Source organism: Dendrobates tinctorius, unplaced genomic scaffold (assembly GCF_039654945.1).
Source record: "Dendrobates tinctorius isolate UK_male_01 unplaced genomic scaffold, ASM3965494v1 ptg000158l, whole genome shotgun sequence".
In the NCBI taxonomy this organism is placed as follows: domain Eukaryota; kingdom Metazoa; phylum Chordata; class Amphibia; order Anura; family Dendrobatidae; genus Dendrobates; species Dendrobates tinctorius.
In genome coordinates this window covers 19,009,907-19,154,085 of record NW_027361825.1, presented here as the reverse complement: position 1 = coordinate 19,154,085, position 144,179 = coordinate 19,009,907, and positions in this window count along the sequence as shown.

The following is a 144,179-nucleotide window of genomic DNA, read 5'->3' as shown; positions in this document are numbered from 1 at the left end:
TATTGCAAAAGCATTTCATATATAAACAACAATCCCCAAATCAGCCCACCAATGATCGTGATGCATCAAAGGTATCCATGGAAATAACGCACCAATCACTTGCAATAATACATATCCATATATAAATCACCAATCCCTAATCACATAATAGTGGCGCCAACCCCAATGGACCAATCATATGTGGACTCACAAATCCCTATATCGGCAGAGTTCCCTCTCCCCATATGACAACATCAGCCAGAGCCAGGCTGTATCAGGAGCGCAGTCTGATGACGCGCACCACCAGGTCACGGCGCGTGCGCCGCCCATCCCCGCAGGTCCGGTCACGTGACGTCTCCGTCACAGAGCACCGCGCATGCGCGGTGCCATGCAAGGGATCAGCCACACGAACCACCCACCGGGGAGGACCGCGCACGCACAGAGGCCCAGAACACGCGATCACACACCACATTCCCTCACAAGCCCGCGCATGCGCTGATTGACGAAAACAAGTGTAATACCACACTTGAGTAAATGAGTCCACACAGATAGGCCAAAATGCTCCCTTATTTGGACTATTGTTCATTTGGGTCCATGAACCTTTGAACTGGCATCCACCCCTCCGTTGTGCTGTCAGCTGCTCTTTGTTGTTTTTCTTTTGCAGTCTGTCTGCTCTCCAAGCTGTCTCTGTAGTTGTGGTACAGTTCTGGCAGACACCTACTTTTACACAGACATGAAGTTTTTGTAGTTGGGGCTTTTTATAACTTGTCTAACCAAGGGACACCAAAAAAATGCATGCGCAAAAAAACGCATACTTGCGCATGCCATTGCATACGTATGCGCACCCATAGACAATAATGTTATTTTTTTACGTGCGCATGCGTTTTTTTAAGCGGTTGGGCGGACCAAAAAATGCAACATGTAGCATCTGGAAATTATGGACGCACATCTTAAAAAAACGCAGCACACGAAAAACGCATACGTGCGCATGCCTATGCGCACGTATGCGCACCCATGTTAAATATGGGTAAAAAAACGCATGTGCACGTATGCGCAAAAACGCAGGGCAAAAAAACACAAATGTGAAACCAGCCCGAGACTGTGCTGGCAGGGAATGAAGGGTAATTGGGTTTGTTTATTCTTGTTAACATGACAATAATAAAACCGATATTATTAGTATTGTTCCAAAGTACACGGTATTATAGAAGTACACGGTGTTGTGCAAAAGACAAATTACCTTTTGCTTAATAGGAAAATGTTCTGGAATTCCCTGTGGGAGCAATTACTAAATCAATAGACCAAGATCGGCTACAATCCAGTGGTGTGACAGCCGAACCTTTAACTAAAATCTTTAACATAATCTCTGCTGACACAATGGGATCCAAGAACAAAAGTATTACTAAAGGTAAAACATTTTCTAAACGTTAATTAACAAAATACTTTGCTCTACTCAACTCCGCGAGCTCAACAGCAAAGTGGCCACTGCAATGTCATGTTGGATTGAAACAACTCCTTAGTCCTCACATATTTTAAATCAAATTAACCAAGTTCACATCAATGGTGGGATCAATTTCAAATACTTTTAATGGATTAGACCAAGTAAATAGAGTGGACGGTAACAGATTATCTGTTAGACCCAAGACAGAAAATCTATTTGTCCTCTTGATTGCTAATGATTAGAAGTAGATCAATGATGGGTAATGTAATTTCATTACTGTTGGGTGGTGAGAACGCACTGTAGAGATGAGGGATGATGCCTGATTATTTTGTGTCATAATTCAGGCTTCATTTATTCATAGTGCCAAGATTTCCTGCAACGTTCTACAGAGGTTGTAGTCCCCGTCCTCCATCTAATTTTCCTAGACGAACCTATTTAAGTCTATTATTCCAAAGGAAGCCTAAAGGCCTATCAAAATATGTTTTTCGAGTGTGGGTGGCAACTAAAGAACTGTGTTTGAGCCTTCCTGCAGCGTTGTACAGAGGTTGTATTGCCAGTCCTCCATCTAATTTTCCTAGATGAACATATTTAAACTTAATATTACAAAGGAAGCCAAAAGACCTATCAAAACATGTTTTTCGAATGTCGGTGGCAACTGAAAAACTGAGGTTGAGCCCTTGCAAGTGTAAGGAAAATGTGCTGAGGATTGGAAATGGGCAGGAGACCAGGAGATACGATTTGATCCTGAAAAACCCTAAAAGGAGATTGACTAGGCATATTTGAAAGGAATCGTACTCTTTGCAGTCCTCAACTGAAACTGTATGGGTACTATTAGCCTTAAGGGGGTTTGTTTTGGAGGGTGGTCTTCTGGATCTTTGGAGATAATATCAGCCTTGTGGTAACCAAGAAAGGGTGAGCAGTGGGGAGCTCAAACCCCAGGGAGGCTCTAACTAGGTCTAAGCCAGTTTTGCAGGAATCACTGCTGAAGGCTGTGAGGCTTGTAGTATAGCCTTGCGTAAGATAGTCCTTACTGAGAGCTGTAAGAGCTGGGAAATATATGTAGACAGTAAGGTCATTCGTCCCTGGGAAACAGGGGGAGCACCCCATCAGTCGGTGTTTCCTGCGGTGGGAAACCCCAAAAATCCATCATTCTCATCTACACACAGTTTCCGTCCAACTGCTCCCACCTCTACTTCAAAGAGATCCTCAGTAAGAGTCCAGTCCTCATGTTCCTGCAACTCTCTTATCAAAGGAGCGTAGGGACGAGGAGTGACCCCTCCCTGAATGGCATGGATCTCCAGGCCTGAATGATTCGGAGTGACTGGGGAAGGAGCAGGAGCAGAAGGCTCCTGAGAGACTGAGATAACCATTTGAAGACCATTATACTGCTGATACTGCCTAGGATCATTCACCACTGGATACGGAGGTCTAACTCCGAAAGGGGGTCTGGAGAACGCCTGGGGTGATTGGGGGTTAAATGGCGACCGGGGTTCTCGGGGTTCAGTCCCTGGCACAAAATTGGGACAAATACATCTAACGTGCCTAAGCTGCCCACAAATGTAACACATAGGAGGACCACTTGTGGGATTCCATGAGGGATCTGCCTAACAGGACCTGCCCGTTCTCAGCAGCTGCGCATACCCCCCAGAATTCCTGGTCTCCTTGCATCAGCAGATACACCTCGAGGAGAATGGTACCCAAAAACATTGGACTCATCACCCTTCACCTAGGACTGCATTGTCCTAACATTGATCAACAAAGCCTCCAAAACATCTTCAATAGATTCTGCATTTTGCAAGACTCTTGATTTAAAAACCCCTTCAAAGGGCACCTTTTTCACAAATTGTTCCATCATGGCAAATTTATCACCCTGGTCCATAGTATCTAAGGTCTTATCAAACACAACACACCAGGCAGCAACCCATTTATCTGCATCTGTTCCGAGATTCAGAAATTCCTTCTTAATTTTAAAGGAATCAAACAATGCTGGAGAAGGCTTCTGTGAGGGAGTATGGAGATGTGTCTCCCCTCCTGAAATATGCCCCCACCCTTGGGATTCCACAGGATCATTGTTTTCCTTTAATTAAATTCCAGGAACAAGCCCTTTGAAGCTCTGTGACTAGCAATTAGCACAAGGGTGTGAGCTCTAGTGCAGCTACAGCCAAACTGGCTCCCTTTGTCTAACTCAAGCAACACAGGTCACAGCAAGGCTCTAAGGTATTGAATCTGAAAAATGACCTATAATAAAAGAATGCAATATCTCTGAGCCTAGCCCATTCTCCGAACCAGCATTCCTTCCTCCGACATTCCTTCCCCCACAAGCCCATGCCCGGCAGCCACCTGTAGACCCCTGTGTTATGGAGTTATGAAGCATAGCTACCAGAAATGACATACGGTAGGCATATTTGGCCTCCCTGCGCAGATAAAATCCAGCAGAATCCAATGGCACCGCTGCCGTTCCATTCAGAGCTTCCGGCGGAAAGTTATGAGCCTCCACGGATCTGGACAGAAAATCATACTCTCAGATATGGGAGGAGAGAGGCTGCACAAGCCGAGGGGTGGGCGCAGCGTGTAGGAGGGACCAGCCTAGGAGATAAGAGGCAGCTCCTCATTTTGAAATTAGTTTTCTACTGGCAGGAGGATCCATTACGAGACGCGGCCAGGAAAGCCCATAACTAAGATTTAGACCTGTGATCCATCAGCACCTCCCTGTGGTCACATGCTACATGACACAGTAATTGCAATCTATCTATACCTTATCTTTGTACTACACTCTTGACTATATACCTGAATATTGTTCTGTAAATATATGCCTGTATATCTCTAGTGTGCCTTTTGGCGTTTAAATATAAAATTAATCTTTGGCTGCTCTTTTAGCTTGATGCACTGATACACGAATCCTCACGTTCGCATGCTTCGTTGGTTAATATACACTACCCGAGTTGGTTTCTGACCTGATATAAGTCTGTTGACGGATGGGGCTCATTTCGAACGAGGAACTGGTGTCAACAGACCATACTGTTTTAGTGAGGAACTCTGGCAGTGACGGCCAGGAGGTTTATATATATATCCCCAACCTGGACTGGTGATATACATCCCCCCTCACTGGGAGCACCATAATGCCTATAAGGGAAGCCTTTCCGGTGACTATTTGCCCTCAGTGCAGTTCCCTGATTGACCTGGGGCAAGTGGTGGTGCCAGAGAGCCGATCCCTGCTGGGTCCTTCTCTCCCCTCCCCCGAGGTGTGTGAAGTTGACACCCCCTTCCCCTGTGCGATAGGTCATAGTTTCCTCCCTTCTGTGAGATCACAAACTTGATTCTCCCCTGGGACTCTGTTAGATCATGTGGAATCCCTTTTGCTTGCTGGGCTTTAAGATGAGACATGGACTCAGGGGGCACAAAAGACAAGAAATAATGAGAAGCATTTTCTTAGATTTAATCTGAAATTTATTTAACCATGATTCAAAACCAAGAACATTACGAAACACTCTCTTACTTTCCTCCCAATTAGGCAAGTTTTTAGCAAATTTAAGATGAGCCAGGGACATTTGGCCAGGGGCTGTTTTAGGGGTAGAAGCAGTATTCAATTTAAACTCCACATGGGATGAATCATCTCTTTCCTCATCGTCTGCCAATTCTTTCCTTAACTGTGTCTGGAGCTGGAGGGACAGTATATCTTGTTTTCTTGTATACTCCCCCACCCATTCTCCTAACTCTCTTCTCCAATCTGTGACATAAATACTCTGAACGCTCAGCTCATACCCCTCCTTTTGTGTTTCTTCTGCTAACTTTAGTGTCTCATTCAGCTTTTCTAATCTCTCCCCATATGCTGCCCCACCCTGGGCTATCATGTTAACATAATGTCATGTAGGCTGCCTATCAATAGCCTGATCAAAAGCTATGACTGTCTTACACAAAGCTGCTACCCTGGTACTAGCTTTCCATAGCGACTTTCTTATTTAGTTCCCTGTTTTCTTCTATGAACCAACACATAAAATTTAACCACGTTTTTTAAACATTAACCCCCTGCAGCTGGGGTCTGCTTTTATAACCACTCCATACTTTAGTGGCCTACAAGGATGAGTTCTCTTTTCAGGTATCAACAAATGCAATTCAACCAGAGTTAGATACTCACATCTCTCTTGTCTGGAAGACCTGCTGCAGACTTGGATCGACCGAAAGAGATACCAAAAGAGGTGTGGCTGCGTTTCCAGCCTCTCTTGCCATGCGTCTCCCTTCACCTTTTAAAGCCTCTTTCTACCGAGCACAAAATTCTCACGTCCTTGTACAGGAAAGATGTATATCTTTGTACCGTGTTAGCCAGTGGATAGAAAAATATTCAGGATTGAGAGTCCTCAGTAGTTGATACCTTTTAATGGCTAACTGAAAAGATGGTAACACATTGCAAGCTTTCGAGACTACTCAGGTCTCTTCATCAGGCTAGACTAATACAAAATCTGAAGTCACATATTTATGCACAATACAGCCTAGAAAAAATGCAATAGATAAGACAAGTGACGTGAAGCAGAACTATCAATATGGGAGAGGGAAAAACATAAATATAAACATTGGACCAGTTCATAGATAAGGAGTCCGGATGTTTTATGGTCCTCTGATTGGGGTCTAGTTTTAAAAGGAAATTCCTTAATTGATGTAAAAAGACATAAATCCATGCGACACATTCACTCCAGCACTGAGAGTGTCAAAGTTCGTCATAAATTTGTACTCCCAAACTCGTCTCTCTCTCTGAGAATTGAAGTTACCTTTCAATACCAGTAATTTCATATCCACGCTGCTGTGATCAGGGATACAGAAATGTTTTGCCACAGGTAGATCCATTCTTTTTTCTCTTATTGTGTGACGATGAGCATTCATCCTTGTTCTAAGCTTTTGCCCAGTCTCCCCCACATACAGACCCCCAGTTGGACAGGTTTTTTCTTGGTTGCACATATATTTTATTATAGTCCTTTTTTTGTCATTTTCTTATAAAAATCAGGCAGACTTGGAGTGGTTCAAGAGAGGTTCTCCTTCAGGCTGGCTTACTTTGATCGATTTATCGCATGGCCACAAGCAGTTTTTATATTTTTTTTTCACCCTTCCCTTTTTCACTCATCCACAAATCCTTCCAGTGGTTCTTCCGGAGCCGCTCCTCCTGACTGGCTTCGCCCCTTGTAAGAAACTCCTTACAGAGAGCTGGAAGAGCCAGGAAAAATATGTAGACAATCCTCTTATAAAGCTGAGGTAGAAGTTGATTCAGAGATATGCAAAACAGTTCATGGAAAGTCAGATGAAGCATGCAGGCACAAACAGGGATCCAGACAGGCAAAATAACGCTGGAATGTCTGGCGATGGTTTGGCCCCGAACTATGTCATAGGGGCCTTTTATACATAATACAAGTAAAGAAAGCTGCATATTGCGGTGAAAGGGCGTATACATGATAAGCTCATAGAAAGAAACATTTGTTTTTAGAACAAAGAATATGATGACACAATCTGACAACATTAATAAACATTTCCCCAAACTACATTAAAAACCCAGCTCTTAGGCTGATCCCATAAATCTGTACCTATTTGACAACTGTACAGGTCCATTTTCCACTATCACCACCACAAATATGCTTAGTCACCATATTATTACGTCATTGCCCTGTAGCTGATCCAATTAACATGTTCGTATGTCCACTACACCTGCTAATGAATATGATCTCACTTTACGTCTCCAATCTGCCTAGGGCTTTCAGAAGCTTCTCATTAGCTCTTTTAGGTTGTTATATACATGTTTAACAGCCAAGATTTTCAGCACTTTTTTGTGCTGAAAACATGAAAACACCACCCCCCCCCCCCTCGGCTTATACATGAGTCATTGTCCCAGAAAGCCGGTGGGGGAGGGGGCTTCCAGAAGACATCAATAGTCACCCTCCATCGCTGTTTCTTCATCCCTACATCTCTGTCCAAGTGCTGGCAGCTCCTTCCTGTGCTCAGCGTTCACATAGTACCGCTCATTAAGGTAATGAATATGCATGCGTCACCACTCCCATAGGCGTGGATCGCATATTCATTACCTTAATGAGCGGTACCATGTGACCGCTGAACACAGGAAGGAGCTGCCAGCGCTGGGACAGAGATGCAGGGATCAAGAAGCAGTGAATGAGGGTGAGTAGTACGGAGGGGTGTGAGCCATGCAGGGGGGGTTGTGAGCCATGCAGGGGGAGTTGTGAGCCATGCAGGGGGAGTTCTGAGCCATGCAGGGGACGTTGTGAGGAGCCACACATAGCAGGACAGGATGCGGGAGCCACAAATAGCAGGACAGGACGGGGGAGCCACACATAGCAGGACAGGACGGGGGAGCCACACATAGAGCAGGACAGGATGGGGGAGCCACATACCAGGACAGGACAAGACTGGGGTGCCACACATAGCAGGACAGGACAGGGGGAGCCACACATAGCAGGACAGGACGGGGGGTGCCACACACATTGACAGGTTGGGGGGAGCCACACATAGCAGGATCGGAGAGGGGAGCCATGCATAGCAGGACAGGGATGAGGGGACAATGCATTCCCAGCTTATACTCGAGTCAATAAACTTACCCAGTTTTCCATGGCAAAATTAGGGGCCTCGGCTTATACTCTGGTCGGCTTATACTCGAGTATATATGGTACATCTTATTAGTTCTTTTTTAGAGGCTGAATTAGTTGGTTCCTAACTTTGCACAAGATGGCTGCTCAGTATATCATAGCTGACCAATCTCTTACACCTTGGAGCTCAGTCTGGGCTGCCACTAGGAATTTCAGGGCCCCATACTGGCAACATTTTTTGGGCCCCCTTGAGGCTCCACCCCAGCCCTGCCTCCGCCCCTCAAACTGTCCAGAGCCCCACCGCTCTCTCTAGGAAAAAATCCACTTCTCGCCAATCATACATTAACAGTTCCCATCACCAAGATCACACATATAGCCGGCAGCTTTTTTGGCCAAAATACTTTTTAAGCCGCCACCACGACAAGGTAGACAATTTTGGTCAAGCTCTACTCTACTGTTATCTATTAAATATGCAATACAATTTAGGTATATTTTTATATATTTTTCAATTTTTAAAATGACCAATAATATCACATACAAGGGACAAATATCACCGCACTATGACCAGACACAATATTACCACCACATAGTGACCTATAATATCATAAACAAGGAACAAGTAGTGCCACACCATGACCAGACCACATATTACAACCACAAAGTGACCAAATAATAGCACATACAAGGGACAAATACCGCAACACCATGTGCAGACTACATATTACCACCACATAGTGACTGAATACTACAATACTGAACAGTAATAAAAAAACAATACTATCACCATAAGTGCCATTATACACAGGAGATCTGTACTTAGTATGCAGTGTCTGTGTACAGGTAATACAGTGATCAATGACATTAGACACAGGAGCTCTGTATGTAATGTATCTTGCACCAATTGTCTCCATCCTGTCCCATGATCCTGCCCCATCTATCTCCATCCCTCACCATGTCTCCATCCTGCCCCTGTGTCTCCAATCCTGCCCCCATGTCGCCAATCCTGCCCCCAGTGTCTCCAATCCTGCCCCCAGTGTCTCCAATCCTGCCCCCAGTGTCTCCAATCCTGCCCCTAGAGTCTGCAATCCTGACCCCTGTGTCTCCTATCTTGCCCCATGTCTTTCATCCTGCCCTCTGTGTCTCCAATCCTGGCCCCTGTGTCTCCAATCCTGCCTTGTGTCTCCAATCCTGCCTCGTGTCTCCAATCCTGCCTCGTGTCTCCAATCCTGCCTCGTGTCTCCAATCCTGCCTCGTGTCTCCAATAATCCTGCCTCGTGTCTCCAATCCTGCCTCGTGTCCCCAATCCTGCCTCATGTCTCAAATCCTGCCTCATGTCTCCAATCTAGCCCCCATGTCTCCAATCCTGCCCCCGTGTCTCCAATCCTGCCCCCCATGTCTCCAATCATGTCCCCCGTGTCTCCAATCATGCCCCCGTGTCTCCTATCATGCCCCCGTGTCTCCAATCATGCCCCCGTGTCTCCAATCATGCCCCTGTGTCTCCAATCCTGTCCCCTGTATCCATTCTGCCCCTGTGTCTCCAATCATGCCCCCTGTGTCCCATTCTGCCCCATGTCTTTCATCCTGCCCCGTGTCTCCAATCCTGCCCCCTGTGTCTCCAATCCTGCCTCATGTCTCCAGTCATGCCCCCTGTGTCTCCAATCCTGCCCCCTGTGTCTCCAATCCTGCTCCCAGTGTCTCAAATCCTGCCCCATCTCCATCCTGCCCCCAGGGTCTCCAGTCCTGCCCCATCTCCATCCTGCCCCCATTGTCTCCGATCCTGCCCCCAGTGTCTCCAATCCTGCCCCGTCTCCATCCTGCCCCATCTTCATCCTGCCTCCAGTGTCTCCATCCTGCCCCCAGTATCTCCATCCTGCCCTCAGTGTCTCCAATCCTGCTGGCTTGCCGCTTTCAATACTAATTTAAAAAAAACAAAATACAAAACACCTTTTTCCTTACCTTGCCACGCTCCAGCGGTGAGCGATCTTCACCCCAACCTGAAAGCCCGCACTCGCCGGCGACTGACAAAGATGTCAGACGCCGTTGACATGCGCGCTGATGTCAGCTGCCAGCCTCCGATTGGCTGGCGGCTTTAACTATTGCCGTGCGGGCCCATACGGCAATAGAGTAACTGAACTTGCGTCCTGGACGCAGGTTTAGTTACTTGATCGGCAGAATCCTGCCACTGCGAGCAGGGCAGTGGGGCCTGATGGGTAGAGGTGACGAGGCCCTATGTGGACCCCCTCTGATGGTTGGGCCCCCATATGCCAGTCAGGGCAGTAATGCCCTGATGGCGGCCATGAGCTCAGTTATGTGGTGTGTAAGACTGAAAGGAGCTCTCTGTTGAAGATGGTAATGGCATAGTAGCATGCAGGATACTCAGAATCACAGCCTAGAGCAGTGATTCCCAACCTTTCTTATACTGGGAATCGCATTTAGCTCTGAGAGAGGTTTGCGAGCCACATTCACAACCCCCCATGTAGTAACATCCAGCTCCCGCCTCCCCACAGTAGTGACACCAAGAGACCCATTTTAGGTATAATGAAAGCCAAAGCTTCCTCACAGAAATCACACCTACAGTTCCTTGAAAAAGTATTCATACCCTGTGAACTTTTCCACATTTTTTTCACGTAGCACCCACAAGCTTAAATGTATTTTGTTAGTATTTTATGCGGTATAGCAACACTAAGTAGCAAGTATTTAAGTGTAAAGGAAATTATACAAAAGGATGTCACAATTTTCAGATATATATTTTAAAAATAATTAGAAAACTGTGTATTTTTTTCTATACACTTCACAAATACTTGATACTTAGTGTATCACATAAAATCTCAATAAAATACATTATGTTTGTGGGCGTAACTTGAAAAACTGTTTTTCAAAGCACTGTAGTCCCATGAGCAACAATGGGCTCCCGAGCCACAGATAGGGGATCCCTGATCAAGAGAAATAAGAGTAAGGCGTTAGGAGATAGAATCTGGTTGAAATGAAGCAATTCTATTTAGGTCAAGGTCTAGCTATAGAGAGCAGGGCATGAAAACAATGTAGCTGGGACCCTTAAGTTAAGTCTAAGGAATGACTACTTGGAAACCTTAAAGCACCCATTACACATTGCGATATTGCTAGCAATATCACTGTAACGTCACCGATTTTGTGACATAGCAACGATATTGCTAGCGATATCGCTACATGTGATACTTACCTCCGACCGGCTCCCCTGCTGCTCATCGCTGGTCGCGCGAGAACGTCCTGGATCATTTCTCGTCGGGCGCTTCCTGCTGGGCTTCCTGTGGCACCGACGAGCGACGCGTGGAGGCGGGCGGAAGGACGTCAGGATTGCCGAGTCTGACAGATAAGTAGCGCCCCGACCCCTGCTATGTCGCTGGTGAGATCTGCCTGTGTGGCAGCTCACTAGCAACCAGTTAGCGATGCACCAGCGATCCATATCGTTGTCGGGATCGCTGGTGCATCGCTAAATGTAACGGTACCCTAAGTGTAGAAACTCACTGAGAGAAACAAGGCCCTACAAAGCTGGGTTGAACATAAGGAGAATAAGGCTCTAGAAGGTAGGGTGAGGAAACAACCAGTTGATATTTAGTAGAAAGTGATTTGCCGGTTAAGATCTGTGTGAATTAACACAGTCCAGGGTGTGGTCCCTGAGAAGTGAACAGTGACCTGGCATAACAGGTTACACAAACAAACTCAGCGTTTTGAATCTTTGGGTAATTTTGCTAAGTACTGTGACACATTATGTTTAGTGAAACCACCAAGAATCTGCGCCTTATCTAAGCATTTTGTGCCTCTTTAAAGAGACAGCTATCAGAAAATTTTCAACGCTTTTCGGAACTCTTTGAATTACGTTGGTGTTTTTTTTTAAAAGGATTTATTTGTGAATCATTTACCAATTCTACAAACATTTCAACAGGAATTATCTATTGATATAGGCAGAAGCACAAATTTGAAAAAGCAGTAAAATCTCTTCTCTATGCTAGAGATGAGCGAACATGTTTGGAAAACGATCACCAAACATCAATTCGGCAAGAATGTGGCACATTTGGATTCGTGATAGGAAACACAAGCAAATTTTTATAAAATCCGGAAAAATCTGTAACATTCGGTAAACGTGTGGAAAAATATTTGCTTTGCCATTAAAGTATTTTTAGCACTTTGGCTATGATAATGGTGGTGTATGATAAGCGTGGGGTATGTGTTTGATGAGGGGAGGGGGTGGGGAGAGATCAGAGGAACGATGTGCTCTTGGAAATACTTTTTTTCCCCTAAGTTTATGTATGCATAATGCGGCTAACTAATCAGGGCACAGGAAATATTCACAATGTCCAGACACAACTGCTTGTGCCATTGGCTGCTGAAATCACATGTCCCACTCTATATAAAGAGTGGACATCTTGTTTTAGCGCCATTTTGTCAGTATAACTGTGTAGAGAGGCTTCTCCTGACGCTGGTCCTGGGTGCTGATAGATTTTAGCTAGTCAAATAGTTTAGCTAGCTAGTGTCCTGTATGGCTGTGAAATTTACCTTCCAGAAGATTTTTTTCTCTTGTGCCATTAGTGAGGTCCACAGGCAAAGACAGCAGGGCACATTTCATAAAATTGTGTTGTGCAATGCTACTATTGTGCTCCATGCATGAGTAGATCTTTCAAAATCAATTATTTTCAGTTACTAAACATGATGCAGCGAGCCATATGTCACCTTGTCTTTTAGTGTCGCAGAACTTAATCTGTGTGCAGAGCTGTTGAAGAGTAAATAAAACTATTTTTTTCATTTGTTAACGTGGTTCAGCATGCCTTGTCATATAGTGGTGGTGGAATTCAACTTTGCGCAGAGCTGTTTCAGTGTAAAAAAACTTTTCTGTTATAAACGTTATAGAGCACGCCATATCCCACCTTCTCATTTTGCAGCGGTGAAATTCATCTGGGTGCACAGCTGTTGCAGAGTAAAAAAAAAACCTATATTTTTCTGTTAAGCGTGATACAGCATGCCATATCTCATCTTGTCATTTAGTGGCGGTGAAATTCATCTGTGTGCAGAGCTGCTGCAGAGTAAAAAAAACTATATTTTTCTGTTTCAAACGTGATACAGCATGCCATATTCCATCTTGTCTTTTAGTGGTGGTGAAATTCATCTGTTTGCAGAGCTGCTGCAGAGTAAAAAAAACTATTTTTTTCTGTTACAAAGATGATACAGCATGCCATATTCCATCTTGTCATTTAGTGGTGGTGAAATTCATCTGTTTGCAGAGCTGCTGCAGAGTAAAAAAAACTTTTTTTCTGTTACAAAGATGATACAGCATGCCATATCCAACTTCCTTATTTTGTGGCGGTGAAATTCATCTGTGTGCACAGCTGTTGAAGATTAAAAAAAACTGTTTTTTTCTGTTTCTAATGTGATTCAGCAAGGCATATTTCACCTTGTCATTTAGTACCATTGATCAGAATCTGTGTGCAGAGCTATAGCATAGTAAAAAAATATTTTTTTTCAGTTCCTAACATGATTCAGCATGCCACACCTCACTTTGCCATTTAGTGGTGGTGAAATTCTTCTTTGTGCACAGCTGTTGCAGAGTAAAAGAACAATTTTTTTCTGTTCCTAAATGTGATTTAGCACGCCATATCCCATCTTGTCATTAAGTGGCAGTGAAATTCATCTGTGTGCAGAGCTGTTGCAGAGTAAAAAAAATATTTTTTCCAGTTGCTAACTTGATTCAGCACACCATATCTCACCTTGTCACTTAGTGGTGGTGAAATTCATCTTTGTGCAGAGCTGTTGCAGAAAAAAAATCTATTTTTTCTGTTTCAAACGTGATACAGCACTTCATATCCCATCTCATTTTGAGATGATGAAATTCTTCTGTGTGCAGAGCTGTTGCAGAGTAAAAAAATATTTTTTTCTGCTACAAATGTGATACAACATGTCATATTTCACCTTGTAACTTAGTAGCCGTGAAATTCATCTTTGAGCAGAGCTGTTGCAAAGTAAAAAAAACATTTTTTTTCAGTTCCAAACTTGATTCAGCACACCTTATCTCACCTTGCCATTAAGTGACGGTGAAATTCATCTGTGTGCAAAGCTGTTGCAGAGTTAAAAAAAAATGTTTTTTGAAGTTGCTAACTTGATTCAGCACACCATATCTCACCTTGTCATTAAGTGCCAGTGAAATTCATCTTTGGGCAGAGCGGTTTCAGAGTAAAAATATTATGCCAGTTGGTAACATGACTCATCACACCAAATTCTTCTGTTACTAACGTCATACAGTAGGGGACATGTCACTTTGAAATTGTTTGTAGCATCTAGTCAAGTTACACAGGCCTTATCGACAGGCCCCCCAAAAATTCTTCTGTTGCTAATGTAATACAGGAGGGTACATCTGCCTTAGAAATTGTTTGTAGCATCTAGTCAATGTTATACAGGCCTCATTCCACACCAAAAAAAGCAAAAAAAATCTGTTTCTAATGTCACACAGAAGGGGACATCTCACTTTGAAATTTTTAGGAGCAGATATTCTTTGTCACACAGGCCTCATCGACACTAAAACAATTCTTTCTGCTGTGAATAACATGAATAATCATGCCATATTTCACCTTCTAATTTTGTGCCGCTGAAATTCAGCTGTGTGCAGAGTAAAAAATCTATTCTTAGTTGCTAATAGTGTGCTTCTAGCACACTAACTAAGCAACATCGTTATTAAGGTTGAAGGAAGACTTTAAGTCCATCTAGTTCAACCCATATCCTATCCTAACTTGCCCTAACATTTTAATCCAGAGGAAGGCAAAAAAAAACCATGTGGCAAACAGTAAGCTCCACATTGGGGAAAAAATTCCTTCCTGACTCCACATACGGCAATCAGACTAGCTCCCTGGATCAACGCAATATTAAGGAAACTAGTGTATATACCCTGTAATATTATACTTTTCAAGAAAGGCATCCAGTCCCTTCTTAAATTTTATTAGGGAATCACTCAATACAACATCATATGGCAGAGAGTTCCATAGTCTCACTGCTCTTACTGTAAAGAATCTGCGTCTGTGAGTATGCTTAAACCTTCTTTCCTCCAGACGTAGAGGATGCCCCCTTGTCCCCGTCACAGGTCTAAGGCTACTTTCACACATCAGGTTTTCGGCGTCAGGCGCGATCCGGCGTCGTGCCGGAACGCCGGATCCGGCAAATGTTTAGTAAAACCGGATGTGACGGATCCGGTTTTCTGCCGGATCCGTCTTTTTCTTGACAGACAAAAAAGGATCCGTCTCATCCGGTTCATCCGTTTTTCTATCCGTTTTTCGACGGATTACGCCGGATCCGGTTTTTAAAATTGACCTTTGTGGCCTTCCGAACGGGATTGGCTACTGGAAAACTATATATAGAGTGTTCCTACAGCCCTTCTTTGACAGGTTGTCGAGGAGAAAGTACAGGTTGGAGAGAAGAGCAAGTTACTGGCGAAGATGGATGTTGTCATTGGAAATATTTTGAAGAATTTGGCGGATTTTATAGCGGAGGCGAATCGTTTGAGGGTGATTGTTCTGGAGAAGGAGTGAGTGAGACAGCAGCGCATCAGGCATCGTAGACGACGTTTGTGGATCCACCCCATCACAGCCAAGAGAATGACGCGTGGGGTCTATTCTACACACTGCATGGACCTTCGACGAAACCCGGATACATTTTTTGGATATGTTAGGATGAAAATGGAGAATTTTGATTACTTGGTGGAGCGCATTGCACACCTCATAAGAAAAGCGGACACCTATTGCCGCTTCTCTGTTTCACCCGCAGAGCGTCTGATGGTGACTTTAAGGTAAGCCACATTTATTGGATGTGATCGCATCAGAGCACACTTTCACTGCAATCTTGTTGGTGGTAGTTTGTATCTCCAAGTGTTATAGCTCAGTTTTGGTATGTAATGCTGTGATTTAAAACTAATTTATTGTTTTTTAATTCCCCACAGATTTCTTGCAACTGGAGAATCCCTTTCGTCACTGCATTTCCAGTACAGACTCGGGATTTCCACCATATCTGGAATAGTGAAGTACACATGCCGTGCACTGTGGGACTCCTTAGCTGAAGAGTTTTTACCAGAGCCCACAACAGAGAGGTGGATTGAAATTTCAGAAAAGTTTCAACAGATATGTCAGTTTCCCAACTGCTTGGGCGCTGTGGACGGGAAACATATCCGCATTGTAAAGCCAGCTGGATCGGGATCGGAATATTTCAATTACAAGAAATATTTTTCAATTGTCCTCATGGCCATCGCTGACGCGGAATACAAATTTATTGCGGTTGATATTGGGGCCTATGGCCGCTCCAATAACGCTCAAGTTTGCAAACTGTCTGCCATGGGGCGTAAACTGTATGGAAACACCTTCCAGTTCCCACCACCTAGACCGCTGCCGCAAACATCTGGTCCACCTATGCCATTTGTCTGTGTAGGGGATGAAGCCTTCCAGCTGTCAGAACACCTTTTGAAACCGTACTCTAGCAGAGGATTGACAAGACCAAAACGCATTTTTAATTACCGCCTCACAAGAGCAAGAAGAATGGTTGAATGTACCTTTGGTATTCTGACAGCCAAATGGCGGGTCCTATTGACTGCGATCAACCTCAAGACAGAAACTGTGGACGAGGTGATCAAAGCGTGCGTGGTACTCCACAATTTTGTTATCTGCAAGGAACCCATTTCCATTGAGGACACCTCTGAAGAAACCACCTTGCAAGATTACCAGGACATTACCACTAGAAGTTCTTTGACGGTTTCAGTAATGAGGGACAATTTTGCACTATACTTTATGTCACCTCAAGGCAGAGTACACTGGCAGGATGACAGAGTGTGAAAGATTTGTGCCCTAACCAAACTTGTGTACCTTCTGTACCAACAGTATATACCTTTGCCAACCAAAGTTGGCTATCTTGTCATGGTCTCTATTTTTAGCTTTAGGCCACAGGTGTGTACCTGGTTGTGTTTTATGCAAAGTATTTCACCTTTTAACAAAAGTTGTGTACATTGTTAGGAAATCACCAACAATACACACAACTTTTTAGGTGAAATACTTTGCTTCAAACACAACCAGGAACACAACTGTGGCAAAAAGCTAAAATTTACCCACAGTTATATACCTAGTTTTGAATACCATTTCACCTTTTAAATACCCTGTATTTAACCTTTTTCGCCACAGAAAGAAATGACAGACAACCAGTGTAAAATAATTTAACTTTTATTGAAAAATGTTTTTTTTAGTAAACTTTTTTAAAATTTTAATAAACTTGTTTAATAAAGCTTTGAAACCATAAAACTGGTCATTTTTATTTAAATACACACATTATAAATCTGTGTAGTGTGTGGTGGAAATACTGCTGGAGGGGCTGCGGGACACTTCGACACTGGGAGTGTGGAGAGAGGACTGGGATCGTGGTGGGGAAGGAACAGTTAGAGGTGTGGAAAAAACTACAGAATGGGTGGACATGTGGGAAGCAGAAGAGGTGGTGGGTGGTGGAGTGGAGGGTTGGGCAGGGACTGTAGGAGCAGATGATGTTGATGGCAAGTTGTATGGGGAAGGAGTTTGGTACGGGGCAGGTTGCTGGAAGTGGGGAGATGTCTGGTATGGGGCAGGTTGCTGGAAGTGGGGAGATGTCTGGTACGGGGCAGGTTGCTGGAAGTGGGGAGATGTCTGGTACGGGGCAGGTTGCTGGAAGTGGGGAGATGTCTGGTACGGGGCAGGTTGCTGGAAGTGGGGAGATGTCTGGTACTGGGGAGGTTGCTGGTACTGGGGAGTTTGCAGGTACTGGGGAGGTTGCTGGTACTGGGGAGGTTGCTGGTACTGGGGAGGTTGCTGGTGCTGGGGAGGTTGCTGGTGCTGGGGAGGTTGCTGGTGCTGGGGAGGTTGCTGGTGCTGGGGAGGTTGCTGGTGCTGGGGAGGTGGATGGTATGTAATAGGAGGGGGAGGATGGAAAGTGGCTGGAGGGGGTGTAGATGTAATAGGAGGGGGAGGATGGAAAGTGGCTGGAGGGGGTGTAGATGTAATAGGAGGGGGAGGATAGAAAGTGGCTGGAGGGGGTGCAGGTGGAGGAACTACTGTGGTGGGAGGAGGAGGTTGGGAGGTAACTTGCTGGAGAGCAGCGTGGCATGAATGCATTACATGCATCTGCTGGGCAGGAGAGAGCGTTTCCATGCGCTCCACAACAGACCTGAAAAAGGTGTGGTTTGGCGAAGATCTTGCTTCTGAATGCATGGTTTGCAGAAGTGTCTTCACCTCCAGAATGCTGGAGTTGATCTGCTGATAGCCTGCGGAGATTTGCTCTGACAAGACTTTTAGACAGTTCTGGAAAGATGCATTCAGATGCAAGAACTCTTGCGCATAACTCTTTTCCTGACCCCTCTGCCGCTGCCGCCAAGTACCCGCAGGTGTACTAGAGGTGGCAGGGGCAGAAGGGTGGGGTAAAGGGAAAGCGATCTCCTCACCAGCAGCTTCATGTAATGTAGGCGGCCACGATGCTCCTGTGCTGGTGGATGGGACAGATGGGTCGAATGTGTGGGAAGGCTGGGAAGGTGCAGATGTACCGGGGCGGTTGAAGTGTCCCTCGGTGCCGGTCTCCTCAGGGATCGCCTCAGAAGGGTCCAATCATGCAGGCTCCCGAGTGCTGCTCACCGTGCTGTGGAATAAAGAGAAAAAAAAACAATTAAAATAGTGACATGGTATGGCCCTGGCTGAAAAAAAAAAGTTACATCTAAACATTTTTTTGTCACATGTGGTGTGTAATATTTACCTTCTGTTGAGCATTGTCTCCCGGAGGAACGACAGGACTCGTGCGTACTTGTACTTGCTCCTGCGTCCTCCAGATCCACTCGGGGCCCGCATCTCTTTATTGAACTCCTTCTTGAAACGATCCCTCACAGACCGCCACCGCTTCACAATTCTCTCCCCTGAAACGAGAAAGGACAAAGTGGTTAGTATACAACATCAGTGTTTCCCAAACTCCAGTCCTCATGGTCCCCAGGGGTCATGTTTTCAGGATTTCCAAAGTAAATAGAAATCCTGAACACATGATCCGTGGGGACCACGAGGACTGGAGTTCGGGAAACACTGGTTTAAATCAAGCAACCGGTACTGTATATACTTACGCTCTTTAATCTGGGCCCGAGCTTCGAGGTCCTCCCAGCGGTCCACAAGGAGCGAACAGATTTCCTCCCAGAGTCGTCGGGTAACGATCAGGTCAGCGTGGCGGCGGTCAGCCATATTCCAGAGCGGCTCCCTTTCTCTGACGAGATCGATGAGGCGGTCCACATCAATCCCTCCATCCTCACCGTCAGAGTCGGGAGCACGCTGTGAAGGCTGTTAAAGAAAAAGACAAAAATAACATAATTAGCCTCCACAAAAGAAATGAAATAAAAAGTGCAAAAAAAACAAAGCAAAAATATTTATACTTACACGCTGGTGACCGCCGCGTTGCTGTCGCCGACGACCCTGGGAGGCACTGCGAGGACCTCTTGGCCGAGCACCAGATTGGGAAGACTAGAGAAGAAAACAAAAAATGTTATGTCTTTGGATGTAGGCATTTGTTTGCTGTGTGTGGTCTGCAGAACATTGTTTTCTATGTGTTGTGTGTAGTGTGATGTTGTGTTTCTGCGTTTGATGCAAAAAACTTACCAATTGTGAGCCCACTCCAAGTGTCTGTCCACCCCTTCCTTCTTCTTCTGGGAGCTCCTCTTCATCTTGTGATTCCTGTTTTGAAATAAAGGCAATGAATACACATATATTACAGAGATGATGGATTTTGGAAATAAAAACTTACCGTCAAACGCTGACAATGCGAGGGAGGGCTCCCAGAAGATGTGCTGTCTTCCTCATGGCCAGACTCCATGACTGTGGGTGGTGTTTCTGCTGCTGCCATTGCTGCTGCTGCTGCTGCATCTATTGGGCGGCTGTTGAATAAAGAGAAACAAAGGGCCAATGAATATCTTGATATTCCATAGCCCTAGTTTGGAGGAATGGGGGATTTGATAATTACGGTCTCTCATCTGCTGCTGGACTCCCCTCCCGTTGTTCAGCATGCTGCTCCATTTGGGGTGGTGCTGATGGTGCTGCTGCTGCAGATGTCTGCTGCCTTCTCCTGCTCCTGGTTCTTGGCTTGGGTGGCATGCTGGGTGTGGCTGAGGGTCCCATTGTCTTGCTTTTATATATGTCCTGTGGGCAGAGCTACTGAGCATGCTCAGACCAAAGAAACCGGATCCGGCTGCCGGATCCGGCTGTCGCCGGATCCGGTGCATTGCGGCGCTCATAGGCTTTCATTGTATGAAAAAGCCAGACACGCCGGATCCGGCGTGTCCGGCTTTTTCGCCGGAGACAAAAAACGTTACAGTAGCCGTTTTTTCCAGACGCCGGATCGCGTCACATTGCCGGATCCGGCGACAATCGGATGAAACGCATGGCCATCCGGCTCGATCCGGCTCTAATGCAAGTCAATGGGGGGGAAACCGGATCCGGCATTGCATTTCGCCGGATCCGTTTTTAGTCAAAAGCGCCGGATCGCGCCTGACGCCGAAAACCTGATGTGTGAAAGAGGCCTAAGAGTAAAAAGATCATTAGAAAGGTCTTTGTACTGTCCCCGCATATATTTATACATTGTAATAAGATCACCCCAAAGCCTTCGATTTTCCAAACTAAATAACCCCAAGTGTAATAACCTGTCTTGGTATTGCAGACCCCTGTTCCCTAATAACCTTGGTCGCTCTTCTCTGCACCCGCTCCAGTTCAGCTATGTCTTTCTTATACACCGGAGACCAGAACTGTACACAGTACTCTAAGTGTGGTCGCACTAGAGACTTATATAGAGGTAAAATTATGTTCTTCTCATGAGCATCTATGCCTCTTTTAATGCATCCCATTACAGTATTTTATTTGCCATTGCAGCAGCTGCCTGACACTGGCCACTAAATGTGAGTTTGTCATCCACCCATACACCCAGGTCTTTTTCAGTGACAGTTTTGCCCAGTGTTTTACAATTAAGCACATAATTATACATCTTGTTTGTTCTACCCAAGTGCATGACCTTATATTTATACCCATTAAAGCTCATTTGCCATTTATCAGCCTAAGCTTCTAGTGTTAGGAACGGCGGAATGCACTAAATAAAAATAAACAATAAAGTGCGTTCACCGCTCGGGGTCCACCGTGCAGTAGGTGTTATATCGCTGCTAGGTAATGACAGAGGAGCAATATGGCGGTATAATGCACACACAGGAGCAGGACCCAAGACAGAGGAGCTCCGTCCCTCTAGACCTACCGTGTGTGCGGCGTCACTTCTGCGAGCACCAATAAGGGCTGCAACTGCAGCGCGGCGTAGGACACTGCCACTCAACGACAAAGCCAGAAAGCAAGTGCAATGTCGAACGCTAGCATAGCGGTGCGGTGTGCACAGTAGCTTAAGGCTTGCCACTGACTGGCGCTGACTGCTAAACTAATTCCCTATCCACATGCGTAATATCAGAGGGAAGGGGTTTTATAATGAGTCAGTCACCAGAAACATACATCCGTCACCATTGACACATAGCAAGTATAGTCTATACTAGCGCCATGCGCACTTTTTATAGCCGTGTGGGACCTTCCAGATCTCCGAGATGGACCAATGAGATCTGGAACAGGACCTGGACACATGACTCCCGATCTCCAATGGGAGATCGTCTCGTGAGCATGCCCAATAGGAGCACAGAGGGACTTAGTCTCTGGAGTGGTCTGCTGCAAAGTAATCTCCTCTGCAGTAGAAAGACAGCAGGAGACCGCAGAATGTGAGGCTCTGGATTCCTGCAGAGCAGACACAGAAACCTGATGCCTAACATCTAGTTTACATAAATCCTCCTGTAATATAAAATTGTCCTCCTCTGTATTGATTACCCTGCAGAGGTTAGTGTCATCTGCAAATATTGAAATTCTACTCTCTATACCCCCTACAAGGTCATTAATAAATATGTTAAAAAGAAGCAGGCCCAATACTGACCCCTGTGGTACCCCACTGCTAACCGTGACCCAGTCCGAGTGTGCTCCATTAATAACCACCCTTTGTTTCCTATCCCTGAGCCAGCTCTTAACCCACTTACGCATATTTTCCTGAATCCCCATTGTACTCATTTTATGTATCAACCTTTTGTGTGGCACCGTATCAAAAGCTTTTGAAAAGTCCATGTACACCACGTCCACTGCATTCCCTTGGTGCAGTCCGGAACTTACCTCTTCATAAGAGCTTATCAGATTAGTCTGACAGGAACGGTCCCTTGTAAACCCATGTTGATATTGGGTCATGAGGTTATTCTTCTTCAGATACTCCAATATAGTATCTCTTAGAAAACCCTCAAGGATTTTACCCACGATTGAGGTTAAGCTCACTGGCCTATAATTTCCAAGTTCAGTTTTTGTCCCGTTTTTGAATATTGGCACCACATTTGCTATACGCCAGTCCTGTGGTACAGACCCTGTTATTATGGAATCTTTAAAGATTAAAAATAATGGTCTATCTATGACTGCACTTAATTCCTGCAGTACTCGGGGGTGTATCCCATCCGGGCCGGGGGATTTGTCAATTTTAGTGATTTTTAGATGCCGCCGTACTTCCTGCTGGGTTAAGCAGGTGACATTTAATGGAGAATTTTTTTATCACTGATCATGTTATCTGTCATGGGATTTTCTTGTGTAAATACTGTTGAAAAAAAGTCATTTAGCATATTAGCTTTTTCCTCATCCTCATCCACCTTTTCACCCAGACTATTTTTAACCCCTTTCCTACAATGGACGTAATATTCCGTCCATGTGACCTGGGACCTAATTCCCATGGACGGAATATTACGTCTAGCGCGATCAGCTGTGCTCACGGGCTGATTATCACAGCTGACACCCGGCACAATGTGTCAGGGGAAGTCACAGACCGCCCCCGACACGTTAACCCCTGGCACACCGTGATCAAACATGATCACGGTGTACCGGGGGTTAAAGGAAGCATCAGCAGGGAGGGGGTAGCAGTGCCTGTGACAGATCGCTGATCTGAAGGGCTGCGTGCTAGGAGCCACGCAGGAGGCACGCCTAACTGGCCAGTGCATACAGCTGTACACAAACATGAGGCACTTACCACGGCACAGGAGACGGCCAAGGGGAACCCACGCCGGTGTTCAAGGCAAGGACAAGCAAGGGACAAGGCAGGACAGGGTACGGAACACGGAGCAGAACATAGGCAGAAACAGAGCCAGGTCAGAGCGAGGACAGATTCTAGCAGCGGAGCGTAGGCCGAAGCCCAGAGCCGGGCCAAGGGAGCACCTTGGGACTAGACATGGAAATGTGCAAGAGAGCACCATAGGACAGAGTACGGAAAACCAGGCTGAGACAAGAAACATGAGAAGTACTACAAGGCTTAGAATAGCAAAGACCAGAGATAGCAAAACAGGCAAGGCAGAGAACAGAGGAAGTACTAGAAAGCAAAGCAAGGCAAAGACAAACATGGCACGACAGACAACACAAGACATGGCACGAGACAAGAGGCAGAGTACGAGCACCGAGCGTGTGCAGAGACACAAGACAGGGCAGAGTGCACGGGCACAGAATAGAGGGAGCGACCCAGTAGACCAAGCAGCCATGCAGGGAAGCAACACAATAATCAGGCGCTGACCATAGGGAGGGGCGGTCTGATATAGGGAATTAGCACCTTCACTTCCGGGTCAGGACCAGGGGAGAACTTCCGGTTCACCTCCTCAGGATCACAGAGCAGTCACATGATCAGGATTCCAGGCATGCAGAGAGGATTGCAGAACCAGACAGTGCTGGAACCTAGGAAGGGTCACATGATCAGAGTTTTCAGACATGCAGAGATGATTGCAGAACTGGACAGTGCTGGATCCTAGGAAAGGTCACATGGTCAGGGGTTTCAGACATGCAGAGATGATTGCAGAACCGGACAGTGCTGGATCCTTGGAAAGGTCACATGATCAGGGTTTCAGACATGCAGAGACGATTGCAGAAGGCAGAGCAGAATGCAGGCATCTTGCAGCCCAACAGTCATGAGGTGAGTGTGCACACTGCTCTAGGGAACATGCAGGATAGCAGACATGAGGTGCGCGTGCACACCGCTCCAGGGTCATGAGGCAAAACAGACATGGCGGACATGGCGGACGTGACACCCCTTCTGGCAACGATGGACAACATAGAGGGAATTATTATTATCTTCATCTCCTAACTGTTGCGTGTCCATCACCTCTTCCTTTTCATCCTTTTCATGGTCCTTCTCTATTTGCTCCTCCCATGGCAAGCGTCTGTGAGATGACAGACCTGAACTTATAGATATTGTTAACCCTAAAGGTATTCTCCTCTGCTTCCTCCTCTTCCTCTAGGACCATCACCACCACCTGCTCACCCACACAATTTAAAGTATACTCCAGCATGTAGATGACTGTAATAGGGATGCTGATGATGGCATTATCACCACTAACCATCTTAGTAGCCATTAAGAAAACATGCAGAAGGTTGCAGAGGTCCTTCACTTGTATTCCGTACGCAAGTGTGAATTGTACCATGTCAGTTGTGCCAGGCTATGAAAAATGTCATCCTGCACCAGGTCTCGGCACTGCTGCCACAGTTGCTTCATCAGGTTGAGGATGCGCGCCATGCAAGGCACGTGTGTAAGATTAGCCTGGCGTAGGGCCGCCACCAGGTTTGCACCATTATTGCACACTGCCTTCCCTGGCTCCAGGTTGAGTGTAGACAGCCATTGCTCAAACTCGGCATGGATAGCTGTCTACAACTGTTGATCTGTATGACTGCGATCTCAAAGGCATATTATTGTAAACACCGCCTGAGTACGGTGAGCCCTGGCTGTGCAGTACGGAGATGGGGGAGGGATTCTTTCTAGTGTTGGAACATGTGTTTAATTAAGGCAGAGGTTGAGGGCACAGGTGGAGGCCCTAGAGGAGGTGGAGGAAGCATAAGCACTGCAGGAGACACCAGTACTGAGTCATCTAGATGTAACTCCCCTGTCCATGCTTGCTCATCCAGGTGTCATTGTTGAAATGCACCCTGGCAGAAATAGAATTTTTCAGGGAACAGGTGATGTTGTCTGTGACTTGTTGCTGTAGCTCAGGCACATCTTTCTTAGAGAAGTAATGGTGACTGTGAAAGCAGATAGCGGGATACAGTGAAAGATAAAAGGTAGAGCAAGAGTTAACAAATTTAACAGTTTTAATCGGGGGTTAACTCCTCGCAGGGAGATAAATGGTTAAATGAGGGTTAAACAGTTCAATGGCAAGCAATAGGCAACGTTAATGGGCATGAACAAAATAACAACAGTTCTTTAAATCACTTACAGTGGCATGCAAAAGTTTAGGCACCCCTGGTCAAAATTACTGTTATTGTGAACAGTTAAGCAAGTTGAAGATAAAATGATCTCTAAAAGGCCTAAAGTTAAAGATGACACATTTGTTTTGTATTTTAGGCTAAAAAGTAATACACATTGTCATTTTTTCACATTTTAAAAATTACAAAAAGAAAAATGGTCCGATGCTAAAGTTTGGGCACCTTTGGAGATTTGTGTGCGCAGATAACTTCGACCAAGGTTTCAGACCTTAATTAGCCTGTAAGGGATATGGCTTGTTCACCCTCAATGTTAGGAAAGGCCAGCTGATGCAGATTCCACAGGTTTAGAAACACATACCCTCCTCTAACCTTGTGCGAAAAAACAGCCACAATGGGTTCTTTTAAGCAGCTGCCTAGCACTCTGAAAATGAAAATGGTGGAGGCCCACAAAGCAGGAGAAGGCTATAAGAAGATAGCAAAGCGTTTTCAAGTTGTCCTTTCCTCAGTTCAGTATGTAATTCAGAAATAGCAGTTTACAGGAACAGTGGAGGTCAAGATAAGGTCTGGAAGGCCAAGCAAAATTTCAGAGAGAGCTGTTTGTAGGATTGCTAGAAAGGCATATCAGAACCCCCACTTGACTGCAAAAGACCTTCAGAAAGATTTAGCAGATTCTGGAGTTGTGGTAATTGTTCTACTGTTCAGAGACACCTTATCAAATATGGCCTTCATGGAAGAGTCATCAGGAGAAAACCTCTCCTGCACCCTCACCATAAAATTTAGCATCAGAAGTATGCAAAAGAACATATAAACAAGCCCAATGCATTTTAGAAACAAGTCCTGTGAATCGTTGAAGTTAAAATAAAACTCTTTGGTCGCAATGATCAAAGGTATGTGCAGAGAAAAAATTGCATAGAATTTCAGGAAAAGAACATCTCTCCAACCATTAAGCATGGGGATGGATCAATCATGCTTTGGAGTTGTGTTGCAGACAATGGCACAGGGAACATTTCACAGGTAGAGGGAAGAATGGAGTCAATGAAATTTCAACAAATTGTTGATGCAAACATAACACCATGTGAAAAAAAGCTGAATTTGAAAACAGGATGGCTTCTACAAATGGATAATGATCACGCACATCAAAATCCACAATAGACTACCTCAAAAGGTGATAGCTAGAGGTTTTTCAATGGCCCTCACAGTCCCCCGATTCGATCATCATTGAAAATCTGTGGCTAGTCCTCAAAATAGCAGTGCATGCAAGACGACCCAGGAATCTCACAGAAATGGAAGAATTTTCCAAGGAAGAATGGATGAAAATCCATCAAACAAGAATAGAAAGACTCTTGGCTGGCTACTAAAAGCATTTACAAGCTGTGATATTTTAAAAGGGAGTGCTAGTAGGTACTAACTATGCAGGGTGCCCAGACTTTTGTATTGGCCAATTTTCCTTATTGTAATTTTTAAAATGTAAAAAATGACAATATATAATTTTTTTGGCCTAAAATACAGAGAAAATGTGTCATCTTTAACTTTAGCCCTTTTAGAGGTCATTCCATCTTCAACTTGCTTAACTGGTCACAATAACAGTAATTTTGACCAGGGGTGCCCAAACTTTTAAATGCCACTGTATCGTGTCAGAGGCTTCCCAGTCCACAACTGAAGCTTTGAAGGCAGTGGCGCCAACAATGACTCGTGCAGTGCTGTTCCAGTGGGGTCCTGCAAACAACGGTCCGTCTTCTGGTGGCAGCAGTTGGTCTCCGGCACCTTCCACTGAGCCGCTAGTCCATAAGTTGGTGCGCCAAAGCAAACAGATTTGCAGCACTGACAGAGTCCAACGTGGACTGGCAAGTGTCAACTGGCAAGGTAGGATGCAAATATCTGTTCAGTACTCTGCTTTCTCTGTGCGGCACGTGCGCTGTACCCACAGTCACGGAGTGCACGTGTCTCTCTCTGAGCAGCTGCTGTCACCTGAATGGCTGCTCTGCACAACTCTGCTCGGTTTGCGCTGCTCTGCGCGTCCACCGATACCAGTAAGTCTCTCACGCAGTAAGTCTCTCACACAGCTGTCACAGATCTGTGCTCTGTGACCGGGAGCTTTTCCCAACCAACTCTTGCTCGGAGTACTCTGACCAAGATGGGTGCTGCGGCGCGTCTATCAGTCTTGGGGAACACAGCTCAGGATCTTGCACCCGGCCCCCTCTCCTCCGCACGAGCACCGTACTCTGTACTGCTGGGCACATGGCGCTCTGCACAAACACTGTCTCGCCAGAACACCCACTGAATTCTGCTGGAGCACAGCTCCACACTGCCTCTCTCGCTGCGGAGCGTGCCTCACACCTATCTCCGCTCTCACTGCCGGCGGGGAACTGACTGTTTCTTCGCGCACTTTCTCTTCACTGCCTGGCTTAGCCACATCCCCTCTTCCTGTGTCATGGGGCCTGTCCTTTTCCCTATTCTTTCCCCCAGGCAACATGGGACGCAGCCTCAGCAGTTCCAGACCCAGCTTGATGCAGGCACCTGCAGCTTGGTCTTCCTCCTTACAACTGGGCAACTAGTATTGGGGAGGGACTGCAACGGTCACCTGCTTTCGGAAACTGTCTGTATCCATAAGGTGTAAAGGCTGTATTTACATGGCCAACAGATTGGAGTGTCCATGCAATAATCACAGAGATCACAGGCCATAAGTCAAATAGAAACAAGCACTGTGATCTTTGTAGCGAATAGCTCTCAGTTGGCCCCTATCGTCCAGACAATAACACAATTGGGCGACGAATCCTAGGAGGCCACAGGCTGTTTACAACAAATAGTTCTCAGAAAAGTAATAGTGAGCGCACGGCTTATCCACGTCCAGATTACAACACATGGAATATGCAGTATGATCATTGCTAACTCCATGATAACCCTACACTCCTCGCTGCCAACAACAATCCTATTTTTAACCCAATAAATAAATGCAAGACGATTGGACACCATTCTTCTTTTGAGGTTCACACCATCAGGGTGTTCCATCCCCTCTCCCTCAGAGTAGCTGTTATATACCAGACCCAAGGCTCACCTACCCACTTCCTTGACCACTATTATATGTAGCGGCCACACTTCATGTCCTCAGAATTAACAACCCTTATTCTGGAAGACTTCAACAGCTCCACCTGTCCATCTGTATCCCAGGTTTTATCTCTAGCCAATTATCGTGGCCTTTCACAATTTTCAAACTCTGAGACACAAAAAGATGGTAACACCCCTGATCTGGACTTTGTTCGGTTCAGTTCAATCTCCTACCTAGATGACTCACCTCATACCCTTTGTCCCCCATGAAATTAGGAGTATAACCACAACTTCCCTAACCAAAGTCCTTTTTATATACTGCTCAAAAATTAAAGGGAACACTAGACACTCTTACTGAGCAGACGCATGGATGTTGGTGACCTTCCTATCATTTCTACTTGTTGTTTACTCCATTGGCAGAATGGCAGGAGAAATTGAATCACAATCAGTGTTGATTTCACAGAAGTGTGACTAACATGGAGTTACACTTTGTTGTTTAAGTGTTCCCTTTATTTTTTCAGCAGTATACATAAAGCTTATTCTCTACTTCTCTGAACATAATTCACTCAACCTCACGCAGCCTTTATCTACCCCCCATTTCCTCAAGATGGTTCTACCATCATTGTAAGTAAGCACCTGTAATTGGTGTCACCCTCACCTCATTGTAGATTGTAAGCTCTAAAGAGCAGGGTCGTCATTATTTTTGCTTTAATTGTTTGATTATCTTAAACTTGGTAACTTTTGACTGTTTTATATGAGACTTGTAAACAAGTGGAGGTTCTTTGGCCGGGGACCTGTGTGACAACACTTGCACGGTGAGGGAGGAGGAAGAATCAGAAGATGCAGTTGATGGGATGGATGGTGGTTGGTGAGACCCGCTAGTCTGCATTTTAGCACAGTGACATTCCCAGATTAACACATGTTGATTGCCCATGTTCCAGATCATGCATGTAGTATTAATATTATTTCATTTTTTTACTCTACTAGGTTGTTTTTAAAAAAGTTGACAGTTAACATGATTTTTTCGATTTTTGCCGGTCTGAATAAAAGACCCATGATAACCACTTGCAGAACTATGAACGCTGCTGTCCACTGACAGAGTTGGGCCTCAGGATGCATTGGTTGTCATGGTTGCATAACTCTGTGTCTACGTAACCTCCTCATCTTCCTCCTCCTCCTCCTCTGTTGAGTTACTCAGCTGCATGCCTCTGGGTTTACACCAAGTGTGATCTACTATCTCAGCGTCATTCTCTCTGTTCTCCCACTCCTCATCCTGAGAGTCACCCTCCTCTTCTTCCTGCCTTTAGAAATACCCTGGTTTAGGGAGAGAGGGAAAAAAGACAAGTGCGGCACTTCCTCTGAGCATAACACGTTTTTTGCCACAGTAAAAAAAAATATTTTAGTTGTGGTTATGCTCACCTTCAATTAGTGAGAAATGCACATTGAGATTCTCAAGGAATCTCAAAGTTCCAGACTGTCGTCACACAAGCAGGTCTCAGGTGAGGGTGGATTACTGCGATCGAGGTAGGCTGGTGATGCCAGACAAACTGTTAGTGAAGATGCAAGAGTCTAGGAACAAATGGGGGAGGAAGAGTTGATGGGCGAGCAACTGTCAGGAGATGAAGAGGATAATCATCACCTGTTCTGTTAAGGGGAGAATATATGGCATATGAATATATACAAGAATCAAATCTATAAGTTTATATGGACGCTTTGCTCAATATTAGAATCATGTAGTTTTAAGATATTTTTGGTCCTCTAAGACTCATTTCTGTATCCACCTAGTCTCATCGAAACCAGGTTAGGCTAGGCCAGAAACAATAATTATATCTGCGTAATGATTATTTAGTAAATATAGAACACGTGAGATCAATAGTAATTTGCTATTTGGAATAATCAGTAATTTGGAAAGAACCCATGATGTAATGCAATGAGACAGCTCGATTTTTGCTATAAAATGTTGTATACTTCTGGAAATAAATCAGAAATCATTTGAGAGACAATTGCTTGCATTTGTCCCGATTTCTCCAGCCATAAGACCCCACATTCAATTTGAAAGCAGACAATTAAGATGACAACACACGCATTCTGTGTGCCATATCAGTTCATGGTTGGCGGGAGGGGATGGAGGAAGCATTTATATTTTGGTCTTCAAAAATTGTTGAGTGGCCTGAGCTTGCATCACACGCCTTGCTGGTTTTATAATGCCCGGCAGCCAGCATTCTCTCAGAACGTGTCTTCAGCGCTGTTGGTGGTGTCCTGACAGATAAGCGCAGCTGACTGTCCCTTGAAAGTGTAGACCGCCTAACTTTCTTCAAAATGAGCAAATCATGGATCTCCAAGGACTTTTGCACCCCAATCGCAGAATGTACAGGCTAGGCGATTTTGTAATTGTTGCTGTGTTGTGTGCTGTATTGATGACGTGAAATTTCAGTCTGTGATATCTTTAGTGGGGTTTCTTTTCCTGCTGTTCCTCTTGCAGTTGTTAACCTTAATTTGCGAACATGTAAACACTCCTAGTTGGGTCTCCATCTGCTGGGTTGGCAGTTGTGGAAGAGGTGTCGGTCAGTTTAATAGTATTTCTACTTTGGTGAAATTGATGCCACTTTGTTGGTGTCATCAACTCATTTTTGGATATGTGAACACTCCTGGTTGGGTCTCCATCTGCTGGGTTGGCTGCAGTGGAAGAGGTGTCGTTCCTTATTATACTATCTCTGGTGAAATTGATACCACTTTGTTCGAGTCTGCCATTAATTTTTGGAAATGTGGAAACTTCTGATTGGGCCTCCATCTACTGGGTTGCCAGTAGTGGAAGAGATGTCGGTCCCCATTATAATATTTCTACTCTGGTGAAACTGATGTCACTTCGGTGGTGTCAGGCTCTAATTTTTTTAAATTTGAAGACTCCTGAATGGGTCTTCAATCCATCTGCTGGGTTGGCTGCACTGGAAGAGGTGTCGCTCCCCATTATACTAGTTCTACTCTATTGCAAATGATGCCACTTTCTTGGTGTCCGCAACCTATTTTTGGAAATGTGTAGACTCCTGATTGGGTCGCCTTCATGTGTGTTGCCTGTAGCAGTAGTCCTCCAAGACCGGCAGGCAGGCTCGGACTGGCCCATAGGGGAACAAGGGAATCCACCGGTGGGCCCCTGTGCAAATCTGGGCCCCCAACCTTATTGTATGCACAGTACTTAACATAATTCTCTTGATTCACAGGGTACAAAAAAAAGTAGCATCTCATCATTCAGTAACCAAACTACCCAGTTTATTATTATATAGAGATATAGGTACATTTGTGAATCAGGGTCGTGTAATATTTGTGTGCAGATGAAAAGTGGGCCCCCAAAGTCAATGTTACTGGTGGGCCCTTGGCACCCCAGTCCGACACTGCCGGCAGGCCTCCACCTCCTTGGAGTAAATTACTTGTGTTACTTAGATTTTTCTGACAATAGTAGTCTATGAAGCAGATATTTGTGCCATCTGAATATGGTTGAGTATGGAAGCAGGTAGGGCTCCCAGCACAGCAGGCCTAGACCGATGTCTCACCCACCTCATCTTTATTTGAAGTTCAATTCAAAGCTGTAAATGCTGTCTCAGACCCCGATACCTCATGCCTGGCTGATTGCAGCCGTGCCATTCCAAACTTTATACTATGGGTGAATTGAAGCCACTTTCCTGGTGTCTGTCCCTTATTTCATGTGTTTTGGCAGATTTAGGGTCCATTTGAAAGTGTTAGGTATGCGTTTGTTTTTGCCTTCCAGTGACTCTAATGGAGTTCAGCCATGTTCAGGAAATATTCGACAAATAAATCGGCGAATATTGCAAAATAGGAGATCGTAATCCAAACTGAACAATGAAATATTCGCTCATCTCTATGCCACAAATTGCCCTTAAATACTCAGTCTTTAGACCTTCAGATTGATGGGTTGCATTGAATAAGTGTCCACTTTGAGCCTGCTGATAATATTCAATATGTTTTAGAGAGATAGAAAAAGATCTGATTTATCCTATGGGGAGCAAAGCGTGGAATGTGTTTTGGCAGTAACTGAACATGTTTAATAAACCAGATGTTTTTCATTTACACATTGACTAGTGTCTTTTGCTTAGCCTATCGTAGCTAATAAAATCTTGCCGCAAGGGATCCAATAATGAGGCAGAATGAAAGAAATCTTCTTTTTCTTAAAATCGCACAATTTATGTAGCTGTCATTCTGAAATTCCTCAATTTAGCTGTTAATTTTAGTCACAAAAATAGAGATGTTACCAAAAAAAAGCTTCATGTACCTGACTCTAAATGTATGAATGAATCAAGTCTGCTATTATAGAACATCTCACAACTTTTGCTTAAAATGACGATCTGTTGGTGATCGGCTGATCATTGCTGTTACAACTGGCAACTGCAAATGTAATCCGCAGTGACCACTACTGGTGTTATATGGTATTACACTGAACCAATCCTAATGAATGGGGGATCATGTACTGATGTGTTTACCCATAACATTGTTTTAATTTAATTGAGGTCTTGGATTTCTCAGGATGCAAAATTGATAGATTCTCTCTACTTTGTCCCCATTATACGAAGTTCATATGGCTTATTTATAGACAGCCACCATTTTACATGTGTAATGCCTCATTTATCCCATTTACCTTAAAAAAAGCATATTTTGCACACAGTTGTAGCACTTTTGAAAGGCATCCTTCGAGCTGCTAGGTACCTTAGGCATTTGCCTACACTGGGGTGAAATATTGCTACTGTAACGTAGGACAGTTGATAATGACAATATCGATGATACAGGGTCATTATATAATCACACTTATTTTGCAGGCCCCATTTCCATTTTGCTTTCCCTTCTCTCGAAGGGTCGGATTTGAGCATGGTCAAAAAGTTTTATCAACCTTGGGTACCTTTGACTTGAAAAAAAAAGTTACATATTTTAGTAGATACCTTTAGTGAAAAAAAAAGTTGCACTAAGTTTGAGGCTGCAATCTTTTTTTTTTTTGCAATTCATGTTTACTCTCATTAATATGCAGTTTGGAGGCTGTTCTTAGTTTCAAAGCTTTTGTATGGACAAATCACTCGTGTATGGTTCCCTGGATGTGATGTCTGTGTGTCCAGGAAATGTTATCCCTTCTTGTGCATCAGCCCACATTCATTCCCGGAATCATTCTTCTTTCTACAGCTTGAGAAGGATCAAATACGTTCTTCCCAATCTACAGAGCTGCCCTCTTTAAGTCCTTTTCATCATCTCTCCAACGTGGTCTTTCCTATACAACCTCCTCCTCTCAGCTGATATCTCTAACACTAAGAGAAGGGAGGGAAAGAGCCATCAGAGCCGGGAGCAGAGCTCCGACAGATTTGGAAATCTTCAAAGAAGATCAATCGTGTGATTGATAACTTTGGGCTTAGCACATTTTTCTGCTGCTCATATCACCTTAGAGTAATAAATTCTGTATGACTGTATTATTTATTTTTTGGCAATAGACTTTTTGCACAGAGGTATTCCAATATAGTTTACATTGGCACCAGTCTTTCATCTTCTCTTATCCCATTACCAGTTATTGTTCAGCCCTACCGTGTAGTGTTCAGATCTCAATGAACCTCAGTTACTAAAGGCAAATTTCACACAAAGCATTACAGAAATGTTTTTCTACTGGCTCCGGCTCCTGGTTCCACAGCATTATGTTACATTAGATTTGTCCCCACATAATGCAGTCCCACATTTCTAGGCATCAGTTTTGCAAACTTGTTCTATCTGACTCTGAAAAATCACTGCACAAAACAGATGACAAAAAAATCATGTTTCTTTTCATTACGATGCACTGGAAATAATTGTATCTGTTTGACCATTTATTACAGTTAGAATAAATGAAGAGATAGATGATCCCTATAGTGTCTTAATGGTGTCCTATTCATATGGTGCCACAATGGTACCTAGTTCTAAAGGTTTTACAATGCTGCCCAAATGCTATGGTGTCATAACAGGGCCAAATTAATATGGTGCTGCAATAATGCCCAACTATTAAGGCCTGTTTCACACTTCAGTTTTTGTCCATCAGTCAAGATCCGCCGTTTTGCAAAAAAAACGGATCCGCCATTTTGTTTGGCGGATCCGTTTTTTTTCCCATTGAGGTGCATTACCAGCGGATCTTGACGGACGGCCATCCGTTGGATCCGTTTTTTTGCGGATCCGCCAAAATTTTGCCGTCCGCCGACATGCCCGAACGGAGCATGTAACGTTTTTTCGGGCGGCAGGATCCGCACTTCACACTGTGCATGCCCGAAAGACTTCACTCAGCCTGAAATTTAACCCTAAAGTCTGTTCTGGCACCTGGAAAAAAAAAATGTCTCTCTCTCTCCGGGCTGCGGTTCCTTTAAAATTCTTCATTCATCGGATCCGTCAAAAAAAAGGTCCGGTGGCATCCGTTCACATCAGTTAGCAAAGGATCCGCTTTCCACCATTTTGGCAGATTTTAACTGACACAAAAAAACTGAAGTGTGAAACAGGCCTAAGTGTCATGATGTCATGATGGTGCACAATTCACATAGTGCCGCAATGGTGGCCAGTTATTAAATTGACACAGTGATGACCTATACATATGGTATTGCAATGGTGTCCAATACTTAAGATGTTATAAAGATGCCAAATTCATATGCTGTCATAGCAGTGCCCAATTAATATGGTGCTGCCATTGTGCCCAACTAATAGGTGTTACAATGGTACCCAATTCATAAGGTGCCTCAATGATGCCCAAATATTAAGTTGACACAGTGATGGCCAATTAATAAGGTGCTGAAGTTGTGCCCACAGTGACGCCCATATCATATGGTGTCGCAATAGTGCCCAATACTTAAGGTTTCATAACAGTGCCCAATTCATATTCTGTCTCAACTGTGCCCAAATAATATGGAGCTGCAATGGTGCCCAAATATTATGTGTCACAATTGTGCCCAATTATTAAGTTGACCCAGTGATGTCCAATTCGTATGGTTTCACAATGGTGCCTGATACGTAAGGTTTCATTATGGTGCCCAATTCATATGCTACCATAATGGTGTCCAAATATTATGGTGCTGCCATGGTGCCTATCTATTAGGTGTCCCAATAGTGTCCAATTCATATGGTGACGCAATAATGCCCAATTATTAAGTGACACAGTGATGTCACATTTATATGGCATGGCAATGGTGCCCAAGACTTAGATTGCCGTAATGGTACCCAATTCATGGAGCCCAATACCTATGATGTCATAATGTTTCCTAATTCATTTAGTTTCATAAAGAAACCCATTTTGAAATTGAACCTGATTCATTTTCTGTCTTAGAAAAAAATCAAAATGTGCCTGATATATATTGGGTCAAGTTGTATGGTCTCACCGATGAGCCTGACCCATATAGTGTCACAATTGTGCTCAAGAAAGGTGTCAAAATGGAGCCCAAATCATAGTGTAAAAGCTCCCGATTCATATTGATTTAAAATGGAGCCCAATATCTAAAGTTTCATAGAAGTGAAACATTCTTTATCTGGAGTCAAAATTAAACTTTTTTTGTAGAGGATCACATTGGAACATGATTTCTATGGTGTCCAGAAATCTAATACGTCCTCCAGCCTCAATCATATACTTTGTGTTAATATAACCCAAGGCTCCAACACCACTTGAACCACGATGGAATGCAGACCAGTTCATATACAATACTTGCTGCCTGTAGCTACCACTAGGGGGAACTTATGGTACACTGTTATATTAAGGGATTCAATGTAAAATCAGTATGCAATATCCACTAAAGCTCCCTCTAGAGGTGGCTCCAGGCATCTTTAATTTTATGATTCAACTCTGTTTATGAAGAAATTCAGATATCTGGAACGATTCTCATGTTGGCCAAACATACCATTGCCACAGGAAATGCTACAAATGTGTGATAGATGAGGACCAACAGATTTCTCTAGCTTCTCTAGAACAAGAGTCTATGACCCACTATCCAGCCTAGTGCCGTGGTTCCTATGAATGGAAAGGTGGATAGGCAAGGCATGTGCAACTTTCTCCATTCACTTCTATGGGATTCCGAACGCAGCCAGACAGACTTTCCATAAAAGTCTCAGATGAGGACACCGCTGTAATTAGGAAGCTAATCACTGCAGAGTTTTAGACCAAATTGGATTACAAAATGTTACGATGTTCAAGAAAAAAGAGAAGCCCAATTATAGAGATATTGACTAAAACATAAAGCAAAGTAGTGGGACGCAGAAACTGACAGAAAAACTAAGTAAAGCATCTAAGAGGTGGACCAAAGGAAAAAAATCCTAATTGAAGCTTAACAATGCAGTGGTGTGTAGGTGGAGAATGGATAACCCCGACACAGAAGTCTTTATTTCTTGATTACTGTAATTCGTGAGGGCAGGAGGCTCACTGTGATACCAGCAGCTGTAAGAAAAGATTGCTGCATCCTCCAATATGAAATGAATTGGGATTTCATTTAGAAGAGAAAATTAAACAGAACTGAATTGATAACGCCAGCAAAGAAACTGTTCACATAAGAATTAATCAAAGCACAAAAACCTGGCCAGAATAGAAACCTGCTGCAAAACAGGGGAGATGAATGGACGTCTCATGATAGCTGGTGTGGAATTAGGCGGAGTATCATGGTGCAAGATAATGCTCCGAGCGACAATGGGAGTAGACCATTGTCATATCTGCTAATGCAAGGTTTAGAAGGGTATGAAAAAAACAAAATGAGCCTTACTTACCTTCCCCGGGTACAGTGTTGAGTGGCAATTGCTCTTGATGTCTGTTATTATCTTCAGCACTCACATCATGGCACGAGCCACTAAGCCTTTGTAATTGGAACCTAGTCTTTGTAATTGGCTGCAGTACCATTGAGGTGATGCCAATAACCAACACCGAGAACAGCGGTGGAGACTCAATCTGAGACCCGTGGAAGGGGAGTAAAGTTCTTTTTAAAACTAACTCCAGCTATGAAATGTGAATAACTTTTTAAAGCACCACTGCAGCGTTTATTTTCTGTAGTGGTACTGTAAACCTAAGCCCCCTGCCCCTGATCATATATTCACCCTCTGGCATCCCCTGCCCCATCTTCTGACCATAGCTTCTGACTGGCCAGAAGTTAGAAGCTACACCACGCGCTCTCAATATAAGTCTATGAGGACCTGAACAAGGCCAAAATGTTGCTCTCATTCACTTGCATTGAAAAGTGACATTCGCGCAGCTCCATGAAACACTGTAGATGCGAGACCAACCGGAGCGACGCAGGAAACTAATGAAATCAGCGGCAGGTGAGTATCAGACAGAGAATAGGGGTGTACATTTAAAGCACCACTCCAGTGGGGCAATATAAACAACTGCTGGAGTGATGCTTTAATGCACTTATCTCTAACTTGTAGCTCTCTAGCTAACTACAACTAGAAGTCTCACTAAGAGTGATAGTTTTGGAAGAACTGCAGACCCTATTCGTAGAAGCTATCCTTTGTCTACAGTTTGGACTGAAGTTGAGAACAGCAATTATCTGGAGGGATCTAATTAGAATTCAGGAAAGGTTTTAGTTCCTAGTATATAGAATTGTGTCTTCCATTTCTGACAATTTTGCTAAGGTCTCCAATTTTTCATTTTACGACTTCAACACAACACTCTGGCAAAACTCTAACAGGCTGCAGCATCACAACAACTGGGTGGCCACATACAGACATAAAGCTTAAACATATCCCAACTGGGAGTTAAGAAATTGAGTTTTTATTTGTAAAGCTAATCATCTCACACCACTCATCTTGGTTTATTTCATGTTTTGAAAAATCATAAGGAAGGTGACATAGTCCTGTGGTCGATGAGGAGTTTTGTTTTTGGCACTAGGATAGTCGATCGTGCCAAACAGAGCATGGTAGATATCAAACTGACCTGTAAGTTGTAGATAATTAGCCATTTTTGCTTCAGGTCTTGTTCAGTGTTGGTGGGCCCTGAGAGGGAATTGTCCAGAAAGTGCCCATCTAAAAATCCTCTAATGTGTTGACAGCATGAGCTTTTTTTTTATTTTCACATTGATCCTATTAAATTTATGAACACTGATAACTAGTGATTGTCCCATAAAAATTCCTCTGCACATTGCCCCTTTGGTGGCATTTTCCTTCAGGTCAACACTTTGCTTTTGGATCTTGCCATTCAGAACACATGATGCTTTGCAACCTCCTAGAGTGAAAGCGTGCCCTAATTACCACTGATCTAAGGCAATTCTTAAAGTTCTGTCTCAGATCGCTCAAGGGCTAAGTAATAAGCTTTATACTTGAAAGTCTGGTAAGGTGTTTGTTCTACTTCTGTTACAATCCTGGATTGTTAGTTTGACCTTGTTCAGTGGCTTGTTGTCTGTCTGGATCATCACTAGTCCTTGGTTTATGGCAATACTCCACCTACTGCAACCATTGTATGAGTATGTGTCTCACCTGCTGCACTGCTGCAAAGAACTGGTGTCCATTTCTTATCTTGGTTCTAATGTGTGATAATGGAGACTAATACTGGGGTAAAAAGGGGAGACTTCCCAGAATACCTTAGTTGGCAAATCTCCTGGGTTCTGCAGAAACATCTGGAGAAGCATTACTCCCTGGATGTTTTCTGTTTGCTGCATTTTCAGACTCTGCCTCATGTCCAGACAGAGGCAGAAAGAGGGTCATGCCCTACAAAAGGGTTGCGTTTATGCTTTAAAATGTACTGTTTTCCCAATTTTACAGGAAGATAATTTCTGATAATTGTCAAGTCCGAGTTAGGATATACTCATAATTACACTTCATTCCCCCATTGGATAATTATCAACCCATTTCTTCAGTTAGTCAGTGTGACGCTTTTGATCATGACCATATTTAGAACAAATAATTTAATCGATTCCAATAAATGTTCTTATCAGGGATGAACGAATAAATTCCATTGGATTTAAATTCTAATCACATTTTTCACATTTTGGTGGAGTAATTTGCTTTTGTGTAGATTTAGAAAAATGGTGGATGCTGCATGCCATTTTTCTGAACTGTAAGAGGACCAATAAAATGGTTAGAAAAAAATAAAGAAATTCTTAAGTTCACCTTCCCTCTCATCTCTCCAGCTCCTCTGTTCCTCATCCGATCCTTGTCATATCTTCTGATCCCCGCCATTCATGTTGAGCAGGACCTTATGGCTCTGATGAGACGTGTACATGGTCATGGTGCATATACTGACATCATGACGTCGTAATCTTTTGCGCGCTTGCGCAGAACCCTCCCGGGTCATTCCGGAGAAGGATGTCTCGGCTCAGTGTGAGAGGCCCTGGGATTTCAGCACTAGCAGCAGGGATCAGAAGATGCAACAAGAACCTTGTTACTGATGGTGAGGAGTGAATGAGCCAGAGAGGTGAGTATAAGGATCTTTCCATTTTTTACAAATTTCGTTTATTATACTTTGGGGTCTACAGGGACTCCAGACCATAATAAGGGACAATAAATTTTGCAGAGAATAACTTCCCTGGGAGAATCAGTGCTAACAGTCGAATTAAGCTTTTCCCTGATCTCTGGTTCTTACCAATGTATAGAATCTCCGTACATCACAAATAGCGGTCCCGTTCCACATGTGATGCTAAGACCAGTGGCACGTAGCATAAGATGATGACACTGGTGGTCTACCCATAATCAAATATATTTTGCTCAATACCTATCTGATCTGTACAACTAATGGACCGGGCACGGACAGTAACAACATACACCAATGCTTTCTGCGCTCTCCGCAGTGGAGCAATACAAGGGGAACCTATAACATTGCATTATTGATGGGTAAATTGCTCCTGACTTACGACCGTGTTGACCTTATTACCGGCGCTGATAGAACTATTTGCTTGGTGGTTTTCACATTATAGCTTAATAAGGAATCTCGGAACGTCTACAATCCTTTAATTAGATAATTAAACCGAGAACTCCAACTTCAACTCTATTTTTATTTATTGACTAATATGTAAAACCAAAACTTCACCTCCCGAGACTGTGGAATAGCGGTGTATACGCTGGAGGCGGGTGCATCTGGGACATCGGGAACATAAAACTTCACCTCTGGAGGGTGTTATTGAAAAATAAATCTCTTATTCCTCATTTTCTAATTAGGTTGTTTCTGGAGTTTAAATCAAGACTTTCAACAAGAGAGTCTAGAACATCGACTTCATTTGTAACAAATTATGCTCACACGACACAACGGCAGCAACTGCTCCTAATGATTAGGATTACTAATTAATTGCAGTTAAAAAAAAAGAAGGGGATGACCCATCCAGGCTGGGAGCTAATGACGTGTGCTGGTAATTGGCCACTACTGGTTGACGTACATACAATACAGAAAGAATGGTAGAAATCAGGGTTCCAAGAGGTGTATCTCCCCAAAGTTTAGTGTGAAATATCTGTTACGCTCCTCCTACCGGACTACAGTAAGGGTCAGGCTGAGCCGCGGCATGTTATCTAGGTTGTAGACCTGACGTTTTCTGGTCAGTTACATTCATAAAATGTTTAGAGTGCAGTAATTTAATATAAATGAGTACATGTGCAGCATTTAATGAGAAGCATGACTGACCCAATTATGTTCACTATGATTATCATACACATAAGACGCCAAATTCGGCATCCGGAAACATGCAACTGCGCAAATCTGTACGCGTCATAATCAATCAGCCAATCACAGCACCTCGAGTCTCAATGGGATTTCACGCATGCGCGATAAGCATCTCAGATGTGCGGTCGACATCTTTGTCCAGGGAAATTGTTCCCGGTTGTGATCTGGAGACTTCATAAGCTCTTTATAGGTACAAAGAATGCTGTGTGCCATTTTCAAGGATGGAGTAATCCCCATATAATGCTCAATTTAGCACACCAAGGGCCCTGCAACTATCACTCCCTCAGGAGGACAGTCACAGAAGCCAAAAGGTGTAAGTCAGGAGTTAAGCCCCTAACAGGACAAGGCGTCCACCAATACCACAAGGAGGAAAGAAGGACTATGACATGAGCCATCCCTTGTATTATCACCTAACATTAGGACAACATGCCCTTTAGTTTTATAGCTCACTTGACAATGACAATGAGACTCATAAATTAGTAGTTGGCAAGGAGATTATGACAAAATTTACATTAATAAAAAAAAAATTTTAGACGCTATTATAGAATACGAATTGCTGAGAAGAGGTAGACTCCTCCATTCATCTTTGGGTAGTTTAATTTAGTTTCTTGTTTAATGTCTAAAAATTTTGGTCATCTATCAACCCCCAGAGCCAGCCACCACCTTCTTTGACCACTTTACCACCTGGCTATATAATTTCCTTTCTGCTGACATCCCCATTATTGTCATGGGTAACTTCAACATCCCCATTGATACTTCCCTCTCAGCTGTCGCTAAGCTTCTATCTCTCACTTCCTTCTTCAGCCTCTCTCAATGGTCTTCTGCAGCCACTCTCAAAAATGGCCACACAAGGGACCTCTCCTTCACCTGCCTCTGTTCCCTATCTAACCTCTTTAACTAACCTCTCCCCTCTTTCTGACCACAACCTACATACATTCTCTTCCTTCTCCTTTTCAGGTCCACAATCCCCACTCCACAAACTTGCACACTATTGCAGATATCTCAAACACCTTGATCTACACTCACTCTGAAAATCACTTTTCCCTCTTGCAGATATAAGTTCCTTTCACAAGGCAGATGCTGCTGCTGCTTTACATGACACCATGACAGCTGCAGCTCTCAAATCGGTCTCCCCTCACACATGAAAAAGCTTGCACAATCAACAATCAACCCTGGCAAACCAGCCTGACTAAAGAACTGAGGCAGGCTTCCAGGGTTGCCGAGTGTAGATTGAAAAGATCCTGTGTAATCATATAGGAGCCCACGAGGTAAGGGACCACTAACACATTTAAAGCAACTACATAGACACATTTTCCAACTGCATATACTGTTTTTGTCTTTGCACATGGGTCCTCTTTTGTCTCTGTTCGCCCCTGTCACTCAGTCTCTTGATTTCAATGGGAAATGTGTAATGAGTTAATCAACCTGTGGGGGTGCTGCAGAGAAATTGAAGATTTAATGCCAACTTTCCTCACTGATGACAGCTGATTGTGGGGGGTTGTAGACATCCTTCTGTCAGCTCACTATTGCTTTTAACTAAAGCAGACAGCCTCTTTTACCTACTTTACACTGAGAAATGAATGTTAGGGATGGGCGAATCCTGAAATACTCGGAATCGCTAGACTGTAACGAGTCCGAGTCGGAAACTCGCTATTCGTTGCAAGTCTAGCGAGTCCAATGTTAATGAATGGGGATGCGAGTATTGCAGCGATTCCTGTGCTGGGGAGAGAGAGAGAGAGAGAGATATTACTACAAGCAATTCTAGTTTCTTAGCGATTTTGTGTCCCCCTGCTGACACAAAATCGCTAAGAAACTAGAATTGCTTGTATTAAACTCTGAAAAAAAAAAAAAATAGGAGTCTTAGCGATTTTGTGTCCCCCTGCTGACTAGTGTTGAGCTTTCCGATTGGCTGCCGAAATGACGTCATCATGATGCGCTGTCTGTGCGCATCATGATGCGCCGTCAGTTCGGGCCTTCGGGGGGGCTGTGCCGACTGTCCGGGGGTCTGTACCGGCCTGCCGGTGGTCTGTGCCGGCCTGCCGGTGGTCTGTGCAGGCTCCGGTGGTCTGTGCCGGCCTGCCGGTGGTCTGTGCCGGCCTGCCGGTGGTCTGTGCAGGCTCCGGGGGGCTGTGCCGGCCTGCCGGTGGTCTGTGCAGGCTCCGGGGGGCTGTGCCGGCCTGCCGGGGGGCTGTGCCGGCCTGCCGGTGGTCTGTGCAGGCTCCGGTGGTCTGTGCAGGCATCGTCCGATGGGACTACAAGTCCCATCGGGCTATGCCTGCTACCATGACAGTGATTGACACATTAGCCAATGATGGGACAGTAGTAGTCCCATCATCCGGCTAATGTGTTGAATGTAAAAAAAAAAAAAAAATTACATGCTACATACATGCTACATACATACAACATGCATACTACATATATACTACATGCAACATACATACTACATATATACTACATGTAACATACATACTACATATATACTACATGCAACATACATACTACATACATGCTACATACTACATGCATACTACATACATGCTACATACTACATACATGCTACATACTACATTACTACATACATGCTACATACATACTACATACATACTACATGCATGCAACATACAACATATATACTACATGCATGCAACATGCATACTACATATATACTATATATACTACATGTAACATACATACTACATATATACTACATGCTACATACATGCAACATACATACTACATACATGCTGCATACTACATGCATACTACATACATACTACATACAACATATATACTACATATACTACATGTAACATACATACACTCTACATGCTACAAACATGCAACATACTACATACATGCTACATACATGCAACATACATACTACATACATGCTACATACATGCTACATACATACAACATATATACTACATATATACTATATATACTACATACATACACACTACATGCTACATACATGCAACATACATACTACATACATGCAACATACATACTACATACATGCAACATACATACTACATACATACTACATACATACTACATACTATATGCATACTACATACATACTACATACATACTACATATATACTATATATACTACATGTAACATACATACTACATATATACTACATGCTACATACATGCAACATACATGCTACATACTACATGCATACTACATACATACTACATACATACAACATATATACTACATGTAACATACATACTACATACATGCTACATACATACTACATACATGCTACATACATACCACATGCATGCAAGATGCATACTACATATATACTGCATATATACTACATGCATACAACATACATATATACTACATACAATACATACATATAGACATACAGTACATATAACATAGAGTACATACTTACCGTCACTTGTCACTTTGATCCCCGAAGCCATTGTCACCTGGGGGTTAAATATCAAAATAAAAAAACACCAATATACTTACCCCGATCCGCAGAAGTCCATGAGGGTCCCACGTCCATTTTGCGTGGAGAACAGCAGCATCAGCTGATGCTACCATTCTCTACCAGCTCCAGGAATACAATGACGGAAGGTAGGTATCCTTCCGCACTGTATTCCTCCACCACTGTAAAAAAAAAAAGTCCCTAGTCTCACTTTATGCCATTGCTGCGTGGGAATTTCCCACGCAGCAATGGCATAAAGTGAGACTAGGGACTTTTTTTTTTTTTTTTTACAGTGGTGGAGGAATACAGTGCGGAAGGATACCTACCTTCCGTCATTGTATTCCTGGAGCTGGTAGAGAATGGTAGCATCAGCTGATGCTGCTGTTCTCCACGCAAGATGGACGTGGGACCCTCGTGGACTTCTGCGGATCGGGGTAAGTATATTGGTGTTTTTTTATTTTGATATTTAACCCTCAGGTGACAATGGCTTCGGGGATCAAAGTGACAAGTGACGGTAAGTATGTACTCTATGTTATATGTACTGTATGTCTATATGTATGTATTGTATGTAGTATATATGTATGTTGCATGCATGTAGTATATATGCAGTATATATGTAGTATGCATGTTGCATGCATGTAGTGTATGTATGTAGTATGCATGTAGCATGTATGTAGTATGTATGTTGCATGTAGTATATATGTAGTATGTATGTTACATGTAGTATATATAGTATATATGTAGTATATATGTTGTATGTATGTAGTATGTAGTATGTATGTTGCATGTAGTATATATGTAGTATGCATGTTGTATGTATGTAGCATGTATGTAGCATGTAATTTTTTTTTTATTTTTTTTTTTTTACATTCAACACATTAGCCGGATGATGGGACTACTACTGTCCCATCATTGGCTAATGTGTCAATCACTGTCATGGTAGCAGGCATCGCCCGATGGGACTTGTAGCCCCATCGGACGATGCCTGCACAGACCACCGGAGCCTGCACAGACCACCGGCAGGCCGGCACAGCCCCCCCGGAGCCTGCACAGCCCCCTGGCAGGCCAGCACAGCCCCCCGGCAGGCCGGCACAGACCACCGGAGCCTGCATAGACCACCGGCAGGCCGGCACAGCCCCCCGGCAGGCCGGCACAGACCACCGGTGCCTGCACAGACCACCGGCAGGCCGGCACAGACCACCGGCAGGCCGGTACAGACCCCCGGACAGTCGGCACAGCCCCCCCGAAGGCCCAAACTGACGGCGCATCATGATGCGCACAGACAGCGCATCATGATGACGTCATTTCGGCAGCCAATCGGAAAGCTCAACACTAGTCAGCAGGGGGACACAAAATCGCTAAGACTCCTATTTTTTTTTTTTTTCAGAGTTTAATACAAGCAATTCTAGTTTCTTAGCGATTTTGTGTCAGCAGGGGGACACAAAATCGCTAAGAAACTAGGATTGCTTGTATTAAACTCTGAAAAAACTAGGATTGCCATTGATTTGCATTGGACTCGTTACTGTGCGAGTAATCGCTTGGAAACTCGCAGAGTACCGACTCCTGCGAGTCCCCTACTACTCGCAGAGTAACGAGTCCTAACGAGTAGATTCGCCCATCCCTAATGAATGTGCTTCATTGGTAGCCGGACATTGGTAGAGACAAACACCTTGGTCGCCTCAAAAAGACCTTTTTGAATCAGGGCTACCATCCAAGAACAATTGAAAACCAAATTACAAGAGCCACCAGAATATCAAGGAATCACCTGCTACATTACAAAGCTAAAGAGGAAAATAACCGGGTGCCTCTAGTAGTCACCTACAACCCAAATCTGGAAGTGCTAAGGGGAGCTGCACGGAAATTACAACCTTTAATACAAAAAGATGCCCAATTACAATCTATTTTTCCAGACCGCCCACTACTGTGCTTTAGGCAGCCCCCAAATCTAAGAAGCATCATTGTCAGAAGCTCCCTGTCCTCTCCAACAGCTGGAGGAACCTTTCCTTGCAACCAGAAAAAATGTAAAACCTGTCCATCTATAATGACCACGGACAAGATAAAGATCCCCAATTCACATCAGGACTACAAGATCCCTGGTACTTTCAGCTGCATTACATCTAATGTGGTGTACTTCATTATTTGTACAAAATGTCCAACAGGGGGTCTGTCTCTGTGGGGGAGACAGGACAAAAGCTTAGAACAAGGATGAATGCTCATCGTCACACAATAAGAGAAAAAAGAATGGATCTGCCTGTGGCAAAACATTTTTGTACGCCTCATCACAGCAACATGGATATGAAATTACTGGTATTGAAAGGTAACTTCACATCTCAGAGAGAGAGAAGAGTCTGTGAGTATAAATTTATGACGACCTTTGACACTCTCAGTGCTGGAATGAATGTGTCGCATGGATTTATGTCTTTTTACATCAATTAAGGAATTTGCTCCTAAGACTGTGTGGGGGCATCACAACACATTAGGAGACCCCAATCAGAGGACAATAAAACATCCGGACTCTTTATCTATGAACTGGTCCAATATTTATGTTTCTCCCTCTCCCATAATGATAGTTCTGCTTCACGTCACTTGTCTCATCTATTGCATTTTTTCTGTGCTGTATTGTGCATAAATATGTGACTCTTCAGATTTTGTATTAGTCTAGCCTGATGAAGAGACCTGAGTAGTCTCGAAAGCTTGCAATGTGTTACCATCTTTTCAGTTAGCCATTAAAAGGTATCAACCACTGAGGACTCTCAATATTTTTCTATCTACTGGCTAACACGGTACAAAGATATACATCTTTCGTACATCAATTAAGGAATTTGCTCCTAAGACTGTGTGGGGGCATCACAACACATTAATTAGGAGACCCCAATCAGAGGACAATAAAACATCCGGACTCCTTATCTATGAACTGGAGCAATATTTATGTTTCTCCCTCTCCCATAATGATAGTTTTGATTCATGTCACTTGTCTCATCTACTGCATTTTTTCTGTGTTGTATTGTGCATGAATATGTGACTCTTCAGATTTTGTATTAGTCTATGCCTGATGAAGAGACCTGAGTAGTCTCGAAAGCTTGCAATGTGTTACCATCTTTTCAGTTAGCCATTAAAAGGTATCAACCACTGAGGACTCTCAATTCTGAATATTTTTCATTGGTAGCCAGCATTATTACTGCACTTATTTCTATTTGTCCTCTATCATGTGTGTTGTTGTTGATGCAGTACTGTATCAGAGCGGTTTTAATTGTTATGTTACACAGAGGTGCTCCTGATCTGTACGGCTCGTTCCCCGAGGTATCTCACTTGGCTTGAACTAAGAATAGTCACGCAGACTCTTTCTAATTAGACTGAGGAATTAGTACATTAAATTGCAGGGCAGCGCAATAGTATAAAGAATTGTGCACATAATAGCGGTTTAATGAAAGCTTTCTGGTCTCTTTTTTCTTCATGCTGACTTATATGTTTACCTAAAGGGGAAAGCACTGTATTCGACTATTTCAGGCAGACCCAGAGGTGCGCATGGGTGGCCAATGCTTCATCCTACCTGGTGGGGTCCCAACAGACAATTCCCAATGATCAGCAAATTGCAGATGTTTAGGTGCTAAATATGTGCAAAGATAGATAGATAGATAGATAGATAGATAGATAGATAGATAGATAGATAGATAGATAGATAGATAGATAGATAAGGTTCTTTTTATTGATTTTTGTAAGTACATTTTTTTGAGTAGTAAATTCTGGAATCAATGTTTTTAATGTTTTTCAATGCTTTTCAGTGTTTTCACAAGGCCTAAATGTATGCATAGTGCTGCTGTGTTTTCCTTTATATAGATAGATAGAGTAGTGCAGGTGTCCCTGTATGCTTCTCCCCTCTTTTGGCAGGGTCCCACACTTCCTCCTTCCTTTCCTGCTGTTGCCCGAGGTCCACGCACTGCATGCACATCCCCGGGCACAGTGCTTAGGGCATACTACCTACTTCTTAAAGGATCCATGCACAGCATCCTAAAGTGTCCCCAGCCAATGGCTGGGAGATGCTTATTATTTAAGGCACCTCCACCAGCATGAAGGTGCCTAAGCAACATTGTTAGTCTGTTCCCAGGTCTCTGTCTGCTAGTACCCACTAGTTCTGCTGGTCTCTGTCCATCCATCCCTAACCTCCTTGTTAGTACCTGCCTTGTCAGTCAGTATTTCACCCAGAACCTGCCTGCAACTGCCGTGGCAATCTGTATATCAGCTGGACCCACATTCACCTGCCGTGCCAGTCTGTTTATCAGCCAGACTGTCTTGCACCTGCCATGCCTGTCTGTATACCATCCCAACCCACCTCGACCTGCCGTGGCAGTCTATATATCAACAGGACCCTCCTGCACCTGACGTGCATGTCTGTAAATCAGCAGGACCCGTCTGCACCTGCCATGCCAATCTGTATATCAGCCAGGCCTGCTTGCATCTGTCATGCTAGTCTATATATCTGCCGTACTCTTTTACTGGGCCATTCCAGTTACCTGTCCCTTTGTGGTCAGCCCCCGTGTGTCCATGGTCTGTCCTGAACTATTACCTGGTGTCCATTGGGAGCCAAACCTAATCCCACCATCAGGGGCTCTAGTGAGGAGTCAGATGCTCACCTAGTCACACCCCTCCAGGCTCTCCTTGGACCACGCCACAATAGTTCAACCACTCACATTACAGATAGATAGATAATAAATAGATAAATTGTGAGATATACATTTAGTGTCATGCATGTATATATTACTGTACATGTATTTAGCTAAAAATAGATAAATAAATGAAAAAATTATGTGGAGTCCCTCTATTTTTAATAACCAGCCAAGAGAAAGCAGACAGTTGTGAGCTGCTATTATTATGACTGTTAATTGTTTAGAATCATTGCTCTTGAGCCCATATTTCAAGGTGACAATCTTGGGCTTTCCTGGGTATACAGGTCTGGCAAACCTGAAATTCAGGGCATGTTTATTCTATCTAAGTCTTCCTAGGCCATTTTGGCATGTCCAATGGATCATTCTGTGCTACCTGGGTAACATAGAAAGCACTCTGAATGCTTATTGCTCATTTGGATATTTGGTCTATCTATTAAGACTAGCTGAGAGGCATATCTGAGATGCACTTTTAATGCCATTGTACTTGTGCAATATATCTATATACTAGATGGAAGTCCGATGCTATCGCATTGAGGGGGTGCTAATGTCACGATGGGGAAGGCTTTGCAGCGTTGAGAATCTCTCACCCCCATTTGCTCACCCACCTATCCACTCTTTCTTTCCCCATGTGCTGACTTTTCCTGTCTGTGCTCTGTTCTTTGACCTGTCTACCCCATGTGCTTATTCCCCTTGTCTGCTGTCTCTCTCCTTACTGTCGCGCATCTGCCGCCGGGATCAGCCCAATGATTCACTGTGCCTGCGCGGAATTCACGCAGGCGCAGTAAATCAGACCACCACCATCTTTGTGCAGAAAGATAGCGGCAGTCACATTAAAACTGCGCATGCACTCCTCCTGTACAAAGACGGCAGCGGTCAGTGAATCTTTCAGCTGATCCAAGCAGCAGCATGTTCGTGACAGTGTTCTGATGGTGGTACCGCGCAATAGGCTGTGTACGGTGTGTGTGTGTGGTGCGTACGGCATATACAGTGTGTTTGTGTGTGTGGTGCGTATGGCGTATGCAGTGTGTGTGGTGCGGCGGTGTTCCGCTGGTGGTACCGCGCAAGAGGCTGGAACCACCAGCAGTTTCCATATAGAGACACCCATCACTTGGGTGTCCCACTATGGCGGTCCGTGAACTTCCGCCGCTTGGAATTCTGGGATCTGGACACATCTGGAAGGAACAGGATGTGAAGACATTTACAAGGTAAGTATATCTATATATGTTTTTTGAGGGACTATACAGGAACAAACTTTGATCTGGTTTATAATAAGTGCTCACAATACTATTTTTACTTTTAGAAGTATATGTGAATTACCTATCAATGATGTATGATTGACTCATTTGGTGTCAAGGACACGACTATGTCTATACACATATTGCCAATTTTGCAGTTAGGGTTTTTGGGGCAATTTATATCCTTTTTTATTTTGTTGGTTATGTTGAAGCCATTTCTGTGCAGGATGTGGTAGGGTCACCAAGATAGAGCTGACTTGAGTGGGGGCGCCATATAGCTCTTTAGGGTGCCAACGTCCGTGGCAAGGCAGGGAAATTATCAGGCATAAACTAGGGTCAGTATCCCTTTTGCACATTTTTGTGACCTACCCAGCCTGGCAATTTAAAACATCTTTCATCTTTCTGATTAAGTCGTTAGCACTAGTGTTGAGCATTCCGATACTGCAAATATCGGGTATCGGATGATATTCGCTACATCGGAATTCCGATACCGAGTACCGATATTTTTACAATATCGAATACCGGAATAGGAAGTTCCCATAGTGCAATGAGCTAGTGTTGTGGCTGTGATTGGCGCTGAAATGATGTCATCATGATGCGCAGTCTGTGCGCATAATGATGTGCAGTCTCTGCGGGCCTGCCAGGGGTCTGTGCGGGCTGCCGGGGGTCTGTACGGGCCTGCCAGGGGTCTGTTTGGGCTGCCGGGGGTCTGTGTGGGCCTGCCGGGGGTCTGTACGTGCCTGCCGGGGGTCTGTATAGGCCTGCCGGGGGTCTGAGCGGGCTGCCGGGGGTCTGTGCGGGCCTGCCGGGGGTCTGTACGGGCCTGCCGGGGGTCTGTGCGGGCTGCTGGGGGTCTGTGCGGGCTACTGGGGGTCTGTACGGGAAGGCCGGGGATCTGTGCGGGCTTCCGGGGTTCTGTGCGGGCCTGCCGGGGGTCTGTGTGGGCTGCCGGGGTTCTGTGCGGGCCTGCCGGGGGTCTGTACGGGCCTGCCGGGGGTCTGTGCGGGCCTGCCGGGGGTTGTGTGTGTGTGCAGGCATCGTCCGATGGGACTACAAGTCCCATCGGGCTATGCCTGCTACAATGACAGTTATTGACACATTAGAAAATGATGGGACAGTAGTAGCCCCATCATCCGGCTAATGTGTTGAATGTAAAAAAAACAAAAAAAAACACATACAACATTCATACAACATACTACATACATACTTCATATATACTACATTGATACAACATACATACTACATACATACTACATATATACCACACATATACTATATTCATACAACATACATACATACTACATATATACTACATTCATACAACATATGTACATACTAGATACATACTACATATATACTGTACTACATTCATACAACATACATACTACATAATACATACATACTATATATATACTACATTCATACAACATACATACATACATACTACATAATACATACATACTACATATATACTACATTCATACAACATACATACATACATACTACATGCATACTACATATATACTACATTCATACAACATACATGCATGTTATGAATGAGTCACCGTAGGAGGCAAAAGCAGAAATACAAGCTAAGTCCAGAAAACCAGAGAAGTTGGCAACTATCAGATTGCAGACCCCTGAACCTATCAACACAACTAGCAGTAGCCGTGGGGGGTTCCTACGATGCCCTAGACCCCTCGATCACAGCCGGAGAATTAACTAGGCCTAAAGAAAGAAAGGGGAAATCTAAACTGCCCCAGAGCAGACCCCAAAGCAATAGGCAGCCCCCAACATATAATGACGGTGAAGCAAGATGAAAACACTAACACAGACAGAAAGATAGACTGAGCAAAGATGGGGCCCAAAACTACCTAGATAGGAAAGGACAGGAAGGCTGCTGTCTGCAATCTGCCAAAACCCTATCAAAGACATAAGCCAACAAGCTGATATGAAAAAGGCCCTGAAGCAGCTAGGCTTCAAAAACTAAATCAGCACTCAGGTATTTTCAGAAGACAGAGCTAAAGGAATTCAGCACACCCCAGCAGGGAATGGCAGAAATCCAGAAAAACAAAGCAAAACAAAGTCAAAGCAAAAATGAAAAAGGTCGAGCAGCAAACTTAGCTTTAGAGGAGCAGGAATTCAGACTGGTCTCCAAGGATCCCACAGAGAAATCACCCGCAGGGCAGAAGGGCGTCAGCAGCCTTATATCCAGTCAGTAATTCCACTCAGCCAGTCATCAGCATCAGCCTCAGGTGTTTGATAATCAGGCTTACTACCTTTGTTTACCAGAAGAGGGAGTTCCTCGGGCCTCAGTAATGAAGGGGAAAATGAACTCACAACAGTACCTCCCCCTTGAGGAGGGGTCACCGAACCCTCAACTACGCCACCAGGGCGATCAGGGTGAGCCCGATGAATGGCACGCACCAATCTTTTGGCATGAATATCAGAGGCAGAGACCCAGGAATTATCCTCCTGACCATAACCCTTCCACTTAACCAAATACTGGAGTCTCCGTCTAGCCAGACGGGAATCCAATACTTTCTCTACCTCATATTCCATGTTACCTTCAACCAATACAGGGTCTGGAGGTGCCACCCCCGGAACAACAGGTTCAACAAACCTCTTCAACAAAGATTTATGGAACACATTATGGATTTCAAATGTGACAGGAAGAGCCAAACGAAAAGAGACCGGATTAATAATCTCCACAATCTTGTAAGGTCCAATAAATCTAGGCTTAAACTTAGGAGAAGCCACCTTCATAGCAATATTTTTTGATCATAACCACACCATATCACCAACCTTAAACTGGGGACCAATGGTCCTATGTCGGTTGGAAAACCGCTGGGCCTTTTCCTGGGAGAGAGATAACTTATCCACCACTTGGTCCCAGATCTGGTGCATTCTCTCCACCACAGTGTCAACACCTGGGCAGGCAGAGGGCTCCACCTGCCCTGAAGAAAATCGAGGATGAAACCCAAAGTTACAAAAAAAAGGTGACATCAAAGTGGCAGAACTAGCTCTATTATTTAAAGCAAATTCGGCCAAAGGCAAAAATGAAACCCAATCATCCTGATCAGCAGAAATAAAACATCTCAAATATGACTCCAAGGTCTGGTTTGTTCTCTCTGTCTGCCCATTGGTATGAGGGTGAAAAGCAGAGGAGAAGGACAACTGAATTCCCAGCCTGGAACAGAAAGTTCTCCAAAATCTAGACACAAACTGGACTCCTCTGTCAGATACAATGTTCTCAGGAATCCTGTGCAAACGAACCACCTGTTGTAAAAACAGGGCCACCAACTCAGAGGAAGACGGCAACTTAGGGAGTGGTACAAGATGAACCATCTTAGAGAACCTATCACAAATCACCCAAATAACAGTCATCCTTTGAGAGACAGGCATATCAGAGATGAAATCCATTGAAATATGGGTCCATGGCCTCTTGGGGACAGGCAAAGGCATCAACAACCCACTAGAGCGAGAACACGATTTAGACCGGGAGCACGTCCCACAGGACTGCACAAAATTCCTGACATCACGAGACAAGGAGGGCCACCAAAAAAACCAACTCACCAGATCTCTAGTACCAAAAATACCTGGATGACCAGCCAAAGCAGAGCAATGAACTTCAGACATCACTCTCTTCTTCCACTGGTCAGGAACATACAACTTTCCACTGGGACAACGCTCAGGTTTGTCCTCCTGGAACTCTTCCAGAGCACGTCTCAAATCGGGCGAGATGGCAGAAAGAACTACCCCTTCGCCTAAGATGGTAGCAGGCTTGGTCACCACAGGAGAATCAGCAAAGAAGCTCCTAGAGAGGGCGTCTGCCTTGACATTCTTCGTTCCAGGAAGAAAAGAAACCACAAAATCAAAACATGTAAAAAACAAGGCCCACCTAGCCTGTCTAGGGTTCAAGTGCTTAGCCGACTCTAGGTAAATCAAATTCTTGTGGTCAGTGAGGACCACGACTTGATGCTTAGCTCCCTCCAACCAATGTCTCCACTCCTCAAATGCCCATTTCATGGCCAACAGTTCCCTATTCCCCACATCATAGTTACATTCAGATGGAGAGAACTTTCGGGAAAAGAAAGCACAGGGATTCATTTTAGATGTTACAGGATCCTTTTGGGACAAAACAGCTCCTGCACCAATCTCAGAAGCATCCACCTCTACCTGGAATGGAAGTGAGACATCAGGTTGCCGCAAAACCGGGGCGGAGGTGAATCTTCGCTTCAGCTCCTGAAAGGAAGAAACAGCCTCCGGAGACCAATTTAACACATCAGCACCCTTCTTAGTCAAATCAGTCAATGGCTTGGCAATACTAGAAAATTTTGCTATAAATTTCCGATAAAAATTAGCAAAACCCAAAAACTTCTGGAGGGCCTTCAAAGAAGTGGGCTGAACCCAATCGTAAATGGCCTGTACCTTGGCCGGGTCCATTTCAATAGTTGACGGGGACAAAATAAATCCCAAAAAAGAAATCCTCTGTACTCCAAAAAGGCATTTAGATCGTTTGACATACAGGGAATTCTCCCTCAAGATCCGGAACACAGTCCGAATATGTTCCACATGAGAATCCCAATCCTTGGAGAAGATCAAAATATCATCCAGATGGATAATCAAAAATTTATCGACAAAATCTCGGAAAATATCGTTCATGAAGCACTGGAAGACAGAAGGGGCATTAGTGAGCCTAAAAGGCATCACCAGGTACTCAAAATGTCCCTCCGGAGTATTAAACGCCGTCTTCCATTCATCCCCATGCTTAATGCGAATAAGATTATACGCCCCCCTGAGGTCAAGCTTGGTAAACCAGCAAGCACCTTTAACTCTGGAGAATAGATCAGAAATCAGGGGTAACAGATACTGATATTTAACAGTAATTTTGTTGAGGGCACGATAATCAATACAAGGTCTTAATGATCCATCCTCTTTGGCTACAAAAAAAAAACCGGCACCTAAGGGTGACGAGGAAGGTCTAATATGACCCTTCTCCAACGCCTCCTTAATATAGGATCGCATAGCCTCATGCTCGGGTACAGATAAATTGAAGAGCCGACCCTTGGGAAATTTACACCCCGGGCTCAGTTCAATTGCACAGTCATAACTCCTATGAGGAGGCAGAGACGCAGACTCATTCTCACTAAATACATCATAAAAGTCCGCCAAATAATCAGGAACATCATGCGACTGAGGAGAGGTGGAAAACACCGGAGCCTCACTAAAGGCACACCGACAACCCCAACTCACACAGACACAGATTTCCAATCCAAAACTGGATTATGAATTTGTAACCAGGGAAACCCCAGAACAATAGTATCATGCAGATTATGCAACACCAAAAATCTGCAATTTTCTTGATGGTCTGGGGCGACCCGCATTACCACCTGGGTCCAAAACTGAGGTTTATTTTTAGCCAAAGGAGTAGCATCAATCCCCCTCAAAGGGATAGGCGTCTGCAGAGGTGTCATCGGAAATCCACAACGTTTAGCAAAATCCAAGTCCATTAGGTTTAGGGCTGCTCCCAAATCCACAAAAGCCTTAGTGGAAAATGTGGACAGGGAGCAGATCAGAGTAATAGCCAGAAGAAACTTAGGTTGAACACCCCCAACAGAAAATGTGTGTGCAAAGCGTTTCTCTCGTTTAGGACAGACAGAAATAATATGCGAGGCATCTCCACAGAAAAAACACAACTTATTACGCCTTCTGAACTCCTGACGCTGCTCTCTGGAAAAAACTCTATCACATTGCATAGGTTCAGACATTTGATCAACAGGTGGCAACACCTCTCGTGTAGCTTTGCGTTCGCGCAAACGCCGATCAACCTGAATGGCTAATGACATAGAATCGTCAAGACCAGAGGGAACAGGAAATCCCATCATAGCATCCCTCACGGCCTCTGACAAACCCCTCCGAAAGAGAGCAGCCAAGGCATTATCATTCCAGGTAGTAAGTACTACCCATTTTCGGAATTTTTGACAGTACAATTCTGCAGAATCACGACCCTGGTTCAATGCCAGCAGGGTCTTTTCAGCCTGATCAATGGCATTAGGTTCGTCATACAACAACCCCAAGGCCTGAAAAAATGCGTTCACATTAGTCAGAATAGGATCATCTGGTTTCAAAGAAAACGCCCAATCCTGGGGATCGCCACGCAGCAAAGAGATGACAATTTTAACCTGCTGCGCGGAGCTCCCTGACGAGTTAGGCTTCAAGGCAAAAAATAATTTACAATTATTTTTGAAATTCAAAAATTTAGACCGATCCCCAAAAAATACATCAGGTGTAGGAATCTTTGGTTCAGCAGCATGTGAATTGTAGGCGGAAATTCCCCGCACTTCCGCAGCGAGCTGCTCCACACGATCAGACAATTGCTTTATCTCCATTGAGAGAAAAAAAATTCCCCCTACGGCCTCAGAGATATAGAGGAAAAAATATACACACTTTTTTTTTTTTTTTTACAATTCTTTCCTGCTATTGAGTACCCTAGGATCTGCGGTATGGCGGGTGATTCTGTTATGAATGAGTCACCATAGGAGGCAAAAGCAGAAATACAAGTTAAGTCCAGAAAACCAGAGAAGTTGGCAACTATCAGATTGCAGACCCCTGAACCTATCAACACAACTAGCAGTAGCCGTGGGGGGTTCCTACGATGCCCTAGACCCCTCGATCACAGCCGGAGAATTAACTAGGCCTAAAGAAAGAAAGGGGAAATATAAACTGCCCCAGAGCAGACCCCAAAGCAATAGGCAGCCCCCAACATATAATGACGGTGAAGCAAGATGAAAACACTAACACAGACAGAAAGATAGACTGAGCAAAGACGGGGCCCAAAACTACCTAGATAGGAAAGGACAGGAAGGCTGCTGTCTGCAATCTGCCAAAACCCTATCAAAGACATAAGCCAACAAGCTGATATGAAAAAGGCCCTGAAGCAGCTAGGCTTCAAAAACTAAATCAGCACTCAGGTATTTTCAGAAGACAGAGCTAAAGGAATTCAGCACACCCCAGCAGGGAATGGCAGAAATCCAGAAAAACAAAGCAAAACAAAGTCAAAGCAAAAATGCAAAAGGCCGAGCAGCAAACTTAGCTTTAGAGGAGCAGGAATTCAGCCTGGTCTCCAAGGATCCCACAGAGAAATCACCCGCAGGGCAGAAGGGCGTCGGCAGCCTTATATCCAGTCAGTAACTCCACTCAGCCAGTCATCATCATCAGCCTCAGGTGTTTGATAATCAGGCTCACTACCTTTGTTTACCAGAAGAGGGAGTTCCTCGGGCCTCAGTAATGAAGGGGAAAATGAACTCACAACACATGCATACATACTACATACATACTACATATATACTACATTCATACAACATACATACATACATACTACATAATACATACATACTACATATGTACTACATTCATACAACATACATACATACTACATGCATACTAAATATATACTACATTCATACAACATACATACATACTACATACATACTACATATGTACTACATTCATACAACATACACACATACATACATACTACATACATACTACATATATACTACATTCATGCAACATACATACAACATACATACTACATACATACTACAAGAAATACATTCATACATTCATACAATACATACATAGACATAAAGTACATATAACATAGAGTACATACTCACCATCACTTGTCACTTTGATCCCCGAAGCCAGTGTCATCTCACTGTAAAAAATATTAAAATAACAAACAACCGATATACTCCCTGATCTGCAGAAATCCACCAGTGTCCCACGACGAGCTCCTGTAGTGCATCACTGAGAGGTTACTATAGTTCACTGGTCTCACTTTATGGCAAAAGCTGCGTGGGAACTTTCTCACACAGCAATGCCAAAAGTGAGACTAGGGACTATTTTTTTACAGTGGCGGAGGAATACAGTGCGGAAGGATACCTACCTCCCGTCATTGTATTCCTGGGGCCCCTAGAGAGCGGTGGCATCAGCTGATGCTGCCGTTCTCCACGGGAGATTGTCGTGGGACACTCGTGGATTTCTGTGGATCAGGGAGTATATTGCTTGTTTGTTATTTTAATATTTTTTACAGATGACACTGGCTTTGGGGATCAAAGTGACAAGTGATGGTGAGTATGTACTCTATGTTATATGTACTGTATGTCTATATGTATGTATTGTATGAATGTATTGCATGTAGTATGTATGTAGTATGTATGTTGTATGTATGTAGTATGCAGTATGCATGTTGTATGAATGTAGTATATATGCAGTATGTATGTAGTATGTATGTATGTATGTTGTATGAATGTAGTATATATGTAGTATGTATGTAGTATGTATGTATGTTGTATGAATGTAGTATATATGTAGTATCGCTCAACACTAGTTAGCACCTACAATCTTTATTTTTTCACTTCATATAATATATGTGTGCTACCTGGAATAACGTAACCCACGAGGATATGATCGCCATATGCTGTGTCTTTCACAGAGCTATTTTTCTTTTGCATTTCCCTTTTTGAACCCACCTTTTTAATATTGGATAACAAAGTTTGTATATAGTAGGAGGGTCTTTTTTTACTGTTTTAATTTGTTTGAGACTCAAGTTTTTATTCGACTTTTCTGGTTTTTATCCTGGGAATGGTCCAATAACCATGGAGCTTCCCAGCCTGCTAATTCTATTAATTCTACAAGCGGGACGAAGAAGACAGGGATCGTCATGGGCCTCCATTTGGACTATGTCGGTGAGTGATTTTTACAAAGGACTTTTGTATGTGTGTTTATTTCTTTTGACAATGGGGTTAGTAATGGAGATGTCTGACAGAAGTCTCTTCATTACTAACCCCAGGGCTTGATGCCAGCTGATATTACGAAGCTGGCATCAAACCCATAAACCATTACCATGATTGCCACTCGGGAAGAGCCGGGGCTATGCACCAGAATTGGCGCATCTAATGGATGTGCCATTTCTGGGCTGGCTGAGGGCTTGTCTTATTAGGTTGGGAAAGGGTCAATATCCTTGGACCTTCCTAGCCTAATTAATCAGCCACGGCTGTCTGTTTTGCCTTTGCTGGTTATTAAAAAAAGGGGAAACCCCAGGTAATTTCTTAGGGTCGCCTCTTTTTAATAACCAGTAGAGACTAAGTATACATCTTTGAGCTGATAGTAATAGGCTGGGAAGCTCAATGGGTTATTGGCCCCTTCCCAGTATAATAAGACCAGCTCACAGATGTCTGCTTTCCCTTGGCTGGTTATTAAAAATATGGGGAGACTCAACGCCATTTTTTTCATTAATTTTTTGGCTAAAAAGATGTACAGTAAACTACACATGCAAAGAACTAAATATACAACTCACGGACATCTTTTTATCTATCTACACAATATTTATCTATCTATCTTTATCTTTGCACATCTAACACCTAAACATCTGCCATTTCTATTTTGCATTCTAGTCAGGTACATGTCACACAGATGGTGAGCAAAGATGTCAAACTTTATGTCATCAGTGTGCACATGTCCTGGATGTATTGATGTCAGTGCTGACAGAAAAAAATGGACATGTCCACGTGTGGGTCACACAGACACAAGATACATGTGTGTGAACAAACATACATGTGCACAACCCCATAAATTTAAACGAGTCTACATGTGTAAGTGTCTCCAGTACGTGTGAAAACTGTTGCCACATGTGAAGGGGGCCTAAGATGGTGTGCGACAATTTAATTTGTTGTTTTAAACTGGGCTTTCTAGTGCACTTACAGTCCATGGCTCCTCATCACTTTCCCCTCCGCAGCTTGATTGACAGTAGACACAAAGTCTCTGACCTTGCTGTCACCTCTGCTACTGGCCCTCTTGTATTGGCTGGCACATGCTCAATAGGATGAGGAAGGGTTTGTACAAGGATCTGGCTCCACTATCAATCAAGCTGCAGAGGATGGTGCCATAAACTACAAGTGTATCGATATGGCCACCAGTGCACTTGCAGTCCAATTTACACAAGCATTTAAAAATGAATTTTTCAGCAAAGGAGCCACATATTGCAACTACATACTGTACATATTGATGCAAATGTTGCATAATGCCTTATCTCTGTTGCCCAGTTGAAATATGGCAGGCAGCTGTCCATGAAAGGAGTTGGCCACTACTCAAACTACCCGTCTCAATTTGTATGTTTCCCCTTTTTAAAATAACAATATTCACCTCCGCTGCCGATGCTGTTCCAGTGATGTTAGAACTGTTGGTTTTACCCACCCATTAGTGGGTAAACTCTTTAGTTTTCTTGTAATGTAGACTAAATGAGATGGTGTCCAGTCTGGCTGGAAGTCGTGGCTTCAGACTAATTTTCGGTAATGCCCATGGAGACATGACATCCTCACACGACGATCATTTGTTTACACATGTATGCCAATTTTCTCAGAACATCTGTGACACTCCTGGAAAAGGGAGAAAATATTACCGGGACTGCTTAAAAAGTTGACAACACCATCCCAAAGTTCATCACCAAGATGCCAAATTCAAGGGGTTGGAATAGGGAATTTATGGGAAGTATCCTGAAAAGAGGCATTGAAAGTAAAACAATATAGAGCGCTAACACAAAAAAAACCCCACAAAATATTGGTGCTGCACTTTAGCGTAAATCAAGTTCTCCAACTACCTTAACAAGACCTATATAAAACAATAATTCTTTCTCATTAGACATCTCCTTTAAGAATAGTTGAAATTATGTTACAAATGATTTTTTATTATTATTATTATTATTATTATTATTATTATTATTATTATTATTATTTTAGGGCAACGTAATAAATCAATTATAAAAAAAAACCCTTTTCTGTGATTTTTTTTTGCTTTTCTGAATCTCATTTAATATTTAATATAATTTCCATTCATCAGTGTTTTTAATCTTCATCTTCTCTGTGATGTCCCATAAACTGGAGAACTCGGACTCTCAACGTTTCACCTTCATGCTAAAAATTTACATATAAATACATTTTTTTTTTTCTTCCCCCTTGAAAAAAGCACTTTGCCTGAAGGCCAGTGGGACTTAACACTCTTCCCTCCTGCCGAGGAGGCACAGACAGCTCCCATTAATATTTTAAGAACTATCTGCAAGGGCTGAATGAATTCTTGGAAAGAAAATAATGATTTCCATGGAATGGTTCAGCTCCACAGATATTTTTAACTAATATTAACAGAGTGTCATATGGCCATTATAAGCTTTCTGTGGAACAAAAAGTCCAAACAGAGTCACAAATAGAGAAATGTTCTCTGTGCGGATTTAAAGGGGTTTGTCGACTTACTTTTTATTTTAACAAATGTGTTGGGGAGATGATTTTGTGGCACTTTCTAATATATACAGTAAGTATTTTGGGTTCTTATCTGTTGAGAAATGCTGCTTGATTGTTAGTTTCGCTATCCTCAAAGACAACACAGTTCTCCTGTTATCAAACTAGCTGGTGATTGAGGGTCATGTGACCAGTTCTGCCCATCGGTCTCCAATTGGAAAGCAACTTTTCCATCTGAGGTGTTTCTTAACTGGAGTAGATTGATGGGCAGGTCTGGTCACATGACCCTCAATCACCCATTGTGGTAAGAGGAGAACTGTGCAGTCTGTGCAGAAGAAGGAGGAGAACCTGTAATGTTTATATATTAGTAAGTGGTACAAAATCATCTCCTCCAACAGATTTCTTAAAAGAAATAGAAAATAAACATTCCTCACGTAATGCGGTGAGGCGCTCGTATTCAGTGCCCCGGCACATTAGATGAAAGTGTGGGTCTTGGCTGGGTGTGTGGACTTGTGCTATAATAGCCTTACACCTGTGCAGGACAGATGTAGCCGGTGTTGTGGGCATGCCAAAACCATAGGCTTCACAGTTCAATTAGCGAGATCACCATTCAAAAATAAACTCTTTACTGAATGGTAACTTGATAAGTATTTTATACAAGGGATAGTGGGCACAAAGTCTTATAGATGTTTCCTTTACAGTATGAAGCTTTTTACCGCACAGAATCCTTCCTCTGTAGTTTACTCCAGGGCTGGGGAGGAACACTATTTCTCCATACTTTGCCACAACCCAGAGTTAACACTATAGTCCTGATTCACAAGTCTCCTTTACTTGTTCAGCTGTTCCTCTTCCTTTTTCTTACACTACTGGCACCCTTGATCTCCTGCTCGGGACCCTTTACTAGTCCCTGTCTCTCAGTCCAGCTAAGCTCTTGTAGCTAGTAGTCCTCTGCTATGACTCTTGTGTCCCTTTTGTCACTTTTTCTTCAGTATCACACTATCAAGCTTTCTTAGTCTCCTCTCATCCAGTGTCACCCTTTATGCAGCACTGCTCATTTTGCACTCCAAATCCTATCTCCCTATCAGGAAGCAGTCACTTTCCTTTCCACTAACCTGTTGTGAATTCCCTTGCTCGGACTTCTGAGCCAAAGCTCCCTCTGCTCCCTCTGGTGGTTACTGGGAGTAGTGGAGTTGGCCAGGTTGATGGAAGTTTCCCACCTGACGACGATAATTGGGAACCTGGGATTACTGGCTGGGAGCATATAATTGAGCTGGCTGCTCTTGGTGGTTGCTGGTGATTTCCTCCTTGTGCATTTGGAGTTCTTTTGCCTCCTGCCTGATCTGCATGGTTCAGTTCAGTGATTCTTTGCTAATCCTTTGCATCTAATCTGGCTGTGCCTTTTTTGCTTTCTGCTTTGTTGCTAAGTTTCAGCGAACTCCCTGCTGAGGGTAGCGCTGGGCCCCGATCCATATGTAACAGCTTGTGTCAGTTTGTTCAGTCCCCTGTTACGTCTTTTCTGTCCTGTCCTGTCTAGACAGCTTGAGCCCCACCATTTGCTCAGTCTGTTCTCTGCCTGCGTTTGTGTTTCATCTTGTCTCACCGACAATATATGTTTGGGGGCTGTCTATTCCTTTGGGGATCTGCTTTGGGGCAGTTTAGATTTCACCTTTCTGGCTTTAGGCTTAGTTAGTTCTCAGGCTGTGCCAAAGCATCTAGGGCATCGTAGGAACGCTCCACGGCTACTGCTAGTTGTGTTGATAGGATCAGGGGTCTGCAATCCGCTTGGTTATCAACTTTTCTGGTTTTCTGGTGGCTTAGCCTGTTCCTGCCATCCTCCTCGGTGACCCATTCATAACAGAGCCACCAGCCAAACCGTAGACTCTAGGACACTCAAAAGAAGGAAAGAATTGTTTAAAAAAAAGTGTCAGAATTTTTTTATATATTTTTCTCTTCTTTTTCTCTGGGGCCGTAGGGGGATTTTTTCCTTAATGGAGACTAAGCAATTGTCTGATCATGTTGAGCAGCTCGCTGCGGAAGTGCGGGGAATTTCTACCTATCTCGCGCAATCATCTGCTGTAGAGCCAAAGATCCCTACTCCTTATGTGTTTTCGGGGATCGGTCAAAATTTTTGAATTTCAAGAATAACTGTAAACTATTTCTTGCTTTGAAGCCTAATTCATCGGGGAGCTCGGTGCAGCAGGTTAAAATTGTCATCTTCCTGCTGCGCGGCAATCCCCAGGATTGGGCTTTTTCTCTGACACCTGGAGATCCTATTCTGGCTAATGTAGATGCGTTTTTTCAGGCCCTGGGGTTGTTCTATGATGAACCTAATACTATTGATCAAGCTGAGAAAACCTTATTGTCATTTAACCAGGGTCAGGATGCTGCGGAGTTATATTGCCAGAAGTTCCGAAAGTAGGCGGTCCTTACTACATGGAATGATGATGCCCTAGCAGCTCTCTTTCGGAAAGGTCTGGCAGAAACTGTAAAAGATGTTATGGTGGGATTTCCTGTCCCCTCTGGTCTTAACGACTCCATGTCATTAGCCATTCAAATTGATCGACGTTTACGTGAACGTAAAAGTACGCGAGAGGCGGTGCTGCCTTTTGAACAAACTTCTGAAGCCATGCAATGTGATAGGGTTTTGTCTAGGGCGCAACGTCAAGAGTTCAGAAGGCGTAATAAGTTCTGCTTCTTTTGTGGGGACACCTCTCATGTTATTTCTGTCTGCCCTAAACGAGAAAAACATTTTGCTCACGCATTTGCGGTGCGGTGGTCAGTGTACAGCCTAAATGCCCCATTACATTTAGCGATGCACCAGCGATCCTGACCACGATATGACCCGGTCAGGATTGCTGGTGCATCACTAAATGGTTGCTAGTGAACTGCCAAAAAGGCAGATCTCACCAGCAACACAGCGATGCTCAGCGTTCGTTACTCACCTCTCAGACGCAGCGATGATGACCATCTTCCGCCCTCGTCCATGGCTCGCTCGTCGGCGTCAGCAGGAAGCCGATGCCGAGAAATGGACCAGGACGATTTCACGTGGAAGTGAGTTTCACAAGTGGCGATATCGCTAGCAATATCGCTGATGCGTCACAAAATCGATGACGCTTTAGTGATATTGCTAGCGATATTGCTATGTGTAAAAGGCCCTTAAGTTCCTGTTTGCAGTTACCTTGATCTGCTCCTTGTTTACATTTTCTGCTAAGGCCTTTGTTGATTCAGGAGCAGCCTTGTTAAGGGGAGAATATATGGCATATGAATATATACAAGAATCAAAACTGTACCACTATATAGACGCTTTGCTGAGTATTGGGATCATGTTGCTTTAAGATACTTCAGATTTTCTGAGAATTGTTTCTGTATTGTATAACCCACCTAGGCTTCATGTAATACTGGGTGGACTAGGGTGGATCGGGCTAGAAAACAATACTTATGTACATAAGTATTGTGTAGCGATATGGGAACAGTAAACAGTAACTTGGAAATGTACCCATGATGTAACACCATGAGATAGCACAATTTCTGTTATAAAAGCTGCATACTCTGGATTAAAGACAGAGAAGAATCATACTGACATGATACACCTTGTCTTGTGTATTCTTTTCTCCGTGCACATAAAATCTCTGCCAGAGATCCAATTCGGCCACAGACAATTAAGACGGGCCACACCCTAGTGTGGCAGAATCAATAGAAATCAACAGTTGGCGCTCAAACAGTGGGGCTCAGGACGATACCAGACGATCACAGCTGCAACAAAATATCCCCCAGGACGGACGTCTTTCCAGCAGGACGAGGCTGCAGCTCGAGACCAGGTGAGAAAATATATCATCTTACCTACCCTTCTGTTTTCACGTCCGGCTGGGAGGAGATAGTTGGCTGTCTTCTCTGAACCCTTAAACTGACCACGTTTGAAAGTCCTGAGCCTACGGACCCGGTCACGTATATAATTCCTTAATTGTCTGTGTGTATTATCCGGTCTAACCAATTCGGAGGGTGTGTCTAGAATCCACCTAGTATCTGTTAAAAAAACTATTTCATACTGCACTAGGGCTACTAGAAACATAACAGAGCAGAGTACAAAGGGGGTGTTTCCACTGGGCTATCACCCTGGTTCCGACCTTAGACGGTCGAAGAAGTTATATATATATTATATATATACACATATAGGTGCTCACGTCCGGCCATATGCCCACGGTATAAACTGGGCCCGGTGACGTGAATGACACGGCATATACATATTTTTAAGGAAAGAGGTGATTACTATTCTTCCCCTTCTGCTGAAGTATCAACCACCTATCTAGAGGTGATTACCACTATTTACTACACCTAAAGTGACAAAAAGCCCAGCCCTAGTTGCCTTGGTAACAAAAGAACAGTGAAAGGGATAAGGAATACATTGATTATTGTATTGCTATTCATAATAGCACCTGCACCGCACAAACCACCTCCGTATTCTCCATAGGGGTGGACATGTGCAGTCTGCCAAAATCAGAACCCAGATTGGAGGGACACATGTGCCATTTGTAGGGCACCACGCCCACGCAAATCTACCTCCTCCTCTGTGCTAACACTCTGACAGAAGCTCAGACAGAGTCCATCTCCTTACGACAAGTCCTAGCACCAAAAACCCACCCTGGTCATGATTTCCTTAATTGTCTGCCTTATCTGCTTTGCCTCTCTGCTTTGCTGTTTTGGTTGTTTGCATACGTGATTGTTACCTCAGCCAGCCTGAAAAGGAAAAAAATATAGATAGGGAGACGTACTGAGCAAATTCACTGTCACTCTGGTTCCGGTCCTGCTCTCGGCTTGACCGATGATCGCAGAAGTCTGAACTGTGTCTCTCCCAGTGGGCAAGTGGGAGTAGGGACTTGATTACGCTGAGTGATTTTCCAACCTCTAAGTGGTTGGTGACTTCTTGCGGGGTTCCCACCGGACATCATCCGGCTAAGATGATGGTGTTTTAGCTGCAGCATAGGTTCATAAGTTATACGGGTGGAAGGGTAATTATACTAATTTCAATTACCGTGTTGATGTGACTGAGTGATTGCTCTCTCCCTAAAAAGTATGGTTTGCCCAGGTGTAGATTTTTCACCTCTACAAATCAGGCTGGCATATGGATAGGTAAATTGTGAATTGTTTTGGTGTCAAGGATTCGCAGTATTTGATGTCAGTACCAGTTTTAAATTCTTTGTCTTTTGTAGTGTGTATGATTTCCTGGCAGGAGGCGTACTAGCATGTGGTTAAAATTTTTGAATGCATTCTATGTGTGTATACATATATATGTTGCGAAATTAGAGAATTGGTTAAACTAGTTTTGTTCTGCATACTATAATTATAAGGTTAGTTGTTAAAATTTGTTCAGGTAGAAAGAGAATTGCTTAAATGGTAATTGCTTTGATTTGTACAGATATCTCTGTGAGATCCGAGGTCTATTGTTACTTTTTAGTTATTGTTTTACTAATGTCACTACATTTCTCTATGAGATGGTTTTCTTTGAAATGTTTTAAAGCAAAAGTTTTGAGGAAACAGAAATTTTAACAATTTATTAGGTATTTTTAGACTATGCAGTTTCTGGATACACAAGATTTGTTAAATACTCTGGTGTTAGTTGTTGGTTAATTTCCTATATTACTGTGTTCAAGATAGCTAGACATCACTATGTTCACTGAAGACCCCTTTAGGCTACTTTCACACATCAGGTTTTCGGCGTCAGGCGCGATCCGGCGTCGTGCCGGAATGCCGGATTCGGCAAATGTTTTGTAAAACCTGAAGTGCCGGATCCGGTTTTCTGCCGGATCCGTCTTGTTCTTGACAGACAAAACCGGATCCGTCTCATCCGGTTCATCCGTTTTTCTATCCGTTTTTATATCCGTTTTTCGACGGATTACGCCGGATCCGGTTTTTAAAATTTACCCTTGTGGCCTTCCGAACGGGATTGGCTACTGGAAAACTAGATATAGCATGTTCCTACAGCCCTTCTTTGACAGGTTGTAGAGAAGAAAGTGCAGGTTGGAGAGAAGAGCAAGTTACTGGCGAAGATGGATGTTGTCATTGGAAATATTACCACTAGAAGTTCTGTGACGGTTTCAGTAATGAGGGACAATTTTGCACTATACTTTATGTCACCTCAAGGCAGAGTACACTGGCAGGATGACAGAGTGTGAAAGATTTTTGCCCTAAACTTGTGTACCTTCTGGACCAACAGTATATACCTTTGCCAACCAAAGTTGGCTATCTTGTCATGGTCTTACTATTTTTAGCTTTAGGCCACAGGTGTGTACCTGGTTGTGTTTTATGCAAAGTATTTCACCTTTTAACAAAAGTTGTGTACATTGGTAGGAAATCACCAACAATAAACACAACTTTTTAGGTGAAATACTTTGCTTCAAACACAACCAGGAACACAACTGTGGCAAAAAGCTAAAATTTACCCACAGTTATATACCTGGTTTTGAATACCTTTTTACCTTTGAAATACCCTGTATTTAACCTTGTTTTAAAACATAGTTCGCCGCAGAAAGAAATGACAGACAACCATTGTGAAACGATAATTTAACTTTTATTTAAATTTTTTTTTTTTTTTGTAAAATGTTTTTAAAGTGCAAAAAACTTTTTTAATAAAGGTTTTAAACCCAATGGGCATTTTTATTACAAAAAACACACATTACAAATCTGTGTACTGTGGGGTGGAAATACTGCTGGAGGGGCTGCGGGACACTTCTACACTGGGTGTGTGGAGAGAGGACTGGGATCGTGGTGGGGAAGGAACAGTTAGAGGTGAAGGTGTGGAAAAAGATACAGAATGGGTGGACATGTGGGAGGCAGAAGAGGTGGTGGGCGGTGGAGTGGAGGGTTGGGCAGGGACTGTAGGAGCAGATGATGTTGATGGAAAGTTGTATGGGGAAGGAGTTTGGTACGGGGAAGGAGTTTGGTACGGGGAAGGAGTTTGGTACGGGGCAGGTTGCTGGAAGTGGGGAGATGTCTGGTACTGGGGAGGTTGCTGGTACTGGTGAGGTTGCTGGTATGTAATAGGAGGGGGAGGATGGAAAGTGGCTGGAGGGGGTGCAGATGTAATAGGAGGGGGAGGATGGAAAGTGGCTGGAGGGGGTGCAGGTGGAGGAACTACAGTGGTGGGAGGTGGTGGTTGGGAGGTAACCTGCTGTAGAGCACCGTGGCACGAATGCATTACATGCATCTGCTGGGTAGGAGATAGCGTTTCCATGCGCTCCACAACAGACCTGAAAAAGGTGTGGTTTGGCGAAGATCTTGCTTCTGAATGCATGGTTTGCAGAAGTGTCTTCACCTCCAGAATGCTGGAGTTGATCTGCTGAAAGCCTGCGGAGATTTGCTCTGACAAGACTTTGAGACAGTTCTGGAAAGATGCATTCAGATGCAAGAACTCTTGCGCATAACTCTTTTCCTGACCCCTCTGCCGCTGCCGCCCAGTACCCGCAGGTGTACTAGAGGTGGCAGGGGCAGAAGGGTGGGGTAAAGGGAAAGCGATCTCCTCACCAGCAGCTTCATGTAATGTAGGCGGCCACGATGCTCCTGTGCTGGTGGATGGGACAGATGGGTCAAATGTGTGGGAAGGCTGGGAAGGTGCAGATGTACCGGGGCGGTCGAAGTGTCCCTCGGTGCCGGTCTCCTCAGGGATCGCCTCAGAAGGGTCCAATCGTGCAGGCTCCCGAGTGCTGCTCACCGTGCTGTGTAATAAAGAGAAAAAAAAACAATTAAAATACTGACATGGTATGGCCCTGGCTGAAAAAAAAAAGTTACATCTAACATTTTTTTCACATGTGGTGTGTAATATTTACCTTCTGGTGAGCATTGTTTCCCGGAGGAACGACAGGGCTTGTGCGTACTTGTACTTGCTCCTGCGTCCTCCAGATCCACTCGGGGCCCGCATCTCTTTATTGAACTCCTTCTTGAAACGATCCCTCACAGACCGCCACCGATTCACAATTCTGTTCCCTGAAACGAGAAAGGAGTGGTTAGTATACAACATCAGTGTTTCACAAACTCCAGTCCTCATGGTCCCCAGGGGTCATGTTTTCAGGATTTCCATAGTAAATAGAAATCCTGAACACATGATCCGTGGGGACCACGAGGACTGGAGTTCGGGAAACACTGGTTTACATCAAGCAACCGGTACTGTATATACTTACGCTCTTTAATCTGGGCCCGAGCTTCGAGGTCCTCCCAGCGGCCCACAAGGAGAGAACAGATTTCCTCCCAGAGTCGTCGGGTAATGATCAGGTCAGCGTGGCGGCGGTCAGCCATATTCCAGAGCGGCTCCCTTTCTCTGACGAGATCGATGAGGCGGTCCACATCTATCCCTCCATCCTCACCGTCAGAGTCGGGAGCACGCTGTGAAGGCTGTTAAAGAAAAAGACAAAAATAACATAATTAGCCTCCACAAAAGAAATGAAATAAAAAGTGCAAAAAAACAAAGCAAAAATATTTATACTTACACGCTGGTGACCGCCGCGTTGCTGTCGCCGACGACCCTGGGAGGCACTGCGAGGACCTCTTGGCCGAGCACCAGATTGGGAATACTAGAGAAGAAAACAAAAAATGTTATGTCTTTGGATGTAGGCATTTGTTTGCTGTGTGTGGTCTGCAGAACATTGTTTTCTATGTGTTGTGTGTAGTGTGATGTTGTGTTTCTGCGTTTGATGCAAAAAACTTACCAATTGTGAGCCCACTCCAGGTGTCTGTCCACCCCTTCCTTCTTCTTCTGGGAGCTCCTCTTCATCTTGTGATTCCTGTTTTGAAATAAAAGTCAATGAATAGACATATATTACAGAGATGATGGATTTTGGAAATAAAAACTTACCGTCAAACGCTGACGATGCGAGGGAGGGCTCCCAGAAGAAGATGTGCTGTCCTGTTGATGGCCAGACTCCATGGCTGTGGGTATTGCTGCTGCTGTTGCTGCTGCCAGTGATGCCATTTCTGCTGCTGCTGCTGCATCTCTTTGGCGGCTGTTGAATAAAGAGAAACTAAGGGCCAATGAATATCTTGATATGGCCCTAGTTTGGAGGAATGGGGGATTTGATAATTACCGTCTCTCATCTGCTTCTGGACTCCCCTCCTCAGCATGTTCCATTTGCTGCTCCATTTGGGGTGGTGGTGGTGCTGATGGTGCTGCAGATGTCTGCTGCCTTCTCCTGGTTCTTGGCTTGGGTGGCATGTTGGGTGTGGCTGTGGGTCCCACTGTCTTGCTTTTATATATGTCTTGTGGGCAGAGCTACTGAGCATGCTCAGACCAAAAAAACCGGATCCGGCCACCGGATCCGGCAAAAGATCCGGCGCATTGCGGCGCTCATAGGCTTTCATTGTGTGAAAAAGCCGGTCGCGCCGGATCCGGCGTGTCCGGCTTTTTCGCCGGAGACAAAAAACGTTACAGTAGACGTTTTTTCCAGACGCCGGATCGCGACACATTGCCGGATCCGGCGAAAACCGGATGAAAAGCATGGCCATCCGGCGCGATCCGGCGCAAATGCAAGTCAATGGGGGGGAAACCGGATCCGGCATTGCATTTCGCCGGATCCGGTTTCTGTCAAAAGCGCCGGATGGCGCCTGACGGCGAAAACCTGATGTGTGAAAGAGGCCTTACTTGGACATAAGGAGTACATACAGCTTTTACAGTCACATATCCAACTGTTTATAATCCCGTGAGAATTTGTTTCAAGACGCACATATACATATGTTTTTCAGATATACTCAGAATTCAGATGATAGAATGGGTGGGAGCAGTCAGTCAATATCTATAAGACAGATATGACCCATAGTGGAGTGAGGAAGAAAATGTATGTTAAGAAACCCTCCAATCACGAGGGGAGGAGCATTAGATAAGAAGGGATAGAAGAATGTGTTAATGAGTAGAGAGCAGCGTCCCAGCCTCAGGTATAATGAGGTGTTACAGGACCCTGAAGCATTTTATAAGATGGCAGAGGAAGTTAGGAAAAAAGGGATGAGGAAAGGAATATAACAAGATTGCTGAATTTTATGCAAAACAAATATTTACATAGGAAGATGTGTCAGTTGCAATATCTGCATTACATTCATTTATACTTCTATATACATTCCGGATGACTGGACGTGTGCCAGCTGTCAAACGCAGAATGCAGAATATCGTGAAACTTGTTCTTACTGTCAGATGACCAACCCAAAGAGCCGTACCTTCTTTCCAACTATTTATATAGACGGCACGTCTTATGCTACATCCTGTCCAGCATCCATTATAGTTTTATTAATTAATGTCGTTTATGAAAAGAATAATGAAGAAAAAGATGAATATAACATGGAGGTATATAATTAAACAGAACAGGAAGAAACAGGAAATAAATAGCTCAGACTGATAATCTACAGAATTTATCGTTATATGGTGGAGGGACATAATTATCATCATCATCATCTTTTAAGCCTTAAAGCTCATACTTGTGTACACAATCTACTCCATGCAAGGACTCCTGGAAATACCAGGAGACAGATACCCTAGTAAGCAGTTTGCCAGACCCCCATTCTCCAGGGTGTCATGAAGGGAAAGGAGAACCTGTGGATAATTTCTTCCACCAATGTAACAAAAAGTTTCTGGATCTCAGATTTGAAATGCAAATTAGTTCCCAGTTGGAAGAAGCTTGACACCCACCAACATCGAGCTCCAGATTTTAATAGGGTATTGGCATACTGATTCCACAACCCATGAAAGTACGTATACTCTTACAGCCCCCCTCACAAAAATACAATAGAGAAACAACATCTCTCACCCAGACAGAGGTTGAGGATACTCCGCTCAAATTCCTGGTGGGTCCCGATGCAATCAGAAGAGTTATCAGGGATATTGATCTACTTGCTGAAGAAGTATGTAGTCTTTTTTTTTTTTTACAGGACACATCTGTAGATCATGTGGGCATTGAACTAATGGCACTGATCCCAGACACAATATTGGCAGGCTGAAAATCCAGTTTGTAAAGGTGGGGCCGAAGCCAGTTGCCCTGCTACCAAGGAAATTGCAATATTCACCCTCCATTTCACAATCTGCAATTATTTTTATCTAGTAAAGGATGATACATGATTTGTGTGCTGTCAGTGAAGTTATAGTACTGAACACATCTATGGTGCCAAACCCACACACTATGTTTTTTTTTATCAATTCTATTTATTTTTCTATGGTTTACGGTGATTGACCTGGCCAATGCTTTCTTCAGTTTATTTCTACATGCTGCAAGCCAGTACCTGTTTGTTTTTACATATGGTGCCAGCAATATATTTGGACTATGATGCCTCAAGGGGCACAGTATAGCCTCTCTATGTTCACCTGAGCCATGACCATGGTCCTGGAGCCCAGGAAGAAGACACATTCCATTGTTATTTTTTACAATATATGTATATGGATGACCTCTTCCCCTGACTGAAGACAGCCAAGCCAATACTGCTCTTCTACATATGCAACCTTTTTATAACTATTTTAAGGTTAACCAAAGAAGGCATCAATGCGTTTTATATGCTAAATTGCAATCACATTTTCACAGCTCTAGGACTGCCAGGCTATACCGAACTGTTTTGTCTGTTTGTCATGAAGAAGCCTGACCATGTAAATGGAGTCCTGACGCAGCTTCACGGAGGAAGACAATGCCCTCCTGGCGTCTCCTCTCCAAGACTTGACCAAGTGGCTCGTGAAGTCCAAACTTGCATGAGAACCGTGTTTGCAACCCACCTGTGCTGGACAAAGCTTCTGATATTTTTATGGGTCACCAGTTGAAGATCCTGGCCCAAAGCACCTGTCTGCAATGCCCTACTCTGCTCCCGGACAACATCACCATCTCCAGATGTGCTGTCCAGCTACTCTTCTACCTCTGCCAAAGGGGGGAGGAAGATGGAGGATGAAAACCACATCTCTGACACATTAGTGGAAGAGGTAGTCGACTCTGAAATGGCTGAACGCAATTGTCTTGCTGTTATGAGGCAAGAGAACACCTGGAAGAGCCTGACCTGACGCTCTTTCTGGATAGACCAAGGTATGCAGACCAAGAAGGCCATTTGCACACTGGTATAGCAGTAGCCACAGAAGATACATGCTGCCAGCAAAACCACTGCCTACACCCAAAGGCAGGACCGCAGGCCTTGACAGAAGCATACGAGAGGTCCACTCAACATGAAGCTATCAAGATCAATCTGGAGGGAAAGAGACTTCATCACGGCTAACGGAACGCCGGTCAGACACCACAAAGCCATACAAGAATTAATGGAGTCCTTGTTGATGCCAGGAAGAGTTGCGGTGGTAAAAGTAAAAGCACACACACTGGAGACACTTCAAGGGAAGCAGTGGGCAACAGACTAGCTGAAGTAACAGCAAAAGAAGCAGCAGTAATACCGGTTGACACAGAAACAGAGGGAAAGGGATAACTCTGGAAAAAGATGTTCTGACACTCCAGAAACAATTATCCAAGGAAGAAAAGAAGAAATGGACCTAAGATGAAGTTATACAGGATGAAATACACCTAAGGATGAACAAGGAAAATTTAAGGCCTCGAACAAAACTCTACATACTTGATGCTATACAGGAAACAGGGGAGTCATAGCATAAGAGTTTAGTCTTTCCCTTGGGTCACACACACGCACAAATACACACACATAATAGCAGGTCCAACAAAACTCAGCCCTATAAGATCTTACTTGTAAATATTCACAGTTTAGGATTATATTTTGTTCTTTATAATTGCCTATATGTAGACTAAGTTTAAAAACATGTGACTAAAATGCATTTTCGAGTCTTTTCATCCATCCCAGATCCTGAGAACATAGGAGCCCACCAGATCCTGCCCGGTGACTGAGTCCTCATCACCAAGAGGTTCAACAGACGTACCCTTGAGCCTAGAGATGACAGCCTGTTCCAAGTCCTGTCAACTATTGCAGCAGTCCATGGGTCCACGTTTCCCACTGCAAGGAGATGCCGGATCCAGAGTCCAGTAGCGGCTGGCACTCTTCATCCATCTGGCACTTATCCTTTTCCTAGCTCATGGGGTAGTCACTCATGAGATGGGCATACTGACTTTCTGGTATAATGTCTCCACCCCAAGAGTAACATATCAATTTGACTACTGTCTCACAATAAGAATGTCCAGGCCCCATGGCACAGTTTCATATCGGGATAAATACACAATTCATCTGTGTCACTACTGCTGAAATAGGGGAAGGTTCAAACTGGGAGGATTAGTCACTTGTTGGGTGGCACACTGGTGAAAGTGACTGGAGACATCAACCAGTCCAGGCCCTACAGCGAAGGGACAAATGGGGAATAAGCCTATTTAGCCACATGACCCTGTCCAAAGCCCATTTTAAGGGTCAGAGTGGCCTTCTAGATTCAATACTCCCCATCACTGCCACTCACTGCCCCATGGAGGGATGCATAGTTCTGTACCTTACTATTGACAACCCTTCAGAGAATGAGCAAGGGTTATATGTACTAGGCTCAAGTACTAAACTTGGGAGGGAAAATGGTGACAAAAAAGGTGAATTTTGGCTAAGAAGCATAGATACCATTGGGGGCACACAGGGAGCACTTGACAAATTCAAAGCGGAACGAAACAAGAGTTGTGTTTAAACCCACCATCCCCATAAATAAGAATGCAAAGCGGATAAACTATTTATACAATAATCAACAACGGTTTATAAAATACACTGGGGATGCCATAAAGGCAATTATTGACCCATTAAGCTTACAATAGTTATTTTATGTCCTTTGATCATATTTTCCTTAATTCTATGCTGTATAGCTCCATGTCTTAAGAAAATGATGATGAAAACTATGGAAACCACAGTAATGACTATGCATGCCGATTTTGAAGATCCCCTGTATGAAAGATGTCCCAATGAAAACATGCAAGCACCACCTCCGGAATATGCCTGCTTGAAGCAAGCCAACGAGGGAAAGTCCAGGATCTGACTTCCTCCTGTGCAAAGTCCGTTAGGAGGGGGTCCATCTACTAGAGATGGGTTGTCTCGTATATACGGTGAAGATTAGTTAGGTTCCAGCATTGTTGAGATAGGTAGGCCGGGAGGACAGATCGATAGGTTCGGCGAGATTAAGATTTTGATTTTGCATATTTCCAAAGGAGGGACTGTTAAGGGGAGAATATATGGCATATGAATATATACAAGAATCAAAACTGTACCACTATATAGACGCTTTGCTGAGTATTGGGATCATGTTGCTTTAAGGTACTTCAGATTTTCTGAGAATTGTTTCTGTATTGTATAACCCACCTAGGCTTCATGTAATACTGGGTGGACTAGGGTGGATCGGGCTAGAAAACAATACTTATGTACATAAGTATTGTGTAGCGATATGGGAACAGTAAACAGTAACTTGGAAATGTACCCATGATGTAACACCATGAGATAGCACAATTTCTGTTATAAAAGCTGCATACTCTGGATTAAAGACAGAGAAGAATCATACTGACATGATACACCTTGTCTTGTGTATTCTTTTCTCCGTGCACATAAAATCTCTGCCAGAGATCCAATTCGGCCACAGACAATTAAGACGGGCCACACCCTAGTGTGGCAGAATCAATAGAAATCAACAGCCTTGAATCTGATGGATCTTGACTTTGCCAAGCGTTGTGGCTTCCCCATGGTGCCCTTGAGGACCCCTATTCCCTTGAGGGGGATTGATGCTAACCCTTTGGCGGAGAATAAACCCCAGTTTTGGACCCAGGTAATAATGTGGGTCGCCCCGGACCATCAAGAGAATTGTAAATTTTTGGTGTTGCAAAATTTAGATGATATTATTGCACTGGGTTTTCCTTGGTTGCTAACCCATAATCCTGTTTTGGATTGGAAATCTGTGCCTGTGGTGAGTTGGGGTTGTCAATGTTTTCTTAGTGACACTCCTGTTTTCTCCACCTCTCCCCAGTCTCAAGATGTTCCTGACTATTTGGCTGATTTTTCTGATGTATTTAGTGAGAGAAAGTCCGCATCTTTGCCTCCTCATAGGAGTTATGACTGCGCAATTGAGTTAATGCCCGATGGTACATTTTCCAAGGGTCGGCTTTTCAACTTATCGGTACCTGAATATGAAGCTATGTGATCTTATATCAAGCAATCATTGGAGAAGGGTCATATCTTCGCCTTTGGGTGTGGGGTTTTTTTTTGTGGCCAAGAAAGATGGCTCATTAAGGCCATGTATTGACTATCATTCCCTTAACAAAATCACTGTTAAAAATCAGTACCCGTTACCCCTGATTTATGATTTATTTTCCAGAGTTAAAAGTGCTTGTTGGTTTACCAAACTTGACCTCAGGGGGCATATAATCTTATTCGCATCAAGCACGGGGATGAATGGAATATGGCGATTAACACTCCGGAGGGACATTTTGAGTACCTGGTGATGCCTTTTGGGCTCACTAATGCCCATTCAGTCTTCCAATCTTTTATGAACGGTATTTTCCGGGACCTTGTGGTTAAGTTTTTTATCATTTATCTTGATGATATTTTGATTTGATTCCAGTGATTGGGATTCTCATGTGGAACATGTCCGGACTGTGCTCCGGATTTTGAGGGAAAATACTCTGTATGTTAAGGGATCGAAATGTCTTTTTGGTGTACAGAAGATTTCGTTTTGGGGATTCATTTTGTCCCCGTCTGCTATTGAAATGGACTTGGCCAAGGTACAGGCCATTTATGATTGGGTTCAGCCCACTTCTCTGAAGGCTCTTCAGAAGTTTTTGGGTTTTGCTAATTTCTACCGTAAATTTATAAGTAATTTTTCTGATATTGTTAAACCTCTGACGGATTTGATCAAAAAGGGCGCTGATGTGGTGAATTGGTCTCCAGAGGCAGTCTTGGCATTTCAGGAGCTTAAGCAGAAATTCACTTCTGCTCCGGTTCTACGGCAACCTAATGTTTCACTCCCATTTCAGGTGGAAATAGATGCTTCTGAGATTGGTGCAGGGGCCGTTTTGTCTCAAAGAGATCCGGCAACCTCTAAGATGAATCCATGTGCCTTCCTTTCTCGAAAATTTTCTCCATCTGAACGTAACTATGACATGGGGAATTGGGAATTATTGTCCATGAAGTTGGCATTTGAAGAGTGGCGACATTGGTTGGAGGGAGCTAGACATCAAGTTGTGGTCCTCACCGATCACAAGAATTTGATTTATCTTGAATCAGCCAAGCGCTTGAATCCTAGACAGGCTAGATGGGCCTTGTTTTTCATGCATTTTAATTTTGTGGTCTCCTTTCTTCCAGGCACTAAGAGTGTTAAGGCGGACGCCCTTTCTAGGAGTTTCTTTGTGGATTCTCTTGATGTGACCGAGCCTACTACCATTCTAAATGAGGGTGTAGTTCTTTCTGCCATCTCTCCTGATTTGAGATGTGCCCTGGAGGAATTTCAGGAGGATAAACCTGAACCAGTGGAGGAAAAGAGTAATGTCTGAAATTCATTGCTCCTCGTTGGCTGGTCATCCAGATAGCTTTGGTATCAGAGATTTGGTGAGTCGGTCATTTTGGCGGCCTGCCTTATCTCGTGATGTCAGGAATTTTGTGCAGTCCTGTGGGACTTGTTCTCAGTCTAAACCCTGTGTTAGTGGTTTGTTGATGCCCCTGCCGGTGCCCAAGAGGCCATGGACCCATATCTCAATGGATTTTATCTCTGATCTCCCTGTCTCTCAGAGAATGACTGTTATTTGGGTGATCTGTGATAGATTTCCTAAGATGGTCCATCTTGTACCACTCCCAAAGTTGCCATCTTCTTCTGAGTTGGTGCCCTTGTTTTTACAACAAGTGGTTCGTTTGCACGGGATTCCTGAGATCATTGTGTCGGACAGAGGGGTCCAGTTTGTTTCCAGATTTTGGAGAGCTTTTTGTTCCAAACAGGGAATTCAGTTATCGTTCTCCTCTGCATTTCATCCTCAGACAAATGGGCAGACTGAGAGAACAAACCAGACTTTGGAGTCCTATTTGAGATGTTTCATATCTGCTGATGAGGATGATTGGGTTTCATTTTTGCCCTTGGCCGAATTTGTGCTAAACAATAGGGCTAGTTCTGCCACTTTGATGTCTCCTTTCTTTTGTACCTTTGGGTTTCATCCTCGATTTTTTTCAGGGCAGGTGGAAGCTTCTGCCTGCCCAGGTGTGGATTCTGTGATAGAGAGAATGCAGCAGATTTGGGACCAAGCAGTGGATAAGTTGTCCCACTCTCAGGAAAAGGCCCAACGGTTTTCCAACCTGCATAGGACCATTGGACCCCAGTTTAAAGTGGGTGATATGGTTTGGTTGCCCTCAAAAAATATTCCCATGAAGGTTGCATCTCCAAAATTCAAGCCAAGGTTTATTGGACCTTATAAGATTTTGGAAATCCTTAACCCCGTTTCTTTCCATTTGGCTCTTCCAGTTACATTTAAGATTCATAACGTTTTTCATAAATCTTTGTTGAAAAGGTTTGTGGAGCCAGTAGTTCCCATGGCGGCGCCCCCTGACCCTGTACTGGTTAAGGGTAATTTGGAGTATGAGGTAGAGAAGATATTGGATTCTCATCTGGCTAGACGGAGACTTCAGTACTTGGTCAAGTGGAAGGGTTATGGCCAAGAGCATAATTCTTGGGTCTCTGCTTCTGACATCCATGCCAAAAGAGATTGATTCGTGTCTTTCACCGGGCCCATCCTGATCGGCCTGGTGGCGTAGATGAGGGTTCGGTGACTCCTCCTCAGGGGGGGTACTGTTGTGAATTCCCTTGCTCGGACTTCTGAGCCGAAGCTCCCTCTGGTGGTTACTGGGAGTAGTGGAGCTGGCCAGGTTGATGAAAGTTTTCCACCTGACGATAATTGGGAACCTGTGATTACTGGCTGGGAGCATATACAGTGGGGAAAAAAAGTATTTAGTCAGTCAGCAATAGTGCAAGTTCCACCACTTAAAAAGATGAGAGGCGTCTGTAATTTACATCATAGGTAGACCTCAACTATGGGAGACAAACTGAGAAAAAAAAATCCAGAAAATCACATTGTCTGGTTTTTTTTTCATTTTATTTGCATATTATGGTGGAAAATAAGTATTTGGTCAGAAACAAGCAATCAAGATTTCTGGCTCTCACAGACCTGTAACTTCTTCTTTAAGAGTCTCCTCTTTCCTCCACTCATTACCTGTAGTAATGGCACCTGTTTAAACTTGTTATCTGTATAAAAAGACACCTGTGCACACCCTCAAACAGTCTGACTCCAAACTCCACTATGGTGAAGACCAAAGAGCTGTCAATGGACACCAGAAACAAAATTGTAGCCCTGCACCAGGCTGGGAAGACTGAATCTGCAATAGCCAACCAGCTTGGAGTGAAGAAATCAACTGTGGGAGCAATAATTAGAAAATGGAAGACATACAAGACCACTGATAATCTCCCTCGATCTGATGCTCCACGCAAAATCCCACCCCGTGGGGTCAGAATGATCACAAGAACGGTGAGCAAAAATCCCAGAACCACGCGGGGGGACCTAGTGAATGAACTGCAGAGAGCTGGGACCAATGTAACAAGGCCTACCATAAGTAACACACTACGCCACCATGGACTCAGATCCTGCAGTGCCAGACGTGTCCCACTGCTTATGCCTGTACATGTCCGGGCCCGTCTGAAGTTTGCTAGAGAGCATTTGGATGATCCAGAGGAGTTTTGGGAGAATGTCCTATGGTCTGATGAAACCAAACTGGAACTGTTTGGTAGAAACACAACTTGTCGAGTTTGGAGGAAAAAGAATACTGAGTTGCATCCATCAAACACCATACCTACTGTAAAGCATGGTGGTGGAAACATCATGCTTTGGGGCTGTTTCTCTGCAAAGGGGCCAGGACGACTGATCCGGGTACATGAAAGAATGAATGGGGCCATGTATCGTGAGATTTTGAGTGCAAACCTCCTTCCATCAGCAAGGGCATTGAAGATGAAACGTGGCTGGGTCTTTCAACATGACAATGATCCAAAGCACACCGCCAGGGCAACGAAGGAGTGGCTTCGTAAGAAGCATTTCAAGGTCCTGGAGTGGCCTAGCCAGTCTCCAGATCTCAACCCTATAGAAAACCTTTGGAGGGAGTTGAAAGTCCGTGTTGCCAAGCGAAAAGCCAAAAACATCACTGCTCTAGAGGAGATCTGCATGGAGGAATGGGCCAACATACCAACAACAGTGTGTGGCAACCTTGTGAAGACTTACAGAAAACGTTTGACCTCTGTCATTGCCAACAAAGGATATATCACAAAGTATTGAGATGAAATTTTGTTTCTGACCAAATACTTATTTTCCACCATAATATGCAAATAAAATGAAAAAAAAAACAGACAATGTGATTTTCTGGATTTTTTTTTCTCAGTTTGTCTCCCATAGTTGAGGTCTACCTATGATGTAAATTACAGACGCCTCTCATCTTTTTAAGTGGTGGAACTTGCACTATTGCTGACTGACTAAATACTTTTTTCCCCCACTGTAATTGAGCTGGCTGTTCTTGGTGGTTGCTGGTGATTTCCTCCTTGTGCATTTGGAGTTCTTTTGTCTCCTGCCTGATCTGTTCAGTTAAGTGATTCTTTTGCTAATCCTTTGCATCTAATCTGGTTGTGCCTTTTTTTGCTTTCTGCTTTGTTGCTAGGGTTCAGCGTACTCCCTGCCGGGGGCAGTGCTGGGCCCCGCTCCATATGTTACAGCTTGTGTCAGTTTGTTCAGTCCCCTGTTATGTTAGCATCTTTTGCTTTGCTTCCAGTTCATACCAGAGTGCTGATCTAGCGGGAGTGAGGTCATGTGGCCTCAGGTTTTTTGTATATCAGATGTGTTAGATTTTTTTTAGAGTTTTGTGCGTGATTGCAGACAGCTTGGGCCCCACTGTTTGCTCAGTCTGTTCTCTGCCTGTGTTTGTGTCTCATCTTGGCTCACCAACAATATATGTTTGGGGGCTGTCTATTCCTTTTCGGGATCTTCTCCGCAGCAGTTTAGATTTCACCTTTCTGGCTTTAGGCTTAGCTAGTTCTCCGGCTGTGCCAAAGTGTCTAGGGCATTGTAGGAATGCTCCGCGGCTACTGCTAGTTGTGCTGATAGGATCAGGGGTCTGCAATCTGCTTAGTTACCAACCTCTCTGGTTTTCTGGTGGCTTAGCCTGTTCCTGCCATCCTCAGTGACCCATTCATAACACTAACCACCCCCCACTATGGACTAGTCCCAAGCATTAACTCCTAACTTACTCTGTCAACTATCTACATCTCTATATGGTACACCACTAGTGTTGAGCATTCCGATGCCGCAAGTATCGGGTATCGGCCGATATTAGCTGTATTGGAATTCCGATACTTAGTTCCGATACTTTTTTCATATCGAATACCGGAATCGGAAGTTCCCATAATGCTAGGAGCCCGCTCGATTTGATTCAGCCAATGGGGATCCTCAGAAGTGTGGGCACATCCTGTTAGGCATGTAGGCATGTTAACTACTGGCATGGCTGTGACTGGCTGCTGAAATGATGTCATGATGCACTATAAAAAGCGCTGCAGCCGCCATTTCTGGTCACTCTGCTGTGAATTCAGTTAGGGACAGGCTGCTGTTGAAGACTGTGAGGGACAGTTAGAAATAGCGATTCTAAAAACAATATTGTGCTTTATCCAGGCTACATAAACCACCACTGTAGCTTTCTTTTGCCTAGCAGCAGTGTTCACAGCTGTCTGCAAGGGCTGTGTGAGTGCAGACCCACGCTGTGTAGTGTGTCCTGCAGGCACGTCTGCTTGTAAGGCCGCCCAGCGTGTGTCTCTGCCTCATACACATTTTTCTTTTATTGCTGCTTTTTTTTTCTCCTGTATAGTGTGCTTCCATACGTATCCATATACGTTGGTTGCAAACACTAAAGGAGTGGACAGCGGAGCCTTTCAGCAGCCTTTCAGTGCTATAGCCCATTTCTCTGCACTGTTTTTGGCTGTCTGATAGGTCTCTCTGTGTGTGAGTGCAGCTCACGTTGCAGTGTGTTCTACAGCCACCGCTAGCTGTAGTCCGCTCAGCATGCGTCACTGCCTCATACATAGTCCTTTTTTTGCAGCTAATTTAGCCAGATTTTTGCTCCTATATTAGTGTGCTTCCAACCGCATCCATTGTCATTGGTTGGTTGCAAACACTATATAGGATTAGATAGAGGAGCCTTTTCGCTGGCTTGTGCCCTTCAGGGCCAGCCAGACTAGTATCACCCTATTTTTTGGAGCCTCATCAATTGCATTGTAGGTTAGCTTCCTGCATTGTAATCGCTCCAAAAAGTTTGTGATACTATAGCTTTCAAACTTTGGTCACATCCTTTTCTTCCCCCCCCACAAAAAAAAAGGAAATAAAGTTCACCAAACACTCCACTTTACAGTTGTCTAGGCCACATTAGATCATATTAAAGTGTAGTACACACACTCTTAGCCAAATTAGTGTTTCTTATACTGGTTAGCAGGTGTTCAGGAATAAGAACACTAAGCCACCCCTTTTTTATTTTTCTGCCTATCTTTATCAGTCTACCAAGATGAAGAAGGCAGGGAGTAAGGCACGTGGTCGTGGCCGTGGAGTTTCAGCAGGGAGAGGACGGGGGGATTCAGCAGGGAGAGGACGTGGGGATTCGGTGTCTGCTGCGGCCACCAGTGACCCAGCATCCCCCACTTTTACCAGGCAACAGTCCTTCATGCGCAGCTTTGTAGGACCTCGCCGTACCCCACTGCTGCGTGACAAACAAATTGAAGCCGTTGTCGGATGGATGGCAGCTAACGCATCCACTTCAATGACTTCCGCATCCTCCCAAGGCCAGAGCACTGAAGAGCAACCATCTGTCTCTTCACCACCTGCCAAATTGCCCAGCCAGTCTGAGAGCCCTGGACAGGAGCCATCTCAATCTTTACTTCTGTTCTCAGAATCTGTTGGCTTGGAAAGAGGTGGCCAGCCAAGCAGCATTCTAGAGCGTGAAGAAGAGGGAGTATGCAGTGATGCGCAACTGCTTTGTCCCTCTGAATCTGAAGAGGCGGGTGGGCCAGTGCCTATTGTCAGCACACCTCAGTGCTCATCTGATGATGATGAGACTCAGTTGCCAATTTCTGGTGCGTACGGTGCTGGCGAGACAACCCAGGACCAGCCGGTGCTTGAAGAGGGGAGTGGAGATGATGAGGTCCTTGACCCATCATGGCATCAGCCACAGGAAGGTGGTGGGAGCAGCTCTGAGGAAGAGATTCCCCGAACGGCCAAAAGAGGAGGGAGAGGGCGGGGGCAGACTTGGTTGCCTGTAGCCTCCACTTTGGCACCCGTGAGGAGCAATCCTCTTCCAAAACACAAAACGGGCACTCCCAGGACTTGCAGTGCGTGGTCTTTTTTTGACACAGTTGCAGATGACATTTGCTTTGTCAAATGCAAGCTGTGTCATCAGAAAGTGAAACGAGGGAAAAATGTGACCAACCTCAATACCACAAATATGTGGAAACATGTGCGTACCAAGCACGAGGTGGAGTTACACAGACACACTGAAGATGTAGGCCAACCTTCAGCAGCACCTACCACCTCTTCAGCTCGTGTTGGGGCCTCTTCCTCCAGCTCACACACAGCTGGTTCGGCTTCCTCACTGGAACGCCATGGAAGAACCACTGCCACTGTTGTCCAGAGACCCAGTGAAATTCCACCCACTGAACCACGTTCGCAGTCATCAGCACACTCCCAGGCCACTCACCAGCAATCGGTAGCACAGGCATGGGAGAAAAAGCGGCCATACTCGGCAAACCATCCCCGAGCACTGGCTCTGAATGCCGGCATTGCCAAACTACTGGCCCTTGAGATGCTGTCATTCAGGCTGGTGGAGACTGACACCTTCCGGAACTTTATGTCATTGGCAGTTCCACAATACAATGTGCCCAGACGCTTTTATTTCAGCAGGCAAGCCGTCCCTGCCCTGCAAAAACATGTGGAGGGAAAAATTAAAAATGCGCTACTAAATGCCGTCAGTAGCAAGGTCCACCTGACCACCGATGCGTGGACCAGTAGCCAAGGACAGGGACGATACCTTTCCCTCACTGCCCATTGGGTCAATGTTGTGGAGCCGGGTACAGATCTGGAGAGTGGCTCTGTACGTATTCTGCCAACTCCAAGGATTGCAGGAATGCAGTCTGTACATATTGAGTCCTCCTCCTACTCTAGTTCCTCGGAATCAGCACGGCGTGAGCCTGTTAGGCCAGATATGAGCACAGGTGTGGCCAAACATCAACAGGCCGTCCATAAATTAATTTCTTTGGGGAATCGGAGCCACACAGCACAGGAGCTCTGGAATGCCATCAAGCAGGAGAGCGATGTGTGGTTTGTGCCAGCGAATCTCCAGCCAGGTTTGGTAGTGAGTGACAATGGCCGAAATCTAGTGGCAGCTCTGGGCCTAGGCAACCTCACTCACATACCATGTCTGGCACACGTGCTCAATTTGGTCGTGCAGAGCTTTCTGAGGGACTATCCGGATCTTGATGCACTGCTGCACAAGGTTCGCCTAGAGTGTGCTCACTTGCGGCGTTCCAGCATGGCAAGATCGCGCATTGCAGCTCTGCAACGACGATTCCGCCTGCCAGAACATCGCATCATATGTGACCTCCCCACCAGGTGGAATTCAACGTTACATATGTTGGAGCGGTTGTGTGAGCAGCAGGCAGCAGTAATGGAGTACCAGCTGCATCAGGCTCAAACAAGTCACACTGTGCGCCGGACACACTTCACCACCACTGAGTGGGCCACTATGAGGGACATCTGCCAAGTTTTGCGTGCCTTCGATGACTCCACGCGGATGGCCAGTGCAGATAATGCACTAATCAGCATGACTGTCCCCCTCATCTGTCTGCTTCAAAAAACCTTACAAGCACTAAGTGAGGAGGTTTTTGAAGAGGTCGAGGATGAGCAGTAAGAAATGCCATCTGCTTCTGGCAAATCTGCGCAACGTGCTTCCACACAAAGGCCCAGGCAGGGGACACTTAGTGAGGAGGGTGACGAGGAGTCAATGGAGGAGGAACACATCTCTCCAGAGGAGGGAGGTACACAAGGCTCTAGTAGTCAGTGTGTACAGCGAGGGTGGGGTGATGCTGAGCAGGCAGAGATGCTGCCTGAAGCTGGGGACAGCGTTTCCGGTCCAGTTGGCAGTCTGCAGCACATGGTTGATTTCATGCTGCAGTGCTTGTTAAATGACAGCTGCATCGCCAACATTCTCCACACGGCTGATTATTGGGTGTACACCCTCCTAGATCCTCGCTACCGGGACAACTTACAAAGCCTCATACCACAGTTGAACCGGAAGCGAAAAATGCGGGAGTACCAAGAAACACTTGTGCAGGCCATCATGTTCTCCATTCCCCCCGCAAGTGTTGCTGGTAGTGCTTTTCAAAGCAGCCATGTGGGTAGAGGCAGTGGAGGAAGCTCTGCACAAAGAGGTAGCAGAGGCATTGCCGCAGGACAGGACAAGGCAAGGCCAGTATGGCCCAAATGTGGAAAAGTTTTGTGGGACCGCCACAAACGGCTACACCATCACAGACGGCTCCAGTCAGCAGGAGGCAACGTTTCCGTCAGATGGTGACAGACTACTTGTCGTGCCCTGTTAGTGTTCTCCCAGACGGCTCTTCCCCGTTCAAGTATTGGGTCTCTAAGCTGGATACATGGCCAGAGCTTAGCCAGTATGCATTGGAGGTGCTGGCTTGCCCTGCTGCCAGTGTATTATCAGAACGTGTCTTTAGTGCTGCAGGTGGTGTGGTAACAGACCGTCGCACGCGACTATCCGCCAATAATGTTGACCGGCTTACTTTTGTGAAAATGAACAAGGCCTGGATCTCACCTGAATTTGCCAGTCCTCTTCCAGAATAAATAATTGGTTGGCAACAGGATCCAGGTCTCCTGTTGTGTTCATGTTTCTATGACCTGAACTTTATTTCCTGGGCAACAGCAACGCCCGTTGTTGCTCAGAAGTGCTGTGCGCACAGACAAAACACTCGCTCATGTGTAAGTGGGGTTCGGTAACGTCAGCTGATCCCCTGCTGTGTGTACGGCAAACTCTCCTGCTGCCTACAACTTCTGACTACCTCTGATTTAATATGTTCTCTGATTTGCCCTCTGTCTCCACTCTGTTTTGAGTATTTCCTCCGGCCTACAACACCGCCTGTTTCTGCTCTCAAGTGCCGTCTGCACAATCCACACTTGTTCCTGTGTTACCTGGGTCCTGTAACATCTGCTCATCTCCAGAGGTGAGCACGGCAATGTCTCCTGCTTTGTCTACATTCCCACTACTTGTAGTGGAAATGTGGACAGAGCAGGAGACATTGCCTGACTCACCTCTAGGGAGAAACTGGTGTTACAGAACCCCAGTAACACAGGAACAAGTGTGGGTTGTGCAGACGGCATTTCAGAGCAGCAACTGGCGTGGTTGGAAGCCAGAGGAAATACTCGAAACAGAGTGAAGACAGAGGCCTAATTGGAGTATGTTGACAGTTAGTAGTAGTCTAGAAACAATCGCAAACTGCCACCAAGTAGGTCTCGGCCTACTACCTGATTTTACCTGGGCTCCGACACCGCCAGTTGGGCTCAGAAGTGCTGTCCGCACAGACAAAACACTCGCTCATGTGTAAGTGGGGTTCGGTAACGTCAGCTGATCCCCTGCTGTGTGTATGGCAAAGTGTCCTGCTCCCTCCACAGTCAAACAACCTCAGATTTACACCTGGCTCCAAGTAGGCCTCGGCCTACTACCTGATTTTCCCTGGGCTCCGACACCGCCAGTTGGTGCTCAGAAGTGCTGTGCGCACAGACAAAACACTCACTCATGTGTAAGTGGGGTTCGGTAACGTCAGCTGATCCCCTGCTGTGTGTACGGCAAACTCTCCTGCTGCTTACAACTTCTGACTACCTCTGATTTAATATGCTCTCTGATTTGCCCTCTGTCTCCACTCTGTTTTGAGTATTTCCTCCGGCCTACAACACCGCCTGTTTCTGCTCTCAAGTGCCGTCTGCACAATCCACACTTGTTCCTGTGTTACCTGGGTCCTGTAACATCTGCTCATCTCCAGAGGTGAGCACGGCAATGTCTCCTGCTTTGTCTACATTCCCACTACTTGTAGTGGAAATGTGGACAGAGCAGGAGACATTGCCTGACTCACCTCTAGGGAGAAGCTGGTGTTACAGAACCCCAGTAACACAGGAACAAGTGTGGGTTGTGCAGACGGCATTTCAGAGCAGCAGCTGGTGTGGTTGGAAGCCAGAGGAAATACTCGAAACAGAGTGAAGACAGAGGCCTAATTGGAGTACGTTGACAGTTAGTAGTAGTCTAGAAACAATCGCAAACTGCCACCAAGTAGGCCTCGGCCTACTACCTGATTTTCCCTGGGCTCCGACACCGCCAGTTGGGCTCAGAAGTGCTGTCCGCACAGACAAAACACTCGTTCATGTGTAAGTGGGGTTCGGTAACGTCAGCTGATCCCCTGCTGTGTGTACGGCAAACTGCTGCTGCCTCCAAATTCAAACAACGTCTTATCTTAAACTGCCCCCAAGTTGGCCTCAGCCTACAAAATGACTATCCCTGGGCTCCAACATCTTCAGTTGTTGCTCGGAAGTGCTGTCCACACAGAAAAACACACTTGTTCATGTGAAAGTGGGGGTCGGTAACGTCGGCGGATCCCATGCTGTGTGGAGGGCAAAGTGTCCTGCTCCCTCCAAAGTCAAAATACCTCAGCTTTACACCTGGCTCCTAGTAGGCCTCGGCCTGCACCCTGATTGTCCCTGGGTTCCAACAACGCTAGTTGGTGCTCGGAAGTGCTGTCCACACAGAAAAACACACTCGTTCATGTGAAAGTGGGGTTCGGTAACGTCAGCTGATCCCCTGCTGTGTGGAGGGCAAACTGCTGCTGCCTCCAAATTGTAACTACTTGAGATTTAAACATTCTCTGATTTGGCCTCTATCTCCACTCTGTCTCTAGTATTTCCCCTGACCTCCAACACCGCCAGTTCCTGCTCACAGTTGCCGTCCACGCATTCCACACTTGTTCCTGTGTTCCTGGTGTTCTGTAACGTGAGCTGATCCCCCAATGTGTGTCCGGCACTGTCTCCTGCGCTGTCCACCTTCCCACTGCAAGTGGTGGGAATGTGGACAGAGCAGGAGACATTGGCAGACAAACATCAGGGGAACTGCTGACATTACAGAACCCCAGTAACCCAGGAACACGTGTGGATTGGGCAGACGGCTGCTGTACGCATAAACTGGCGGTGTTGGTGGTCACGTGAAATCCTGGAAACAGAGTGGAGACAGATGCCTAATTGGAGCACGTTGACAGTCTGTTGTAGCCTACAAACAATCTAAAACTGCCACCAAGTAGGCCTCGGCCTACACCATAATTCTCCCTGGGCTCCAGCAACGCTAGTTGGTGCTCGGAAGTGCTGTCCACACAGAAAAACACACTTGTTCATGTGAAAGTGGGGGTCGGTAACGTCGGCTGATCCCCTGCTGTGTGGAGGGCAAAGTGTCCTGCTCCCTCCAAAGTCAAAATACCTCAGCTTTACACCTGGCTCCTAGTAGGCCTCAGCCTGCACCCTGATTGTCCCTGGGTTCCAACAACGCTAGTTGGTGCTCGGAAGTGCTGTCCACACAGAAAAAAACACTTGTTCATGTGAAAGTGGGGGTCGGTAACGTCGGCTGATCCCCTGCTGTGTGGAGGGCAAAGTGTCCTGCTCCCTCCAAAGTCAAAATATCTCAGCTTTACACCTGGCTCCTAGTAGGCTTCGGCCTGCACCATGATTGTCCCTGGGTTCCAACAACGCTAGTTGGTGCTCGGAAGTGTTGTCCACACAGAAAAACACACTCGTTCATGTGAAAGTGGGGGTCAGTAACGTCAGCTGATCCCCTGCTGTGTGGAGGGCAAAGTGTCCTGCTCCCTCCAAAGTCAAAATACCTCAGCTTTACACCTGGCTCCTAGTAGGCTTCGGCCTGCACCATGATTGTCCCTGGGTTCCAACAACGCTAGTTGGTGCTCGGAAGTGCGGTTCACACAGAAAAACACACTTGTTCATGTGAAAGTGGGGGTCAGTAACGTCAGCTGATCCCCTGCTGTGTGGAGGGCAAAGTGTCCTGCTCCCTCCAAAGTCAAACAACGTCTTATCTTAAACTGCCTCCAAGTAGGCCTCAGCCTACAAAATGACTATCCCTGGGCTCCAACATCGTCAGTTGTTGCTCGGAAGTGCTGTCCACACAGAAAAACATACTCATTCATGTGAAAGTGGGGGTCGGTAACGTCAGCTGATCCCCTGCTGTGTGGAGGGCAAACTGCTGCTGCCTCCAAATTGTAACTACTTCAGATTTAAACATTCTCTGATTTGGCCTCTATCTCCACTCTGTCTCTAGTATTTCCCCTGACCTCCAACACCGCCAGTTCCTGCTCACAGTTGCCGTCCACGCATTCCACACTTGTTCCTGTGTTCCTGGTGTTCTGTAACGTGAGCTGATCCCCCAATGTGTGTCCGGCACTGTCTCCTGCGCTGTCCACCTTCCCACTGCAAGTGGTGGGAATGTGGACAGAGCAGGAGACATTGGCAGACAAACATCAGGGGAACTGCTGACATTACAGAACCCCAGTAACCCAGGAACACGTGTGGATTGGGCAGACGGCTGCTGTACGCATAAACTGGCGGTGTTGGTGGTCACGTGAAATCCTGGAAACAGAGTGGAGACAGATGCCTAATTGGAGCACGTTGACAGTCTGTTGTAGCCTACAAACAATCTAAAACTGCCACCAAGTAGGCCTCGGCCTACACCATAATTCTCCCTGGGCTCCAGCAACGCTAGTTGGTGCTCGGAAGTGCTGTCCACACAGAAAAACACACTTGTTCATGTGAAAGTGGGGGTCGGTAACGTCGGCTGATCCCCTGCTGTGTGGAGGGCAAAGTGTCCTGCTCCCTCCAAAGTCAAAATACCTCAGCTTTACACCTGGCTCCTAGTAGGCCTCAGCCTGCACCCTGATTGTCCCTGGGTTCCAACAACGCTAGTTGGTGCTCGGAAGTGCTGTCCACACAGAAAAAAACACTTGTTCATGTGAAAGTGGGGGTCGGTAACGTCGGCTGATCCCCTGCTGTGTGGAGGGCAAAGTGTCCTGCTCCCTCCAAAGTCAAAATACCTCAGCTTTACACCTGGCTCCTAGTAGGCTTCGGCCTGCACCATGATTGTCCCTGGGTTCCAACAACGCTAGTTGGTGCTCGGAAGTGTTGTCCACACAGAAAAACACACTCGTTCATGTGAAAGTGGGGGTCAGTAACGTCAGCTGATCACCTGCTGTGTGGAGGGCAAAGTGTCCTGCTCCCTCCAAAGTCAAAATACCTCAGCTTTACACCTGGCTCCTAGTAGGCTTCGGCCTGCACCATGATTGTCCCTGGGTTCCAACAACGCTAGTTGGTGCTCGGAAGTGCGGTTCACACAGAAAAACACACTCGTTCATGTGAAAGTGGGGGGTCAGTAACGTCAGCTGATCCCCTGCTGTGTGGAGGGCAAAGTGTCCTGCTCCCTCCAAAGTCAAACAACGTCTTATCTTAAACTGCCTCCAAGTAGGCCTCAGCCTACAAAATGACTATCCCTGGGCTCCAACATCGTCAGTTGTTGCTCGGAAGTGATGTCCACACAAAAAAACATACTCATTCATGTGAAAGTGGGGGTCGGTAACGTCAGCTGATCCCCTGCTGTGTGGAGGGCAAACTGCTGCTGACTCCAAATTGTAACTACTTCAGATTTAAACATTCTCTGATTTGGCCTCCGTCTCCACTCTGTCTCTAGTATTTCCCCTGACCTCCAACACCGCCAGTTCCTGCTCACAGTTGCCGTCCATGCATTCCACACGTGTTCCTGTGTTACTGGGGTTCTGTAACGTCAGCAGATCCCCCAATATGTGTCCGCCACTGTCTCCTGCGCTGTCCACCTTCCCACTGCAAGTGGTGGGAATGTGGACAGAGCAGGAGACAGTGGCAGACACACATCAGGGGATCTGCTGACATTACAGAACCCCAGTAACCCAGGAACACGTGTGGATTGGGCAGACGGCTGCTGTACGCATAAACTGGCGGTGTTGGTGGTCACGTGAAATCCTGGAAACAGAGTGGAGACAGATGCCTAATTGGAGCACGTTGACAGTCTGTTGTAGCCTACAAACAATCTAAAACTGCCACCAAGTAGGCCTCGGCCTACACCATAATTCTCCCTGGGCTCCAACAACGCTAGTTGGTGCTCGGAAGTGCTGTCCACACAGAAAAACACACTTGTTCATGTGAAAGTGGGGGTCGGTAATGTCGGCTGATCCCCTGCTGTGTGGAGGGCAAAGTGTCCTGCTCCCTCCAAAGTCAAAATACCTCAGCTTTACACCTGGCTCCTAGTAGGCCTCGGCCTGCACCATGATTGTCCCTGGGCTCCAACAACGCCAGTTGGTTCTCGGAAGTGCTGTCCACACAGAAAAACACACTCGTTCATGTGAAAGTGGGGTTCGGTAACATCAGCTGATCCCCTGCTGTGTGGAGGGCAAACTGCTGCTGCCTCCAAATTGTAACTACTTCAGATTTAAACATTCTCTGATTTGGCCTCTGTCTCCACTCTGTCTCTAGTATTTCCCCTGACCTCCAACACCGCCAGTTCCTGCTCACAGTTGCCGTCCATGCATTCCACACGTGTTCCTGTGTTACTGGGGTTCTGTAACATCAGCAGATCCCCCAATATGTGTCCGCCACTGTCTCCTGCGCTGTCTACCTTCCCACTGCAAGCGGTGGGAATGTGGACAGAGCAGGAGACAGTGGCAGACACACATCAGGGGATCTGCTGACATTACAGAACCCCAGTAACCCAGGAACACGTGTGGATTGGGCAGACGGCTGCTGTACACATAAACTGGCGGTGTTGGTGGTCACGTGAAATCCTGGAAACAGAGTGGAGACAGATGCCTAATTGGAGCACGTTGACAGTCTGTTGTAGCCTACAAACAATCTAAAACTGCCACCAATTAGGCCTCGGCCTACACCATAATTCTCCCTGGGCTCCAACAACGCTAGTTGGTGCTCGGAAGTGCTGTCCACACAGAAAAACACACTTGTTCATGTTAAAGTGGGGGTCGGTAACGTCGGCTGATCCCCTGCTATGTGTATGGCAAAGTGTCCTGCTCCCTCCAAAGTCAAAATACCTCAGCTTTACACATGGCTCCTAGTAGGCCTCTGCCTGCACCATGATTGTCCCTGGGCTCCAACAACGCCAGTTGGTGCTCGGCAGTGTCTTTGGCACGGGGACTCCCTGTTGCCCAGCCTGGTTCCAGCACGCCTGCTGTTTCCGGGTAGTGTCAAGGTCACTATGCCACCAATCCGTTGTCCTGTCTTGCGGCCGGGTTAGCCGACTCTACGGTGCCTGCAGTTTAGGTGACTCCTATGTGGGCTGCGGGAACAGGCACTGAAGGCTGGATCCGTAGTGCCAATGGGACATGGACCCCCTGTAGGACTGTGGGTTTCGGTAACTGCGGCCGGCTTGCGGCCTGGCTACTTTGCTTTGAATGGGTACCTTCTGCTACCCACCCGGGTTCCAGCACTGCCTGCTGGTTCTCGCCAGAGCCTTTGGCCTAGGTGCCTCCATCTCGGTATTCGAAGTCCAGCACCGTCAGCTGGTCCTTGGTAGTGCTTTTTAGCACAGGTACCTTCTGCTTAGTAACCGTGGTCCAGCACCGTCAGTTGGTCCTCGGTAGTGCCATTGGCTCTTGTAGCTTTTGCTACCCATCTGGGTTCCAGCACCGTCAGCTGGTTCTCGGCAATGTCTTTGGCACGGGGACTCCCTGTTGCCCAGCCTGGTTCCAGCACGCCTGCTGTTTCCGGGTAGTGTCAAGGTCACTATGCCACCAATCCGTTGTCCTGTCATCTTGCGGCCGGGTTAGCCGACTCTACGGTGCCTGCAGTTTAGGTGACTCCTATGTGGGCTGCGGGAACTGGCACTGAAGGCTGGATCCGTAGTGCCAATGGGACATGGACCCCCTGTAGGACTGTGGGTTTCGGTAACTGCGGCCGGCTTGCGGCCTGGCTACTTTGCTTTGAATGGGTACCTTCTGCTACCCACCCGGGTTCCAGCACTGTCTGCTGGTTCTCGCCAGAGCCTTTGGCCTAGGTGCCTCCATCTCAGTATCCGAAGTCCAGCACCATCAGCTGGTCCTTGGTAGTGCTTTTTAGCACAGGTACCTTCTGCTTAGTAACCGTGGTCCAGCACCGTCAGTTGGTCCTCGGTAGTGCCATTGGCTCTTGTTCCTTCTGCTACCCATCCGGGTGCCAGCACTGTCTGCTGGTTCTCGCCACAGCCTTTGGCCTAGGTGCCTCCATCTCGGTATCCGAGGTCCAGCACCGTCAGCTGGTCCTTGGTAGTGCTTTTTAGCACAGGTACCTTCTGCTTAGTAACCGTGGTCCAGCACCGTCAGTTGGTCCTCGGTAGTGCCATTGGCTCTTGTTCCTTCTGCTACCCATCCGGGTGCCAGCACTGTCTGCTGGTTCTCGCCACAGCCTTTGGCCTAGGTGCCTCCATCTCGGTATCCGAGGTCCAGCACCGTCAGCTGGTCCTTGGTAGTGCTTTTTAGCACAGGTATCTTCTGCTTAGTAACCGTGGTCCAGCACCATCAGTTGGTCCTCGGTAGTGCCATTGGCTCTTGTTCCTTCTGCTACCCATCCGGGTGCCAGCACTGTCTGCTGGTTCTCGCCAGTTTCTCAGCCTTCTTGTACCTTCTGCTACATTTCCAAGATCAAGCTTTTTGAAATTGTCTTTGGTAATCCTTATTGATCTCCATGACGGCGACCCTGATGATGACGACCCTGAAGACCACACCAAAGAAGACCAGAAATATGACCCTAAATAATAAGACCAAGAGGACAAAGAACATGAAGACAACCACCAAGATACAGAACAAAAGACAGAAGAACAAGAAGCAGAGGAAGCTAAAGCAGAAGAACAGAAAGCAGAAGAACATTAAGCATAAGACTAAAAATCAGCATAGAAGAAATCAAAATTATAAGCAGAAGAAGACTAAGCAGTAAATGGGGGTGAGTCCGTTCCTCCTCGTGGTGCCCCTGGAAAATGCCTGCTGCTGCAGGCCAAACTGAACGCGGACAAATCCTGTTGTAAATCTTTTGTGACAGGCAGAACGTAAGGTGTAATCTTATAACTTTTATAGATAAGTACTACAGGAATGCCTGTCACCATAAGAAAATGAAGACAAAGAAGAATAGGAAGAAGATGAAGAAATAGCATATTAAAATTAATAATAGCTGAATAAGAAGAATATGAAGAATGAAAAAAAAAATTAATGGGGAGAAGATGAAGAAGAAGAAGATGAATAAGGTGAAGAAAAAGTTGATGAAAAAAATGCTACTGCTGCGGATCATGAAGGAGAAAGTGTGGGAGAAGTACAAAAGAAGGTGAAGAGCATGGAAGTTGTGAAACATACAGTACATATCTAACAAAATATAAAAAAGGTTAACATAGTCAATATCTTTTTAACTCCGAACGTATTGAAAAAAAAAATTGGAATTAATGCTATGCCATGTGATTTGAATAAACCACTATGCTTTTAATGTCTCCTCCACATCCAACAATACATTCTACATGATTCTTATTTGTTTTCAATTATGTAGAATTAGCCAACAAGGAAATAAAGGGCTTTTTTTAATTCCGATACCGGAAGTCCCATTCAAGTCAATGTATCGGAATCGGCGATACCCGATATTTTTTTCGTATCGGGCGATACCATCCGATACGATATTTTTGGGTATCGAACGGTATCGATCAACACTATACACCACCTATGTTCTGTCCCCACATGAGGCGAATGGAGGTATAGTTGATTGGGGCTGGGAGAGATTCCAACCTTCCGTTTCCTCAATGCAGGGCAGACAGGACCATGTTGCTCAGCATTCAGAGAGATAATGCACACCAGGCATTGTGAAGTCCAGACTTGTTTAATTGGAAATCTGGACAGACAGCCTATGAGTGGTAATACAATAAGTTCTCCAGAAATGCAGAGTGTTATCAAAGTGATACAGCAAAGTGATAAAACAAGGTATTAAAGCAAGGTGGTGAAAAACTGATGCCTTTCACAGCTCAGTACAAGCATGTCTCTCCCAGGTGAAAGTGAAACTAACAAAGGCTGGAAGGAGGAAGAGAAGGCATGACATCTGAACCGGAAGTGAAAGGCATGTACAAGAATTAATTAGAGGCAGGCTGCCATACAGAAAAAAGACCAGCAGGTGGCAGCAGAGCAAATGCAAGACAACCATATAAGCATAACTTAGACGGAACAGCACAACCTATCTTATAACACTATACCTTACATTACCACATACTACATTATACATTACCAACATTACTTATAAGACTGGTACTACACACTATGCATAGTATACTTATAATACATTGCAATTCACATAACACAAGATATACAAAAGATGTAAGACATTAATCACGTTACAATACATTGATGCAATTGGTGTCTTTAGGGATAGGAGCACAACAGCCATAGTCCATCATTCTTGCACTTATAATATGCTACCTACATTGGCTAAAAAGTACTGCATTTTTTTCTTCCTCAAAAGAGAGCACCATGTACTACACACAGCTGAAGGGCAAGAGTAATGCTTCTCCTGTGTTATCTCCAGTATATAGAAGTTTTATCAATCATTGTACAGGAGGAGGAAGTGAGCTGTGACATCACCTATTGTGAATGATGGATCCTGTGTTATCTACTGTATATAGAGGTGTTATCAGTCATTGCACAGGATGAGGTGAGCTGTGACATCCCCTATTGTGAATGGTGGATCCTGTGTTATCTACTGTATATAGAGGGGTTATCAGTCATTATACAGGAGGAGGAGGTGAGCTGTGACATCACCTATTGTGAATGGTGGATCCTGTGTTATCTACTGTATATAGAGGTGTTATCAGTCATTGCACAGGATGAGGTGAGCTGTGACATCACCTGTTGTGAATGATGGATCCTGTGTTATCTCCTGTATATAGAGGTGTTATCAGTCATTGTACAGGAGGAGGTGACCTGTAACATCACCTATTGTGAATGGTGGATCCTGTGTTATCTACTGCACATAGAAGCATTATCATTCATTGTACAGGAGGAGGAGGAGGTAAGCTGTAACATCTATTGTGAATGGTGGGTCCTGTGTTATCTACTGTATATAGAGGTGTTATCAGTCATTGTGCAGGCGGAGGAGGTGAGCTGTGACATCACCTATTGTGAATGATGGATCCTGTGTTATCTACTGTATATAGAGGTGTTATCAGTCATTGCACAGGATGAGGTGAGCTGTGATACCACCTATTGTGAATGGTGGATCCTGTATTATCTACTGTATATAGAGGTGTTATCAGTCATTGTACAGGAGGAGGAGGTGAGCTGTGACATCACCTATTGTGAATGATGGATCCTGTGTTATCTACTGTATATAGAGGTGTTATCAGTCATTGCACAGGATGAGGTGAGCTGTGACATCACCTATTGTGAATGGTGGATCCTGTGTTATCTACTGTATATAGAGGTGTTATCAGTCATTGCACAGGATGAGGTGAGCTGTGACATCCCCTGTTGTGAATGATGGATCCTGTGTTATCTCCTGTATATAGAGGTGTTATCAGTCATTGTACAGGAGGAGGTGACCTGTAACATCACCTATTGTGAATGGTGGATCCTGTGTTATCTACTGCACATAGAAGCATTATCATTCATTGTACAGGAGGAGGAGGAGGTAAGCTGTAACATCTATTGTGAATGGTGGGTCCTGTGTTATCTACTGTATATAGAGGTGTTATCAGTCATTGTGCAGGCGGAGGAGGTGAGCTGTGACATCACCTTTTGTGATGGTGGATCCTGTGTTATCTACTGTATATAGAGGTGTTATTAGTTACTGTGCAGGAGGGTGAGGTGTGAGCTATGATGATGAGTTTGGGTCTCTTGGGGTCGTATCATCAATTTCAGGACCCCTTGTTCTTCTTTACACCAAGGTTAGTTATTAATCACATTGCCTGTATGTTTTGGGTCTTTATACTGCGGCAGAATAAATTCAGAGCTAATCAGACACCTCCCTGATGGATAAGTATCTGCTTGTATTATTCAGCATTGACACTAAGAAATGGGCCACATTGAGGACCATTCACCTATGACTGATCTACAGAACAGGTTAAAAATATTTAATCACATAGGACCATTAATCACAAGTTTTGGGGTCCCAAAGTCCTCTGTGTAGCTTGGGTAGTAGTGAACATGTGCACCAACTGCTGCATTTATAATCTCTAGTTGGGGTTCCTCTTCAGTGATTCATTCAAACAGTGGGGTACAGACTTTGCCCCCCATTACCGCCACCCGTTCTTGAGATTGGAGGAGGCTCTCTGGCCACCTATTGCTTGCCTTACTTTATGGTAGAAATATGGGTGAGAATGTTGACACATTTTTGGTGCTTTGTGTTGCATGTTAAGCCATGCTACTTTTCCACTAAATCAAGCCCATTTGTTGCACAAGGAGCAGAAAATGTCTAATACACATAACATATTGCAAGTTGAGAAGGTCAGTTGTTTGGAGAAGATCGCCAGGCTTGGTATGATACTGACTCACAGCCCCAATCATTTTACAGCCCATTGAGTAGAGTAAAAAAGCATTTTTTGGGGGAAAAAAAGATCTTGGAGTTTCCTTAATGCATGGATCCTCAAGAACACTTAAAGTAGTTATCCAGGATTTTTTTTTTTTACTATGTACCTGAAAACTAACAGACAGGCAACCGCTGTGGTCCCTGGCATGGAGGGAGTCACTCCAGCCCAATATAGCACCATTCAAATCCATGTAAAACAAATCATCCAGCTATGATAATAAAATGAAGTTTTTTATTCCAACAAAGTTAAAACAATGATGTCCTCAGGTACATCTAAACATAACGTACGCATTTCAGACTGCGACTTAAGGGGGTTTACACAAAGCGATATCGCTAGCGATATCGCTATAACGTCACCGGTTTTGTGACGTTATAGCGATATTGCTAGCGATATCGCTATGTGTGATACCTCCGACCGGCTCCCCCGCTGCTCATTGCTGATCGCGCGGGAATGTCCGGCTCCATTTCTCGTCGGGCGCTTCCTGCTGAGACTTCCTGCTGTGACGACGAGCGACGCGTGGAGGCGGGCGGGAGGACGTCAGGATCGCTGTGTGTGAAAGGTGAGTATCGTGCGCTGCGTCGCTGCTGCATCGCTGTGAGGTCTGCCTGTGTGACAGCTCACTAGCGATCATTTAGCGATGCACCAGCGATCCTGACCGGGTCGGATCGCTGGTGCATAGCTAAATGTAAAAAGGGCCTTAGTCCTTATTCATGTTTGCTAACTATCTGCCTGTTGTACTCGGCGCCGGCTGAGAGTGGTCACCGATTGCTCTTGACGGTAATTCTGCTGCTTCACAATGGAGTAGCTCTTTTTCTTTCGGACTGCTCTGTCGACGGCTGTGACTGCTGGCGTCATGCTGATTGACAGTCAGCATCTCGCAGTTAGCCATAGGGGAGCCTGTTGTCAATCAGCATGACATCGACAATCACATCTCGCCAGCAGAGCAGAGAGGGAAAGAAACTGTTGAACTTGCTAGCAAATATCGGTCCCGGGTACAGTGTAAAAAAAAGTCCGAGGTAACCCCTTTATTGAAGACCTGTGACTTGACATGAATATTTATATTTTATTACATGGTATAACTTCCACTGTTCTTCTGAATCCGGCAATGATTTTCCTTTGTTTCTGCTCTTCTCCGCTCCAGAGATATGGCCTTCTTTTCCCTGTATTTTCTAGTTTTTTTAGACAAGTGGGCATTGTCTTCAACTGCTCTCTGTTGATGTGTTTTTAAGAACCACGCCTACTTGGCTAACAATGCTAGATTAATGTACATGGAAGAGGAGGCCATATCTCAGGAAAGGAGAGGCGCAGGAACAAAAGAAAAACATGAACGGATTCAGGAGAACAGCGGCGTTTACAGAGGGTGAAAAAAATAACATATTCATGACATGTGACAGGTGCTCTTTATTGCTGCATAAATATCGTAAACAAATGATAATATAATGCCAAAATTCATATAGAGGATAAGTAAATTCAGGTGAGCTTGTGTAGACCTGAAAAAAAGGAGAATCGTGAGGATTGAAAAGCTATCAGTCTGGGTTAATGTGCTGGAACTAATTGCCTCTTGCAGTCCTTAAACATTAGATTCTTTAAACATGATTAAAGGTAGGAATGAAAGTGTTCTCCCGATCTGATGGATTACACAAACATTGAAGTTTCCATGGATCGGAATTAATAACCTTGACTCATCCCGTCATCGATGATCATTTCATTAACTTTCCCGCAACAAGGTTCTGTCTGCTTAGTTATTTCTCAAAATTAATATTTTACAGCCGACACGTCTTTGACCCACGTTGCTCTCCCAAAGATGGACAGTGAAAATTCAAAACCTTCAGCAAAAATGTACAGAAGCAAAAATCACAACATTTGATTTGTGTTAGATTTGTGGATTTCTTTTTTGTGTTATTTTTTTTCTCTTTTTTGCTTTTGTTAAATAGTTGCATTTTGAATCTCAAAGCTTCCATTGCTCTGTGTAATATGGAATGTAATCAACATAATGTGACTGTCCGGGGTAGGGAACTTTGCATTATTCATTTATAATAAATTTTGGAGGACATATTGCAACATTCATCCGAATGAGAGCACAGAAAGGGCAGTTACATGCCGCCATCAATTTGGTAAGATTATTAGATTATAGATTATTAGATATAAGATTTGGCTAGATTATTTAGACTGTGCAAAAAAAATAGTGTGAACATTCAGCATGAACGCTATGTAGCAATATTTTGCTCCTAAATTTATATCCCAAGTTTTCATCTACTGCCAAGAATAGTAGGGGCGCAACAAAATAGTTTCGCCTAGGGCGCCGTAATCTCTCGGGCCGACCCTGTGTCCTTTTGTCTACGGTACGTGCTTGAGGAATTGAATGATTTCTTAAAAGGGTAATCCATTTCCCACCATATATATTCATGTGGATGTGCAATCACCAAGATCCTCAATAATCACTTAAATAACTATGTGTCCTTTGCAAGTCTAGCGTTCTCTACTGTTTTGCCCCATCAATCAGACCTCCTAACCAAATTTAACCTAACCCTGTATACGATGGAAAAACTTCAAAGAGTATGTGCACCTTTAAAAGATATTAGAAGATGATTATCTCACTTGATAATTTCACTTGGTGAGAAGGATTCTCTAAGATTTAGGTCAGGTTGAGCGGCACAGATCGAAGGTGGTGATGCAGCGGAAATAGACAACATGTGGTTTAGCGAGGACCAGGAGAGTAGGGCATGCAGAACTGCAAGTGGGCAAGTGAAGCTGGAAGTGGTAGATGGTGCTGGAGGGCGGTTACATTAAGGGACAGAGAGAAGTATATGCAGTCAGGAACTTGCAGCAGAGATGCAGTTAACCTCAGGAGCAACAGAAATAACTTTGCTGTTGGGTATTTTGATAGTAATGATTGACTTGTTACTTGCAGCTTAATTCAGCAGAGCTGTGAAAGCAACAGCAACAGGAATCACTAGATGGGGCAAGGAAGTAATAGTTTCATGAAGAAACGTAGGCAAGTACCTTGAAAGCAGAAATCTGTTTCTCACTTGCAGCTTGAATCAGCACAGCTGAGATGACTATAGCAACAGAATTCACTGGACTGAGATAGGAGTTAGTAGTTGGATGATGGAAAGAAGGCAGGAAATGCAGGGGGGATAAATTGCCAGCTGGCTGGAGCAGAACCTAGAGAAATGGGAGGCTAACTCTAACAAACTCTAACAAAAATATGTGGTAGAAAGGTACTATTCTTTCCTGAATACTCAGATAGCTCATGGCTGCCTGAGTCATGATTAAAGTCCTTGGGTGATGATGACCTATTGGATGTTTGCTGGATTACTTGAGTAACTCAGCTTGCACTAATACAGAGGAAGATGACCATAGGAGAAGGGAACAAGACACAGCGCCGGAGCCTGAACAGGTGAATTAAAGATTATAGCAACAAAAGGTCAATTTACCGTAGCCCTCATTAGTTGCTAAGACAAAAGGGGCCACAGTTCTTGTTCAAGGGCTCTGTCCATTTGTGTGTAAGCAGGCTGCGGGATGCAGTGACACAAAGGAGGCAGAGTAAGGGTTAACAAGTTTAACAATTTAATTAACATGGTAGAAAAACTCCTCGCAGGGAGATAAACAGTTAAAGGGAGAAGCACAGTTGCAAAATGATAACAGTCCAATTATTAAACTTATAGTGTCCTTTATGTTATTCCACAACAGACAAGGTCCTTTGAACGATGAGCCGTCCTCTGGTGGCAACAGGCAGTCTCCAGTTTTACCCATTGAGCCCCCCCCCAGTCCATGAGCCTGTGCAGCCAAAGCAAAGAGGGCTGCAGCAATCCCTGGGTTAAATGTAGGGTGATGTGTACCTTGTGGCAAAGAGGACCGCAAATTAATATCTTTAACACAGCACTCACTCCTCTCCACTTGCGTGGTATTGTCATTGAGTGCACGGCACTTTTTACTCTCACTGTCCCATCAGCGTCACCAGGAGCTGACACCTGTAGTCCACCGCAGTCCTGGCGCTGGGGGTGCACACCCCCCGATGGCAGGAAACTCTGCCTCTCTTTGCCTGCTTTTCCCCTAGTTTCCGGTTCACCTGGGCCCCCTCATTCCGGGTCATGGGACCTGTCCATTACCCTATCCTTTCCCCTGGCCAACATGGGACTCAGCCTTGACAGTTACGGACCTGGCTTAGTACAGGTACCCGCAGCTCGGTCTTCCTCCTTACATGTGCATAGACTATTATGGACAGCAATTTGTCTCCCAGGAATGGTAAAACATGGTTATTAGAGTTGAGTGAAACAGGTCGGTCAGATTCAAAAGTTGCCGACTTTCGCCAAAGTCGGGTTTCATGAAACGAAACCCGACCACAGTGTGAAGTTGGCCATGCGGTCGGTGACCCAAGTGTGAAAGTCGGGTTTCGCCGAATGCTTGCACGTGACTTTTTTCAGCCAATGAGAGAAGCGGAGCGTAGCGTAGCGGGAGCGTAGCTGGAGTGGGAGTGGGAGAGAGAGAGAGAGAGAGAGAGAGGGAGAGGGAGAGGGTGAGGGAGAGGGAGAAGAGAGTGAGATTTTGCCGCCTCTGGGGTTAAAATTCATGCCAGGTGTGTTTACAGTCCTCCACTCACTGCTGACTTTTCTCCCCATTGACTTGCATTGGGTTTCGTGTTTCACGACTTTTCCCTATAGTCGGCCGATTTCGTTCGACTCGACTTTTGAGAAAGTCGGGTTTCATGAAAAGGCAAAGTCGCTCATCTCTAATGGTTATAAAATAAAAAATATGAATGAGCTTAGTAGCCGATTACTTTTGACAAATTAGTGGTGTTCAATGCAGGTGGATCCTCTTCAATCACCCACTTTGGCCATATTGAATTAATGCTGGAACTTCTTTAAAGGGTATGTGTAATCTTGTAAGTAGAGTTGAGCGACTTTTGGTTTTTTAGGGTCGCGTTTGGTTTCGTGAAACCCGACTTTTCCAAAAGTCGGGTCAAGCAAGATTGTCCGATTATAGGGAAAAGTCGGGGTCATCCCGAAACACGAAACCCAATGTAAGTCAATGGGGAATAAAAGTCGGCAGTGAGAGGAGGACAGGAAACACACCAACAGTGCCCATTTGAATGCCAAAAGCATCAATTCTTCTTACTTAAGCTTGTCAACCTTAATTAACTTCATAATACAAGTTACGCACTGAAAAATGGGGGTTATTTGGCTACAGACTGTGGGGGGGGAGGGCTGGCTCCAGGTTTTCATGTGCCCTGGGCTAAAGAGCGCCCCTTTAACACATACCACAACTCATCATGCTCCGATACGGCAGAGAAATAGCGGTATAGTACAATGAAAAATACCTCACTTTTTACATCTCATGACGAGGCCCATCTATTTCTCCATACAGAATCATTGGTCCCATATAATGTTTGAAACAGTATATGATGAGCTCCACATAATGCTACAGTATATGTTGGTCCCCATGGATGAAGCTCCACTGTCTTATGGGCCCAAATAATGCTCCAAACATAATGGGCCCCATTTCTAATGCTCTAGTGTATAATGGGCCCTGTAAATGCTGCTCCAGTGTCTGATGTCCACCTTTGGAATGTTCCAGTGTATGGTGGACCCCATCTATGATTCTCCAGAGTATAGTGCTCCCCAAAAATTGCTGTCCCAACATTGAAAACAATCAAATAAGTCTCCTCGCTAGGGAATCCCTGTACTTGTCTGGACTCCTCGTCGTCCCCATCTTCCATCTCACTGCACAGTATTTCAACTTTGCAAGTGCTGTGATCCTGGGCAAGCAGGGGGGGCCCACTCGTTGGCGACGGCACTGGCACAGGGCCCCTGATAGTACGGTGGTGTGTCTGATGGCGGGTGGGTCGAACCTGCACTTTCATCTGCAGCTTCCTCTTTGTCACCGTGTAAGATGGAACTGTATATGGGAAGGGTAACCTGAGTTTCATCAGGGTCAGATTCAGGTCGTGTAGCGTGCGAGGGGAATGTAGTGGTCTGGGTCAATGTACCAGCAGATTCATCGAGCAGTGGCTGGGCATCAGTGCACTTGTGTCGCCCCCAGGAGTACGGTCGCCACAGTGGCATTACCTTCTTCCTAGGGAGTGTGATGTCATGCTTGGGAGCAACGAAGGATCTCTCTAGCAGGTTAACTGATTGGGTGGCGTTATTCCCACGAGTCATGACCCTCCAAACAGCGTTCATGAAGGCAAAGTGTTTGTTTTACGTGGGCAGTATGGTTGCAAAGCTGAACCTTAAAGGAATGTCCAGAAGGGCACCACCAGGAGTGGAGCCTACGGTTAAATTCGACTCCACCTGGGAAACCTCAACCATGCCAGCTACAGAACAGATGCACACATTGCAAGCTTAATTCCGTTAACGAACGAGACTCCGTCATGCCCCACGGTCCGAGTCCGGCTTACTAGAGGGACACGTGAGGCTCTGGCACATGAGATTGGCCAATAACTGGTGTGTCATGCCCTTACATGTCCGTGGCTGCATGTGTGCTACACTGAAAAGGCCAGCGTTTGTCGCTTACAGGTGCAGATAACCCGCTGAACAACGTTAGTGATGGGGATCACTGATTACAATTATTACCCGCGAACAATGATTTCCCAGTAAGTGCAGGTCAACCGCAGTTCCGGAATTAGGCCTAACCGTCATTCCTGAAAAAATGAAAAACTTACGTGTGCAAACCACAGGTGCTGTAGCTTGCTTAACAGCTCGCCAGCCGTTCTCACGCCCAGTATGGATTACACGTGATTGCACAAAGGTGAGAAAGGGTACCGTATCCCCAGATAACATGTATGGATAGCGTACACATTCAAAATATATGTCTATACATCAGGAGGCAGGCTCAGACGGTGTTAGGCCCAGTATGGATTGCACGTGATTGCACAAAGGTTAGAAAGGGTACCGTATCCCCGGATAACATGTATGGATAGCGTACACATTCAAAATATATGTCTCAGGAGGCAGGCTCAGACGGTGTTAGGCCCAGTATGGATTGCACGTGATTGCACAAAGGTTAGAAAGGGTACCGTATCCCCAGATAACATGTATGGATAGCGTACACATTCAAAATATATGTCTCAGGAGGCAGGCTCAGACGGTGTTAGGCCCAGTATGGATTGCACGTGATTGCACAAAGGTTAGAAAGGGTACCGTATCCCCGGATAACATGTATGGATAGCGTACACATTCAAAATATATGTCTATACATCAGGAGGCAGGCTCAGACGGTGTCAGGCACAGTATGGATTTGACGGCCCAGATTACACAGCGGAGGAGCAGGGAGAGGTAAAGATTGCAAATGCTGGGGCCCTGCCCAAGCAAGGGGGGCCCACTCGTGGGCGTCGGTACTGGCACTGGGCCCCTCATAGTACAGCGGTGTGTCTGACGGCGGGTGTGCACCACCACCGTCAGAGACACTTGATTGCACTATGAGGGACCCTGTGCCAGTGCCCGCGCCCAAGAGTCGGCCTACCCACCTGTCCAGGGCAACGGCACTCGCATGGTGTCGTGCGCTAGGTGGTGACCCCGGCCATGGGGGGGAGGCAGCACAGTTAGGGAGTTTTAGAAAGTGGCATATGTTGATGTTGGACATTCAGCTGATGCAAAAGGCGAAATAGGTGAAGTACCAGGAAGAGGTGGACCAAAGCAAGCCATTTTTCTGTCACCCTATGTGTCATCGGGGGAAGGTGGGACAAAATCCTTGGAAACCCATGCGTGGTTCATTTTAATGAAGGTTAGATCATCCACATTTTGGGTTGACAGACGGGTCCTTTTTTCTGTCAGGATTGATCCAGCTGCACTGAAGACTCTTTCCGATAGCACACTTGTAGCTGGGCAAGCGAGCTCCTGTAAGGCATATTGGGCCAATTCAGGCCAGGTGTCCAGTTTAGCGGCCCAATAGTCAAAGGGGAATGACCTGTGTGGGAGAACATCGATATGGGAGGAAAAGTAGTTTGTAACCATAGTTGACAACTGCTGTCTCCTGTCACTTTCCATCGATGCAGTATTACCAGCAGTGGCGGATTATAATGAGGTCAATTTGGGCAGTTGCCCCGGGCCCAGTGGGGTTAAGGGGCCCACAGCCCAGGCCAGTAAATTGCCCCATTATAATCCGCCACCGCGCAGGGCCGGATTATAGGCAGGGCAGGCGGGGCTTCAGCCCCGGGGCCCCCACCACAAGAGCTTCTAAGGGGGCCCCCACCACATTCCTGCTGGCTGCTGCAATGGCACTCCATCTTCTCCCCACCTAAAAGTGAGTGACCGTGGGGGCGGCATTATGTGCTCTGCTACCAGCAGCATCTACAAGTAGCGTGAACGCTGATGCTGCTGGTAGCGTGCAAAGGCTTGTGATGAGCTCACAGGAGGTAAGGTGTCAGGGCCCCGATCATGTGACCCCTGTCTCCTCCCCTCCTGTGACCTCATCACAGGTCCTGTGCGCACAGCACTGAGAGCAGCCATGTATGTGGAGTGCGGCTCTGCGGGTGGAGGTCAGTGCTGGAGGCCCCATTATTCTCTATGTGGAGTGCGGCTCTGCGGGTGGAGGTCGGTGCTGGAGGCCCCATTATTCTCTATGTGGAGTGCGGCTCTGCGGGTGGAGGTAGGTGCTGGAGGCCCCATTATTCTCTATGTGGAGTGGGGCTCTGCAGGTGGAGGTCGGTGCTGGAGGCCCCATTATTCTCTATGTGGAGTGCGGCTCTGCGGGTGGAGGTCGGTGCTGGAGGCCCCATTATTCTCTATGTGGAGTGTGGCTCTGCGGGTGGAGGTCGGTGCTGGAGGCTCCATTATTCTCTATGTGGAGTGCGGCTCTGCGGGTGGAGGTCGGTGCTGGAGGCCCCATTATTCTCTATGTGGAGTGCGGCTCTGCGGGTGGAGGTCGGTGCTGGAGGCTCCATTATTCTCTATGTGGAGTGCGGCTCTGCGGGTGGAGGTCGGTGCTGGAGGCTCCATTATTCTCTATGTGGAGTGCGGCTCTGCGGGTGGAGGTCGGTGCTGGAGGCTCCATTATTCTCTATGTGGAGTGCGGCTCTGCGGGTGGAGGTCGGTGCTGGAGGCTCCATTATTCCCTATGTGGAGTGCGGCTCTGCGGGTGGAGGTCGGTGCTGGAGGCCCCATTATTCTCTATGTAGAGTGTGGCTCTACGATTCGTGACCCCCGTCACGTGACGAGGGGGGCCCACAGAGTCTGAACTGCCCCGGGCCCTGGCTACCCTTAATCCACCCCTGATTACCAGTTGTGTGAGCGGTATTTGAAAAATCAGTCCACAACATTGTCATGAAACCCCTGTCTCCAACGCCACTTCTGCTGTGTGCACCACGAACACCTCTGCCAAGCTGCCCCCGGCCCGTACGGCTCGTGTGAGAACCATCACCGCTGCTGTGTGCTGGGAATGCCTCAAGCAACCGATTTACCAGAGTTGCTTGTTTATTAGCCAATATTAGGTCAAGGTTCTCCTGTGGCATGATGTTTTGTAATTTGCCTTTATAGCGTGGATCCAGGATGCTGGCCAACCAGTAGTCGTCATCGTTCATCATTTTGGCAATGCGGGGGTCCCTTTTTAGGATCCGCAAGGCATAATCTGACATGTGGGCCAATGTTCCCGGTGTCAATGATGCACTGCGAGTGCTGGGTGGAGGAGCACTTTCTGGCAAATCCACATCCCTCCAGTCACGCACAAACCCTGTACCAGACCTTGCCACGCCAACATTTTCACTTTCCCCACGAGATGCATCCTCCTCCCCTAAGTAATCATCCCCATCATCATCCTCCTCCTCTTCTTCCTCCACCTCATCCAGGAGAGGTCCATGAGCAGACAATGGCTGAATGTCATCAAGGATTCCCTCCTCCTCTTCCTCCTCATCAACATTGGCTGCAGACGCCTGCTCCTTAAGGTGCGTCAAAGTTTGCATGAGCAGACGCATAAGTGGGATGCTCATGCTTAGGATGGCGTCGTCTGCGCTTACCAGCCGTGTGCATTCCTCAAAACACTGAAGGACTTTACAAAGGTCTTTCAGCTTCGACCACTGCACACCTGTCAACTCCATGTCTGCTCTCAAAGTGCCTGGCCGTGTATCCTCCCACAAATGCATTATGGCCTGCCTCTGCTCGCACAGCCGCTCCACCATGTGCAGGGTGGAGTTCCACCTTGTTGCAATGTCGATAATGAGGCGGTGGTTGGGAAGGTGGAGCAATCGCTGCAGCTTCTGCATACGAACGGAGTGTACAGGCGACCGGCGGATGTGTGCGCACAGTCTTCGCACCTTCTGGAGCAGGGCTGTTAACTCCGGATAATTTTTGAGGAAGCACTGCACCACCAGGTTCAAGGTGTGAGCCAAGCAAGGTATGTGGCTGAGTTTTGAAAGGGCTATGGCTGCCAAAAAATTACGGCCGTTATCACTAATTACCTTGCCTGCCTCAAGATGTACACTGCCCAGCCATGACTCAGTTTGTCGCTTCAAGTACTCGGCCAGCACCTCTGCGGTGCATCTGTCGCCCAAACACATCATCTGCAACACAGCCTGCTGACGCTTTCCACTAGCTGCTCGATAGGGGGACACATCGTGTGCAACAGTGGCAGCTGCAGATGGAGTGCTCGTACGACTGCGCTCTGTGGACGAGCTTTCGCTTCTGGAGGAGGAGGAGGAGGAGGGGGGTCGAACGCCTACAGCCAACTGTTTCCTATACTGTGGGCTAGGCAGCACTGTCCCACCACCGCTGTCCCCTGTGGACCCTGCATCCACCACATTAACCCAGTGCGCAGTGATGGACACGTAACGGCCCTGGCCATGCCGACTGGACCATGCATCAGTTGTGAGGTGCACCTTTCCGCTCACTGACTGCTTGAGTGGATGGACAATGCGGTCTTTCACATGATGGTGGAGGGCTGGGATGGCTTTGCGAGAGAAGAAGTGGCGACTGGGTAGGTCATAGCGTGGTACTGCATAGGCCATGAGTTCGCGGAAAGCTGTGCTTTCCACCAACCGAAAGGGCATCATCTCAAACGAGATTAGTTTGGCAATGTGGGCGTTCAAACCCAGAGTACGCGGATGAGAGACTGAGTACTTTCTTGACCTACTCATAGTGTCTGGGAGGGTGAGCTGGACTTGAGAGCTGCATATGGTGGAAGTAGCGGTGGACAGGGCGGACTGAGAGAGGGTTGATGATGGTGATGGAGTTGGTGTTCTTTCTGATGGCCTAGAATCAGTCTTTTGTTGATATAACAGTGGGATTCCCTGACTGCTGTGGTCTTGCAACGACACCTCAACATTTGCTGCTGTGCTAACCGGTGGGCTTACAGTGGGGGAAACAATGTAGCGTTGCTGACTACCTTCGTTGTGATCAGTTGCACATGTGGCACTTGAGGTTTGGTGTTGTGTCCACGCTTGCAAGTGCATGCTGGTTAAATGTCTAAGCATGCAACTGGTATTCAAATTTTTCAGATTTTTCCCTCGGCTAAAGGTCTTTGCGAACTTCTTACAGATAACCTTGGCCTGATCATGAGGATTTTGGTCAAAAAAGTGCCACACTGCACTCTTCCTACTTTGGCAGACATTTTGCGGCCTAGCACGCTGTGATCTTTTGACCCTCTGGACAAGCTGTCCAGCAACTCTTTTGATGTTTGGAACCTGTCTTTGGAGTGCTCCGGGCCTGCCAGATAACAGCTGTTGCGATGTCGATGTCTGCTGTGGATGCTCCTCATCTGAGCTTTTGGAAGCAGCACCCTCTTCCCCCAATGGATGCCAATCTGGGTCAACAACTGGGTCATCCATCACCTCCTCTTCTATGTCATGTGCACCTTCCTCTGTGTCACCGTGTATGGTGGTATAGTGTGCGGGAAGGGGCACCTGAGTCTCATCAGGGTCAGAATCTGGCTCTGTACACTGCGAGGACAATGTAGTGCTCTGAGTGAATGTACCAGCAGAATCATCCATCAGCGGCTGTGCATCAGTGCACTCCATGTCAGATTCATCTTGGCCTGGGTAATTCACCATTTGACTTGATAATCCAGGCATGGTATGTGAAAACAGCTCCATGGAGTAATCAGTAGTATGGCCTGCGTCATCCTTCAATCTTGGTTGGGGTGAAGGACACAAGGAAAGGTGTGGTTCATGAACATGAGCCTCCAATGACGACTCAGTGCTTTTACTTTTTACAACTGAAGAAGAGGAGGCGATAGAGCTGGAGGCTGAGTCAGCAATGTAAGACAAAACTTTTTCCTGATGCTCTGGCTTTAAAAGCGGTTTGCCAACTCCTAGAAAACTAAGCGTTCGAGGCCTTATGTAGCCAGACGATGACGCAGGGTCAGCACCTCCTGCATTCGGTCCTATTTTGCTCTTGCCACTACCATCAGATCCACCACCAACACCATCATTACCAGCTGCCAACCCCCGCCCAATTCCACGGCCTCTTCCACCAGCCTTCCTCATTTTTGGTAGAAATGTAGACAAAATCCAACAAACTATATAGTAATGTAAAACAAGGTACAAGGTGTCTATAGGACAGGGGAGATTTTGAATTTCTGCAGACACTTGTGGACACTGGACACTTTTGGATTGTGTGAGGCCCACTGATATCTGAGCGCTATGTGACAGGCTCAATGGCACAGCTGTGACCAAAGTGACTAGAGGATAAGGGAGATTTTGAATCTCTGCACACACTTTTGGACACTGGATGGACACTTTTGGATTGTGTGAGGCCCACTGATATCTGAGCGCTATGTGACAGGCTCAATGGCACAGCTGTGACCAAAGTGACTAGAGGATAAGGGAGATTTTGAATCTCTGCACACACTTTTGGACACTGGATGGACACTTTTGGATTGTGTGAGGCCCACTGATATCTGAGCGCTATGTGACAGGCTCGATGGCACAGCTGTGACCAAAGTGACTAGAGGATAAGGGAGATTTTGAATCTCTGCACACACTTTTGGACACTGGATGGACACTTTTGGATTGTGTGAGGCCCACTGATATCTGAGCGCTATGTGACAGGCTCGATGGCACAGCTGTGACCAAAGAGACTAGAGGATAAGGGAGATTTTGAATCTCTGCACACACTTTTGGACACTGGACACTTTTGGATTGTGTGAGGCCCACTGATATCTGAGCGCTATGTGACAGGCTCGATGGCACAGCTGTGACCAAAGTGACTAAAGGTTCTGGGAGATTTTGAATCTCTGCACACACTTTTGGACACTGGATGGACACTTTTGGATTGTGTGAGGCCCACTGATATCTGAGCGCTATGTGACAGGCTCGATGGCACAGCTGTGACCAAAGTGACTAGAGGATAAGGGAGATTTTGAATCTCTGCACACACTTTTTGACACTGGATGGACACTTTTGGATTGTGTGAGGCCCACTGATATCTTAGCGCTATGTGACAGGCTCGATGGCACAGCTGTGACAAAAGTGACTAGAGGATAAGGGAGATTGGATTGCTTTTAAAAAAGCAGTTTGCGGAGCAGTGGGTAAACAGCAATGCAGGAATGTCAGGAAGCCTTAGAAGGCAGCCCAACAACCAACCCCACTGATACACCACTATATAGCCTCCCCTTGCACTGCACACACAGTGACTGGTGTGTTGTGCAGGCCAAATCGCTAGCAGCAGAAGCAGTTTTTTGTCTTCTTCCCTGCCTAACGCTCTCCCTACAGAATCAGCAGCAACCTCTCCCTATACTAAGATCGGCAGAAGTAAGATGGCGGTCGGCGTGCACGCCCTTTTATACCCCCTGTGACGCCCACCAAAGCAAGCCAATCACTTGCATGCCCTTCTGAAAGATGGTGGTGTCCCGTGGCTATGTCATCACATTGCCCACAGTGTCCGTGGATCCTGATTGGCTGAAAAAGAGCGCAAAACAAACTTTTGAAACGCGACTTTGGCGCGTAAGTCGCCGACCTCGTGGCCGACCTCATCCTAGGGTCGGGTTTCGTTTCATGAAACCCGACTTTGCCAAAAGTCGGCGACTTTTGAATTTTTTCGAACCGTTTCGCTCAACTCTACTTGTAAGTGTTAAATTAACTCTGTCAGGTCTCCTATGGTATGTCAATATTATATAGCAGTGGCAATGCTGAGCTTAAGGACAAATAGTTTCTAGAATTGTTGTTGAGTATTTCACAGACAACGATTGAAGATAGGGGAGAAAACAAGGGGAACTGCTACCTTGGATCTAATCCTTATAAACAGGGAGGAAATGGTTGAGGAGGTAAAAGTGGCTGGGACCCTAGGAGGTAGCGACCATGCTATTTTAGAATTTTGGATAACTAGAGGCGGAAGACCTGTGAAGACTCAGACGTCAAGGTTAGATTTCAGAAAGGCAGATTTTAAGGGATTCAGAAAGAGAATTGGAGGGATCCAATGGCTGGATATCCTTAAAGACAAAAATGTCCAGGAAGGATGGGAAATCTTGAAAAATGAAATTCTCAAAGCACAGTTGTTAACAATTCCGAAAAGAGGGAAGAATAGGAAGCATTTAAGGAAACCAGGATGGATGAACACAGAACTTAAGCACATGCTAAAAAGGAAGAAAAAAATGTTTATAAAATGGAAAGAGGGAGGCATATCTAAAGAAGAATATAATGCTGTCTGCAGAACCTGCAGGGCACAAATCAGATTAACTAAAGCTGAAAATGAATTGAGGCTTGCAAGAGATGTCAAAAGCAATAATAAAGGATTTTGGGGATATGTCAAAAGTAAAAGAAAAGTCAAAGATGCTATAGGATTTTTACAGGATGAAAATGATGAAATGGTAAGTCAGGATGTTGAGAAGGCTGAACTTTTAAATTCCTATTTTGCATCTGTTTTCTCTCAGAAAGGAAATGTAACATCAACTGTTCTTCACTGTCCTATTAAGGTAATAGAATAATCCAGGATATCTATAAACAGAAAGATAGTGAGGAAACACTTAGCTAACCTAAATGAATTCAAGTCTCCAGGTCCAGATGAATTACACCCCAGAGTACTGAAGGAGATAGCAGAAGAAATTTTTGAACCCCTCTCCATAATCTTTGAAAATTCTTGGAGAACAGGAGAAGTGCCAGAAGACTGGAGAAGAGCAAATGCTGTTCCTATCTTCAAAAAGGGGAAGAAGGTGGACCCAGGCAACTATAGGCCGGTGAGTCTGACTTCTATACCAGGAAAGATCTTTGAACAAATTATTAAACAACATGTATGTCAATACCTGGATAAGAATGAAGTGATTAAACAGAGTCAGCATGGGTTTGTAACTAATAAGTCATGTCAGACTAATTTAATTTCCTTCTATGACGGTATTACTGATTGGGTGGATCAAGGAAATGCTGTAGATATAGTATATCTTGACTTCAGCAAAGCATTTGACAAAGTCTCTCATACAATCCTTATTGAAAAAATGACTAAGTATGGAATGGACAAGGCAACTGTTAGGTGGATTCATAACTGGCTTAGTGATCGGACCCAAAGAGTGGTCGTAAATGGCTGCACATCCAGTTGGAATAATGTCTCAAGTGGGGTACCACAGGGCTCTGTCCTGGGCCCTGTATTGTTCAACATCTTTATCAACGATTTAGATGAAGGAATTGAGGGTAAACTGATTAAATTTGCTGATGACACAAAGCTAGGAGGGATAGCTAATACTAGAGAAGAGAGAGAGAGGATTCAAAAAGATTTAAATAAACTGGAGAAGTGGGCAGCAACTAACAGAATGGTTTTTAACAGGGAGAAATGCAAAGTACTACATATGGGCAATAAAAATGAAAAAAGCATATATAGAATGGGAGGAATAGGGCTAAGTGACAGCACATGTGAAAAAGACTTGGGTATACTAATAGATCACAGACTGAATATGAGTCAACAGTGTGATGCAGCAGCAAAAAAGGCAAATGCAATTCTAGGATGTATTAACAGAAGCATACAGTCTAGATCACGTGAAGTCATTATTTCCCTCTACTCCTCTTTGGTCAGACCTCATCTGGAATATTGTGTCCAGTTTTGGGCACCACATTTTAAAAAAGACATCAACAAACTGGAGCAAGTTCAGAAAAGAGCGACCAGAATGGTGACCGGTCTGCAAACCCTGTCTTATGAGGAAAGGTTGCAGGATTTGAGAATGTTTAGTTTGCAAAAGAGAAGACTGAGAGGAGACTTAATAGCTGTCTACAAATATCTAAAGGGCTGTCACATTGTAGAAGGATCAACTTTATTCTCATTTGCACAAGGAAAGACTAGAAGCAATGGGATGAAACTGAATGGGAGGAGACACAGATTAGATATTAGATAAAACTTTTTGACAGTTAGAGTGATCAATGAGTGGAACAGGCTGCCACGAGAAGTGGTGAGTTCTCCTTCAATGGAAGTCTTCAAACAGAGGCTGGACAGTCATCTGACTGGGATGATTTAGCGAATCCTGCTTTGAGCAGGTGGTTGGACCAGATGGCCCAGGAGGTCCCTTCCAACTCTACGATTCTATGATTCTATGATTCTATGATTCATATACAAACTCCAACAGCTCTAAATCGCCATAAGTAAGCAGGGGAAGTATTATACCCAGGGGTTTTCTCTATAATGAGGTGGGGAAACAGGACTCACAGTGTCTTTTCTAATATTTGGAGAGGAAAAGGGCTCACATAATTATTCTTTCAATAGGAAGAATGGAGCTAGAGTCACAAGCTTGTTCTAGGAGTGGGCAGGGAAGCAGGACTCACAGTCTTTATGAGTGGATGGAGGAAGCAAGACTCAGTCTTTCTCTATGAGTGAGTGGGAAAGCAGGATTCGGGCTTTATCTTAAAAGTTGGGAAGCAGGATTCAGGCTTGCTCTATGGGTGGAGGAAGCAGGATTCAGGATTTCTCTATGGGTGGAGGAAGCAGGATTCAGGATTTCTCTATGGGTGGAGGAAGCAGGATTCAAGTTTTCTCTATGGGTGGGTTAGGAAGCAGGATTCAGGCTTTCTCTATGGGTGGATTAGGAAGCAGGATTCAGGCTTTCTCTATGGGTGGAGGAAGTAGGATTCAGGCTGTCTCTATGGGTGGAGGAAGCAGGATTCAGGCTGTCTCTATGGTTGGGGAGCAGGATTCAGGTTTTCTCTATGAGTGGAGGAAGCAGGAATCATGATTTCTCTATGGGTGGAGGAAGCAGGATTCAGGCTTTCTCTATGGGTGGGTTAGGAAGCAAGATTCAGGCTTTCTCTATGGGTGGAGGAAGCAGGATTCAGGCTTTCTCTGTGGGTGGAGGAAGCAGGATTCAGGCTTTCTCTATGGTTGGGTGAGGAAGCAGGATTCAGGATTTCTCCATGGGTGGAGGAATCTGGATTGGGGCTTTCTCTATGGGTAGAGGAAGCAGGATTCAGGCTTTCTTTATGGTTGGGGAAGCAGAATTAATGCTTTCTCTATGGGTGGAGGAAGTAGGATTCAGGATTTCTCTATGGGTGGAGGAAGCAGGATTCATGCTTTCTGTATGGTTGGGGAAACAGGATTCAGGCTTTCTCTATGGGTGGAGGAAGCAGGATTCAGGCTCTCTCTATGGGTGGGGTAGGAAGCAGGATTCATGCTTTCTGTGATTGGTTGGGGAAGCAGGGCTCACAGGCTTTCTCTATGAGTGAGTGAGGACACAGGATTCAATCTATGGGTGGGGAAGCAGTATTCAAGCTTTCTCTATGAGTGGGTGAGAAAGCAGAATTCAGTCTCTATTGGTGGGGAAGCAGGATTCAGGCTTTCTCTACAAGCAGATGGAGATGCGGGACTCACAGGCTTTCTCTGTGAGTGGTTTGGGAAGCAGGACTTGCCGGCTTTAAGAGTTTATGGGAAAGCATGCCTATGAGTTCTGGCAACAGTTAATACAAAATTAAGAACAATAGAAATGCTATGTCTCTGAGCATCTCCCACTCCATCATATACTGCTATCAGATCTGAAAGAGCCACTTAAAATTTTCACTAACTTATACTGTTATTTATGTTAATGGCTATATGTCTAATGAGCTATCCTAGCTCCTTGGGCAGATTTGAGTGCATGATCTCCTGTCCATACAAGTCAGCTTACATTATTACAATGTTATTTTCACTTTGTGTTCAATGGAAAACCCATATCCCATTCAATATGGAGAAAAGTTTGGCAGCTAATAGCTCTCACGTGTGTCCTTTGATCTGATGAGAACCATGGGATTCATTAAAAGCACTTAGTACATTCCTTAATGTGCCATCTAACGGCTCCCCTGTTGGACGTGAAAAGACATAAATTGCAAACTTTGCCTATCGGTACAGGTGGAGTCTGAAATAAACATTGCACTTAACTCCTATCCTCCCAGGAGATTGCAAACAACGCTTGATTTCAATAATCATCTGATTCTGCGAAGTAAATGACGATAGATGATCATTCATGGAGTCTTAGTACTCAGGTGTTTCAATGTGGGTGTAATCATTTCCGTATTTGAAATTGTTGAATTGTATGAAGATATAATATCCCATTGTCTTGGTAGAGGAGGGAGAGACGATGACTAAAGACTAGAGGCATCAATCCCAGGTAATGTACAGGAATGGATTATTCTTGGAGTCTTCAAACATTAAATTCTTCTGATGTGATTAAGGGAAGGAATGATGGTGTACTCCTGAGCTGATATATTGCTTCAACTGTGACATTTTTATGGATGGGAATCGATAACCTTGTCTCATTCACTCGTCAATGAGAATTTTAATAATTTTTTCTTGCAAGATAATCATATAAAAACTCTCCCCTAAGTTTTTACAGCAGCTGAGACTGAATACCAATGTTATACGCAGCTCTGGATATGTAAGCCTGACCTGTACTTTCAGAAAACGTCATCACATTTGAAAGATAATGTGATAGAAAATCTGCAAATCTCTTTAAAATCATGTAGCTTTAACCCTGAAAGATTCCTACAATGTGCTGGCCACTAGGTGTCTCCCTTCTGTGTAAATATACACTACAGGAAGTGGGAGTGGCTCTTTTTTCCTCTACATAAAGTGGGAGTGGCTCTTTCTCTACAGGAAGAGGAATGGGTCTTTCTTTCTCTACAGGAAGTGGGTGTGTCTTTCTTCTGTACAGGAAGAAGGGGTGGGTCTTCCTCTTTGTACAGGTAGTGTGGGCTGTTTTTCATGCTCTACAGAAAGATAGAGCATTTCTTTTTCTCTGTACAGGAAGTGAGGGCTGTTATTTTTTACTACAGGAAGTGGGGGTTGGTCTTTCTCCACAGGAAGAGGGGAAACGTCTGTGTCTCTATATGAAAGGTGATAGAGTCTCTGTCTCTCTATAAGAAGTGAGTGCGAGTCTTTGTTTCTCTACAGGAAGTGGGGATTGGTCTTCGTCCATATAAGAAATTTGGGATAGTTTTTGTTTCTCTATTAGGTATGGACATCTCTACAGGAAATGGGGGTTTGTCTTTGTCTCTAAGTATGAAGTGGGTGAGGGTCTTTATCTCTCTATAAGAAGTGAGGGTGGGTATTTGTTTCTCTACAGGAAGTGGGGGTTGGTCTTTCTCCACAGGAAGTGGGGATGCGTCTGTGTCTCTCTATATGAAAGGTGATAGAGTCTCTGTCTCTCTATAAGAAGTGAGTGCGAGTCTTTGTTTCTCTACAGGAAGTGGGGATTGGTCTTCGTCCATATAAGAAATTTGGGATAGTTTTTGTTTCTCTATTAGGTATGGACATCTCTACAGGAAATGGGGGTTTGTCTTTGTCTCTAAGTATGAAGTGGGTGAGGGTCTTTATCTCTCTATAAGAAGTGAGGGTGGGTATTTGTTTCTCTACAGGAAGTGGGGATTGGTCTTCGTCCATATAAGAAATTTGGGATAGTTTTTGTTTCTCTATTAGGTATGGACATCTCTACAGGAAATGGGGGTTTGTCTTTGTCTCTAAGTATGAAGTGGGTGAGGGTCTTTATCTCTCTATAAGAAGTGAGGGTGGGTATTTGTTTCTCTACAGGAAGTGGGGGTTGGTCTTTCTCCACAGGAAGTGGGGATGAGTCTGTGTCTCTCTATATGAAAGGTGATAGAGTCTCTGTCTCTCTATAAGAAGTGAGTGCGAGTCTTTGTTTCTCTACAGGAAGTGGGGATTGGTCTTCGTCCATATAAGAAATTTGGGATAGTTTTTGTTTCTCTATTAGGTATGGACATCTCTACAGGAAATGGGGGTTTGTCTTTGTCTCTAAGTATGAAGTGGGTGAGGGTCTTTATCTCTCTATAAGAAGTGAGGGTGGGTATTTGTTTCTCTACAGGAAGTGGGGATTGGTCTTCGTCCATATAAGAAATTTGGGATAGTTTTTGTTTCTCTATTAGGTATGGACATCTCTACAGGAAATGGGGGTTTGTCTTTGTCTCTAAGTATGAAGTGGGTGAGGGTCTTTATCTCTCTATAAGAAGTGAGGGTGGGTATTTGTTTCTCTACAGGAAGTGGGGGTTGGTCTTTCTCCACAGGAAGTGGGGATGAGTCTGTGTCTCTCTATATGAAAGGTGATAGAGTCTCTGTCTCTCTATAAGAAGTGAGTGCGAGTCTTTGTTTCTCTACAGGAAGTGGGGATTGGTCTTCGTCCATATAAGAAATTTGGGATAGTTTTTGTTTCTCTATTAGACATGGACATCTCTACAGGAAGTGGGGGTTTGTCTTTGCCTCTAAGTATGAAGTGGGTGAGGGTCTTTGTCTCTCTATAAGAAGTGAGGGTGGGTATTTATTTCTCTACAGGAACTGGGGGTTGGTCTTTGTCTCTTTATAGGAAATGAGGGAGGATGCTTGATTCTCTGTAAGTGAGGACGGGTCTTTGTTTCCCTACACGAAGTGGGGGTTTGTTTTTGTCTCTAAATATGAAATGGGGGAGGGTCTTTGTCTCGCTGTAAAAAGTGATTGCAGGTCTTTGTTTCTCTACAGGAAATAGGGCTTGGTCTTTGTCCATAATATGAAATAGGAGAGGGTCTTTGTCTCTATAAGAAGTGGGGGCGGGTCTATGTTTCTGTATAGGAAGTCAGGCAGATCTTTCATTCTTTATATGAATTGGGGACAGGCCTTTGTCTCTCTACTTCTGCTCTCCTGTTATCCTAATAAGGGCATGCAAGCATTTGGACAATGGCAGGAGCAATATATGTTGGGTTGTGATGGAAAAGAAGTCTAGTGCCTATAGTTCTGGCAGAAGGATAATGAATAAGCATCGTCCACTCAAAAATAGTGGGTTCCTATCTTGAGAGTATGAGAACCAGAAAAGCTTAATATTAGATTAGCCTGTGCCCCTAAAGTTGTTTTACCTTGGGATGGGGGGTAACAAGATTCTGCTTTTCAGAGGTTTCAGGTGAAAGAAAATGTATGCTTTAAATAACTTGCAACTTCTGCCAACCAGTCTCCTCAATGTTAGGGGATTACTGGCTTTCAATATTTTACAGTTGGTTGGGACTTTGTCTATTCCAACTAAGATTCATCAGAATTTCTAACCATCACCCAATGGATTGGCAAGATCAATCAATTCTACGGATTTAAAGAACTGTTACATTGTGTGTTCTGCTTTCGAGGAAAGTTCTCATACATTTTGAAGTCCTTAATTGCCTTCTGAGGTTTGAGCGTGAATTGCCATCCATGGATTGTTTTTATTATTATCTCATCTCTTGAATATACCACAGGTCTCTCTATCTTTTCCGGTATAAGCCTGAGCTTACAGATCTTGGATATGTTTAGAAGAAACCCAGATAGAACCATTAGGAAAATGTGCATTGTTTGTGGTGGTTGTGGCTTGTTATAACTTGAGTGCAGAATTATCATTCTGTACTTGCTTTGTTGCTTGTTCATATATGTAAGTTTGTATTCTCATGGTATTAAATTATGTTTTGACCTATGGCTTTATGGATCATGATGAATTTTCCTTCTATACCCTGATGATTAAGAGAATATTGCTCACCCACTTTTATATTTACTATGCATTGATTCTGTTTCTAAATTATCTGTTGTATTTTCTGTTATTATTGGTACACGGTTTATTGTAGATTTCTATGCTTAAATTAATTAAATTATAATATAAGTAAATTTTAAAATATGAAGTTTGGCAAGCTTTTGGCATCATCATGCGTGTGTCATTTCTGTGTATGAAACAGAACCAAAAAACCATAGGATGACTGTGTGGATGAGCCCTAAAAAGAATAATTAGCAAGGGACAGCTAAGTTTTACTGACGTGTCATTGATTTTGCCCTTAGTTGGCTTATAGTAACCAACCTTTAGTGAGTTAGGATCATCAAAACATACAGTACCTCTTCTGCCAACTAATTGGAAGCAGAGAAACAGAACCAAAGCAAAAGAAAATGCATCTGTGTGCATGAGCCCTAAACAAAGATAATTAGCAAGTGACAGGTAAGTATTACTGAAGCACCACTGGTTTTGCCCTTATATTGCACTTAGTAACCAAACTTTAGTGAGTTAAGATCAGTAAAGCATGCAGTACATCTTCTGTCAACTCATTGGAGGCCCTGTCATATCTATGTATGAAACAGAACCAAAAAACATAACACAGCTATGTGCGTGAGCCCTAAAAAAAGATAAATAGCAAGTGACAGCTAAGTATTACAGAAGCACCACTGATTTTGCCCTTATATTGTGCTTAGTAACCAAACTTTAGTGAATTAACATCAGCAAAACACACAGTACCTATTCCACCAACTCATTTGAAGCCCTGTCATATCTTTGTATGAAACTGAACCAAAAACATAACACAGCTATGTGTATGAGCCCTAAAAAAAGATAAACAGCAAGTGACAGCTGAGTATTAGTGAAGCGCCTCCAGTTTTGCCCTTAGTTTGCGCTTAGTAACCAACCTTTAGTGAGTTAAGATCAGCAAAACACACAGTACCTCTTCACTGTAAATCAGCGAGTGTTTGTGATACCGAAGCTACAATTTTGTAAATGTTCATTGCAAAGAGTAAATTATAGCTGCAGCTTAATGACTACTTAGGAAAATAAAAGGTATATTTATTATGTATTTAACTGTAGAATTTCTCATAGCACAGCACATCCTGTTCGAAATTCTGTATATAATTTTCTGGAGTATTATAGCAGCGCAAAGCCCCCAAACTCTGAAATGAATCCAATGCCAAGCAGCCCTATTTGTTTGGAGCATGGAGTAATGGGACTTTTGCCTGGAAGTGAAGCTGTTTTAATTTGTATAATATTTGGCACCTTGTGAAGATTCATAGCTGCGCGGCCAGGAAGAGGTTATAAATCTGCCTGTGGAATCAGATACTTTCGCAAACAGTCCTCTGTTGCTGGTACATATTTAGTGAGAAATGAATGACGGCCGCTTGAGCTGGGAAAATCTGTAAGCTTCTTGAATTTCAAACACTTTGGTGTGTTCCGGGGCTGGCGGCCACTGCAATGTATAGTGTTGAGCTAAAAACAATATTGGAAAAAGAAGCACTAACCTTGGAGCCCAATGCAATGTAAAGGCAGGGTCACATACCATGCCATTAATGTAGAGCATAAGGGTCTTCAATGGTCCCATCCCAACATGTATGAACCCCCCCCTTCCCCCCTGGTCCTCCTGAGAAATTGCATTAATAAAGCTCTATTCCCATCTCAGACAATTATAGCTTATTCACAGAATTTCTCTCTAACACCATCTAATACATATAGACAGATGAGCCAGTCGACAGGTTCAATCAATGCAATTTTTGCTACAGGAGATCAGGGCAGGCGGAAGACAAAAGATAGAGTCAGAATGCAAGCTGAGTCTACTGTTGTTCCTGGAGTTAAGCAAGAGGCTTCCTGAGATAATTAAAAGAAATAACAGGTCCAAACTTAAAAGGCAGTATAAACACAAAGGACCAGGGGGACAGGGGATCAAGGAGTATATTCAACCATAGAAAGAATTTTATTTGCATAAATTAACATACAAAATAAATCTGACTACCAAAGCGGGAAAATAGGGGGATCAATATTAAAAAGTACAGTCAAAAGTATAAAAGTATAATATAAATAAGTTTATGCAAAGCATGAGGTCCTGCACATGGTGCACAAATAGGAATAATTTTGACTGAAATAAGTGGTCAGCAAACAGATAATCAATGTGCAAAGGCAGGGCCGCAATAAGGGGTTAATGTAAACGCAGAGGTCCTAGTGAAATCTGGCACCCACTCATAGAACCCAAGAATAGGTTTCTGTCCTCATGTGAAGTGGGGGGGTGTTAGGGAACGATTGGATACATTATGTCATCATAATATCAATAAAATGAATGCTGTGCAAAACAAAGGAGTTGTAAGGTGCATATTGTTAGGCTGATACTTACAAAGATACAGAGTAAAAGTATCCCAGCCTGCCACCCCTACGCGCGTTTCGCTGTGTCTTTGTCAGGCTTTGTAATGGCTGTAAGACAAATACACAGCAATAAATCACGCACCATTATGATAAATCAGTAATCAGTATATAGTAATAGGACATATTGGTGCAAAAAATAGGACCTATATATGGAGCCAATCGCATATCAAAACTAGCACAAGAAAAAGAAAGAGCGATCAAAAAAGCCCACTTTAAACAAAAAATATACCAAAAGGGTACAGATAATGCAGGGCATCAAAGAATACTAAGATCCATGTAAATAGTTAAAGATTCCTTCAATATACATAACAATACATGGTTACATCATGGGTGTAGCGCTGTGGGCGTCATTTCCGGGACTGCATTAGTAATATGTTTCAGCATGTTCATTGGCCGCCTACTCTTTTAAATACCTTGTTTCCTTTACACTTGTTCACGCCCCCTGATGAAGGCAATGCCGAAACGCGCATTGGCGTGGGTGCAGGTCCCAGGGCATCGTTATTATTATATAGGTAAGATCAGTTGTGCGGTGGTGGCTCTATTATTATCATTATATACTTACCTTTATGTGGGCCAGCACATTGCATGATGTAACCATGTATTGTTATGTACATTGAAGGAATCTTTAACTATTTACATGGATCTTCAGATATTTAGTATTCTTTGATGCCCTGCATTATCTGTACCCTTTTGGTATATTTTTTGTCTATGCACATATGCACTTTGTGTCTCTCCCATGTTCATGTTCTTTCTGATGAGATAATAAAATTTATATTTTTATAATAAAAGTGGGCTTTTTTGATCGTTCTTTCTTTTTCTTGTGCTAGCTTTGTAATGGCTGTGCCTGACCATGCAGAGACATGGTCTGATCATACCCTAGCTCCTGGGCAGGGTAGGGAGAAAAAGAGCATACAGACAGGACAGCATGGGATCACAGCTGATTCTTTCTTTCAGGTAAAACATTGCTTAAAAACAGGCAGGGAAATGTTTTGCCTCACAAGAAGAATCAGCTGTGATCCCTTGCTGTCCTGTCTGCATACTCTTTTGCTTCCTCCCCTGCCCAGGAGATGTGATATAATCAGACCATGTTCCTGCACGGTCAGACACAGCCATTACACGGTATACAGCAGGTCACATTTATACAATTATCTCAGCACAGGAACATTTCATTTAAACAAATCCAATTTTGGAAATTTTTATTATTCCAAGATCTATTGATTATAATCAACTTTTGTTCATGGAAAAACCCCTTTAAGTAATTTACATTGACTGTTGTTGATTGCTGGAGATGAACTACAATACATTCTGAGAGCAAGGTCTCCATCAATATCTCCTGGCTTTGCTATACATTTTCACTAAAGATTTCCCTTTCCCAGTGGATGTTTGTGGATTAGTTGTGGAAATTTTTTGCACCAAACCCAACACAAAACATGTAGTCAGACCCTGAAGAGGTGTTTTAGTCTGAAGCATTTATCACAGATCCATTGGATTGATGATAAATGCTATATCAGTGTTAGGTTGACAGCTAAAACCTCCAGCGATAGCTACGTAGAATAATAGGTCCGGTCTAAAATCCCTCCATTCATTGGCCATGCATTCTTCTGCTCCATTCTTCAAATCTACAGTGCTGATAGAAAGAAGGGGGCTGGGGAAGGGCACAGCCTAGGGGAAGCCCCCATGACTGCCATGGGCGGGAAGTTTTAGAACTGGTGTTGTGCCAGTTTGAAATGGTTGGCCGGGACGGGGGCCGGGGGAGGGGTTTAAGGTGGGGGCAGCCTGTATTAGGGAAAAAGTGCGGGAAAAACCGCACTCACCAGCCAGGAGCAGAGGAGAGAAGTCCCACCTGAATCAATGGACGACGAGCAGCAACTTTTCGCCAGGCTACAGGATGTGGCCAGGTCCAGGAGGGGAGGATGGCTACAGACCCAACTTTCCTCCCTCCTCAGCGCTGCGGAGCAGGGATCCAGCCGGCGTGGAAGGAGGACCCGTCCCCCGAAAGGCTGTCACCGGAGGTGTCAGCCCGCAGCAGGCGGCGGCTGCGGAGCCCCTCCAGGGACCCTGCGGGTGGCGCAACAGATGGGGCTGCATCCCCTCCCTGTGCCCGTCCCGGCAGGAATCCGCCCAGCCGGCCGGTCAGCACGGGCCGCAAGCGTGTGGGAGCCAGACAGGAACAGCAGGCCGGACCGGAAGTGTCGTCGCGGGCAGGAGCCGAAGAATCGCGCAGCAGGGAGGAGACTGAAGGCCGCGGCAGGCCCTCACAGAGGCGAGGCCGGCGGCGGCCGGCGCCGGGCAACACAGCGGCGGGAGGCAGGATCGAAGGCGCCCCCGGGGATGAGGACCGCTCGGGGGTGTCTGCCAGCCAGGGCGCCAGATGTGGCGCGGCGGGCAGGAGGGGGTGTTGCGGCAGCGCCCTGCCTGGCCCCACCGTCATCAGAAGGACCGGAGGTGAGGCGGGCGGGAGGGTGCCGGTTGCTGCCGCCCTGCCTGCCCCTATTGCAGTCCGTAGCGAGAGAGCTGCGGTCGGGAGGGGGCAGCACGAGGACGCCCTGCCTGGTCCCAGCAGCACGTGGAGCCCCGACCGATCGGCGGACGGGAGGGGGCTCAGCGGGGACGCCCTGCCCGGTCCTAGCAACGCGTGGAGCCCGAAACGGTCGGCGGGCGGGAGGCGACTTAGCGTGGTTGCCCTGCCTGGCCCCTATACAGCAGACGGGGCACCAGGCACCTGGGGGCATTTATCCGGGAGTCGCCCGGAGGGTGCTACGGACCGGCCAGTCGGGCACGGGTCCAGGGACTGCCACAGGTCCCGTTCAAGCGGGAGTTCTCGGGAGCGGCGGGTATCGCATGCTCGGGTCCCGCCTGGAGACGAGGAGGCCAGGGGCGCGGGCCTGGAGCAGCGGAGCCTGCATCAGGATCATCGAGGACGTCAGGATTCCGGATTTCCAGCTGGCGGGGACACAGCACCCGCGCAGCTATGTGAGTATGGCTCCATGTCGTGTTTGTCGCCCGCAGGGGCTGTATTGCAGGATGATGGGGGCAGGCAGGGAGATGGTAGGGAGCGGATGGGGCATAGCGGGGCTGAGGTGCCGGGGCTAAGGGACATTTTGGCGAATATGTCGCAAATATTGAGGAGACTGGAGGGGGGGTAATTGGGGAGGCAGCTCCGTCCCCAGCGGGGGCATGGTTAGTGGGTCGCGGTTCGGGCACAGAGTTGGGTGGTGACGTGTTACGTGCGGTAGAATGCGATGAAGGAGCTGCGGCAGGAGTGTCTGTTTCAGTGCAGACGGAGACGGATAAGGGGGATAGGATAAAACTGGACGATAGGGCTAAGGGAGAGGTTTATGTGTGCTTTGAGGGGCCGCTGGGGGCCCATTTAAAGAAAGAAGTGAAGGAAAAGATTTGGCGGGACGAGTATGTGGAGATATTTTCATTGCTGCCGTTGGAAAAGTTTAACCTGGATAAGGGGAAGAAGGACGATAGTAAAAAAGAGGAGGAAGAAAAGAGGAGGTGGCGTCTGATCCCGCAGACTTTTGTGAATTGGATGCAGGCATTCGCTATTTTGGCTAGTGTCATAGGGGAGAAGTCTCCGGATAATTGTTCTGGCCTTTTTTGTTATTTAGATGCTATCGGGGAGGCGCATCGTATTTATGGGGGCCAGGCGTGGCTGCGATACGACGAGCAGTTTAGGCAGAGGAAGGCGGTAAGGCCAGAGATAAAGTGGGATCAAAAGGATATCGGGCTGTGGCTGAAGGTGATGGCCCCAGTGAGGTATGGGCAGTCCTTTCACGGGAGCGGGGGCAGCGGCAGTCAGCAAGCAGGTCAGGGGAGCAATGGTCAGGCAACCCAGGAAGGAAGAGAGAAGTCGGGGGCGTGCTGGCAATTTAATGACGGGCAGTGTAAGTACGGGGCGGGCTGCAAGTTCAAGCACGTGTGCTCCCACTGCAACGGTAGCTCACACGGCGCTTCCAAATGTTTTAAGAAAGGGAAAGGAAAGCCAAATGTGGGTGCCGGTCGAGGGGGAGAGCCCGGTGAGGGTTCAAGAGATGGCCCCCTTTCTAAGTAGGTACCCGGCTCGGGCAGAGGCCAGCGTGCTTTTGAATGGTTTTGTTGACGGTTTCAGGATTCCACCTCCTGGCCATGTGGTTCCTTTTTCTGTTAAAAATTTGCGGTCGGCAATAACGCATGCGGAGGTAGTAGATGAGAAGTTAAAAAAGGAAGTGGATTTGGGCAGGATGGCCGGTCCGTTCCCCACGGCTCCTGTTGCGGGCGTGATTGTTTCCCCGTTGGGGGTTGTGCCTAAGAGGGAGCCGAATAAGTTTCGTTTGATTCAGCATTTGTCTTATCCAAAAGGCTTGTCAGTTAATGACGGTATCGATAGGGAGTTGTGTTCTGTGGAGTATACCTCTTTTGATACGGCGGTTAAGTGGGTGCGACGTTATGGGTCAGGGGCTTTGTTGGCAAAGACAGACATTGAGTCCGCTTTTCGGTTACTACCGGTTCATGCAGATAGTATCCCGCTGCTGGGATGTTTTTGGAAGGGGAATTTCTACCTCGATAGGTGTTTGCCGATGGGTTGCGCAATTTCTTGTTCATTGTTTGAGACGTTTAGCACTTTCCTGGAGTGGGTGGTACGGGATGTTACAGGAATGCAGTCGATCATTCATTATCTGGATGATTTTCTTTTTATTGGCCCCCCGGATTCGCCGTTGTGTAGGAACGCGTTGGCAGGCATGGTTTGGGTGGCGGAGCATTTTGGGGTGCCGCTGGCATCTGAGAAGCCGGAAGGCCCTAAGGCCGTTATAAGTTTTTTGGGCATAGTTGTCGATTCGGAAAGGATGGAGTGTCGGTTACCAGAGGACAAGTTGGCATTGTTGAAACAGGAGGTGGAGAGGATTTCGAAGTTGCGCAAAGTGACCCTCAAGGAATTACAATCCCTATTGGGGAGATTGAACTTTGCCTGCAGGATCATGCCTATGGGTCGAATTTTTTCTCGTCGTTTGGCTAGCGCGACGGCAGGAGTGAAGGCTCCGCACCATTACGTTCGCTTGACGAAGGAGCATAGGGACGATTTGATGGTTTGGCAGCGGTTTTTGCGGAATTACAATGGGCGGTCGCTGATGCAGGAGGAGACATTGAGCAATTTTGATTTTGAAATATTTACGGATGCAGCAGGCAGCTCTGGTTACGGCGCCTACTGTAAGGGAAGGTGGAGTGTGGGGCGGTGGCCTCAGGCGTGGAAGTTGTTGGGCCTTACCAAAAACTTGGCACTATTGGAGCTGTTTCCTATCGTGGTAGCTGTTTTGGTGTGGGGTCCCATGTTCGAAAATAGGAGAGTGCGCTTTCATTGCGACAACGCGAGTGTTGTAGCGGTCATTAACAGTTTGTCGGCCTCCTCTCCCCCCGTAGTTAGATTGGTTAGGGTTTTGGTTCTTCGATGTCTGGATTTGAACGCAGGGATTTCTGCAGTGCATGTGCCCGGGGTTACGAATTCAATAGCAGACTCTTTGTCTCGTTTTCAGTGGGGGCGTTTTCGAGAATTGGCGCCAGGAGCGGATGCCACGGGCGTGGAATGCCCTTCCTTTCTGTGGAAGGTGATTACGGAAGAGCAGGAAGACTGATTCGGGAATCCTTATCGCAGCAGACATGGTCGGCCTACGATTCTTCGTGGCGAGTATGGCAGAGTTGGTTGGCAGAGTGGGGTGGGGTAGAAAGTGATGAGGATAGGATGTTGGCGGTATTGTTTTTAATTGGGAAGGCAGCTGACAGCGGTTGGTCTGCTGCTAAGGTAAACAAGTTTGTAGCGGGTTTAGCTTTCGGTTTCAAGTTGCAAGGGGTGGGGGATGTTACGAAGAGCTTCTTAGTGAGTCAGGCGTTAAAAGGGTTTCGTAGGGGTAACAAAGCCGGCGACAAACGAAGGCCTATTTCGTTTAGTACGTTGGAAGGCTTAGGCAGAGTCCATGGGGGTATTTGCACGTCAGTTTTTGAGTTGGCACTGTTTCGGCTGGCTTTTTCTTTGGCCTTTTTTGGGGCAATGCGCATTGGCGAGGTGGTGTCAGGCAGCAGGGTTTCGGCGGGAGGGGTGTTGGCAGAAGATGTGGAATTTTGGGCAGGGGGCATTGTTTTTTGGATTCGGCGTTCAAAAACTGATCAACAGGGTAGGGGCAGACGGGTAGTTTTGGGGCGAGTTGAAGGGGCATTAATGTGCCCACGTGGCTGTTTGGAAACGTATTGGGGCGTATGGGCGGGTAGGACGGGTCCTCTCTTGTGCCATGCGGACGGCACCTATTTGTCTCGGTTCCAGTTCATTGCGGTTTTGAAGAAGGGATTGGTAGAGTTGGGCCTTCCCCGGGACATGTATGGGTCTCATTCATTTAGGATCGGTGCTGCGACCGAAGCGGACAGCCTTGGGTTGGGGGCTGATGCGATTAGGGTGGCAGTCGGATCGGTATTTACTGTATATTCGGCGTTAGCTGTGTGGTTTGCATGTCCTGGGATGTGTTTTTTCTATATTCTGTTGTGTTTTTTCAGGTGGCGGCCCCTTTCTTGCCTGGATATTCGGACACTCTTACGTTTATTGGGGTGCGCTACGAGCCGATGCGAGGCCAGATGGTAGGCAATTGGGCTTTGGGAGGGAGCAGGTGCTGGTCCGTTGGTTGGGTTTCCGAGGAATGGTATGGAGCAGGGTGCTCCTGGAGTTAACCAAGTCCGCTCGCTTGGATAGAACCCCCGACATTATTGTTTTCCATGTGGGGGGCAATGATTTAGGGGTCAGGCCGGTGAGAGAATTAATTAGGGACATACGTTCCGATTTTTTGAGGTTGTGGACATCGTTCCCGAACGTGGTGACGGTATGGTCGGATGTAGTACCCAGACAGAGGTGGAGGCAAGCGAGATCGTTGAAAGGGATTAACAGGGCAAGGGTAAAATTGAATCGTGCGGTGTCGGCATTTGTGTCCAGGAATGGGGGCATTAGTGTTCGTCACTTTGAATTGGAGACGGGTGCCGGTAATTTTTGGTTGGCCGATGGGGTTCATTTAAATTCTATTGGTATTGATTTATGGGCACTGTCAATACAGGAGGGGATCGAGAGGGCCTTGGTGGTTTTGGGGCACTCACGAGCCTGAGGTGGTCAGGGCTGTTCGTGGTTGGCGGGGGGTGGGGTTCTTGGAGTTGACGGTGATTGGTCGGGGAAGGATTCGGAAGTAACATTCCCGACAGTTTAAAATGGTATGGGGGATCTGGCTTTTGGGTATGGGCTCTGGACGGGGTTTTACCTCGGGAGCTATGGTGGTTGGTCTCCCAGAAGGGGAGTTACGGTGCCCTCGAGCTGGGCTGGACGGCTGGGGGTAACATGGTGGAAATAAGTTTATAGCCAGATCTTTCTAGCTCCAAGAACCCTCCCCTCATAATTTTGAATTATTTAATGTTTATTGTTAATGTTTGTTAATAAAATTGGCCGCTGTGGCCAAAATTATCCAAAGAATTTAAATTGTACCTTGTCTTATTCTCAGGAGAAGGGAAAGAGGGGGATGATAGGAGGCGGCGAGGTATCGAGGAGAAGGTAAAATTGAAGTCGCCATATGCGGTCAAGGTCTTTTCAACAACTATTGCACTGTCCACATTTTTTTTCGCCGGTATCATAGATTGTATTTCATTCAAGCGGAGTGCGGCTTATTCTGGAGATCAACAGACAACTCTTTGTCATACCCCAAGCTTGGCCCCGATAAAATAAAAAAGCTTATACTGACCTCCCATGCCGGCGTCGTTCCCGCACTATTGGCACTCGCTCTCCCCGCCACCCAATCAGCGCTGGCGTCACTGTCCATGCCTTCGGACAAATTGAATATGAGGAAAATAGAGGTCAGCTGATCTCTCACTTCCTCTTCATGTTCAATTTCAGAGAAGGACTGTGTTGCCAGCGCTGATTGGGCACAGGGGTCACGTGACAGAACAACTACACAAGAGCCCTGGAGTGACCGAGTACCGACATCGCGGTAACGGCACCGGAACGGGAGGTGAGTATAAGCTTTTTTTATTTATCGAGGCGAAGCGTGGGGCATAAGAAGGGATTGTCCTAGCAGTGGACAACACCTGTAAGCTCTTCAGATCAATGTTTCAGAGCAATAGGTGGGGATCTCAGGACCCGGACCCCCACTGATTGGCAGCACATTAGGTTCCATATAACATAAAAAAATTTTTTTTAAAGTGATAGGTGCACTCTAATGCCCAGTGATGCCTAAATACACAAAAGTAAGCAGAGGCCTGTGCTGCCTGGATACTGTGCTCAGCATGATATTAAAGATGATCTCAAAGGACTTCGATAATATGTCTTGACATTTACACTTTCTTATGAATACCTGGACGGCTCATGCACTAATACAGGTCGGGTCTGCCGCTCCAGCTTACTTTATCTAGAAACAGGTTCAATAGCGAAGTCTTTTCTTTTTCGTCTCTTCACAATCAATTTTTTTACATCCTACACAATTGATCAATTTGCAAAATAAGGGGATAGAATACAACATCAGACTACGTGAGGATAGCCTGTTATTTGTAACTATAGTGATGCATAGATCTGCATAGAAGCTGTATACGCAAAACAGTACAAGATTGTAAGGAAGACAATACAAAAATTTGTGACTTATATTGTAGCTAAAAATAATGGATGCAGCCATTTACCATATCATTTATGCATATTCATTAACCTATGAAGCAAGCAGTCTATTTTTTTTTTTGGGTTCTAACAAAAATTTGCAGAAATGAAAGTAACATGAGTAATCAAACCATTCCTGGCCATTATATGACTTGTATCCTGCATTTTTTTCCCCCATGTTGGCACCATCATCTGTAATTTTCAGTTCTCTCTCAGCTGGTGGGTGAAGACTAGATGCTATGATGTTTTCCATACACATGACACACAGACATTTAGGATTCCTGCTCTCCTGTCTTGATGCGACACATAAAGCGTTGCATGGAGGACATTCTCGAGCACTACTGAGCCTTGCAGATGTGAATCCAGCTCTGTTGTGAGATAAAAGTCTCACAGAAAAGTGGCATCACAATCCCTGTGTGTCTCTGATTTTCTCTCGCTATGCTCCTTCCTCCTTTCTCAATAGGCCCCAAAAAGCAGCCGTAATCTGATTCCTTAGTGAGTCAGCAATCCCTCTTATTTGGAACAGGGCAGATTTAGGCTATTTTCACAAGTTTTGTTTTTGCTGCATTATTTCTGCTCTCTTGGCAGTAAAGAAGCTGCTTACTAAGTTACAGATTTTGCTTCATTACTTTGCTGTTATTTTTGTGAGTTTTTGCCACATTTTTGGTGTGGATTATGTGTGTTATTTTTCTACATATTTAATAAAGTTAGTTTTATTCACTAAAAAGCAGCAAAAACACAGCCAAAATGCACACTTGTGCATTTTTTCCGGCATTTTTGCACTTTCTCGTTGCTTTTTATGGTGAAAAAAAAAAAATGCTGCAAAAATGTTAAAAGAAATGACATGCTTTCCAATTCAAAAAAATTAACCAGTCATGTGCATGAGATTTCTGGAACTTAATGGCTTTTGATGGTACTGTAATTAGCAGCTTTTAATTTACATAAAAGATGCCAAAAATGCTGCAAAAATTCAACAAGCGAACATAGTGTTAAGCTGTTTTATGGAAGTGAATGATGAGTTTAGGAGGCAGGGGAGAGAAGAAGTGGCTCACAAGTGGAGAAAGGTAAGTGGAGATGGATATATTACAAAGTTTCTGAAAATAGTTTGTAATATTGGTTGGAAAAAAGTTTGTTAAAACATCAGAAAACAATAAAAATGTGCTTTGAACTGGATACTGCTGGTTTACTGCGTTGCCTGCCATTCATATCTGTGCCCATTATAATGGGGTGTTAAAAAATAAACAGCTGATTTAATCTCCAAACAGCGCCACCCCTGTCTATGGGTTGTGCCTGGTATTGCATCTCAGTTCCATTTGCCAAGGGCAACCCGTGGACTAGTTAATGGACCAGTAATGTGCTAGTGATCCCTAGTCAGCGCTGTTTGGTCAGGTCATCCCTGAAGGAGTCGTATGGACGGCCTACACGTGTTTAGTGCATGTCATCAAACAGGATTTTCAGACTTTTAGTAAATTTTGCCTTTTTGCCAATGCGATGTTGTCCCTGTTGGCTGTCCAATCTAGCAATCTAGTTCCGATTATCCCCTGGCACTGCATTATCTACGCATCAGCCGCTATGTCATCCTCGTGTCTTTTAACTCGTTAATACAAATCTTCAATAAGTGAATAAAACAACCGGATACAGCTGAGCGGCTGCGAGAATCCGGCTAACAAGTAGATATGGGAGATACAAGCGGCGGAGAGTGGGGAGAGAAGCAGAAGAGGAAAGTCAGCAGCGAGGTGGAAAAAAACCACCAGAAGGATATGAAAATGAGAGATGCACCTGATGGAGGAAGAGGGGAGAAAGTGCGGAGAGAAGAGCGCCACACCAAGAGGAAAGCTAGGAGGGGAGTAAAAGCAGGAGTCAAACATAGAGACCCGACATGACAAGCATTTAAAAGCAGGCCTGAGGGGAGAACAAGGCGGCATTATTGTATGCTGTCTGTGGGATTCCTCTAAGCGTACATGCCGGATGGTGCATACCCCTCCAGGCGAAACATTAATGGGGGCATGCAGGCTTCTAAGTACATAGTTCTCCAAATCTCAGAGGTAGCTCGTTTGTGCATTTCTACATTAGTACGCCTTCTGTAATTCCTACCAATCTAGCTCATAAAGTGGCCATACATCTGTAATAGCTGCTGGCTTCTTCAGCTGACTGTTATTCCTCCCAGCTGCCCATATATGTATGCTTGGTTTCACTGTTAGTGCATGTGTTCTCAGTGGAGAGACAGGAATAACCTCTGGTGGCAGCTTATGTCCCTGGAGAACATAGGATAATGAAATGTTGGATCTCAACATGCCCAATGCTTTGTTTCTCTCAATCTACCCAGCAACTATTGGCCAAACACAAAATCAATAGTATTATACAAAAGTTATGTTCAGGAAAAGTTTATTCACCAAACTTTGCTTCCATGTGCATGATCATGCGGCATTATGTATGTTATCCATACTTGCTTGGAATATTTGAGGATGCGTGCCACTAAATTTCTGAATCCATGACAACATCCCTGTAATGTAAGCACGAGAGTCGGGGGATACAGATATCGCCCACCGTCACCAATCTGTGACAGAGCTTACACAGTCGCTGCTCTCTGGTGCCCCTCGTACCCTCAGGTCAGTCAAGAAACTGCACCTAGGATAAGTAGTCGCTGGAGAGGCTGCCCTGTAACGTACTGGTTATCGGGTCACTCTTCAGTGAGGGCGGCATATATATCACCAGTCCCAGGCTGGAAATATATATATAAACCTCCGGTCTGTCACTGCCAGGATCCCCAAATAACACCAGAACGGTATGCTGCCACAAGTTCCTTGTTAGATATAAACCTGGTCTGTTAACAAGCTTATATCGGGTCAGAAACCAACCCCAGGTAGTGTATAAGCACTAACCGGACTCATGGATGTGGGAAATTGAGTTTCGAGATAAAAGAACAGCCCAAAATTAATTAATATGTTAATTTCCAAAAGGTGCACTAGATAATACAATATATACAGAGTAGCTTATATACTAGATATATACTAGATAATATATACTTATATACTAGATAATACAATATATACAGGTATCTTAGCCAGAAGTACGGATAAAGTTAGGGTACAGGTGTCGGATTGCAGTTAGTGGTATGTGTCATGTTACCGTACATTACAACTTGTGGATGAAGTTAAATTCTCGTATCCACAGGCATCTTCTTAGTTTCTGGTCCGTTTCCAAGCGTGACTTGACGCGGTTTCCATGGCAGAACAATGACAAAGGCTAAAGGTGTGTAGCTAGCTTTTAACCTCTAGCTCGCCCCCTCCCATATTCGACACCGCCCCTCTGGGCTGTACTGAAATCTCCTCTCTCTTGACCTCCTAGCTGAAATAATTCCCAATATCTAGAATGGGTCATAACTTCCTAGGGGGAGTTCCAAACAAGATGACTGACGTCTCAACGGGTTTGTTGGGGCTGGACCGATATGGAGAGTCCAAACATGGGTCGGCTAAGTAGTTCTGGAGAGCTAGTCTTGATAGCTCAGTATCCGGGACAGCTAGAGAAAGATGAGACACAGGGGTGTGTGCAGAGGGCTCCCAGGATTCTTGTGGTATATTGGACTTAACCATGAAGTCCACTGTACTCTCATAATTCATCCCTAGGTGTCGGTGACACTCAGTCTGGAGCGTCCATTGATAGCTAATTGATGTTGGCTGCCTTGCACAAAAGACAGCAGGGGGTCCCAGCTCTGCTCCTCCTCGCCTGCATTAACATGTCTCTAAAGGCCCCGTCACACTAAGCGACATACCAGCGATCCCGACACCGATATCAAGGTGTCAGGATCGCTAGTAGATCGCTATGTGATCGCTGGTGACTTGAGCTGTCACACAGACAGCTTCACCAGCGATCAGCGCAGCGATGCCGAGCGCCCAGGATCGCTTGCCATCGCTGTAAAAAATAGAATCAAAATAAAAAGAATTGTGCAATTAAATACCTTACCGCGCTATACTGAGCAGATACAGTATAAAAAACAGAACCAGGGAATCTATAATGGACAAGGAAAAAAGGAAGGGGGGGAAGGAGAGACAGAAGGGGTTTGTAACTAATACTTACTTTTAATTGAAGGGATTTTGAGGAATATTCTTAGTGATATAGGGCGTTTGTCTGGCGGATACCTCGCCTGTGATGTTGTATTCGTGATTTCTTGTAGTAATCAGTGATACTGATAAAAGAATATATTAATAGGATTAAAATGTCAATAGTCTTAATATCCTATACTAAACCTAAATAAATTAAATGTACTCACTATGATTTACTGAATATTGCTATTTCCTACAGGTTGGTACCGTGGTGTTTACTGTGGTGCTTGCTGATAGCCCACTATCACAGTGCTGACCAAATAAAATTAAATACAATTAATATTAATAACCATGATAAAATATCACAGCTATGGAATAGCCGCTGCACTTACTTATATTTGTATGTAAGAAGTAAGCAGGGACAGTATCTTCTCATGTAAGCATTGCAAAAGCATTATTAAAAGAGGAGAATATGAATAATCATCCATTTATAATAAAACTTAACTTTTAATGTTAATAAATTAAATAAACCTCCATCATATTAATACATTTAAAATGGAATAAATAATCACAATAAATATTAAAAAATTAATTACTAAAAAATGTGTGACTTAATGAATAAAAATGAGGATAAAAATATAAATATATATGTGTATATTTTTATATAAAAAATGCGAACAATGCCTCACTTATTTTTAAAAAGGTCCATCACTAGGACTAGGGACAGAGGAAAAATAGGGGGGGGGGGGGAGGTTTACAAAAAAAAAAGAAAGAAAAAGACCCTCTATAGAGGAGGGAGGTAAAAAGGGGGGCTGTTAAAAGTTTTCGTATACACGATTGATATATCATGGATGTCATAAATTGTAGTATACATAATTGGTATGTCAAAGATTGGGAAAAAGAAAAGGGGTAAGAGATAATATAGAGGAAAAAAATGGGTTAATACTTCCCAGCTAGATTTAGAAAGCATATAGCTCAATCTCATGATTTAGGCCTTTCGGAGCCAAGCTGTCAAGGATGAAAATCCACTTAGATTCCACCCTCGACATAGCTTTCAAAAAGTTTCCCCTCCTGGGGTTCTGGGGGACCACCTGGATTCCACAATAGGATACCCCTTTATAGTATTGATTGTGTTTCTCCTCTTTTAATAATCTACTAGATGGATTATGATGGTACATTTTATAGTATATATAAAAAATGCTACAACCCCATTGGTTCCATAAATCAGTACAAAGCAGGGTTACCGCAAGTCATTAATGATTACCCATTAGCACCACAACCTGTTTAAGGATGATTGACTGCAGCTGGGAGACCTAATATATAAGGACGGGCAGATAGACACTTGTCATAGCCCTGACGAAGAGGGAAGCCACCCTCGAAACGCGTTGGTTTGTGCCCTCTGTGCACCCGTCCTTGTTTACCTAGCTTGTGACGTCACTAAGCTCCGCCCCCCTATCGCGCCGCGTCCTCGCTGCTGCTTCCGGCCGGAGCACACGAGGTGCTGGCGTTCTCCCGCTCCCCCGCTACGTGCGGTGCAGCCTCATCCTCCCCGTGTGCAGGAATTTTGCGGCACTCAGCAAGCGGTAACAGTAAGTCCAGATGAAATAAGTCCTTTTTGGACTGACCGATTATTATAACATCACTATATTAAGTGGTTTTTTTCCTGTCTAGTGCCTGACAAAACCAGCAAACCTTGCTCCTGCTTTATCCAAATAGCAGGAATTATCACAAGCACTCTACAAGTGAAAGTTTCTTTACAGCTAAAGCCTCATTGCAATGCTTACATGAGAAGATACTGTCCCTGCTTACTTCTTACATACAAATATAAGTAAGTGCAGCGGCTATTCCATAGCTGTGATATTTTATCATGGTTATTAATATTAATTGTATTTAATTTTATTTGGTCAGCACTGTGATAGTGGGCTATCAGCAAGCACCACAGTAAACACCACGGTACCAACCTGTAGGAAATAGCAATATTCAGTAAATCATAGTGAGTACAGTTAATTTATTTAGGTTTAGTATAGGATATTAACACTATTGACATTTTAATCCTATTAATATATTCTTTTATCAGTATCACTGATTACTACAAGAAATCACGAATACAACATCACAGGCGAGGTATCCGCCAGACAAACGCCCTATATCACTAAGAATATTCCTCAAAATCCCTTCAATTAAAAGTAAGTATTAGTTACAAACCCCTTCTGTCTCTCCTTCCCCCCCTTCCTTTTTCCTTGTCCATTATAGATTCCCTGGTTCTGTTTTTTATATCTGCTCAGTATAGCGCGGTAAGGTATTTAATTGCACAATTCTTTGGTTTCAAACAGGAATCGACACAGTCCTGTCTCCCTATCCGCTGCATCTGAGCTATTTTGTGGCTGGGTAGCGCCCATGTACATTTCACTCTATCAAAATAAAAAGAGTTATTCTCACCTTCCGACGTCCCACGCAGCCATCCCGCCTCTCTCCACGCTCCGGTCCCAGTGATCCTTTGCACGAATGACCGTGAGACTTTGTTATCCCTCGAGACCGTGACATCTCGCGGTCATTCGTGCAAAGGATCACTGGGACCGGAGCGTGGAGAGAGGCAGGATGGCTGAACGCGACGTCGGAAGGTGAGAATAACTATATATTTTATTTTTTTTATTATTTTTTACACCTGATCGCTGGTCTCCCGCCTGTCACACACAGCGATGCGTGCTGGCCAGCGGGAGACCAGCGACAAAAGAAATGTCCAGAGGTTTCTTCCAGCGATCAGCGATACCGGCAGGGGGGCCGCTCGCTGATCGCTGTCACACACAGCGATCTCGCTGGTGAGGTCGCAGTTACGTCACAGAAGTTGTGACTCAGCAGCGATCTCGCTACCGAGATCGCTTAGTGAGACGGGGCCTTAATTCTCTGGCCATATGGCAAAGTTCTGTTCTTTTTGGAATGTGTGCTTATCCTGTCATGATCCAGTCCGGGTTTTGAGCCCTGTCTGATCATGGCAAGGGTTAACTCTGCCTGGCCTCGTTCTGGGTTCAGGTCTGCTATATCTTCCTGCTGCGTCTGTTAGATATATTTTCTGCCTACCGCGTGAGTATCTGACTCTGGTAGTACACTGATTTGCCCTACTGCGCTTTCTTACCTTGCTCGTGTCTGTTCCTCCCTCTCTGCCCGTCCCGTTTTAGTGTTTCCTGATTGCTTTTGGATTTCCCGGTTTGACTCAGCTTTGACTCTGACTTGACATTGCCTTTGGTCCCTGGTACTTCTGTCTTTGTTTGGTATTGACCCTTTGGCTTTCCACTTATATTGTGCTTGTTTTTTCCTTTGTACTGTGTGACAGTCTAGGTTTTGACTCGGCTTGTTTGACTATTCTGCTGCCACCTGGTGGTAGCTTCGCTGCAGCACTGCAGGTCTGCTCTTGCTGACTTGTTACCATCCTTCCAGTCTAATGCCATCTAGTGGAGGTTGTGTGGCGCCCCTGAGTCTCAGTCGCCACAGAGATACTGCACCTTCTCCTAAGGTGTAGTGTCCCACCAACTAGGTAAGTTGGGAACTCCTTTCACACTCCAACACCTGCATCCCACACACAGGATAGTTCAGCACTGATCACATTGCGACTCATGCTTAGAGGGTAGCAGAGCACCTCTGGTGATTCCTTGCTTCGTAACACGAGATGTGCTGGGAGGCGGCTGGAGTGGAGATCCATATAAAAGAGTGGGAAGGTTTAGAATTTCAGGTCAGTCTTTCAGGGTGAGTCCCAGAGAAGAAGGTCAGTCTGACGGGAGGTCAGGTGAGAGGAGTTCAGTTCTGAAGTTAGTTTTGAGTTCAGTTTGAGTTCAGTTTAGAAAGAGTGCTGCAGCTGCCTCAGTGATCTGAGCCAACTGGCACGGGAAAGAGAAGCGAATGAGAAAGACATAGACCTGCAACCTAAGCTTCCATGAGAGAGAACAGCGTGGAATGAAGGAGTAGGAGAACAGAGAGGAGTTTTGGTTTGGAAGAGGAACCCTGCCTATAGGTTCTCAGCGCAAGGCCGGGGCCCGGTCCCCGAGGTTGTATGGACACTTATGGTTCTGCAGCAGACACCGGTGGAGTAGTTTGCTGTAAATGCACTACTCCCATCTAAGACTTGGGACACAACAGCAACACGGATAGAGAGCTGGGATCCAGGAGGTCCCTGATCAGGCTACAGCGGTCTGTCATACAAGTGAGGTTCTAGGAATATCTGACAGCATGAATTCCAGAGAACTACGGTACTGGAGTTCTTCACACTAAAAGGCGCAATAGAGGAGTCGTTCAGGAAAGGCACATGTTGGCGGAGAGTTGGAGAGGAGAACCCTGACTTGCCCAGGAGGTTGATTGGGTCTCTACCCCGGAGGACACGGCACGGAGGCAGGCACCAGTGGGTACCACGAACTGTGAGTAAAGCTTTGAAACTACAAGCCCTGGTGTCCTCCATTCATTCGTCGCTAGCGCCTCCAGCACCGCTACACCTGGGTAACAGCATCTATTTCATTCTGCGCCTCTCCTCTTCCATTGCACCTACACTGCCCTGGGACTACAGCTCCACCTGTGGGGAGCTATACCATCTTTGCTGCACCACACCATCAGTCCTAGCGGAACTGCATGCAGCGTTGGCTTACCATCTCCCTTGCCAAACACCACGGGTGGCGTCACAAACTATTCCAATAAGCAATAACACTATTAACATCACCGCCATTGATATTGGGCGCCCAGGGCCACGGACCGGGTCACTGCTGCTGTGACACATTCCCCCTGACACTGGCCCGGTACCAGGTACCCCGCTGCCCTGGGTGTGAGGGCGACCCAGTTGCAGTTACCTGTCTAGCTGCACTGTGACATATCCCAAGGGTGGGGACTACAACCCTGCTGTGAAGGGAGATATCTGGATAATCTATGAGGCCTTTATTAATAAATCCAAAATGGAGTCTCCCTCGTCCCTCACAATCCCTTTTTGCAAGCAAAGACGGTCTCAGAGCCCAATTCTTGCCCCTTTAAGGTGTGGGTTTTTTTTTTTTACAAACCGTGCGATTTCTTACCCTGTTACCATCTCGCTGTCTAGGGCTCTGTTGTTTATTATGATCCCACAGTATCCCATCACCAAGTGAGCACTGCTTTCTGGTAGCTGCCCAAAAGATTTTCCAGCTCTTTCAGAAATCCATGAGGTCTCTCTTTTTTCTAGAAGCCATTCCCATATTTCGGTATAGTTGACAAGTATGGTATTATCCTCTGTGAAAAATGTAAAAGGTTTATCCCCAGACAACCCTTTTTTATAGTTATCTGGGAAGGATACTAAACCTGAAACCAATGGGCTCCACAATCCACTCCTGGCCAGGTAGAATAATGAACATGGACTTTGCCTTTTTAAAGAGATGAATGGGGATTGTTTGATTGGGCTTTTTCCAATGATCCCATTCACTATCTTGGTAATTTAGTTATCTATAAAGAGTGTTGTCAAGACTTGCATGGTCATCTATATAGAGAACAGTTTCATCTGGTAAAGTTTGCAAAGTCGAGAAGAGCAATTATTGCACAAACAGAAGTTCTAGACGCCACTCTATGAATGTACTTACCATGGAAAAAATTGTTGAAAACTACTTGAGATCTCTATGTAAGGAGGTGAGGGCCTAGCCCTGTAAATATTGTTATTACGTATTAACTTTGTTCCTTACATGTCGGTGAAGAGTATATATGTCATGTGTGTGTGTTTGCAGTTGCATGGCAATAGTTAGATAGAGTTAGTTGTAATATCATTAAGGGACACTAGATGGGGGCATCGAGCATAACTGAGGGAACCTGTGGAGAGGGTTAATTTAGAGGAGTGGCTAGCCTTGGCAAAAAGAAGGTAGATTTTCCCTCATGAGTTAGTTGAGCCTGGGGTAGGCTTACTGGACAGTGGAGTACAGCAAATGCCTACAGCAGTAGCCAGAGAGGAGAGGTCACTGGAGGTCCTACAGTTAGAGACTGGGAACTGCAGAACTAGGCAGACTAAGGCTACTTTCACACATCAGGTTTTCGGCGTCAGGCACGATCCGGCGTCGTGCCGGAATGCCGGATCCGGCAAATGTTTTGTAAAACCTGATGTGCCGGATCCGGTTTTCTGCCGGATCCGTCTTGTTCTTGACAGACAAAACCGGATCCGTCTCATCCGGTTCATCCGTTTTTCTATCCGTTTTTCGACGGATTACGCCGGATCTGGTTTTTAAAATTGACCCTTGTGGCCTTCCGAACGGGATTGGCTACTGGAAAACTATATATAGCATGTTCCTACAGCCCTTCTTTGACAGGTTGTAGAGGAGAAAGTGCAGGTTGGAGAGAAGAGCAAGTTACTGGCGAAGATGGATGTTGTCATTGGAAATATTACCACTAGAAGTTCTGTGACGGTTTCAGTAATGAGGGACAATTTTGCACTATACTTTATGTCACCTCAAGGCAGAGTACACTGGCAGGATGACAGAGTGTGAAAGATTTGTGCCCAACCAAACTTGTGTACCTTCTGGACCAACAGTATATACCTTTGCCAACCAAAGTTGGCTATCTTGTCATGGTCTTACTATTTTTACCTTTAGGCCACAGGTGTGTACCTGGTTGTGTTTTATGCAAAGTATTTCACCTTTTAACAAAAGTTGTGTACATTGTTAGGAAATCACCAACAATAAACACAACTTTTCAGGTGAAATACTTTGCTTCAAACACAACCAGGAACACAACTGTGGCAAAAAGCTAAAATTTACCCACAGTTATATACCTGGTTTTGAATACCTTTTTACCTTTTAAATACCCTGTATTTAACCTTTTTTTTAAACATATTTCGCCGCAGAAAGAAATGACAGACAACCAGTGTAAACAATAATTTAACTTTTATTTAAAATATTTTTTTTTGTGTAAACTGTTTTTAAAGTTAAAAAAACTTTTTTAATAAAGGTTTGAAACCAACCAAATGGGCATTTTTATTACAAAAAAAACATTATAACTCGGTGTAGTGTGGGGTGGAAATACTGCTGGAGGGGCTGCGGGACACTTCGACAATGGGAGTGTGGAGAGAGGACTGGGATCGTGGTGGGGAAGGAACAGTTAGAGGTGATGGTGTGGAAAAAGCTACAGAATGGGTGGACATGTGGGAGGCAGAAGAGGTGGTGGGCGGTGGAGTGGAGGGTTGGGCAGGGACTGTAGGAGCAGATGATTTTGATGGAAAGTTGTATGGGGAAGGAGTTTGGTACGGGGAAGGAGTTTGGTACGGGGAAGGAGTTTGGTACGGGGCAGGTTGCTGGAAGTGGGGAGATGTCTGGTACTGGGGAGGTTGCTGGTACTGGGAAGGTTGCTGGTACTGGTGAGGTTGCTGGTATGTAATAGGAGGGGAGGATGGAAAGTGGCTGGAGGGGGTGCAGATGTAATAGGAGGGGGAGGATGGAAAGTGGCTGGAGGGGGTGCAGATGTAATAGGAGGGGGAGGATGGAAAGTGGCTGGAGGGGGTGCAGGTGGAGGAACTACAGTGGTGGGAGGTGGAGGTTGGGAGGTAACCTGCTGTAGAGCACCGTGGCACGAATGCATTACATGCATCTGCTGGGTAGGAGATAGTGTTACCATGTGCTCCACAACAGACCTGAAAAAGGTGTGGTTTGGCGAAGATCTTGCTTCTGAATGCATGGTTTGCAGAAGTGTCTTCACCTCCAGAATGCTGGAGTTGATCTGCTGAAAGCCTGCGGAGATTTGCTCTGACAAGACTTTTAGACAGTTCTGGAAAGATGCATTCAGATGCAAGAACTCTGGCGCATAACTCTTTTCCTGACCCCTCTGCCGCTGCCGCCCAGTACCCGCAGGTGTACTAGAGGTGGCAGGGGCAGAAGGGTGGGGTAAAGGGAAAGCGATCTCCTCACCAGCAGCTTCATGTAATGTAGGCGGCCACAATGCTCCTGTGCTGGTGGATGGGACAGAGGGGTCGAATGTGTGGGAAGGCTGGGAAGGTGCAGATGTACCGGGGCGGTCGAAGTGTCCCTCGGTGCCGGTCTCCTCAGGGATCGCCTCAGAAGGGTCCAATCGTGCAGGCTCCCGAGTGCTGCTCACCGTGCTGTGGAATAAAGAGAAAAAAAAACAATTAAAATACTGACATGGTATGGCCCTGGCTGAAAAAAAAAAAGTTACATCTAACATTTTTTTTCACATGTGGTGTGTAATATTTACCTTCTAGTGACCATTGTTTCCTGGAGGAACGACAGGGCTTGTGCGTACTTGTACTTGCTCCTGCGTCCTCCAGATCCACTCGGGGCCCGCATCTCTTTATTGAACTCCTTCTTGAAACGATCCCTCACAGACCGCCACCGATTCACAATTCTGTTCCCTGAAACGAGAAAGGAGTGGTTAGTATACAACATCAGTGTTTCACAAACTCCAGTCCTCATGGTCCCCAGGGGTCATGTTTTCAGGATTTCCATAGTAAATAGAAATCCTGAACACATGATCCGTGGGGACCACGAGGACTGGAGTTCGGGAAACACTGGTTTACATCAAGCAACCGGTACTGTATATACTTACACTCTTTAATCTGGGCCCGAACATCGAGGTCCTCCCAGCTGCCCACAAGGAGCGAACAGATTTCCTCCCAGAGTCGTCGGGTAACGATAATGTCAGCGTGGCGGCGGTCAGCCATATTCCAGAGCGGCTCCCTTTCTCTGACGAGATCGATGAGGTGCTCCACATCGAGTCCTCCATCCTCACCGTCAGAGTCGGGAGCACGCTGTGAAGGCTGTTAAAGAAAAAGACAAAAATAACATAATTAGCCTCCACAAAAGAAATGAAATAAAAAGTGCAAAAAAACAAAGCAAAAATATTTATACTTACACGCTGGTGACCGCCGCGTTGCTGTCGCCGACGACCCTGGGAGGCACTGCGAGGACCTCTTGGCCGAGC